The sequence below is a fragment of the Staurois parvus genome, unplaced genomic scaffold (assembly GCF_062004578.1).
Source record: "Staurois parvus isolate SC_StPar_1 unplaced genomic scaffold, SC_StPar_1.0 ptg000629l, whole genome shotgun sequence".
Taxonomy (NCBI): domain Eukaryota; kingdom Metazoa; phylum Chordata; class Amphibia; order Anura; family Ranidae; genus Staurois; species Staurois parvus.
The window spans coordinates 1-127,332 of NW_028318425.1; the positions used below are offsets into that span (position 1 = coordinate 1).

General features: G+C 44.2%; 1 protein-coding gene across 1 annotated transcript; it reads right to left on the reverse strand.

Moving 5' to 3' along the window:
* Positions 1-67: 67 nt before the first annotated feature.
* On the reverse strand, positions 68-107,142 carry LOC149449333 (ras association domain-containing protein 8-like; the record flags this gene model as incomplete). The annotated part of the gene is given in 4 exon segments (XM_089693355.1): positions 68-894; positions 897-956; positions 28,204-28,394; positions 106,942-107,142. Coding segments are annotated over 3 exon segments (990 nt in total), but the record flags the coding sequence as incomplete, so codon positions are not given.
* Between the last annotated feature and the right edge of the window lie 20,190 nt (positions 107,143-127,332).

Sequence of the window (127,332 nt, forward strand, 5' to 3'; positions counted from 1 at the left end):
TAGCCCACACAACTCAACCTCTTGGATTCTGTTCTTGACCCCAGTGAAATAAGTTTTCTTGACTCACCAAGAGACGCTTCGCTGCCTGTCCCAGTGACCTCTCCACTGCCTTGCCGCCGTTTTCCAGTCGTTGGCTTTCTTGACTTTGGATTTCGAGCTCTCCTTTGATTTTCTCAATTTTCCCCCTGACAATTTCTTCATTGATTTGGGACTCTTGCACCTCCCTCTGTAGTTTCTCTGCCTCAATGCCACTTTCAATTGTGTGGATTTTGTTTTGGTAGTCCTTTTTTTGGTTCTCACACTGGAGCATCCTTTGGGTCATCTCCTGCAACTGCTCCTTCAGCTGCTTTTCATTTTCCACTTCAATCTGAAGCTCATTCTCCCAGAATTCCTCTTCTTCAATCTCAACTTCGTTACGTTTGACTTTTTGCTCTAGTTTTCCGATTTCCTCCTCCAAACTCGACTTGTACTTCTGCTCCCAGTATCGGATCTCAGCCTCACTGGAGTCCAGCTGCTTCTCAAGAGACTGAAGTTTCTCTGTTTGTAGGTGTATCAGCTTTTTCAGTTCCTCCGCTGTGGTTTTACAGCTATTAAGCAACTTTTGCTTAAATTCCGATTCTTTGCCTTTGCCAAAAATGTCCATGAGTCCTTTGGCCCCACCGCTAAAGGTCAACGATTTCCTCTTTGGCTCTCTCCTTTTTATGGAGCGGTCATTTTGCGGTCGCAGCTTGGCAAGAGGGGGCAGGCTTTGCCTGTACAAAGTCCGTTCAGGTACATGAGCTATACTGTCTGATGTGGGTCTTTCGCTGAGCGATGGTCCCGTACGTCGCAGAATTAGCTGCACATCACTGGCGTACTGACCCCACTTGTTTATTGAAATCACTGGATTTTCGTGGGAGCCAAGTGTCTCTCTGTGTCTCTCCATTTCTCTATAAGAGTGTATCTACCCGTGCGACCTTGAAGAGAAAAAAGACAAAAGTGTTACAACCATCTGGAAAAGCAAAGTAACATTACTTTGTATCAAAAAACAAAAAACCTTGTTGTTTAGGAAAGGTTAAAACCCATTAGGTTTTTATTGGATGTCCTGCCGACCATTGTCCACTGAAAGTGGTACAAATCTAAACTTTATCGTTCACGGTAAATCTTCCAATGTCGACACTGGTTTTGCTGACAACTGTCTATATGTGGATTACCCCTCACTACCCGTGGGGTCTGCAAAACACAGACAGCAATTACAGTTGACTGTTGAATGTGATGCAGACAGCAGTTAAAACCCAAAAGGGGTATTAACCATTCCCTACCAATCCAATACTTAATTTTTTAATTTTTTTTAATACATTGTAACCATATATTTTTTGATGGGCACACTTACATAATAAAGGCAGCAGTGGGAGCCATTAGCTCCTGCTGCTGTCAATCAAATCCTGTGAGAAGGGAGCAGGGGTGGGGCCGAGCTGCTGTATGTGTCTATGGACACATAATCCAGCTCAGGAGCACATTCGCATGAGTGCTCCATAGCATACAGCTTGCTCATATATAAACATATAACTAATATTTTACTGGCTTATTCCGTAGAATTATAGAATACAAAAAGGGCATCGTCTTGGCTTAGCAAAGCCCAGACAGGCACAAGTCTCCTCATGGATGGGCAATCTGTAGTGTCAGTGTTGGAACTTACTAAAGCAGCCGACAAAATACATCAGCACTCATGCTACGTTTTTCAATGAAAAGTGGGTGGGATCAATCGTGTCCCACAATGATTCTGCATCAAGGTGTACAATTCTCAGTGATAAAATAGAATACCAGAAAAAAACTAAAATGACATATATAATACAGTCTGTCACTAGTATTAACAAGTCGTCCTTGTTTTTCTGCGTCTCCCCTATACCATAATTATATTACCTGTTGATCCTGCCAGAGGCTGAGCTGTACAACAGAGGGGCAGAGGCAAACTAATAAAGCACTGACATGGATACTTACAGCTGTCAGCTTCAAAGTGTTACTAAACCAACAACAGTAAAATCAGTCTGTATATGCAGTAAAGCATGCTTGTTATACTCACTGTGGAAACTAAGGGGTTAATCCTCTGCATTGTGTAAAAAGGCTGTCTGAACCTGTCTTCTCTGATTCTCCCCTTCTTCTACCCCCCAATCCATCTGCTAATAGTACAAAGCTCTAGGAGTCACTCTGCACATGCTCAGTTTAGTGTATATTGCTCAAGAGGTTTCGTTTTTTTTTCCGTCTTTGGGCGGGTCTATGTGAACGGGGCAATGAGAACTGTCCAGACAGAGGATCAGGAGCCATGCAGCTTCACAGGACAGTCAGAGGAGAATGAAAACTCCTCCTACAAGCTTTAATCAGTGCTCAGCTGCACACTGATAGAAGTCACAAGACAGCTATATACTGCTAATGAGCAAAAGGCGTTTAGCAGTTTAGATTTACTAAATTAATTGCATTTACATGTTCTGTGTACTGTAGGAGACCAGATATAGTGAATCCTGGGTTTAGTAACACTTTAATCTACATGATTTAAACCATTCTTCAAAAAAGTGAAAAGAAAACTATTACTGTAACCACTACAGAAGTGTTAGAGCTTTAATTTGCTTATCTCTTACTTAAAATCTATTTAAAAGTACTGTACATGTCCATCTATGACTCTGTCTACATGAATATTACAGCGCTGGTATCCCCACCATGAAATTACCAGCATGGATCTCCTTGTGTTTGTGTGGGTTTCTTACAAGAGTTCCAGTTTCTCACACTAACACGGAGCCATTTTAATATTACGATAATTATTATTATACAGGACTTATATTGTGCCAACAGTTTGCGCAGCGCTTTACAAAATGAAGGTAAACATTACAGTTACAATACAGTATGGTTCACGAGGAAACAGAGGGCCCTGCTCATTAGAGCTTACAATCTAGGAGATATCCTAACCCAACATTACACCAGATACTTGGTAGATGAGCTGAGTTCACATTATAGGCTCCTGAGGCATGTCCTGCTGGTACTTCTAATAACAGAAGGAAATCACAGGTTATATCCAGACAGTCGGTGACTACTCAGGAAACCATAATAATCTGTATGTATTCATTGTAAAAACTGCCTCAGCTGCCACAACTAAAAACATATGGGTACCTAAAACAGCCTCAGGCTGTGTGTGTCTATACGAGGGTTGTGGAGACACTGGAGTGTAAGCTCCTTCGGGGGCAGATGCCTATCCAAGGAGACCCACACAAAACAAAACATGTAAACTCCACAAAGACAGAACCCTGGGGGAATGGAACGCAGGACCTGTACAATAATGGCATGTCAGGCTATGGTTAGAAGAAGAAATCCAATAACTTTAGAGTATTAAACCTCAAAACCAAAAAGTTAATATATTGCAGCTTACCAATCATTCGATGTAGTGGCTGCATTTTCTTTAAGGCTTTTTTCTTTTCTGTTTTCACCTGCTAATCTGGCCAGTAACACACTTTCTATATTAGAGTGGATGAAGGAGCACAGGGAGCACTTTTGGACTGTAGCACTGTCAGTCTGGGGGGAGGGGAGTGTTAGATGTACTAGCAGATTTAAACACACTAACAAACTAAAACCAAACTCCTGCTGACACTTTATAAACAGTTACAGCAAACTATAAGGGTGCTAAATAAATACATAAAACTGATCATGTAAGCACTCCTGCCAGTGTTAAATGGTTTGTCTCATTTGTGTAACTGACATCTGTTAGAGAGCTTGCTCTTTTGAAAAAGAAACATACTTACTGGTTAGATGAAAATAGAAGAAAGCCTAAAAAAGAAAACTAATGCAGCCATCACCTCTAAGAATTGGTAAAGTGCAACATAAAATGTTTACTTTTAGGATTATTGCCGCTCTAAGCTTCATATTTTGGCTGCTGTGCTCTCCACTATACAGAGAATTCTGTACGTGCAAAAAAAAAAAAAAAGCATTATCACCAGATGGCGCCGTTTAGCTATTTAAATCTGATATCACATTAGGTGATCAGCCTCTGATGCTCATCAATTAAGGACCGGTCCAGTGATCCGGTATACACAAAGGGATTGCAGCACTATGGTGAAACTTATTTACAGAGGAACTTCAGCCAGGTTTCCAAAATCAAAAGTCAGCAGCTACAAAAACTGTAGATGCTGACTTTTAACAAACAGACACTCACATGTATCAAGATCCAGCGCTGTCCTCACCTGGGCTGGTTCTTCGCTGGTTTTTAGGTCCTCGCCATGGGCATTATAAACTGTGGGAAGCCGGCTCTGACTCCATGCAACTTCTCAGCCGGCTCCCCACTGAGCATGCGCAAGCCGCACTGTGCCCTCTGATCGTTCTCACAGCCTCCTGGGACCTGTGATGTGTCCTTGAAGAAAGTGGGCATGGGGGGGGGGGGGGGACATTTTCTCCCCCTCAAAAATAATATTTAAAAAAAATGGTAGAGGATGGGGGAGGAGGAAGAAAAATTGAACTTTCCCTTTTGGATGAAGTTCCACTTTAAAAGTACAGCTAGAGACCAAACGTTTTTGTTTTTTGTTTTTTTTAACTTTTGGATAGAGTGGAGATGGATTAGAATGCCTTGCCAGTTTTTATTGCTGTCTGTGTCCCTGATAGGGAGATTCACCCTCTATATATTTGTCCTGTTTACCATTATCACTGAAAGTGAAGATAAAAGAAAATCCAAAATTTTGGGTTGTCCCCAGAAAAGTAACAGGGAAAAACTTCAAATGGGGACACTAGTTCACATGACCTGGGGTTTCCAAGAAATTCCCTTAATTTGCAGGGATTTCCTCTCCATTCCTGTTTCGGCTATGGGATAGGAAGTGAAGGAAATTCTCTCAATGGGACTCAGATAGCAAAAAATAAACTGACGGGGGTTATACCCCCTCCCTTATGCTATTCAAAAAAAAAGAAAAAAGAAGTGCAATCTGGTGCAGGTGTCAATGTTAAACTAATGACACCCTGAAACAGATCACAAAACACAGTGAGACTGCCAGAATTCGCATTCATGTGATGCAAATCAAGTGTGAGAAAAAAAAGAGTCCTGCGCCTTTTGCACACCGCACAGACATTGCATGTGATTTGCACAAGAATGCGATGTGATTCCTGTGTGAATTACAGGCAGCGTCTGGCGCTGCACAAGTATGAACCTAGATTAAGATTTTACATTACAAATTCAGTGGCAACAGTTTCAAGCTTTTTGTTCTCTCTCAAACCAGTGAAAAACAGATTTGATACAATGCAACTAACCTTCCTCATTGTATCAGATCTTTCTTCTACTGACTTGGGAAAGAACACAAAGCTTGAAACTGTTGAGAGAGAGGGGGGGGAGAGGAGAGAGGGGGGGGAGAGGAGAGAGGGGGGAGAGGAGAGAGGGGGGGAGAGGAGAGAGGGGGGGGGGGAGAGGAGAGAGAGGGGGGGGGAGAGAGGAGAGAGGGGGGGGGAGAGGAGAGAGAGGGGGGGGAGAGGAGAGAGAGAGGGGGGGGAGAGGAGAGAGAGAGGGGGGAGAGGAGAGAGAGGGGGGAGGAGCGAGGGGGGGAGGAGCGAGGGGGGAGGAGAGAGAGAGAGGGGGGAGAGGGAGAGAGAGGGGGGAGAGGGAGAGAGAGGGGGGAGAGGGAGAGAGAGGGGGGAGAGGGAGAGAGAGGGGGGAGAGGGAGAGAGAGGGGGGAGAGGGAGAGAGAGGGGGGAGAGGGAGAGAGAGGGGGAGGGGGAGAGAGAGGGGGAGGGGGAGACAGAGGGGGGGAGACAGAGGGGGGAGAGGGGGGAGACAGAGGGGGGAGAGGGGGAGAGAGAGGGGGAGAGAGAGGGGGGGAGGAGAGAGGGGGGGGGGAGAGAGGGGGGAGGGGAGAGAGGGGGGGGAGGAGAGAGAGGGGGGAGAGGAGAGAGAGGGGGGAGAGGAGAGAGAGGGGGGGAGAGGAGAGAGGGGGGGAGAGGAGAGAGGGGGGGGAGAGGAGAGAGGGGGGGGAGAGGAGAGAGGGGGGGAGGGGAGAGGGGGGAGAGGGGGGGAGAGGGGGGGAGGGGAGAGGGGGGGAGAGGGAGAGAGAGGGGGGAGGAGAGAGGGGGGGAGAGGGAGAGAGAGGGGGGAGAGGGAGAGAGAGGGGGAGAGGGAGGGGGAGAGGGAGAGAGAGGGGGAGAGGGAGAGAGAGGGGGAGAGGGAGAGAGAGGGGGAGAGGGAGAGGGGGGGGGAGAGGGAGAGAGGGGGGGGAGAGGGAGAGAGGGGGGGGGAGAGGGAGAGAGGGGGGGAGGGGGGGAGAGAGGGGGGGAGGGGGGGAGAGAGGGGGGGAGGGGGGAGAGGGGGGAGAGGGGGGGGAGAGAGGGGGGGAGAAGAGGGGGAGGGGGAGCACGGTTTTAATGAACACACAGCTGTCCTATGATTTTAAAGGATATTGTGCCCTTCTTAGATTAGAAATAATAGTTTAAATGAATAAAGTGTATGGAAGCCCAAAGAATGAACTCGTTTGTTCCCTCTTGGCCTGTTATTTATACACCATTGATAGCATTTTGTTAGCCATTAAATGAACGTAAAAATAAAACACTGTTGATCTTGCCAGAAATATTGTTAGCTGATAACTTTCTCTGTCTGTAATTGTAGGGGGGTCCTGTATTCTTGTCCTAGGGTGGAAATGCTGCTATCCAAAAGGTACAGCACAGCACTGTCAACGTAGAACAAGAAGTGTGTTACTGGCGGGATCACCAGATGAAAAGGAAAAAATCCTGAAAAAACCAAATGATGTCAGTATCCCTAGTGTGGACACAGACAGCAATAAATCCTGTAAGAAGGTCTAAGTACCCCCCCCCCCCACCAATATGAGCACCCTAAAAAGAAAAATAAATTGGTTTTAATTCTAATTAGTAAAAAATATGATGATTTGCTGAGACATGTTACAAAAAGGAATTGATTTCCTGAATAAGCCAAATCAGCAAGGCTGTGACTTTGCATGTTTAAAAACACAGGAGCCTCATGTTGCATCCCACATATTACACGTGGGCAATACTGGTGCCTGATGGAGGGAGCTTGCTGTCAATGGTGCCAACAGCAGAGGGGAAAAAGGCCGCCACGTTTTGTTGTTATAAACGACATTGCTCACTATCGAAGCCAATACAATGGACACGGGAAGGAATATTTTTAACATGGCTATACAGATCACTTAAAGGTAACCTGTCATGAAAGCTGCCAACAGCAACCTGACCTTCTGAAAATGCTAAGCATCTGTTTGAATACACTGAGACAAAATTTACAGATAAGGACTTTAGACTCTCCTGTCTGGTCTACATACTTGTTAGGGGAAGTTACAGTGTAAGCTCCTCTGGTGCAGATACTGGTGTGATCACCTCAATATTCTCTGTACACCACTGCGGAATATGTCAGAACTATATAAATGTCTAGATGTGTGACTGTGGGCTGACAGAGTGTAAGCTCCTCTGGTGCAAAGACTGGTATGATGGTCTCTGTGTTCTGTGTAAAGCACTGTGAAAATATATCAGACCTACATTAATGTATAATAGTGTCTGACAGTGGTGGGACGTTAAGAGTGTAAGCTCTTTAGGAGAAGAGACAGATGTGACTGGCTCAATGTTCTCTGTACAGCACTGCAGAATATGTCAGGATGGGATATTAGAATGTAAGCTCCTCTAGAGCAGAGACTGATGTGACTTGCTCAGTTTTTTTTACACTGCACTGTGGAATATGTCAGAGCTACATAAATGCCTTTGTAATTATACAATGTGATTGTGATGTACTCGAGTGTAAGCTCCTCTGCAGCGCAAAGGCTGATACAAATGGCTCAGTGTTGTATAATGATAGTGTATTGTGTTACTGGTTTGAAGAACATTAGAGTGTCAGCTCTACTGGTACAGAGACTGATGTGAATGTCTCAGGGTTCTCTGTACAGCGCTGAGGAATCCGTCAGAGCTATATAAAATGTATAACAATAGTGTGGGACTGCGGTCAAGCTTTGCAGTGTAAGCTCCTCTGGTGCAGACACTGATGTGACTGGCTGATCATTTTCTGTACACCACTCTGGAATAGGACAGAGCTGTATGTAGGTCTAATAACAGTGTATGACTGTGGACAGACATTAGAGTGTAAGCTCCTCTGCGCAGACACTGATGTGACCAGCTCATCGTTTTCTGTACAGCACTGTGTAATATGTCAAAGCTTTATAAAGGAACAATAATAATTGTATATGACTGCGGTAGGGACATTAGAGTGTAAGCTCCTGGGGTGCAACAGCCAATGTGAGTGACTCTTCGTTCATTGTAGTAAAGTGTCAGCACAATATAAATGAAGATGTTAATAATAACATATCTCCAGGGGCTGTGTAGGGCTTGTTCTCCAGAAATCAGCAGGTTCTTAGCAGGGCTCATTCTTTGTTCAGAACACCCCCCACCTCCGCTTTGACAGGAATTTCTGTAATTGTTTGAGAGAGATCAGACTTCAGTCATCCCCCTGCTGAGGCCGCAATAATCCTCTACAGGACAGTCCGGTAAATTAAGCAAAACATGGGCTTCAGAGGGGAAGTCAAAGGTCAGCAAAGCTTTATTAGGGCCTGAAACTGCCAGGACCTCTCCAGAGAGGAGGGCAGGAGGTACTGGGTGGTACTACAGATGGGCATGTGGGCACACACACACACACACACACACACACACACGTATTGCTCAGATAAAATATTTGGGTCCCGACCTGTACACAGCCCTTTTTTGCCTTCTGCCTCAAAATGTAAGTAGTTAAAGCTCATCTCCAGGGAAAACAAAAACCCTCCCTTGCAGTGGGGCTGCCTTATGTGTACATCTAAGGTACCAAGAAATGCATATCTACTCCGCTATGTTCTGGTTTGTGGAGTGGCCCTTCTAGGTTATAGGCTCCACATTGTACTTGATGAAGTCAGATGACCTGCAGCTGCTGGGCGTAGGGGACAAGTGGCTGCAGAGAAGTATGGTGGGAGCAGAGGATCAGGTAAGTACACCTGATTTTTCTGGTATCCCAGACCTAAATGAATCTTTACCACTGCAGTGTAAAGGCACAGCCATTGCAAGGGAGGATCTTTATTTTCCCCAGAGTTCAGCTTTAAAGCACAAGTAAAACATTTTTTCTTTGTTTACCCCACATTGCCCTGGGTCTGTTATACTGTAACTGCCCCACAATCCCCCTCCCCATTATAACACCTCACATATGCTTCCCTGTTACATATAATTCCTCTGCAGCCCCCACCCCCTTCAATTATATTTACCCTCCACCCAACAAAATTATAATTCTCCTATGTCCTGTCCCCCCCCAAATTATAATTCCCCTGAAGTGTCTCCCCTTCAAATTATAATTTTGCTGCAGCCCCCCTTCAATTATATAAAGGTAATAAAACGAGTGCTCCTAAAATATGGTAAAAAAAAAGCAGCTTGCATAAGGAAACCCCTAAAATCCTAAAACATACATATATAATCAAGATGCAGCGCTCAAAAAAATATTGAAGTGGAAAAGTGATAATAAGCGTGCAAAATTATGCGCTAGCTAGTGTTATAAATGTGATGTCTTAATGAAGACGGTAAGTAATTATAAAGTTACAACAGTATATCGTCTCATGTTAACACATTAAATTGCATAAAAGTGATATATAAATATATAAAAGTTCATTGAAGTATTCAAAAGGTGCGTCAGTATTCCCAAGTATGGAAGGTATCAATCATTCCCATTAAACTTGCATCGAATGATAATAATAAGGTGCTCGTGACATCCGTGATAAGGAAAAAAGGGTGTGCTTGCAGTCACCGGATGAACAATAATACGACGCATGTAATATAAAGGGCACTAGTGGTCATCTGGAACACGGTGGGGATGTGGCTCTCCGATGGTGCTTGGTATACCCAGGGAACGTACTCCAGACCTCTCAGTGGACCCTCTCAGATAGTGGGAACTGCTCGTTGGTATTACTTACACCCAGCATGTTAACCTTTCCCCCACAATTCTAATTTCCCTGCTGCCCCCCCCTTCAATTTTAATTCCCCTGCACCCCACACTCTCACATTGCATACAATTCCCCTGCACCCCTCTTCCCCAGGAGAGTCTCTCAGCTCTCCCCCAGCCATCATCACTCCGTCCAGCTCTGGCTAGTAAACAACCGCTCGTTACCAGGGAGAACATGCCACGTGATGACGTCAGTAAATCTAGGAGGAGCAGCGAGCCAGACTTGTCCTGCAATTGGGGAGGGGAGGCCGAGCAGACAGAACCATTCATGTCCTCCCTCCTCAGAGGTCATGGTTCCTCCTCAGAGGTCATGCTTCCTCCTCAGAGGTCATGCTTCCTCCTCAGAGGTCATAGTTCCTCCTCTGTTGTCACCTCATTCCAATCATAGCCCATATACCTATTTGATGGTGTTAACCGGGTGCGGTCTGCCCCCCCATAGCGACACCACTGCTTTAAAGTGGAAATAAACCCAATCACTAATATCTTATATATGCTTTATCATGTTACGGTCTTATCAAAAATAGTTTAATGTATTTTTAAATCTACAGATTTCATTATAATCCTGCTGATCCTGCCATGAAGATCCTACTTCAGACACTTGCTGTTAGTGGGTGACAATGCTCTCCTCCCTGTTCTCCTGCATTGTCACCTTGTCACATGAACTTCCAATGGAGACTACAAGAGACTATTTCAACACACATTATGCAAGCATGGATCACTGTTTTCATTGCGTAAACTTCCCTAAAAAATGCCAAGCAGCTAATTGCTGGAGTGCATGTAGACAGGAAGCAGCAGCAAACAGGCTGCTTGAGATCAGAGGAGCCAAGATGTGATAAAAAGGGGGGGGGGGGGGAGGAAAAAGGATTGTATTTATTAAAAGGCAATTGTTTATGATACACAGAGCAAATGGATATTCTAACCCTTCTCTGCTCTATCTCGTATGAACAAAGAAAAAAGTTTTGTCTCAATGGCAAACTTGTGCCAGATGATGTCACTATCACAGGAACGAAAGGGGGAATGAAAAACCATTTTTGCTGGATTTGAGCCTTAGTAAACATAACTCACCGTGAATGCTCAGGCGGACTCACAGAAAATTTGGGAAGGGTGAGTGGACAGTGCCAAGAGATATGACCTCCTACAGTTTCACTGCCAGTAATCTTATCTCTATAGAGACCCGATCATCAACTTCTGTACCAAATTGCAGATAAAAAGCACCACAAATATAATGCTTACCTGCAGTGTTTTTTACTTTCTATAAATGAAGTTCTATTTACTTACAATGTGCCATTGAACCCATGGGTGTAAAGGGGGGGGGGGGGCATCGACTGTGCTGGGCACTCATGGGGATAAGAGGGGAGTCTGCTGGGCACTCCTGGGGGGATTCTGTTGGGCACTCCTGGGGGTAAAGTGGGGACCCTGCTGGGCACTCCTGGTAGTAAAGGCAGAGAACTCTGCTGTGCACTCCTTGGAATAAGAGTGGGACTCTGCTGTGCACTCCTGGGGGTAAAAGGGGGACCCTGCTGGGCAATCCTGGCAGTAAGGGAGAGAACTCTGCTGAGCACTCCTTGGTATAAGAGTGGGACTCTGCTGGGCATTCCTGGGGGTAAGAGGGGAGCCTGATAGCCACTTTTGGGGGTAAAGGGGGATCCTGTTGAGCACTCCTTGCAGTAAGGGGGAGAACTCTGCTGGGCAATCCTTGGTGTAAGAGGGGAGTACTGTTGAGCACTCCTGGGGGGGGGGGGGGGGGACTCTGTTTGGCACTACTGGAGGAGGTCCTGCTATGTTCTCATGGTGGTAAAGGGGGGGGACCAAGCCAGGCACTCTTGGTGGTAAAGGGGGGGACCTTCCAGGCACTCTTGGTGGTAAAGGGGGGGACCCTGCCAGGCACTCTTGGTGGTAAAGGGGGGGACCCTGCCAGGCACTCCTGGCGGTAAGGGGAGACCCTGCTGTGCACTTCTGTGGTACGGGCAGACCCTGCTGTGCACTTCTGGCAGTAAGGGGAGGAGGTGTTATTCATTCATAAAAATGATAGTCATTCATTTACAAGACTTTTTTCAGCCAAAAATATTTTTAAAATACAGGATGTAGTCCTAAAACATTTGGAGATCCCTTCTATACAGTGTCTCTTGAGTGTTCTGGTTCTGCTGACATGCTATCCAAAATGGCAGAACCCAGCAGTAGTCCCAGGACTAGTGGCTATCTACACAAAAAAGGCTTTTACAAATAAATAACATGAATAAACTATGTTCAATGCACATGTTGATGACATGAATGGTCTAGTGAAAGGATCTCTCAACTCACTCTGCAGTTCTAATGGAGTTGAATCCTGTTTATTGCATTAAGGTTCAGAAAAACAGCATTCACTGTTCCAGAGGATATATTTTATTCTGGAGTGTGCATACCTTTGGTGATTGTTCTCTCTGAACCCTCACCCCTGGGTTAGAATATCGATCACCATTTAACTCCGCAGTTTGTAGATTTGTGGTGTAAGCACTGCCGCCTGTCCCACTTTCACAGCAGAATTACCTTTTTAATTTACCTAACAAACACTTTAATGCATTTACTACCAGCCTGGTATACAATGCTGTAGTAGGGGCAGAGGTTCAAGGCTATATTGATCCCTCTCTATTGCAGCTTGCTCGGTGACCCTGGGATGTTTTACGATTCATTTGTAAAGTCATCAGGCTCAGCTGCGATTGCAACGTCAAAATAAAGAGCGTACGGGAATCCAACCAATCGCATTGTGACATTTTCCCACCAAGGTCATCCAGCAGAATCTAATTGAAGAAGAACTGGAAGAGCCGTCATGCACACACAGGATGCTTTAGAAATGTATATATTAAAACCTAACTGAATTTTCAGTTTAAATCTGCTAAAGTCTTACAATTAGCTGCAAAGCTAACTCTACAGATTGTTTAGCCAACTATGGCCTGAGTAGAAAAGCCTGTTCCTTGCCTGCATGCTATAGAGAAGGATCCTTGCTCACAGTGTGAAAACAGTGGTCTCATGTGCCCTGCTGATTGTACAGCTGTAGGTCTAACTCAGCATGGACACAGTTGTACCTTTACAGGAAGATCACCGCTTCCACAAAGAGCAAGGGTCCTTCTCTGCAACATGCTGGCAAGGGACAGGCTTTTATACTCAGACTGTGGCTGTTTTCTAATGAAAGTGAACTGTAAAGCCGGCCATACACGGGTAGAATTCTGAAAGAATTTTCTTTCGAACACCTTTTCTAAGAATTTTTGTTCGCATTCTGCACCATTACCACAGCAACGGCTGATTTTCGAGCAAATATCGGATTTGAGTGATCAGGCATCTTGGAAATTTTTTGAGAAACAAATTAATTTCTAATCAATGGTGGAAGAATCATGAGAGAAATGTAATTGAAAAAGAAATGAGCTGTGACCTGGAAAGAAAAGAAAATTCTTGACCATGAAAATTCTTGTCTGTAGCAACATGAGGTGACTTAGTTGGTCGAATTTCGAAATCAATGGTGGCATCATCAGATTACAAAATTTCAGATTTCTAAAGAAAATTATTTGGAATTCGACCCATGTATGGCCTGCGTTAGGGACCATTCACACTGTCTCGCAAACTAAACCGCAGCGGTTTAGTGTGCGGGCAGCTCTCGACTGCAGCTGAAGGGGACGTTGCGATTTAGTGGTTCAGTTATTAACCGCTTTCCCGCCGCCCTATAGCAGAAATACTGCTACAGGAAGGCAGAGGTGTGTAAAATCATGATTTTGCAGGGGTGTGTAAAATACACGTGATTTAGCATTTCTGGGTAGGGGGCACACATGCGGTCTTGGCTGTCAATCACCGGGTCCCGGACAGTGATTATTCGCTAGCACCTGGTGATCGCCGAGTATTACGGACGGGGGTAGAGAACTGTGTGTAAATAATACAGTTCTCTACCCTGTCAGCTCCAGCACACTGCTTTGTATGGCTCTGCATAGCAGAGCCATACAAAGCAGTGTGCTTACAGTTGAAAGCACAGACACAGCTTGCTGTGACACAACACACAGTTAACTCTTTGATCGCCCCACATGTTAACCCCTTCCTGCCCAGTGCCATTAGTACAGTGTCAGTGCTTTTTATTAGCACAGATCCCTGTACTGGTGTCACTGGGGATGTCAGTGACACCAAGCCAGTCCCCCCCTCTCCCCCCCTTCCCTTGTCAGAATGCCCACCGCAGTCCCGCTATAAGTCACTGATTGCCGCAATTACTAGTAAAAAGAAAAAAAAAAAAAAAGGAAAAAAATTCCAGTATATATACCACCATTTGTAAACGCTATAACTTTCACGTAAACCAATTATTTTACACGTATTGAGATTTTTTTTTTTTTTTTTTTTTAGCAGACATGTAGCAGAATACATTTTGGTCTAAATTTATGACTAAATTTGATTTTTTACATTTTCTTACTGGACATGTGTAATAGCAAATTCAAAAATAACGTTTTTTTCCTCAAAATTGTTGACATTTTTATAGCGCAAAAAATAAAAACCACACTGGCGATCAAATACCACGGAAAGAAAGCTCTACTCCTGGGAAAAAAATGACGTAAATTTCATTTGGGTGCAGCGTTGCATGACCGCGCAATCGTCAGTTAAAGTAACAGCGCCGTAATGCAAGAAATAGCCTGGTCAGAAAGGGGTGTAAATCCTCTGGAGGGCAAGTGGTTAAAGTATATGCACAGCCAATTTTTATTTAGATAAACGCAAAGTGTTCTATGTGCATATCAGCATGTTGTAGAGCACTAAACATACTTTATCTGCTTTGGAATTAGAACCTTTTTGCCGCTTTTATTCCCTGTGTTTCAGGGGCCCTCATTGCAGAACACTGTAAACATTGCATTGTTTCCATTCAGCTATATGCAGTGTACACAGTACAGTATAGGACACAAGAATGCTGCAAGAATGAGGCAGAAAACACCTGTTTGGTGCATAGGGAATTAATAAAAAGTGTCGGAAACCAGCTTTGTTTCAACTGGAGTGCAGCCATTCAGCTTCTCAAGTTTCTAAGCTGTGTGTAAAAAATGAAATATAGAAGCTGACTGGTTGGAATGGGCAGTTGCACCAGTTGAGACAGGACTAGTCTCAGACACGTTCTTCCTGCCTGTAGGATGTCATATGAAATCTTGGACTTTCAGTGGTTCTTCCAGGATGATGCCTGCAGCTACAGGACTCATCCCGGTATTGTTTGCTCAGCAAGCGATTCTCTACAATGTAAAAGCCATCCTAGTGGCAAACTAGCCACTGGATTGCTTTTACAGGTGCTGTCTTCTAGTGCCTCTCCAAGCTCTCCCGAGTGATCAGGGAACCTGTCACCATAGTCAATAGTTCCACTGGCTTACAATAGAGCTCCACAGGGACCAGATCGTCCCCGACCATCTCTATGGTGTTAAAAACCGGAAGCGACGAGTATTTTGTCACTTCCGATTTCGGTCTTCTGTTTACAGGCCATTGCCGGTTGGTACAAGCATCGGATCAGACTGACCTTGGTCTGATCTGATGCTGTTAAGGGCAGAGAAAACATCTGGGATCTAGCAGACCCCATAGGTTTCCAGTAAAGAGAACCTGTCACTGCTGGTTGTCATGAGGAATGGTTACATTCCTGGTGACAGCAACAAAAGTGATGAAAAAAATGTAGAGAGACAGTGTAAAAACTAAAAAATTCAAATAAAATAAATTTTTTAAAAATTGTTTAAACGCACCCCATCCCATTATATTCCAGCACAAAAGGTGAATGCACGATTCGGTCCTGCATGCATACCTATACAGCAATCGCATCGCACATGTAAGGTATCATTGCGAAAGTCAGAGCAAGAGCAAGAAATCTAACACCACACCTCCAGTGTACTTCTAAACTGGTAACCTGTAAAGGCTTTTAAAGTGTTTCCTATAAAGATTTTTAGGTATTGTAGTTGTGTGCTGTTCCACTAGTGTATGTAATTTTAAATTGTGACATGTTAGGTATGTATTTACTGGGCGTAACATCTTTTATATTGCACGAAATGGAGTATTATATTGTGTATGTGTGCACTAAAATTCATCAGAGTGTATTTTTTTCACAAAAATGGCTGTGGAAATACCATGCGACATAAAAAAAGTTCAACACCCACCATTTTATTCATCATAGGCAAGTGATTAATCCACCCCCCAATGTCCACTGTCTTGAGACCTAATTGAGGATAATTATGCTGCACTGCACTCAAGTAGTCACTAGAGAAACATCACAATCTGCTAAAAGCAGACAGCCCATCCATAAGTATATTTAGGCCTGCTCATCCCCAGTTTCATATGATTTCAAACAGCCAATTTTGGGCAGCACTATGGCCTTTCCTTTTATTCCCAGTATTGTACTCATTCCAGCAGAGGCAAAGAAAATGTAGAAAACTAAATATTGTGTTTGGAATGCTGCAGTTGTCTCTGGGTGTGTATTTATGCTTTAGAACATAGACATCACAGGGGTGTGGAAATTTTTTGAAAAAACTACTTGTCCAGGGACTAAAATCGGTGTCCCAATCTACTTGTCTCTCATGACAATCTACTTGTCCAGATATAAAAAAAAAAATTACATTTTAACCAAAATCGTATTTAAATCTGAGGTGCTTTTAGGAATGTCTGGGGCTTTTAAAAATAAAATAGAGGGTTTATGGAGACTTAAATGTTTAATATTTTTAACATTGCGTTGTGTATCTCCTCCTCCCCTCCCTGCCTGTCTCCAGCACCGCACCCAGGGACTAGCTAAGAGGGGAGAGACCTTGCAGTGTATTGAGCACCAATTGGCTGCTCCTCAGGAAAGGGGGGGGGGGGGTGTCGGACTTATCTTTTATCCCTTTTTCTGGCAGAGATGTTTCTGCCACAAGTTTAAAAAATCATTTTAGGCCTGAAGATTACATAAAACCCCCAAAAACAGGATATATTTTTTGAAAGCAGAGACCCTAGAAAATAAAATAGCGGTAGTTCCAATTTTTTATGTTGTATTTTTTACTGAAATTTTATGGTAATATGCAAGTAAGTTAATTTTAGGGCACAAAAAAAACAATTATATAACCCTATTTTTTTTTAAATATAAAAGATGAAATTGCACCCAGTAAATAGATATCCAACTTGTCAAACCTTAAAATTTGTGCGCGCTTGGGAAATGGTGACGAAATTCAGTACCCTATATTTTCTATAGGTGACAGTTTTAAAGGTCCTTATAGTTCATCAGTTTAGCATTACGGAGGAGGTCTGCTGCTAGAATTATTGCTCTCATTCTTGTGTGCGTGGCGATATGTGACGTGTATCGCAATTGACGTTTTCATGCGTAGGCGCCCCAGCTTGTGCTTTTACGTTTGTACGTGCATTTATGTAGGGGTCTCAGTTTTTTTTTGGGGGGGATAGTATGTGCTTGGGTGTAACTTTCATTTTTACAATTTTTTTTTATCATCACATAGGGGACAAAGTCCCAAATGTGATGATATTTGGTGACAGGTTTTCTTTATTGAGACATACAATGTCTTCCCTGTGCTCCCCTGAATGTAATGCAGTGCACATCGCACTGCATTACATTATTTCCCAGCCTCCATAGCCAGGAATCTCTCAACAGAGAGCCTGCAGCTCTTTTTTTACCTTTAGCCCTTGCCTGCAGCAGGGCTAAAGGTAAGAAAAAAACCTATCTGCTTGGCTCCCATAACTACATGTCCTGGGTGTCGGGCGATATGAATTCAACATCCCTGCATCATCAAACAATGCAGTAAAAGGCGCATTAAACCATTCTGCCAAGTAATGTGTCAGGGCAACACTTCTGGGCATTTATTTATTCTCACGAAGCGCATGGTACTCCCCCTGACAATACCTTCTTCTGCTTTTCTCTTCAGAAGGATGGCACCACTGTTCAGGCATTATATCCAGGGTCACCATCTACTTCCTGGACTGAGATGCCAACACAAAAATGTCATGTAAATCTTGGTGGCTGTGCAGTTCCTTGCGGTGTTCACAAATACACAACACAGATCAGGCCCCGCTGCAGCCTCTTGTCTTGTGACAGGCTACAAAGTTATAATATTGCTGTCTGAGGAATGCCTCCGCCTGCCTGCAGCAGACTGAAGGCCTCATCTCAGTCTAGGCAAAGCCATTGAACTAGAGCTCAAGGAAGGGTATTTACGGTAATAAACCCTTTTTGTAACAAAACAGTTGCCGTATATTGTGACAAGAATTAATTTGCACAGTTTTGTAAAGTTTCAAAAAGGCCCTTTATAAAGACCAGAAGGGACTGTAAAAAGGCAAAAAGCATAAATGCTGTTTCATTTGCTTTCCTCGCAATGACTGCAGAAACTAGAAGGAACGTTACTCAGCAAAGTCCTCGCAAGAACGGAACTTAATTGCATTGTAGCCGTGCAAGAAAGCGTTTCGTTCCTGAATGGAGACAGCTGTGTGACAGCGGGACTGCGCAGTCTATTTAAAGGCTGTGCGCTCATCTCTCTTAATGATTAGACACAGGAAATTGTGGTGAGGCCGTCTGGATAATGATGTCCTGCGTGTGCGCACTTTCAAAGCGGCAGTTTGGAATAAAGGAGAACACTTCCTGCAGTTTAATGGATAGGGGGCTGCAAAGAAACAGCTAAACACACTCTATTACAACTGCGTAGAATGATGCAGAGCTAAAAAATGCAAGCCACCTCTGTCTGTCCTTCCTTCCTAAATACTCTATTAGGTCTCCCCTAAAGAAGTCCATATAGAAAGGCTCCATTTCATCATTTATAGCGGAGGTCTCCAAACTTTCTAAACAAGCGGTCAGTTTATAGTCCTTCAGACTTTAGGGGGGGCAGATAGTAGCTAGTGGGGGTAGAAAATGCATCAAGTTTGGTAGTCATTGGAAGTAAAAAAAAAAAAAATACATAGCATCTGTGTTCAGTAGGAGGAATAGTTCCCCATCACTGGTGCCAATGGGAAGAATTGTGCTCCATCGCTGGTGTAAGTGGGAAGAATTGTGCTCCATCATTGGTGTCAGTAGGAGGAATTGTGCTCCATCATTGGTGTCAGTAGGAGGAATTGTGCTCCATCATTGGTGTCAGTGGGAGGAATAGTTCCCCACCATTGGTATTAGCAGGAGGAACAGTGCCCTATTATTGGTGTCAGTGGGAGGAATACTTCTCCATCATTGCTATCATTAGGAGGAAAAGTTCTCTGCCATTGGTGTCCATAGGAAAAATAATTCCTTGCCATTGGTATCAGTAGGAGGAATAGTTCTCCACCATTGGTATTAGCAGGAGGAACAGTGTCCTATTATTGGTGTCAGTGGGAGGAATAGTTCTCCATCATTGCTATCATTAGGAGGAAAAGTTCTCTGCCATTGGTGTCCATAGGAAAAATAATTCCTTGCCATTGGTATCAGTAGGAGGAATAGTTCTCCACCATTGGTATCATATAGAGGAATAGTTCTCCACCATTGGTATCAGTAGGAGGAATAGTGTCCCATCATTAGTCAGTGGCAGGAATTGTGTCCCATCATAGGTATCAGTAGGAGGAATTATTCCTCACCATTGGTATCAGTAGGAGGAATCGTTCCCCATCATTGGTGCCAGTGGAAAGAATTGTGCTTCATCATTGGTATCAGTGGGAGGAAGAGTTCCTCATCATGGTACCAGTAAGAGGAATAGTTCCCCACCATTGGTGTTAGCAGGAGGAACCTTGCTCTATTATTGGTGTCAGTGGAAGGAATAGTACCCCATAATTGGTATCAATGGGAGGAAGAGTGCCCCATCATTAGTATCATTGCTGCTTCACAATGTCTTTTGGCCCAGCTTTCTTCTAGTCTTACAAGTGTTTGGTTTAGACAAGAGAAAGGGATTATATCTCTGGACAAACTGCTACTGGCAAGCCTTTCTAATCTGTTGAACCATCTTGGCCTGAAAATGTCATCAGTTTGGGGTACCTTAATTGAATGTTTAGTGTGATTTTTAAATCTGTCCTGGAAGGCCTCATGTGCACACTGGATGCATTTTCAGCTTCTCTTAGGGGTGTCCAGTGTTTTTTTTTTTTCTTTCTAATGAAGCAGAAAAAAATCCCCATTGCCAGCGCATTCAGGAGCAGCAGCGGTTTGGCAGAAAAAAAAACACGTCTAAACGTATATAACACTAGGCGCATTTAGTGCTTAAGGGTTAATGCATTTCAATGGGCAGAATAAATTGTTATGGCCAGTGAAATGAGTTAAATGCCTTGACACATGAAAATTCTGCCAAAATGCCACAGCCAGGAGGAAGTGTCAAAGAGAGAAACATCCAGCGTGCCGAACGCCTAAATGTTTGTGTTGCCGCTTGCAAATATTTCTGTTGATGTTGCCAACAGCAAGTTATTTATTCTTTATTGACACTTTCTAACATAAGCTTCAGAAACAGAATAGAATTTGGCTGCTTTGGACAGTACTTTAATTGATGGTGGTATATTTAAAGTAAAATTCCATTTCCCTCCTTCTTTTAGTTTTGACTGGACACAGATTATAACTTATATCAGGTTTATATTGCTGTCTATACTAGAGCCAATTTTGAAGATCCACCCTGACAGTTTGTCTTGTCTGGACAACAGGGAAAAGGAAATGCAGAGTTTAAAGGTTCCCACCAGAATGTGAATAAAGGTGTATTGTCCAATAGGTACACTTGTCTCTACTACAGATATCGAAGAAGGGATTCCCTTTAGCTTTGGGGAGATTTCCATTCACATCCTGCTTTGTCTCTGGAACAGGAAGTGAAATGACCAAAAGGAAATTCCCATGGTGGGGGCACAGACAGCAATGGAAACACAACAGAGGTTGTAAGGTTCTCCTCAGCTTTAATAAAAGTTTCAAGTATGTGTGTTTCTGTATTATCCTTGTCCTTTTTTTGCTGCAGAAGTTATACTGCTCAAAATAATTAAAGGAACACTTTTGAAAACACATCAGATCTCAATGGGGAAAAATCTCATGCTGGATATCTATACTGATATGGAGTGGGTAATGTGTTAGGAACATAAGGATGCCCCATCGTTTGATGGAAATGAAAATGATCAACCTACAAAGGACTGAATTCAAAGACGCCCCAAAAATCAAAGTGAAAAAATGATGCAGCAGACTAGTCCCTTTTGCTGAAATTTCATTGCAGAAACTCAAAATGGTAATCGGTAGTTTGTATGGCCCAACGTGCTTGTATGTATGCCTGACAATGTCAGGGTATGCTCCTAATGAGACGACAGATGGTGTCTTGGGGTATTTCCTCCCAGATCTGGATCAGGGTATCACTGAGCTCCTGGATAGTGAGGTGCAACCTGGCGGCGTCAGAAGGACCGAAACATAATATCCCAGAGGTGTTTTATTGGATTTAGTTCAGCAGAGTATGGGGGCCATTCAAAGGTATCAATTTCTTCATCTCCCAGGAACTGCCTGCATACTCTTGCCACATGAGGCCGGGTATTGTTGTGCACAAGTAGGAATCCAGGACCCACTGCACCAACGTAGGGTCTGACAATGGGTCCAAGGAATTCATGCTGATACCTAATGGTAGTCAGGGTGCCATTGCCTAGCCTGTAGAGGTCTGTGCGTCCCTCCATGGATATGCCTCCCCAGACCATCAATGACCCACCACCAAGACGGTCATGCTGAACGATGTTACAGGCAGCATAACGTTCTCCATGGCTTCTCAAGACCCTTTCACGTCTGTCACATGTGCTCAGGGCGAACCTGCTATCATCTGTGAAAAGCACAAAGCACCAGTGGCGGTCCTGCCAATTCTGGTGTTCAATGGCACATGCCAATCGAACTCTATGGTGTCGGGCAGTGAGCACAGGGCCCACTAGAGGCTGTTGGGCTCTCAGGCCACCCTCATGAAGTCTGTCTCTGATTGTTTGGTCAGAGACATTCATACCAGTGGCCTGCTGGAGGCCAATTTGTAGGGCTCTGGCAGTGCTCATCCTGTTCCTTCTTGAACAAAGGAGCAGATACTGGTCCTGCTGATGGGTTAAGGACCTTCTACGACCCTGTCCAGCTCTCCTAGAGTAACTGCCTGTCTCCTGGAATCTCCTCCATGCTCTTGAGACTCTGCTGGGAGACACAGCAATCCTTCTGGCAATGGTATGTATCGATGTGCCGTCCTGGAGGAGTTGGACTGCCTGTGCAACCTCTGCAGGGTCCAGCTATCGCCTCATGCTACCAGTAGTGACACTGACCCTAGCCAAATGCAAAACTAGTGAAAAACAGTCAGAAAAGAGGAGTAGGAAAAAAACATCAGTGGCCTCCACCTGTAAAACCATTCCTGTTTTTGGGGTCATCTCATTATTGCCCCTCTAGTGCACATGTTGTTAGTTTAATTCAGGGTGGATAAAAATCAATGATTTTTTTTTAAAAAAAATCAAAAAAATCAAAAAAATCAGATTTTTTTTATTTAAATCAGATTTTTTTTAAATAAAATGCTTTTTGCGGAAAATATATTACCATCCAAAGGTTATTCCATCGTGAAATAAAGATTATTTTTTAATTATGTAGAATAAGGCTGTATATGTTTAATTTTTTTGGGTAAATAAATTCCATTAATCCATTCACAATGTCATGCTCTTCCAGAGGTTTTTGTAAGATTATTGGGCAGTTTCTCTGCCTACAAGATATTATCACAGATGCTCGGTTTACTTTTGCAGTTCTCAAAACTGAATTTGACTCAGCGGAGATCACATGCCTCTTCTTCACAGCAAAAATGTTATAACATGAACAGAGTTAAGAAAAAGACCTTCATCCTAACTTCTACAAACCTATGAATACAGAATCAACCCCTTCAGTGCTAAGTTTCAAGAAGTTCAGTGAATAGAATAGAAACAATATTTTTCTGATTGGAGTGGAATAGATTTGCACAAGAAGAAAGTGAAACTAAGTGTGAGGAGGAAGGGGCTGACAGTCTAAGTTTCTTAAAATATATATATTTTGTTTAGCCAAATTAGTTAAACATGGATGTTTGTTTAAGCAAATAACATATGCTGGAATGTTATTGTTTCAGTTGAATAAATCTATTTAAATTGTTATTATTAAGGTAATGATTATTTTTCTCCTTCCTAAGTACAACAGAAAAGTTGTCCAAATATGAATGATTAACCTATTAAACTGGGGATAAAAAAACTAATATGAAAAGTTGTTATTCTAAAAACCTTCATCTACTTGCATATTAAAGTTATACCAGCAAGAATTAGTCTATGTAGAAAACGATGATTTAAATCAAGCCTTACTGACTAGTGATTTAAATCGTGATTTAAATCAGTTTGATTTAAATCAAATCCACCCTGGTTTAATTAACACCAAAGCAGCTGAAACTGATTAACAACCCCCTCTGCTACTTAACTGATCAGATCAATATCCCAGGAGTTTAACTGACTTGATGCTATACTCTGATTAAAAAGTGTTCCTTTTATTTTTAAGCAGTGTATATATATATTTGAGGAGGTATCAAAAAGTTTTGTAACACGCCAACAGATGGCAAGACAAGGCTGCACGCACAGTCACAGGGAGCACCGAATTACATAAGTCAGTGTGCCAAAAGACATTGCCCTGTGTACATCGAGAGCAGTGCAACTGGTGCTATCTTGACCACGTGCGTTACCACGTCTGCTATTTCATCATGGACAGTAAGTCAGAACAAAGAACTGTTACAGAACTACTCTTGAAACCTTTTGATACCACCTTGTATACACACACAAAGAAAATTTATATGTACACACATACATGGCTCTTATCTATCCATCCACACATACAGTACACATGCACACACACACACGCACACACACACTTTAGCTACCATTTGTTTTGGAAGGCGGGAGGAAACCTACAGAAATATGAAAGATCATACAAACTCCACACAGATACAGTTCTTCGTACGATTCAACCCAAGGTGCCTTTGCTACAAGGCAAGAGTACTTAGCCACCCCGATATCATATTTGTAGCCAATCTCTAAATTCGCATTCCTTGTGCCTTTTAGTGCTTCCTTACTATTCCTTAAAGTCTGCACAAAGCTTGAGGTCACATTGCAGCCATTCCCTGCACCTTAATGAGCCTTTCATCTTTGGTGGCTGCTGGTCAAAAGTTAAAAATGTCTCAACAGATGCAGTGTGCCTGTTATTACAACACTGTGATCAATCATATGATTCAAGCACATACCGGTAATTGCAGGAACAGCCTCTCTCGTTAGGTACAATAAGAGCCATTTGCAAAGCATTTTGCTAAAACTCTTACAATATATACTACCAAAATCCACACTATGTACAGTATACTATACTAGATATTCAGAAAAACTGGAGTCAATTGGCTTGCAGACAAGGGAGGAAATCGTATGTTTATTGTCACCAGTGTTCCCAACAAGTGATGTATTCATGACTCATGAATTTAAAGCCACAAAAAAAAAAAAAAAAGTTGGTCGTTTTGAGTGTTGTGGTTTTGAATGAGAACATTATGCACAAAAAAACCCCCATCTGGTACTTGAACTGGTTTGAACGTTGAACGCAGTAAGAGTTGTGATGTTTCCTGGACTGAACAGACCCTAGAAACATCTTCCAAAAAAGTTTAAACTTTCAATTAAAATGTCAATACGTCATCAGGCTGTTACTAGGAGAAGGGCATCAGGTCAGCATCCTGTAGTTGATCCATGCTTGTCAGATCACCCAAATATGACAAAATGCCACGTGACGAGTCGGGTCTGGTGATCTCATCGTGAACACTACAGGTAAACCATGTCTTGTGTCCTAAGAAGGGAAGGAAACTAAGCATCAGGGATCACTGCCAAATCTAATGTAAGCAAACAACTCGAGCAACGGCTCTTCTTTTGCTTCAAAGATCCCCCAGAGAATTGGTTCAGATTAAAACATCTTAACGCAGTACAGAGACTGCTGGAGAAAACACTCGCTCATCACATCTCCCTGTCTGACATCACCGAACTGTGCTTGGTGACTTTTTCATCTTCTTAATTTGGAAAACTTTCCAAAACATCGGCAAATTTTATTATGCAAAAAAATTGCAAATGCCACTTCACCAAAAAGGTATAAGAAGCGTCGTCAGTCCACCTTATTCTTCATGAAATCAGATCCTTTATTCCTGCATACTCAGCAAGTCATAAATAAAAGCAACGTCTCAGAAGCACGCAAGGTTCCTTCCTTAGGCAAAGTGACCAAAAAGTAAACCTTAAAGTGAACCATTCACTAAATTTAAAAGTCTGCAAAAATCAGTTCCTGACATGAATATGTATAAATGTTTTAAAGCAGAATTCCAGGCAAAACTTTTTTGTACCATACAGTGGTGCTGTGACCGCGCTGCATGGGTTAACTGCTCTTTTTGTCTAGGGCTGATAACACCGGAGATATACTCACCTAATCCGCTGATCCTCCGAGCGCAAGACTGGTCCCTGCTACTACGGCCCCCCTGCACACTAGTGGTCCTGTGAGTGAACTGATCCTTACGTCATCATGCCCATGGACTGGCTCTGGACATGAGGACCACAGGAACAGTCCACCACTAGATGTGGGGTAGCGCTGTTTTTGGGAGGTGTGAAGGATTGGGTAAGTATCGCCTTTCAGGGCCCCCTGGACAAAACGAGCAGTTAACCAAAAAAAATGTTACTCAAAAGTTCTGCTTTAGGAAAACTACCTCTTAGGACTCAAGGCATTCTTGAGATCCAGCCCAGGGACTGTGCCTAGGCCGAGATGACCTCATCAGTCTGCTGCAGGCAGGAGAAAGGATTTCCTCAGTGTTCCCTCTTCCAGTGATCAGACTGTAACATTGTATTGTTGTAGCAAAAGGTGAGGGGGTGCAGTAGGGTCTGATCTGTGTCAGACATTTGTGAACAAGAACTTGGCAGGCATCAGGTGATGCCTGAACAAAGATGGTACTGTTTTTCTGGGAGAAAAAAAAAGCAGATGAAGGCATTGTCAGGTGGAGCACTGATTGGTAATAAATACTTTGGTGTATTACACTGACATAATATTTAGCCTGAATGTAGCCAACATAAAAAAAAAAAAAAAAAAAAATATGGAGTACAGCATTCAGCCCCAGACTTTGACAGGCTGCAGGCAACAAGGCTGGATACCGTACCTGCTTCCCCCCTCCCCCCCTTTAAAATGCAGGGAGAGGTGCACAGCAGCTAGACGGCCCCAAGTGCAGGGGACCTAAAATACAAACTTCTACTGTTCTGTGAAAAGTGTACAATACTACTGCAGTACTTGTATGGGACTCAGTACAGGAAGGCAGTTAGATCAACACTGGCAAAGCATAATCACTGAGGAACTACAACTCCCAGCATATCCCCAACAGCCACTATGTGGCAGGACGATCTGGGAGTTTCAGTTTCTCAGCAGCTTGAGCTCTGCCTGCACCAAACACACCACATTCAGGCTAATTGGACCTTGAACGCTCCGCTATTGCAGACTTTGGAGAGGATCACAAGGGAATCGGCTCACATCTGCTACTACAAAGCTTCGTGCTGGAAATGTGCACACCATCTGGTTTCCTTGCCACTGGGCCCACTCCTCCAAGTACATTTTACCAGACAAAATACGGAATTACAATCACACTTAGTAGGGCTCTGAATCCAGGGGTTTAAGTATGATCGCAGTGGTCTGCGCTGGAACATTAACCCTTAGCTGTCTGGGGTAGAAGGGGATGCAGAGATGTGGCAGAGATCGAATTTAGATTGTAGTTGGATCGAACACTATTGCATGCAAATTCTGCACATTTTTTGCAATGCTGAAAAAAATAAACATACTGAAAACAAAAAAAGTTTAAATATTATTGGTTAAAAAAACCCCTGAAAAATAATAGCCAAGGGGAGAAGGGGACAAAGGAGTTAAACACTAAGTATATCCTGATCATCATTATCCTCTTTTCTTTACAACCCCTCTACATTTCCATATGGCCTCCTCTTCTCCCTATCCCCTTCTCGCTCACAGGCAAAAAGCATTGGAAGCTATCAGTTCACTGGATTTCTGGTAGGATCAACATTTATCGAACACATGTAACAAAACACATTTAAATGGTGTATTTAAAGCAGAACTCTACCCAAAAGGGGGAAGTTCCACTTTAAGTCCTCCTGCCCCCCTCCTCTGCCATATTTGTGGTGGGGGGGGGGAAGGGTACCTAATTATCACAGGTTCTCCTACCCCCACCCTCCCCACAGTCTTTTAGGACACGCCACCGGTCCCAGAAGACTGCAGGAACATTCACAAAGTGCAGTGTGGCTCGTGCATGCACAGGGGGCAGCCAGCTGTGAAACCAAAAGGAGAATAGCTGGCTGCCCCCAGTTAGGATGCTGCCACCAGGAACCCAAAAGCTACCCTGGGCGAGGACAGCGCTGGAACCCATGGAAAGGTAAGTATACTTTTATTAAAAGTCAGACTCTACAGGATTTATAGCTGCTGAGTGAAGTTTAAAACATTTAGTGCCTTAGCAGTTTCCTAAAAAAAAAAAAAAAAAAAAAAAAAAGGAAAGTGAAATTACATTTTAAAGGATACGTTCACCTTTTAGACTAAAATGATGATTATCTTTGTCTGCAGGGGCCTGGAAAGCATTGCATCAGTGATCAGTAGATCGATTATGCCATGCAGGTCTCCTGCAGACCTGTCAGAATATCTGCTTTTCAAAGGGATGTACGATCAAGCAGATATACTGACAGAAAGCTTCAATGAAGTGGTAGTTCATTGAAAACTACAAGCCGACAGCCTTAGCGGCTGTCAGGACTTGCAGTTCATTCATTCACGGAAGTCAGTGAATGAGTGACGCAGCTGTGTGGGTGGAGCCCCACAGGTCCGCGTTGTTTTCAGATTTGACAGATAGTACGAGGAGGGGGGGCAGCGGCTGTGGCTATGGGAACATGTTACATGTTCTGCCCAAAAACGGGTGGAACATGTAACATGTTTCCAAAGGTGAGCTTATCCTTTAAATTAAACCTGCCATGAGATAGAGAAGAATGCCATTATTGACTCTTCTGAAAATGCCATTTTCCTGGCTGTTCCTCTGGTTTTATTCTTGAGTCACTGACCTGGAACAAGTATGGAGATAGGTAAAGTTAAAAAAGAACCCAACAGAATTTCTGATCTGTAGACTTGTTCTGCATTAGGGACTTTGTGGACCATCACATTGTGATGGGTTACAACACCTTTCACATTTGTACCATCCACATTACAAAAAAAATAAAAAATCCTTTTACTATATTCTGTCCCAGTTTTCACCCAAAGCTTTCAAACACCACATCAGACTCACCGATGGCTTGTGCCAGAGCAATGACAACTTCCTGGCAGGTAGTGGCCTCCGTCACCCCGCACACGATGCGCTGGACCCCATCCACCCACACTTTGAGCTCCATGCTGAGGCTCCGAGGGGTCACACTGGTGTCACTCCCTTCCACTGTCACGTCATGTTCGGTGCTCTACAGATGGGAAGAGGAGTCGACTCTGCAAAGATAAATAAATACAGATCAGTTTCAGCGATGTCAGACTGTTTAGAACATTTCTTTGTAAAAATAAAAAATATCATTGGTAGGACAGAAAGATCCCATGTGATGGAGCCTGACATGCCCCTCCCCTGCTGTGTTTGTTGCAGAAAGGCCACCGAGGGGGAGAGGAGAGGACAGCTGTGAGTCACCTATTTATTTTATTGGGAAATAAAAGAATTTAAAAGGCCGTTCATCCACAGTCTAATAAGGCACATTACTTAGAATGCATTTAGTCCAAATTATCCTAACAATAGAACACAATGGAACAATTTGCCTTATATTAGTATAAATAGCGGTTTGGATTGACATTGTTGAATAATAATAACAACAAAAAATAAAAGAAACATTATAATATTGATTTGAATTTCAAAGCCAAACTACAGGCTGAGATCAAAGACACACACACCAAAGCAGCTTTGTATTCATTAACACATCATTACATGTGTTTAAGGCACCTAGTGTATTGATTTCAGCATTTTGTAATCTCATGTACAGCAGAGCTCAGACTGGGAGCCAATTGGGTGCATGGAGCAGGAGATAATAAGGAGAAGAAAGTAGAGTGAGCAGACAGATCCCCTCATCAGTCTTCTGCTACTCTGTCCAATCAGCAGGCTGGGACCTGGGAGAGGACACCGATATGAATGTAACTATAAGGACTAGCTCTAACTTGATTTCAGTATCTTGAAATTTCATGTAAAGGAGAGTTCAGACTGGGAGAGGGAGTGCAGAACTGGGAGTGAATCAGTGAATCAGGAATCCTACACATTCTGACAAAGAAAATACTAATAGGAGGAGGTGCTCACTGTCCAAATCAGCAGACTGGGAGTGGATGAGGGACACCACTGTATGCCTTTATCCTGGACAGGGAAAGTAGAGTCATCCACCTGGTTTTGCCATGTAAATCTCAGGACTGGATGCACAAATGTATAAATGCTTTGCAAGATAAAACCGCTTAGGTCTCATGCACACTGGACATCTGGCAAAGCCCCTCTAAACACCTAGCAGGAAAATATGGCATAAAAAAAAAAACAAAAACGCAGCAATATCTGGACACTGCACATGCGTTTATGTGCATTTATTCACAATTCATTCCGGCCATTAACACACAAACATGTGCGTTTAGCTGGTTTTTTCCCCTGCTCATTAGCTGATCTCCTGAACGCACCTTTGGAGTTTTCTTTCTGCCTGTAAATATTCCTCATGCATCTTCCTTTGACGCACGATCTGTGTTCGGATCACACTTCAGAGGCTATTGACAAGCAGTGAGTAAGTGATATGGCGTCTCCTCACTGCTTGCATTTACGGTGACAAACACACTGCCAGTGTGTTATTGCACGCGGTTACAGGGTGCTTTGTGACATATCTTTTTTTTTTCTCAATCTGACGCAAAATGTTGGGTAGATTTTGCCACGGGAGTGTAGCGGCATGTAAATACCCCTGTTCACCATCTATTGCAACTTTAAGTGTTACTAAGTAGAAAATATATCTGCGCCAAGATGAAAAGACAAAGCAGCTGTTAATCACTGTGACACCAGGTGAAAAAACAAACAAAATAACAGCGCTAGTAAATAAATTTAAATGAATAAAAACAAAAAAAAACTTATGACAGTGATTTTTTCATCCGTGAATTTCATGTTGAATCATAGTGAAATTCATACAGTGAATAAAAAAAAGTTAAAATGTCCATATAAAGCTCAAATTCAAATTACAACTAAAGTACCTTCTTCTCCTAAAAGTACCAAGTGTGATCTAGGTGCTGACAATACACCACAATGTGAAAAGAAAACTCCACCACCTCATCTCCACCACCTCCACCACCTACATACAGATGTCAAAGCCTCTTACCAGACCAGATAGACCATAAAGTTCTAAATGGTCATAGAACACTCAGCTGGAAGATGTGCAATCACAATCTCACCATAGCAGACCAGCAGCCATAAAAGGATGCTCCAAAATGGCTAGACCATTAAAGGGTGAAGGGAATGGCATTCCGTGCGCAAATAGTGGCCATAATATCAAAAAACAAAGATCGCATACATAATGAAGTCATTTGAATTCAGGCTTTATATGGACATTTTAACCATTTTTATTCACTGTATGAAATTCACTATGATTTACCATGAAATTCACGGATGAAAAATTCACTATAAGTATTTGGTTTTTATTTATCTATTTATGTTTACTAGCACGGTTTTTTTTTTTTAACCACTTGCCCTGCAGAGGATTTACCCCCCTTCCTAACCTGGCCATTTTTTTGCGTTACTTTGACAATTGCGCGGTCATGCAATGCTGCACCTAAATTTATGTCCTTCTTTCTCCACAAATAGAGCTTTCTTTCCATGGTATTTGATCGCCTGTGCGTTTATTTTTTGCACTATAAACAAAAAAGACCGACAATTTTGAGAAAAAAAAAACACTTTTTTTTACTTTTTGCTATTAAACATGTCCAGTAAAAAACTTTTAAAAATCAAACTTAGTCATAAATTTAGGCCAAAATGTAATCTGCTACATGTCTCTGCTAAAAAAAAAAAAAAAAAAAATCCCAAAATGTGTAAATTAAATTGGTTTACGTGAAAGTTATAGCGTTTACAAATGGCGGTATAGATACTGGAAACTTTTTTTTTTTTTACTAGTAATGGTGGTGATCTGCAACTTATAGTGGGACTGCAGCAGGCATTCTGACACTGGGTAGGAACTGACTTGGTGTCACTGACATCCCCAGTGGCACAAATACAGTGATCAGGGCCTATAAAAAGCACTGACACTGTTCTAATGGCACCGGGAAGGCAGGGGTTAACATGTGAGGCGATCAAAGGGTTAACTGTGTGCGTGCTTTCCACTAAGCACACTGCTTTGCATGGCTCGGCTTTGCAGAGCCATACAAAGCAGTGTGCAGGAGCTTACAGGTGAGAGATCTGTGTTTATCAGAGATACTCGGCGATCACCGGGTGCAGGTGAGTAATCACCACCCGGGACCCAGTGACTGACAGCCAAGGCCGTGAATGGTGGTGCAGGTAGGGCGCATGTGCTCCCCCTACCTGGAACTGCAAAATTATATATATATCTAGATATATATCTAGATATATCTATATAGATATATCTCTCTATCTATATATCTCTATCAGGACCCTGCATTCACTATATCTGGTCTCCCACAGTACACAGAACATGGAAATGCAATTGTTTTAGTAAATATAAACTGCTATATACCTTTTCTCATCAGCAGTATATAGCAGTCTTGTGACTTCTATCAGTGTCCCACTGAGCAGTGGTTAATCTTGTAGGAGGAGTTTTCATTCTCCTCTGATTGTCCTATGAGGCTTCATGACCCCTGACCTTCTCTGTCTGCATCAATGAGAACCAATCGGAACTCTAATTATGCAGGGAATTGAATACTTGGTGTAAATTTGAATGTGTAAAAAAAACAAAAAACAAAAAATACACAACCTATTTGTAGCCTTTATTTGTATAGGTAGCTCTGAATTCAATAAACCTGAACTCCATCCCTCCCTCTTAGATTGTAAGCTCCAAGCAGCAGGGCCCTCCTATCCCTCTTGTATTGAACTGTATTGTCTCCCATTATATTATAAAGCGCTGAGCAAACTGTTGGCACTATATACAACTGTACAAGAATAAATTATTATTATACAGAATTTATAGACTCCTCTTGTACTGAAATTGTTTATTCTGATTCCACTGCATACTGTGAGCTTCTTGAACTGTGCATTAGAAGCTGCAGCAAGCCATAGAGCCTCATTTCCTGCCTGGAAGACATCTAGTATCATCTGGGCAGCACAGTGGCTAAGTGGTTAGCATTTCTGCCTGGCAGTACTCGGGTCGCTGGTTCAAATCCCAACCATGGCACCACCTGCCTGGAGTTTGCATGTTCTCCCTGTGCCTGCGTGGGTTTCCTCTGGGTACTCCGGTTTCCTGCCACTCTCCAAAGACATGCTGGTAGGTTAATTGGATCCTGTCTAAAATGACCCTAATATGTGTATGTATGAATGTGAGTTAGGGACCTTAGATTGTACACCCCTTGAGGGTTAGGGACTGATATGAATGTACAATATATATGTAAAGCGCTGTGTAAATTGACGGCACTATATAAGTATCTGAAATAAATAAATAAATGTAGCACTTTCCTCCCCAGCCAGACTGTCCCCGACCTGCTCCTTTCATTTATTGGATTTCAGTTCCTTTAGGACAGGAAGGGATTTCTCCCCAACCTGGACACAGACTGCAAAAAACAAACTGATGGGAGTTTTACTCTTCCTTTTACTATCTAATAATGTTAGGTTCTCCATACACTTTAATGGTCTGCGATTTAGATATGATATGTGACGTAAACAACTCAGGGCAAAAAAACCTGAATACAACTCATTGAAAACAAAAATGACTTTCAGGTAACCTTTACACAATTTACTCCCCCCCCCACCAAATACACTAAAAAGCAGGTCAGAATAAAAAGGGAGGGAAGCTGGTGGTTTGTGTATGACAAGTGACGCTGTAGGCTGACAGCCATTATTTTTCATTTCAAGGTGGTGGAATCACTACGTGATCAGAGAGCCTATATTCCTCAATACACTCCGGAGTACACAATCCTTATCAGCCAACACGGCAGCCTGTCCATCTATGGCAGCTCCATTCAAGAGTCACCCTGTAGTCTTTGGGATTTCTTAAACAGCCGCGGGGCCAAGGACGTGAAGCCTTTTTCTGCACGCTAGATGCAATTCTGATGGGAGAATAATTACTAGAGGTAAACCCAACACAGCAGGAATCAGAAGAGGAAAAACGTCAGTAATGATGAAGATTAAAGTAGATCCAAACACTATCACCAAGGCGGTTGGAGGTGGGTGAGCTGCAAAAATGTGCGGCTGAGCTGCGTTTTTGCCACTCGCCAACCATACACCCCCCCGTCCTTAGGCTGCAATTGGCAGCGGATGGGGATGTTTACATGCCACAGTCACAATGCTTTGCACTCACAGCAAAGTTTACATGCAGCCATCTGCACCCAGCGAACGATGGACATTCAACCAAATAGAGAAGCAACACAATTGCCCCGCAGCCATGTGCAATGCACACAGTTGCTGTGCATTCATTGGCACAAATGGGATTAAATACAGGTGGTGAGGAGTTGTTGCGTCGCTTCTTCACAACCTGTCAGCCTCTGAAATGCAATCCGATCGCAGATCGGGCTTCAAAGGAAAGGGAAATTTAGACTTGCATCTAAATCTACCCAAAAATTTTCAAATAAGCTTTAATATGTTCATATATCTTCATCAGCGACCAATCTTCCATTAAAATGATCCCTATTGATCAGTGGCCTCCAAAACTGTGGCCCTTTCTTGTCTTTATCCAGCTCTTGTGGCAATATTCATCTCACTGACACCAAGAACAGGGCACGATTCCTCCCACTGACACAAATGATGGGGCACCATTCCTCCCACTGGCACCAAGAATGGGGCACCATTCCTCCCACTGGCACCAAGAATGGGGCACCATTCCTCCCACTGGCACCAAGAATGGGGCACCATTCCTCCCACTGGCACCAAGAATGGGGCACCATTCCTCCCACTGGCACCAAGAATGGGGCACCATTCCTCCCACTGGCACCAAGAATGGGACACCATTCCTCCCACTGGCACGAATGAAGGGGCACCATTCCTCCCACTGGCACGAATGAAGGGGCACCATTCCTCCCACTGGCACGAATGAAGGGGCACCATTCCTCCCACTGACACCAATGATGGGGCACCATTGCTCCCACTGACACTAAGAATGGCGCACCATTCCTCCTACTGACACCAATGACGGGGCACCCTTTCTCCCACTGATACAAATGACGGGGCACTATTCCTCCCACTGATGCCAATGACGGGGCACCATTCCTCCCACTGATGCCAATGACGGGGCACCATTCCTCCCACTGATGCCAATGACGGGGCACCATTCCTCCCACTGATGCCAATGACGGGGCACCATTCCTCCCACTGATGCCAATGACGGGGCACCATTCCTCCCACTGATGCCAATGACGGGGCACCATTCCTTCCACTGATGCCAATAACGGGGCACCATTCCTTCCACTGATACCAATGACGGGGCACCATTCCTCCCACTGAAGCCAATGACGGGGCACCATTCCTCCCACTGATGCCAATGACGGGGCACCATTCCTCCCACTGATGCCAATAACGGGGCACCATTCCTCCCACTGATGCCAATGACGGGGCACCATTCCTCCCACTGATGCCAATGACGGGGCACCATTCCTCCCACTGATGCCAATGACGGGGCACCATTCCTCCCACTGATGCCAATGACGGGGCACCATTCCTCCCACTGATGCCAATGACGGGGCACCATTCCTCCCACTGATGCCAATGACGGGGCACCATTCCTCCCACTGATGCCAATGACGGGGCACCATTCCTCCCACTGATGCCAATGACGGGGCACCATTCCTCCCACTGATGCCAATGACGGGGCACCATTCCTCCCACTGATGCCAATGACGGGGCACCATTCCTCCCACTGATGCCAATGACGGGGCACCATTCCTCCCACTGATGCCAATGACGGGGCACCATTCCTCCCACTGATGCCAATGACGGGGCACCATTCCTCCCACTGATACCAATGACGGGGAACCATTCCTCCCACTGATGCCAATGACGGGGCACCATTCCTCCCACTGATGCCAATGACGGGGCACCATTCCTCCCACTGATGCCAATGACGGGGCACCATTCCTCCCACTGATGCCAATGACGGGGCACCATTCCTCCCACTGATACCAATGACGGGGCACCATTCCTCCCACTGATACCACACAAAGTACTATTTTTTTTTTTTATTACAGCATGCAGGCAGAGGTCAGGCTTTTCTACTTGGAATGTGGCTACTTTCTAAAACAAAAATGGTAAGACTTTGCACACTTCCTTAATACACCTGGAAGTCATTTAGGTAATTTAAAGCAAAAGTTTGGTTGGGCTGTAAATTGTATTCTTGTGTTTAGAGACTTTAATGTCAAATTTATCAAAGCAGAAGATTTTTTTTAAAAAGCGAGGTGAAATGAAGAAGCAATTCCTTAAGGGCTCGTTCACACTTGATTGTTTTACCAACACTTGCAAACGCCCCTATAGCGTTTGGCAAGCGTTGGTCCGGCGTTTGCGGAGCGTTTTTTAACGCTCCGCAAATGCCGCATGCGCGGTTTAGTGGCGGTTGCTAGGCGTTTGCCGAACCTTAAAAATGCCCCACAAATGCCTATAGTGAAGTTTGAATGGTTTTACCACTCAGCAAACGCCCCGCAACCGCGTGGCAACAGGGCATTTGCGCAGCAGAAACATAGACTAGAATAGGAGGCTTCAACGCCTCCTGACTCGACCAGAGGCGTCCGTTTTGCCGCGACGCTAACTCTCTCGTTAGAACAGCACCATGTGCTGCAATGTGCAGAATTGTCCAGGGCGTTTGGGAAGCAGTAAAAACGCTTCCCAAACACCTCTCTGCCGCCTGCACACAACGCTAGTGTCTTTTTAGCAAACATTGAAATTGAAGCCCCACATCATTGCCAAGAGGTTCGGATACAACTTTATTCTGATAAAGGCCAGGGGGACAATAAAAAAAAAAATAATCAGGGCTATAACTTTATTCAGGTAAAAGTCGTCTAGGGTGTAGAAGTTCCAGGGAACCAAATCATTTACATCAACATCAATACTTTACTAAGGTAACAATACCAGCAGGATGTCCCTTCAGATCCAACGCCATCTTTCTACTTTCCTCAACTACTCTTGACCCCTCTGGCCATTCATCCCCACCTAGCAACTTGCGTGCGTACAGTTGATCAGGGGAACATTCTGCGGATGACTGAGCAAGAAATTAAATTCCCTGAAACGACCACCTGATAGATGAAAGAGGAAAATTAAGCTGGAGAGTGTACAGGTCTGAGAAGGGTTCGAAGGGCTGCAATTGCCAGTGTCTTCAGAAGAGATAGTATATCTGCAAATGGATAACTTCTATCAGTGTCCAGAAGAGCATATGTTAAAGCGTGTAGCAATTGCTCAAGGAACCTCTAGCAACCTCTGGAGGAACCCTAGGGTTCCATGAAACTCTTGTTCAGAAACCTTGCCCTAGATTCTTTATGACCAAAAAATTAAAAACAGCAGTACTATTCATCAGGAAGCACATGCCTCCTGATGAATAATAAACAGTATTTCAAAATCAGTTTTCTTCCTTTTTGTTTGTGCAGGGGTCTGTAGTATCATGGCATTCAGTCAGCTAAACCCAAATCTTGCTTGTTGACCAAGGATCCCAGACCGTCCACACCATTGCGGTGTCTACTATGCCCCCAGGTCAACAAGTAAAATGTAAGTGTAACACAGTGGGCACAATAATTGAAGTTTTTTATTCTTTATTTTCCACTCATAATCCTACCAAAAACAGTTCCTGTTTTAAAGTGGTTGTAAACCTCAGACACAAAATATGAACATATCCCTCTATGTGTGTACTTGTCTCAGGTAAGAGCACCGTCTGTCATTTCTGTCTGCTGCTTTGTCCTTCTGCCATCTGTACAAGTCTTCTGGCAAGTTTTCCTGACACCAAGAGAAAAATGGTGACAGCGAAGGGAGCTCCAGCAGATTCACAGCCCTGGCTCTGTTCCTGAGAGCTGTGTGGAGGAGGTGTGTCTCTTCCCTCCAATCAGCTCTCAGAGCTCTGCTCACGGAGCTCTGCAGAGTGTAACTTCAACTCTCCACCCCTTTTTTCTGAACTCTCAGACAAGTGTTAAAATTCAGCACTTTGAACAGATGTAGAGAACGGAAGACAGCAGATAAATAGGTACAACTTTCAATTTTCTTTCTTGGGTTTAGTTTACTTTAATAAAAGAGTCTGCATATCAGAGAAATCTATAAATACTAACTGTGCAGACAAGCACCTTTCTTTTGTCTTCAGAGTAAGAATTATTCACTGTTGCAGGACTACAAGTCCCAGCATTGAATTTGAATAGTGTCAACCTGCTGTTTTGGGTTTGATTTTCCATAGCGAGCTTTTGCAAACTTGCATTTACCGGGGTCATCGAGAGTTCCCCACTCACCGTCACGTCATCAGCCGCTACAGTCGATCCCCTCCCACCTACCCTCCTAAAAAGCTTCAAACGTCTCCGAGCATAGTTAAATCATGAGACAATGGAGAACAGAGCCTTTTTTTTTTCCTCGGCCTGGACTGAAAGTAATATTTTTAAAGTCCTGAGCAAAATTAACAAGTCCAACGTGAATTGGAACCATCTGTGCGCTATTAATGTGCGCTGTACCTGCCAAGAGACTGTTTCCATGAGCCACCCGCCCCCCACGTCCCCAGTTTCTTTGCTGACATCCTGCAATTCAATCCGGAGCTCCACCATCCTAAACAAACAGTCCTGCAATCAGCGCCACAATAAGGATTCCGGGCCAGAGTGTACGCTGAGCGTTCCAGGGAGACGCAGGGGGTACAGAGCATGGGGGGGGGGGGTTGGACATGTGACAGCAACTTATTTCTAAAGTGTGTTTATGCCTTCAGAGAATCTCTGCAACACAAAAGGGCGCTTGTTAAATATTCATCTACTGTCGGCATAATTATACTAACATAGCCTGAGGCCCGCGGGCGGATGGACGTGCGTGGTTTTATGGTCTCATAAGCTCCTTGTGCATGATGTTTTTCACATTTCCCAGGTTTTGAGAAGTGGATGAACTTTCTCCAGTCGCAAGTACGAAAGATAAGCTTCAGGCAAAAACAAAAAAATACACCAAAAAAACAAAACAAAAGTCAGTAGATCATAGAAAACGTGAAGGAGTTTGCAATAGCCCAAATCAGGAAAGGAAGGGGCATTTCATTATTGTAAACTAAGGGGTGTCTAAATCCAATAAACAAAATTGTAAAATATTTTTATTATTTATTTCAGGTACTTATATAGGGCCATCAATTTACACAGCGCTTTACATATATATTGTACATTCACATCAGTCCCTAACCCTCAAGGGGTGTACAATCTAAGGTCCCTAACTCACATTCATACATACACATACTAGGGCCAATTTAGACAGGTGCCAATTAACCTACCTGCATGTCTTTTGGAGTGTGGGAGGAAACCGGAGGAGCACCCAGAGGAAACCCACACAGGTACAGGGTGAACATGCAAACTTCAGGCAGGTGGCGCCGTAGCTGGGATTCAAACCCTAGTACTGCCAGGCGGAAGTGCTAACCATTTAGCCACTTTGCTGTCAGTCCTTAGATGTGGTGACTACATTAGTTTTGTTTTTCTCAACTTAGACATTTGGGGGCTCCAAAAATGCACTAGGCCACTGGAAATGGTACAAATCGGTGATGTCATGGTCTACAGTTTCTTCTTCAATGACAAGTTCATGATAGCCTGAATATTTCCTGACTCATACAACCCCCGTTCTTTTTTTCCCCCCAGCTTTTCAGTTTTCATCCGGTTGCTATGGGAACTGAACGTCATTTCTTCTCTTTTCTCCTCTTCTGAGGATATTACAGAGCAAGAAATTGGGGCTCCTTCCATTAAAATCGCCCATTGAAAAGTAGCAAAACATCCTTTGGAGAGGTGCCAATCCAGACAGTTATGTAAGACAGAGAGGCAGCACAATTCACCAGCACTCAAAATAAACTCTGCGTCGCCTCTGGCAACCGTCTGGTGACGCCTGCCTGACAGCGACCGCACAAACTACCAAATGAAATGATGGAGCCCAAGAAATATTTAGATTTCTGAACATATTTAAGAAAAAGATAGTTTGATATATAAAGAAGGAATCACAAATCCGGTCTTTTGCCTCAAATGGATCGCCTTAAAATTGCACAGAAAAAAAAATATGTCTGGATGATCAATGTATACAATACAGGTATTTATATTGTGCTGATAATTTACATACTGTATATTCACATCAGTCCCTGATCCCAAGGAGCTTAGAATTTAACTCACATTCATACATACACATTCTAGGCCAAATTAAGACAGGAGCCAATAACCCTACCAGTGTGGGAGGAAACTGGACTACCTGGAGGAAACCCATGCAACCAAAAGGAGAACATGCAAACCCCATGCACATAGGGTCCTGGAGGGGATTCAAACTGAGGACCTCAGTTTTGCAAAGAAGTGTTAACCACTAAGCGGGCAATAAACGGGGTTTTCTTTCTTCTTTGTTTTTTTATGGCACTTCAGTAAATACAAAGAAAAACTCAAGAACCAAAATAACAGCCAATCAAACCCCAAATCTGGAAACATATCCATTCCCCCCTGCTGAATGACAAAACAGGAAAAAGGGGGAGGTGTTCTGTAGTCAACGGCTGAGGGATGACAACTATGGCTTAGGATTTCAGTGCAGAAAAAGCAGCATTTTCAACTGAAACAGAAATGTAGAAGCTCACTGGATTTCTGGAAGGTCAACAGGTTTTTTTTCTGTACTTGCAGCATTTAAAAAAACAAAAAATAAAACCAAAAAAAAAAAAAAGTACAGATTTTAAAGGCAAAATATTTACTAAAAATCCACTTCCTGATCTCTGAGACACTGGTCATGTAGTCCTGGTCTCACAGCTGCCCCCTGGGAAGGCTACCTGACCAGTGCTTCCCAGGAAGAGGACCCTGCGTGTAAAATCTCAGAAAATCTCAAAGGAAGGGGCTTTGTTTTTTGTAATTGTGGTTTCTATGCTGCCATTGTTAACGCATCGGCTACCGTAATGGCACTTGCGTTGACACACCCTTAAAAAAAATTAAAAATTTAAATGTATTAATTTTTCCTATTTAGGCCTGCAGAGCATAGCAACCGTGCAAGATGGCTGCAATGCTCAGGATCAGGGTGGATAAAAATCAATGATTTTTTTAAAAAAAAAAAGTTTTAAAAATCGGATTTTTTTTATTTAAATCGGATTTTTTTTATTTAAAATGGATTTTTTTTTATTTAAATTGGATTTTTTTGAAAAAAATGCTTTTTGAGGAAAATATTTTACCATCCAAATGTTATTCCATCATGAAATAAAGATTAGTTTTTTAATTATGTAGAATAAGGCTGTATATGTTTAATTTTTTTGGTAAATAAATTCCATGAACACATTCACAATGTCATGCTCTTCCAGAGGTTTTTGTAAGATTATTGGGCAGTTTCTCTGCCTACAAGATATTATCACAGATGCTTGATTTACTTTTGCAGTTCTCAAAACTGAATTTGACTCAGCGGAGATCACATGCCTCTTCTTCACAGCAAAAATGTTATAACATGAACAGAGTTAAGAAAAAGACCTTCATCCTAACTTCTACAAACCTATGAATACAGAATCAACCCCTTCAGTGCTAAGTTCCAAGAAGTTCAGTGAATAGAATAGAAACAATATTTTTCTGATTGTTTGGAGTGGAATAGATCTGCACAAGAAGAAAGTGAAACTAAGTGTGAGGAGGAAGGGGCTGACAGTCTAAGTTTCTTAAAATATATATATTTTGTTTAGCCAAATTAGATAACAAACATGGATGTTTGTTTAAGCAAATAACATATGCTGGAATGTTATTGTTTCAGTTGAATAAATCGATTTAAATTGTTATTATTAAGGTAATGATTTTTTTTCTCCTTCCTAAGTACAACAGAAAAGTTGTCCAGATATGAATGATTAACCTATTAAACTGGGGATAAAAAAACTAATATGAAAAGTTGTTATTCTAAAAATCTTCATCTACTTGCATATTAAAGTTATACCAGCAAGAATTAGTCTTTATGTAGAAAACTAGGATTTAAATCAAGCCTTACTGACTAGTGATTTAAATCAGTTTGATTTAAATCAAATCCACCCTGCTCAGGATCCTGAAAACATTTGTACTGAGGGAAGGACCTGGCTAGGATATGTTCCACTAAACTAGAGTGGTGAGCGATCCCATCGGTGGCAGGTGGGGCTTGTAGTAAAGTTCATAAGCGTTGCGTGATGTGGTTGTGCTTGGCTCTGCCCACTAAATTCAAACTTCAACGCATTGGAGGAGCACCCCATTATTCAGGTAAGCACAGCGGTGGTTTGAGGGTGGGGTGTTTGGGAATGCGACCAAGTTTCTTACCCTGAATATACAACAGATATAACATGAAACAAGGTGGACTGATCCTCTAAGTGGACACACCCACCAAACACAAGGATTAGATGAAACACAGGATGACGATAACAAAATCAGATAAACAAAATCAGATAAAACAAAAAATATTTGTCTCTATAAAATCCACGTGCACATGAAAAAGCGTGATGCGGTTGTGCTTGGCTCTGCCCACTAAATTCAAACTTCAACACATTGGAGGAGCACCCCATTATTCAGGTAAGTAGGGCTGTGGTTTGAGGATGGGGTGTTTGGGAATGCGACCGTTTCTTACCCTGAACATACAACAGATATAACATGAAACAAGGTCTAAAACGGTGGCCTGATCCTCTAAGTGGACACACCCACCAAACACAAGAATTAGATGAAACACAGGATGACGATAACAAAAGTAAAATAAACAAAATCGGATAAAACAAAAATAAAGTATTTGTCTCTATAAAATCCACGTGCACATGAAAAGCAACTATCATTTTAATTGTTTGGGGTGTGTCCCTTTTATAGCATACTTGGCACTGGTATTGCCAATTTTGAACCTCATCAATATTCCTTACATTAATGACAGTCATGTTTGCCAACAAAAGCTTAGTGTTTAAAAATAAAACAAAAAAAAAGAAAGAAAAAAGCTCATTCTGCCAATGAACGGCAAGCCAAGGGAATGTTTCAGCTGCACTGTGTACAAGTCACTACACCCACCTGCAGTGCAGGCGCCACAGATGAAAAAGAACAAAAACAGCAGGTCGCGGGGTTGTTTTTCCTCTGGAAACATTCTGAACAAAAAACTGTGTATAAATAATTTTCCTGGGAGTGCCCATCCCACGTGCGCACCGCACCAACACCGATCCATTTTCTTTTTATTATTGAATACCTCCAGCATCTGAGGCTGGCTCATAAATCAGTGGAGCTTGTACAGAGAGTTGGGCAAGATCGCCAGATGGAAAAAAAAATTAGATATATGACAGGTAGTCAATAAGATGATCTTCAACCCACCCGAGAGATTTTGCAACCATTACTTTCTTAAAGGGGAGGAAATCTAAACAGAAGATAAGGAGATTTATGAACGACATAAACAAAAAATACAGATGACGTTAGCTAGGCCTTTAGGCCTCATGCACACTGAACTCCTCAATGCCTCTGATCCCGGCAGGAGAAAAGCTGCTTGCAGTAAAATCTGCGTATTGCACGCGACCACATGTACGAGCGTTCGCACATTAATGCATTCTATTGGTCAGAATGTTCATCTATACTGTTCACTAGGAGGCATTAATACACCTAGAGATATCCAGCGTTTATGTGTTCTGCGTATATTTCCTGCCTAAAAGCTGCTCTCCTCAACACGCTGGTGACTTTTTTTTTTTGTCTGTAAACGCCCATGTGTGCATGGCCACCTAGGATAACAGATGTGTTTACAGGCAGTAAAAAAAACAAAACACCAAATGTCTGTAAAAGCAGCATTTTCTAGGCCCAGTGGGCATGAGGCCTTGAGCAGATGAGTAGATTTAAACCCAAATCACTAAGGATTAACCACTTCTTGTCCGGCCTATCTATATAAACGGCCAGACGGGAGCAGTGCAGGGGTGGGTGTCCGTTTATAAACGTCCTCCCCGCTCCCTGTTGGTGCACGCTCTCTGGGAGCTCGCAGCACCACGATCCGCTGCCCACTGTGTCCTCTGAACACCGATCGTTGTGCGGGACCTCTGTGTGTGGTCCCGATCATGTGATCACTGATTGGCCAATCATAATTACAAAAAACCTCCTGCGCTCACAAGGACTCCTACCCTATAACCATAAGCTGCTGACACTAAGCTTATACCCAAGTTTATTCACTTTGATTGGCCAATCAGTGATCACATGGAAGAGTAGTAAGCAAGATGTCACTTCTGACATCATTGCTTACTACGTGTTAAATCTGTGAATGATCACAATCACAGCTCACACAGTATTTCTCAATGGCTGAAAGAATGCAGCCAAAGAGGAGAAATTATTGCTTTTACAGCATTTATGGGTATAAAAGCAATCAGTGTAAAAAAAAAAAAAAAAATCCCACACCCCTACAAGTAGTACAGTGTAACTATGTTGACACTGTACTGCTAGGGTGACAGTATTAAGAAAAAAAAACAAATATGAAAAAAAAAAAATTAGAAAAATTATAAATTTTTGGTTATAAACTAATTTGGGTTATTTTATTTTTTTTTACTAAAAAGATAACTGAATAAATTTTGGCCAAGATTTATGAAGATATAAAATTTTGCAAATAAATAATCTAAGAAAAACACTTTCAAAATTTTCGGACATTTTCATTTATATAGCAAAAAAAATTAAAAATCCCAGTGGTTAATAAATACCACCAAAATAAAGTTTTATCTGTCTCAAAAAAATGCTAAAAAATTCATATGGGTACAGTGTTGTATGACCGCGCAATTGTCATGCAAAGTGTGATAGCGCTGAAAGCTGAAAGTTGGCCTGGACAGGAAGGGGGTGAAAGTGTTCGGACTTGAAGTGGTTAAAGAATAAGTTCACCTTTGGAATATGTTCCACCCGTTTTTAGGGTGCAACATGTAACATGTCCCCATAGCCACAACCGCGCCCGCTGCCCCTCTCCCTCTGTCAGACAGTACGGGAAAAAGTTCTGCCGTACTGTCATATTTGAAAACGGCACAGCCTTGCAGAGCTTCGTCTGCACAGCCACATCACTCATTCACAGAGTTCAGTGAATGAGTGCCTACATGTCCCAGCAGCCTTAGCAGTTGTCAGCTTGTAGTTTTCAATTAACTACCAAGGCACTGTGGAGCTCCATGGTAGTTTATTGAGGCTTCCCATCAGTACATCTGCTTGATATTCTGACTAGTCGGCAAGAGACCTGCATGGCATCAGCAATCTACTGATCACTGGTGCAATGCTTTACACGTTCCTTTGGACAAAAATAATAAATGCACATTTTTTTACCTGCAAAAAAATGTGCATTTATTATTTTTGTTCAAAAGGTGAACTTATCCTTTAACCGCTTCCCTGCCACCTTTTTAGAAGAACTATTGCTACAGGGCTGCACAAAACCACACACACTTTGCATTGCTGAGTAGGGGCGCATACGCGTGCTGCCATTGGCGGCTATAGATGTCGATCACTGGGTCCCAGCCAGAGATTCACCGCCGGCACCCGGCGATCACTGTGAAACAGTGACAGAGAGACCTGTGTGTAAACAACGCAGGTCTCTCTCCTGCCAGCAATAACATGTTGCTGTGTATTTCTGTGCAGAGCAGAGAAATACACAGCAGCATGTCTCTGTTATAAAACACACACAGCACACAGTTAACCCTTTGATCACCCCAGATGTTAGCCCCTTCCTGCCCAGTGTCATTAATTCAGTTTCAGTGTTTTTTATTAGCACTGACCACTGTATTAGTGTCATTGGGATGTCAGTGACAGTCAGTTCCCCCCAGTGGCAGAATGCCTGCCGCAGTCCCGCTATAAGTCGCTGATCACCATTACTAGTATAAAAAATAAAAAAAAATTCCAGTATATATACACCTCCATTTGCAGATGCTATAACTTAACCAAATTTACACATATTGGGATTTTTTTTTTTTTTTTTTAGCAAAAACATAGAATACATTTTGGCCTAAATTTGTTAATATGTTTTCAAGAAAAAGTAAAAAATAGTTTTTTTTTTCAAAATGGTCAGTCTTTGTTTATAGAGCAAGAAATAAAAACCACACAGGCAATCAAAATACCACCGAAGAAAACTCTATTTGTGGAAAAAATGACAAATTTCATTTGGGTGCAGCGTTGCATGACCGTGCAATTGTCAGTTAAAGTAACGCAACACCGTATTGCAAAAAATGGCCTGATCAGGAAGGGGGGTAAATCCTCTGGAGGGCAAGTGGTTAAAATAGGCTTTAACATGCTAATGTCATTATAAAAGTCATTTTCAATATCTGCTGCATTAAAGTAATAGCTGGCGATCCCACCATGAAGGTCCTTGCCCTGACACCCCCTGTTATAAGGTGACACTGCTCTGACTGTCTTAATTATGTGTCACTGAGTTGTCACCCTGTTATATGCTCTCGGACTACAAGTGGCTGTACCTACACAGATCAGATTAGATGTGGTCTACGGTTGCCACCCTGAGAAATTCCATGCAGCCTCTGCTACGTTAGGGTTATTGGAGCTTATATATAATGAATCAAAGAGTTTCCACTGTTGTACTTTTAAGTGTTTAAAACACTATGGGGGAGATTTACTAAAACTGGTGCACACAGAATCTGGTGCATCTGTGCATGGTAACCAATCAGCTTCCAGGTTTTATTGCCAAAAAACTTAATTGTATAAGCTGAAGTAAGAAGCTGATAGGGCAGCAGCTGTGCACGGTAACCAATCTGTCCCCTTGAGCCTGGGTTCACACTGCTGCGGTGCAGAATTTGCACTGGTTTCTGTGTGAATTCCGCACCACATCACAATCGCCCCCCTCCCCCCCCGTTAATGCAAACCGCTGTAGGTGTGTATGTTAACGCCCCAAAATCAGTTTGCAAAACGCGGTACAATGTGCAGAATCGGATCGCATGGGTGTGAATACCAATGCGATCCGATTCTAGTGCGAATGCGGTGCGATTTGAGCCATACAAAAAAGGTATATATTGCCTTCCCTGGTTCCTCCTTCCCCCTTCAACATCATCTGTTTTCATTGTATGCCTTATTTTAGAATCACAGCGATAAAACGTAACGATGTCCAATTCGACAAACTGATTGGACACTGATTGAGAAAGACAAAAATTGCCTTTACCCAGCATACTTTGCACCTTTTTTTCCCACCAGTATGTCTGGAACCTAGAGAAGTCATTCTTGCCGATCTTCACCTGTGCTGCCCATTGTACAGATTTCGGTTGAAAGCCGGCGCAGACATGGGGAGGCTGGCACAACTGTGTTCCGAAAAGCAGGTCATACAAGATGCTTTCTGTTACCATAGACACTTCTCTCCAGCATGTAAATAGCATCTGAAGAGCTTCAAGTGATCAGTGACATGCGGCACAGCCGGCGTAGAGAGGTGCAGTGCTCCGTATTATAGAACAACTCAATGCCAACAGCAATAAAAGGCTGATTTTATTTGTAACAAGTGCTTGGAATGTACGTTACATTGAAAGGGTCTTCATTATACTTCTACTTTTTATTTATTTTTTATCAACTTGCCTACCGGCACTTTTACTCCCTTCGTGCTTAGGCCAGCTTTCAGCGCTGTCGCACTTTGAATAACAATTGCGCGGTCATGCAACACTGTACCCATATGACATTTTTATCATTCTTTTCCCACACAAATAGAGCTTTATTTTGGTGGTATTAATCACCATTGGGGGTTTTATTTTTTGCTCTATAAAACAAAAAAACAAAAAAAAAAGCAAAAAATGTGAAAAAAAAGGTTTTTCTTCGTTTCTATTATAAAATTTTGCAAAGAGGTAATCTTTCTCCTTCACTGATGTGCTTTGATGAGGCAGCACTGATGGGCACTGATAAGGTGGCAAGGATAGGCAGCACTGATGGGCTGCACTGATGAGGTGGCACTGATGGGCATTGTTGAGATGCTGCACTGATATGCAGCAATGATGGTCACTGATAGACGCACTGATGGGTGACGCTGACTGGCGGAACTGACTGATGGACGCAACTGCTGGGCACTGGTTGGTAGCACTGCTGGGCTGTACTGCAGGGTACTGATGATCAGTGCTGATCTGCTCTGTGACAGCTGTCAGTTATTAGCAGTACTTTCCTCACACTGTGACAGCATGAGGAAAGTGCTGCCAATAACCGGCAACTGTATACACTCCGTGATCTGCTGTCTTCACGTGATCAGCTGTTTCCGTAGGACCCAGCTATCACAAAGAGTGCTGGGGACGCACGGGAGGGTGCGTTCCGGGAGGACGTTATAGGACGTCCTCCCAGAACTGGATAACCGCGCTGTAGCCGTCACTCGACTATAGCGTGGTTAGCAAGTAGTTAATATTTGCCAGCACTTTGGATACATTTTTGCTTACAGTTCACATAACACTCCGTTCCGGTGCAGTTTTGATGCAGTTTGCTATGTTCCAGTATAGTTCTATGCAGAAAAAATGCAGCATGTTGCACTTTTTTTTCTGCACTGGAAATTGTACTGGTGTGAACTAGGGCCATTGGAATGCATGGAAAACACTGTAAATGCATTTTTGATACAGGGGGGGAAAAAAAACCGCACTGGACTGTATATAGTGTGAACTAACCCTAAGCGTGCAAAAATCCAACGTTTTCACCGGTAAAGAAATAGAGCAGAAATCTTCCTTTGGGGAAAATTTGGTGATGGCTGTCCATACATTGTCAATTTTTTTTTCTTTTTTTCAGACAGCTGATCGAGAAAAATGTTCTATGTCCCTTTGACAGAAGCAGCAGAATTTTGATAAGTGTATGGCCAGCTTTAGAGAGGATTTTCTTTTTTTGGATAGATTTCCACTGTGATTTGAGCCAGGATGTGATGAGAATTCTCCCCAAAAAAGGGTTTTAACATTGGATAAGCTTTTAAAACGCACAGCTTATATTTTTTCTTCCCTGGTTCCTCCTTTTCCCCTTCAACAGGCTAATGACATTTTAAATAAAAGCTTTCTACTGTTATTACATCCTTTTTTTTTTATAGACTACTGATGTAATCACTGGGTCTCTCTGCTTTTCTACTCAATGCAAGCAGCTCATGGATGGTGGGAGGGGCTGATGGCTGGTGGGAGGGGCTGGCCATACATAGAACATTGCTGAACCAACTGAATTTGAATTTTGATCCATGTTTGTCTTAACATGAAAGCAGAGGGTATTCAAACAGTATAAAAGCTTTTTTTTTTTTTTCTTTTTTACAGCATGCAAAAGATCTCTAATTTGAGAGAATCAATCCAGGGCTGTGTTTGCAGACATCGGAGAAGAGACAATTGAAGAGGGGAAGGGGATCAATAAACTAAGTTGAAGTGACCACAAACTCTGACTCGGCTAATTACTGTTTACACTGGCTCCATTCAGTCAGAATGCCCACTCAGCACTTCTGGGGGACATTTAAACGTATGGGGGGGGGGGGGGGGGGGGGAGGCAGAGTCGCAAGCAATTTCTAACTTTTAATCTGAGCCATAAATATAATTCACATTGATTGGGGCAGGTTATAAACATTTTTTTTTCTCATATAAAAGACCGAACAGCTGACAGGCGCTGAATACGGTAATCACAATGTTGTTGAAATGAAACGTCTCTTTAAGGTCTCATTCACACAGACACGCTACAGCATACACTTGTGTGAAAGCATCCCCATGCAGGCAGTCCCATTCACGGCGATTGGGATGCAGCGGCTGCATGGACACAGCTGCTGCTCTCAATTTAAATTGGTTGTACACCCTGACATATCCCCAGTAAAGTGACTGGTCTCAGGTGATACACAGAGATGAAACAAATCCTCCTACATAAGATGTACCTGTTTATCTACGCCCGTCTGTCCCCTACATCCATTCAAAGTGCAGAGTTTGTACAGGATCTCTCAGCTCTGAAAAGGGTGGGGAGCTGAAGATGCATTAGTGAGGAGAGTCCTGAGAGCTGATTGGAGGGGAGGGAAGGGACACCCCCCCCCCCTTCACACAAGAACAGAGCTGAGGCTGTCAATCACAGTCTGTGCCCTCCTTGTCACCATTTTTGTCTTGGTGTCAGAAGTGACTCTTGTAGCAGAGGAACGAAGCAGCAGACAGAAATGACACTTCGTGCTCTGGATTGGACATATACACACTATAGAGGGATATGCGTTATTTATCTTTTTTAAGTACTTACACTTGTTCATATTTCTTTTCTGAAGTTTACAACCACTTTAACAGCCATGTGGGGGCGGATGCATGGGAACACTTGTATATCCCCCAACCCTTGCAGAAGTCTACACCTGTAGTACACGTATGTGAGCAAGACCTAATATGTCAATTTCATATAAAAAAGTAATTTCCAATCATTTTAAATCTGAAGTTTCATTAAAAATACCTGGTGATCCCACCATAAAGATCCTCACTTTGGTATTTCCTGTTATAGGACGACAATGTGCTCGTTTCGTTGTGACCCTATAACACAAGCTTCCAGGGAGACTACAAGTGACAGTTTCAAAACACATTACACAGGCATTGGCCCACTGTTGTCACCATCAGGGAAGAGGGGGGAGAATAGATGCAGCTGCGCACAGTGCTGGATCTATTCTCCCATCTTTTCCCCTTCACACAGGGAAGGGGGGGGGGGTTAGAGAAATAGAAAAGGGTATTTTTTACCATGATGCAAAGAATGCATTAAAGTAAAAACACATTTTTCAGCATTACTATCACTTTAAAGTTGTCATAAACCTCAGACATGTAAATATGAACAAAGCATATCCTTCTATAGTGTGTACTTGTCTCAACCTGGAGCACCAAGTGCCATTTCTGTTTGCTGCCTCATTCCTCTAATCTACACGAATTACTTCTGACAAGTTTTCCTGACATCAAGAGAAAAATGGTGACAGGGGAGGGCACAGCCTGTGATTGACAGCCTCAGCTCTGTTCTTGTGTGCTATGTGAAGGGAGGTGTGTCTCTGATATCATATGTGATGAAATGCGTAAGCAGGAGCCTGAAGTGACGTCACCACGTATGCAAGGCCACCACTGAATTCATATGTGAATATGTTTGGCAAGGTGCTTTGAGCACTGGGTTGATCACATATGAAGATTCTTTGAGTGCTAAATTGGGATTGGATGACTAATTCTCACTGGTGCAACGAATATTGTGAGATACAGGACTTATTTCACTGGTGCATGGACTTTTAGTGGTTAGTTATTATAGTGTACATTGTTATATGTATTAATTTATGTCAATTAAATTTTTGTATTGTTGTATTTACATAGAAGGGCAGCACAGTGTTTATAATAAATGCCAGCAAGTAGAATTTTTCTAATTTTTCATTAAAAGCAGACGGGTGACAAGTAACACAGAACTCTCCCATGCCTCTGGTGCACAAGTGTGAATGGACCTTTACTATTTTATAGTCAAAAGCAACTCATTCAGCCCAGCAAAACCAAACATTAATTCCCAACAAGTACTGCCGCCTATCAGGAGCTATAATTAAACAGTCCCAAAATTCCCGAAAACAATAGCGATGACTCACGCGCTATTCTGATTTCTGCAGAAAACGCCATCTGGGGAAAATATCAGTGAAGAAGGCTCTTAAAGTTTCACTAAGCAACAAAGTAGGCAACAAGATAATGGCGGTATTAATAACCCCTTATCGCGGGCGCAGATAAGCCCAAATTCTCGGCACTTCAAACATCGCCTCCTCCCATACTCCGACAAAGGCGTATTTTTGGACAGCACATCTTTAAGGAGCTAAATGAAGTTTATTGTTCTAAGGCTGTACAAGCAAAACCGAATACATCAAGACAAGAAAAGGATTTCTCGCACTTTCGTGCATATTCAAGTTACAATACCCTCACTCCAAAACCAAGAAAACTCCATTGCCTGCAATAGGGTTTTAAATTTTGTTCGGCCAGTCTTGTGATCCAAACATTATTTATTAGACAGCACAGCAAGGTCAGTGAACCTTACTTCACTTTCAGTAACTTTACAATCTGCATAAAATTAATGACATTCCTGAAATGGCACAAAATACAGCAACAGTAAAAAATTTGAAAAGCGCCACATTTTTATTTATTATTTATTTCAGGTACTTTTATAGCGCTGTCAATTTACACAGCGCTTTACATATATATTGTACATTCACATCAGTCCCTAACCCTCAAGGGGTGTGCAATCTAAGGTCCTTAACTCACATTCATACATACACATACTAGGGCCAATTTAGACAGGATCCAATTAACCTACCAGCATGTCTTTGGAGTGTGGGAGGAAACAGGAATACCTGGAAGAAACATATGCAGACACAGGGAGAACATGCAAACTCCAGGCAGGTAATAAAAAGTCATCCTAACCACCAGCCCAGTGATTTTGCTTAGGCTGAGATGATGCCATCAGACTGCTGCAGGCAGGGGAGAAGCATTTCCTAACTTTACTCTCCCCCAGTGATCAGATTCACCATGCTAGCAGGTAACAAGGTGAGGGGATGCAGCAGGGGCCAATCTGTGTAAAACATTTGTGAAAACAGTCAAAAACTGCACAGGCACCAGGATTGATATAATTGTGATGTTTCTGAGTCAGCATCTCAGTCCAGAAAGTCAAATAGTGACCCTGGATGATGCCTGAACAAAGATGACCTTGTCCTTCTGGAGAGAAGCAGATGAAGGCATTGCCAGGAAGTACTGGAATCTCTGTAAGAGGTAATAAACCTTTGAGTTGTTACACTTACACGTTACTCAGCTTGTCTGTACCAAATATGAAAAATATATTGGAAGCTAGGTCCATTTTAGGTAGGACAGCTTGCTTAAAGCCCTGGCCCATTAACAGCACTAAGCTATGAAGTAGACCCCGACTTGGCTCCTAGTACTGACCTTTCCTCCCCCTTGTCCACTGACAAATGCCTCTCATATATCCTATTGTTCCTCAGCCCTGATGAAGCCCTGGTGAGCACCTGAAACACATTGTATTTTCTTGTGACCTTCAGCTATGTGCTAAAAATTATTTACTAAACTCACATTATATCCTTGGCAGTCATTCTTCTCCCATGCTGTAGAGCAGGGGTATCTAAACATTCTAAAAAAGAGCCAGTTTACTGGACTTCAAACTTTGGGGGGGCCAGACTGTAGTCATTGGGAGTAGAAAATGCCCTGGCATCAGTGAGAGTAAAAAAAAAGTTACATCGTCAGCGGCAGGAACAGTGCCCCATCGTCAGCGGCAGGAACAGTGCCCCATCGTCGGCGTCAGCGGCAGGAACAGTGCCCCATCGTCGGCGTCAGCGGCAGGAACAGTGCCCCATCGTCGGCGTCAGCGGCAGGAACAGTGCCCCATCGTCGGCGTCAGCGGCAGGAACAGTGCCCCATCGTCGGCGTCAGCGGCAGGAACAGTGCCCCATCTTTGGTGTTATTGCAAGGAATAGTGCTTTGTATCATTGGAAGGAATGATGCCCCATTGTCGGGGTCAGTGGGTTGAATAGTGCCCCATTGTCGGGGTCAGTGGGAGGAATAGTGCCCCATTGTCGGTATCAGTGGGAGGAATAATGCCCTATCTTTGGTGTTCTAGCAAGGAATAATGCCTTGTATCATTGGAAGGAATGGTGCCCCAAGGGCCGGACAAAGGCAAGCAAAGGTCCACATCCGGCCTGTGAGCTGCAGTTTGGAGACCACTGCTTTAGATTTTTCTTGGAACCCCAGAACATACCCAGACTAACAAAGAGCTACCTCCAAAACCTGGAATAAGGGTGCGTTTTACCGCACAGGAAGTGTCAGTTCTGGATGGCATTGTAGCTGGCAGTGCCTTGTTTATTTTTATTTTTTTTACGCTGCTGAAATGTTTTCAACATGTCATTTGTTTCAATGCTGAACTGAGGGGTGTAGAGAACGCAGAGACTGAGCTGCGGGCAAGCTGTGAGGTGGGACGGAAAAACGCTGACATGCACCACAGCTCCACCAAAGGCTGCGTTCAAACGTGAACTGAGCACATAGAAAAGAATAGTTTTCTGTGTAACCCTTGCAGAGATCATTGTTTTTGTAATAGAGAAAAGCCCACCTCTGCACACATGTGAATGAGCCCGAGAGTCTTATCCCTCCTGCTTTGGGTCCAGGACTATACAAACGCTTCTATTTTTTATAGAAAGGCCATCACAAAGCTTACTGTATTTTGGCAGCAGAAAGCTGTGGCTGTGTCTTGAGGCATCGCTCAGACATGGACAGCAGTACTCATACTGGATGCAATATATATTCATCTCATTACAATTCTCTGTAAAGGTGGATAATGATCTCCTTATTCTGGGCGGAACATATGTCTCAGGCACACAGGCTATGCCACATCTAGTGATTTTAAACCTAAGAATAGCACAGAGCGGCGAGCACACTGCAGCGTGCCGGGGAGAATAAATTCAGAGCAGATGTTACAGAGCTCCGTGCTGCATGGAATCCTGGGAATAGGACACAATGCGTCTCGTGGCGCAATGAAACTTTACACAGCCCATGACTTTGCCATTAAAAAGATGGCTGGAACCCCAAAGCAAAAATAAAAAAGGATGTGAATTATAAATTCTATTTTATGAGAGCTGCTAAAACATTCACACACTATATATATGCGTGGGTTTCCTCCGGGTACTCCGGGCGCCAATGCTACTTGATCAAGTGAGCGGATTAAAAAAAAAAAAAGATAAGTACATAGATCTTTTTTATACAGGCTATGCAGGAAAGGTAGAAGAAGGGGGGGGGGGGGGAATGTTTTTGAGAATAGTAATAGTTAGACATATCTTGAAGTTGGTCTCCGGTCACACATTTTTCATGCTCAGTATATGCATGCTAAAGCCGGCTATAGGCAGATCGAAATTCGGCTGGTTCAACAGGAACCAGATGAAGTTCAATCCATCTATGGGCAGGATGGTTGTACTGAAATTGATCAATTGATCGACTTTAGTACAACCAGCCTGCTGGATTTTATTTTATTATTTTTTTATGTATGGTCATAGCTACTACCAGTGATCAATGTATTTTGACGGCGGGGAACCTCCATCAGGAGGGATTTGTGAGGAATTGAGCCATTTTCTTTACTTAAACCTAATGTTGATGGAAATAATATTGCATCATCTATGACCAGCCTTAGTGTAACGCTTCCAGGTATTTTTATGTCTCACAGTGATCACAGTGATCCTGGTTATCATGCCTTCATCTGCTTTTCTGTACAAAAGGACAGAGCCATCTTTGCTGGAATGAGATGCTGATTCAATGATAATGACCCTATCATGTAAATTGTGGTGCCTGCACAGTTCTTGGTTGTGTTCACAAATGCCTGACATAGATCAGGCCCTCACCTTGTGACTTTGTACTCCAGTGAAGTTGCTAGAGTTGGAAATTTCAATAAAAAGATATCAAAGCCAGAAATATCCACTGTTCAATACCCAACAATAGCAGCTATAATATAAAAAGTAAAAATTAACTTTTACTTGGTTTCATACCGCTCTTCCATGCCGCAGGAGGCTACATATGTACCAGTTTTGCTTCAAACAAAAAATACTTCCACTAACTGCATATGAGAGTTGTGTCCCAGCATGGAACAGAGATTGGTGATTGACAGCTTGCAGCATCTGCAGTGCCTGATAGAGGACAAGAAGCCGTGCATTGCAGATAAGGCAGAAGGGAACAATGAGTCAGTGATGTCTACTCTACACAGCGGCAACTATGAGCAGGACAGATAGAGAGGAGGAAATCTGGACAGGTAGATCAGGAAATTAATTCATGTTCAGATCCAACAATACAATGTTCTGCATTAACTAAGATAATAAGGTACATCTCAATCTACAGTAAGCATTCAGTACATGTGAAATGGTTCATGCTGTGTGTGTATACACACACACACACACACACACTTTGTTATGTTGGCACCTAAAAGTTGTGGTATATATTAGGCAGCGAGTAAACAAGTTGTCCCCAAAATTGATGTGATGAAAACAGAAAAATGGCCATCATGGTTTGTAATGTATGGGACTGTGTAGCCACAGAATGGTCAGGGCACCCATGCTGTCCCATGTCCACAGACAAACACAACTACAATGGATATGGAAGCATCAGAACTCCTAGACTGTAAGCTCCAAGGAGCAGGGCCCTCCTATCCCTCTTGTATTGAACTGTATTGTTATTGTATTGTCTCCCTTTATATTGTAAGGTGCTGAGCAAGCTGTTATATAAATCCTGTATAATAATAATAATAATAATAATAATAATAATCGGAACTGGATCACGAAGCAATGGAAGGTGGCCTAGTGGATGGCCGGGTGTGTGTGCGTCACTTACCTGGGGAAAATATGGCACCAGGATGCAGTATGTGATCCGGGCAAGCCAGGGAACGCAGAGTGATGCTTTGGGCAATGTTCTGCTGGGAAACCTTAGGTCCTGCCATTCATGTGGATGTTACTTTGCCTTGTACCACATACACAAACGTTGTTGAAGTACACTCATGGAAATGGTATTCCCTGATGGCAGTGGCCTCTTTCATCAGGATAATGCAACCTGCCACACTGCAAAAATGGTTCAAGTAGCAAAACAATTTTGAGGTGTTTACTTGGCCTCTAAATTCTCTAGCTCTCAATCCAACTGAGCAACTGTGGGATCTGCTGGGAAAACAAGTCCGATCCATGGAGGCCCACCTAGTAACTTACAGACGTCACAAGGATCTGCTACTTCTCTCTCTCTCTCTCTCTCTCTCTCTCTCTCTCTCTCTCTATCTATATATATATATATACACATATATATATACACACAGTTGCAAGAAAAAGTATGTGAACCCCTTGGGATTACGTGGAGTTTTGCATGAATTGGGCATAAAATGTGCTCTGAACGTCATCTAAGTCACGATAATAGAAGAACACAGTCTGCTGAACATAATACTACACAAACATTAGATGTTGACATGGTTTAATTGCACATAACATGTAAACATTCACAGTGCAGGGAGGAAAAAGTATGTGAGGCCCTAGCTTAATGACTTCTCCCAGAGCTAATTGGAGCCAAGAGTGAGCCAACTTTGACTCCAGTCAGTGTGAGGATATTGGATGTGTTGCTGACAGCTGTCCTGCCCTTAAAAAACACACACCTGTTTTGGGTTTACTGGTTTCAAGAAGCACTGTCTGATGTGAACCATGCCTCACAGAAAAGAGCTCTCAGAAGACCTACGATCAATTGTTGACTTGCATGAAGCTGGAAAGGGTTACAAAAGTATCTCCAAAAGCCTTGATGTTCATGTGTCCACGGTAAGACAGACTTTCTACAAATGGAGAACGTTTAGCACTGTTGCTACTCTCCCTAGGCGCGGTCGTCCTGTAAAAATGACTGCAAGAGCACAGCGCAGAATGCTGCATGAGGTAAAGAAGAATCCCAGAGTGTCAGCTAAAGACCTACAGAAATCTCTGGCACATGCTAACAATTTTGTTGACACATCTACAATAAGGAAAACATTAAACAAGAATGGAGTACATGGGAGGACACCACGGAGGAAGCCATTGCTGTCCAAAAAGAATATTGCAGCACGTTTTAAGTTTGCAAAAGAGCATCTGGATGTTCCACAGCACTACTGGCAAAATATACTGTGGACAGATGAAACCAAGATTGAGTTGTTTGGGAAGAACACACAACACTATGTGTGGAGAAAAAAAGGCACAGCACACCAACATCAAAACCTCATCCCCACTGTGAAACATGGCGGAGGGAGCATCATGGTTTGGGGCTGCTTTGCTGCCTCAGGGCCTGGACGGATTGTTGTCATTGATGGGAAAATGAATTCCAGAGTTTATCAAGACATTTTGCAGGAAAACGTACGACCATCTGTCCGCCAACTGAAGCTCCGCAGAGGATGGGTGATGCAACAGGACAATGACCCAAAGCATACAAGTCATTCAACAAAACAATGGCTGCAACAGCACAGAATACGCCTTCTGGAGTGGCCCAGTCAGAGTCCTGACCTCAACCCCATTGAAATGCTGTGGCATGACCTTAAGAGAGCGATTCACACCAGACATCCCAAGAATATTGCTACCCTGAAACAGTTTTGTGAAGAGGAGTGGTCCAAAATTACTCCAGATCATTGTGCAGGTCTGATCTGCAACTACAGGAAACGTTTGGTTGAGGTTATTGCTGCAAAAGGAGAGTCAACCAGTTATTCCTCCCTGCACTGTAAATGTTTACATGTTATGTGCAATTAAACCATGGCAACATTTAATGTTTGTGTAGTATTATGTTCAGCAGACTGTGTTCTTCTATTGTTGTGACTTAGATGACGTTCAGAGCACATTTTATACCCAATTCATGCAAAACTCCACGTAATCCCAAGGGGTTCACATACTTTTTCTTGCAACTGTGTGTATATATATATATATATGTGTATATATATATATATATATATATATATATATATATATATATATATATATATATATATATATATATATATATATAGAGAGAGAGAGAGAGAGAGAGAGAGAGAGAGATATGTATATATATACTGTGTATATATATATATATATATATATATATATATATATATATATATATATATATATATATATATATATATATATATATATATATATATATATATATATATATATATATATATAGCCCTCCTAAGTAGCAAGGGAGAGCTAGACTCCAATAGTTAAACAGGGGCTCAAATTATGGTCAGGGCTGAGAGGCTCTGCAGGCCAGCCCCTCCAGAATTTCCCCCTGCTCTGGAGCTTTGGAGAAAGGCTCTAGAGGCAGTGGGTCTGAGGAGTGGCTGGCTGCGCTCTTGAGGAACCTCAGCCAATCCCCAACAGAAGGCTTGGCAAGGGGCTGGGAATCCATTAAAGGTGTTGGAGCCTGCTCAGTAGGAGGGTTGGCGGAGAGTGGGAGTCGGGTGGAAGATGAAGTGAGGCACAGGGGTCTGGGAGGGAGCCCAGGCTGGAAGGGGCTCACCTCCAGGCAGAGGGACTTCAAAGGGCAGAAAGCTGTGGACTTCACTGGCCCCCTGAGAGAGCGCCACTTGGTGGCAGGAAAGGAGCGGCCCAGCTGATTGGCTTGGTACCAGCCACCTACCCAACAGCAGCACAGGAGAAGGGCTCCGTGAGTACTCCTACACCACCTGGGCCAAAAAGGGGAGAGATAATTTGGAGGGGGGGGGGGGCGGACCTGATTAGCTCTACACCCGGGACCGTTACATTTAAAGTGGAAGCTTGAACTCCCTTGCCCAGGGATTCCTCCAGACAGTTTGATAAGGAGGAAGATTTATCTGGGGTGGTACAATAGAGGCTGGAGAGCTCTCCCAGAAGACGATTTCTATGTAAAGACTTGTAATATAGCCCAGTACGTTTTCTCCTCTGTTGTCATTACCGTTGGGCATCCCATACTCTCCTTACCCCTTTCAAATTCTACATCCCCAGTAAAACTTCCAAACAAAGCTCAAGGACTGGTTATATATGTATTGATTGTGCCTAACAGCCTTTAATAAGTGTTTGTACCCAGCATTTCCTGTGAATCATAAAATAAAATACCATTGTTTAAAAGAGGGGGTTGCCTAAAAAGATTTCTGAACGCTTTTTTCGAAATGCTTACTGAAGACATAACTGAAGTGCTGCAGTAGTCTGACAAGTGTTTCGCAAAAGCTGAATCTGAGTGTCTCGGGGCCCCTGGTGTAAAGCTGGCCATCCATGCACAATTTTTTTCCCCCCATTCAGCCTGTGGGCTGAAAAAATAAAAAATACTGATTCCTCCATCCACACTGCACAGTGCAGATGAATTAATTATCGCTGCAGCTGTCATACCTGAACATTGGATTACAACTCATTGAATGCAGCTGCTGTTCTGCCAAATTTTTTTCAGCAAGCACCTAAGAAAAAGATCCATCAAATGATAGATGTGTCAGATGGAATGGGGCTGGCAGGGCCACCCACTGATCTGCACTTGGTTTCATGACTAGTGCAGAGTTTCTACCCCTGTAGCTCCCATGGGACAGGCACGTTGCAATGGCAACTAAGAGAGGTGATCTCACCAATGTAAAAGGAAATCTTCTTTCTTTCCATTGTGTGAAGAAACTCCTCCCCAATAGGGCATGGTTTCAAAGTGGAACTGTGGGGGGGGGGGGGGGGGAAACGAAAAAAAAAAAAAAACCTGGGAACAAGCAGGCAAGCTTTATATTGCAGAAGCACCATACAACGCTTCTTCTGCAATAAAATACCCTTACCTGCCTGTACACAATCCACTTCAAAATGTACACTGAGCTGCGCATACACAGCTCAGTGTACATTTTGGCACCCTGCCAGTGTGCTGGAAAGACTGCATTCCCACACGTGTGGGAGTGATATCATCCCTCGCCGGCCAATCAAACGGCAGAAGACTGGCATCCAGAAGAACCTGGCGAGAAGATGCTGGTGTTGGAGAGGGACCCCTCAGGCATTGGTGTAACTTTAGTCAGAACATTAAGTCCTGATAGATCACTTCATGCTGGCCCTTTTTGCAGATGTAGATATGTAAAACATTAAAATAAGTGTCTATACTATTTATAATCCAGTAATGCCTCACCTTGCTGTGCACATGCTCAGTTGCTCTCCATTTCTCGTCACTTAAAATCAGAGCCACTAGAGGCTGATCAGTTGACAGCTTTAAGATTTAGAAGAGATAAACCTCCTGCACTGCCAATAAACCTCAAGCTAAAAAAAAAAAAAAGGTGAATCTAAACCCCAGACGACAAGAACCAGGAATGTCTGCTAACACCTAACTATAATACCAAATAGTAGAAACAAACGAACAAGGGTGGTGCTGTCCTAGTCCTCTATAAATGAATATAAAACTGATAAATACCAGAGATAAAAAACATTAAAGCAAAAGAAAATACCATGAGGTGGAAGTGACAACAACTACGTGATCAAAGGATATATAAACAATAATACGCAATGTGCAAAAATAGTGCAAAAAATGAGAACTCCCCTATAAAAGGATGGGGAGCAATGAAGTGAACAGGGGGGCTAAGTGCCTCCTGTATATAAAATATATATAAGTGAACCAGACCAACAATGGTGAATAAATACTCAAAGTGAGCACACATTAATAAATAAGCATAAACGTGAATATGGGGGGGGGGGGGGGGGGGGAGCAGGTGAGAGGACAGGACAAACTCTGCTGCCAGGGAGCTACAAAAGAGTTAAACTTACAAGGATAGTGTCTTATCTCCCTGATTCTCTCTCCTTTCTTCCTCAGCTTGTAAACTTCAGCACTATAAAGCTTCTGTCACCCTTCCTCTCTAGCTAAGCCGAAACTTCCAATCAAGGTTGGAAATTTACATATTTTAATTAAAGAAAGTGATATAGTTTTTCAGACCAAGGAGAGAGGGAGAGTTTCCAATAAGAAAGTGACTGCTCTAGGCTTCAACAAAATAGCAGCCTCCAGTAAGGAGAAACAGGAGCAATGCTGGAGGCAATTTACATCACACTACTTTTGGTAGCACAAATTATTAAAAGAACATACATTCCACATTAATAAAGGACATTAATTGTTATTAAACGGTTATGGGTAAAGTTCTGATTTAAGTATTTGTCCCTATAGCTTTAACTGTTCCTTACTCTAAAATTTAAAAAAAAAAAAAGCTTTGCTTTATATTTACTTTAAAATACATAGTCAGCAGCTAAATGAAAGAAGCAGGCCAGTACATTTCCTTTTAAAAGCTCCCTTTAGAAAGTAATTGTGCTATAATCAGTAAACATTTCCCTGGGAGCCCATTGTCACATGACACTATTTAACCTCCCGCTGTGACAGCTACAGAGGGCAGTGCTGAAAGCTGCAGGGATTAGCTAATGCTCACATGTGCCCTGGTACTGATTCATGTGAAGTGCGATTTTTAATGACAGGTCCACTCTCTGGTGTCACATGTAGGGCAGATCATGTTGGGAAGTCTAGAATATGCATGCGCCTTCACTCCTACACTGGGGTGTGCCAGAATATATTAACATGTATAATTCAGAGTTGTTTGCACAACTAATGCAGATGATTTTGAGGTGGACAGCCACAGAAGCAAGGAGCAATACCCTGGCCTGAGGACTGTACCGCATTTCTGCCACCAGGCCCCCGCCTGGATGATGGATTTGGTTAAAGCTGAACTCTGGGATAAGAAAATATGGTGTAAATACAGGAGACTTGTATTCTTCCTTGTATCTTGGAGTTCTTTGTGTATTTCTTCTGTGCAGGAGCTTCCTGTAATAAAGACCGATCACTGCTGCACTCTCTTCTTGTGCAGGGTGACTGGTCTGGTCTCCGCCCCCTCCTGTAGTTTTCTGCAGTCAGCCTATAGTGGGTGGGGCCAACTGGCTAGAGTAGGTGATAGTCTGATGGATTGGGGTAGGGAGTTCCAGAGGATGGGGGAAGCCCTGGAGAAGTCCTAGAGACGGGCATGGGAGGAGGAGACCAGGGAACTAGAGAGTAGGAGGTCTTGTGAGGAGCGGAGAGTATGTTTTGGGTGGTATTTGGATACCAGATCGGTGATGTAGTTTGGGGCAGTATTATGAACAGCTTTGTACGTCAGTGTTAGCATTTTGAATTTTATCCGTTGGGCAATCAAAGCCAGTGGAGGGATTGGCAGAGAGGGGTGGCGGATACGGAGCGGTTGGGAAGGTGAATGTAGGTGGCCACAGTATTCAGGATAGAGTGAGGCAGGGATAGCCTGCGGTGAGGTAGGCCGGTGAGGAGGGAGTTACAGTAGTCAAGGAGAGAGATAATGAGAGAGTGAATGAGTTGCTTAGTGGTTTCTGGGGTTAGGAACGGGCGTATTTTAGAGATGTTGCGGAGGTGAAGTCTACATGAGTTTGCATGCATACATTGCTAGTTTATCTAATTTTATTTCATACGTTCCTGTATCTATAATTAGATACAGGTAAATACATTCTACGCTGTGTAAAAATTCATACTTACTGACTGCAGGCCAAAAAGACTGCACTGCTGTGAAACAGACCTGACCAACCAGCCAGAAAGATTAGATCACATTGACTGCTGAAACACGCACACCTTCCCTTCTTTCCTATTAGAGATGGATGGACCGGTCTGATTTACCAATCTGTATAGAGCAGGGATAGGCATCCTTAAAGAGGTGGAGATCCACCTGAACAACATGGGAGAAGTCAAAGATCACTGGGCACAGTGTCTCCTCCTCACACCTGATTTAAAGCTCTAATTGCTGTACTAACGTGTTATAATCACATGCATTGTGGCAATCATGGGTTTAAATAAGGTGTGAGGAGGCAACTTATCACCCCCTCACCACCTGTCAAACGTACTGGGATTGCTTTGCAGAGGAGCAGCACTACTGCGTCTGTGAATGAGCTCTTAGATGTAATCAGTAGCGGTGCCCTAAGGGCTTGTTCACATGTAAAGTTGAGGGGTGGTAAAAGCCTGCGGCTGAATCACAGTTTTACAGCCCCCCCCCAATCCCTACCCCCTTTAGCTGCAGCAGCCACAGCAGGAATTTTACCCCCTGTTGATTTTGGTGGGTGCTACCAGCTGTCAACCGAGACCCATTCAAGTAAATGGGCCACTCTGCAAGTGCCCTGCAACTGCATGCGTCTGCGGGGTCCAAGGGGTTAAAGCAGGTGGTGAGAGCAACACACCGCTGCCTGTTTAACCCCTTGTTTCCTGAACTGCACAAGGTTGCAGGGCACTTGCAGAGCGGCCTCGTCCACTTGAATGGGTCATGCTTGGATGGTGCTACACCCACCAACCATGACAGGGCGTAGGAGCAGCACTACAGAGGAGACATCAGTTTATGCGGCTCTTGCTCCTCACTACAGCTCCATCTTTACAAGTAGTCCTTCTGCATTGCACTCTGATGCTCTGGGATGGCGTGTCAGCAAGCCCAGACCAAGATCTACCAGTCATCTGGCCACGATCTACTGGTTGCTGACCCCCGGGGTGTAGAGGCTACAAAACAAGCATGCAGGAATTGACAGTTTCTCTCTTTTACAGGGTACATAGAAAAAAAAAATCCGGATGCCATTTTTATATGAATTTCTAACAAATAAAAACTAATATAATAGGATACACTTTTAAATTCTCATGTAAATAAAACTGACCACACTTTATTATAGCATAGGTGTTGTGACGCTTACTTAGAGCCACTGATGTGGAATTCTGCTGCCAGTGTTTGTGGCCTCCAATGAGCACAATTTGCACACTTTGTTCTCTTTCTGAACTCAGTCAGAGAGTTAGTAAAGGACACTGCGGCTTGTGCGGTTACAGGACACGCTCAGGTACAAAGGGTGAACATACCATTAAAGTCGCATTTGTTAATTAATTTTAAACACCACTCAGCACGGAGGCCGGTTCCGGCAAGGACACAGAAAGTCACATTATCATACGACTTAAACATTCCATATAGACTTCAGCCTTCCTGGCCATGTTCTTTTATGCAAAGAAAACGAGGGCTAAAGCCAAATGAGAGCATCTAAAGCCAAGAACAAAAATGGCAGATTGCAGCTTACCAGGCCTTCGATGTGGTAGCTGCATTCATTTTTTTCCCTTTTTTTCTCTATTTTCACCTGGTAATTCTGCCAGTAACACTTCCTGTCCTAGGGTGACAACCCTCACTGTACTGCAGTGTTGTCACCCTAGGACAGGACTACCGAACACCTTCCATTCTCCGCACCATAGTAGAGAATTGGTCTGTAGTCCTTAGAGATAGCCAAGAACAATGCAATTGATAAAAAGTGCAGCACAGGCAGATTAAAGCTTAGAAAATTTCTGGCAGGATCAACAGGTATTGTTTACATCTCAGAAATATTATGTCTCAAATAGATTAGTAAAGCTTGCCATACGTATTTTTTTTTTTTGATCGGGGAAAAAAAAAAAAAAAAAGGAGGAACAGATGCCCCCATCCACACACGTGAGGTGGATCGAGGAATCCTCCCTGCTGTGTTATTGTATTCTGACAAGGGGAACTCTTCTGCTGTCATAATACACTGATCAGCGCTGCAGCCGATTGGCTGCAGGTGCTGATCGAATGAAAATTTTCCAGCAGTCCCATCGAGAGAAAATTGGTCATTAGAGCAACTTCTCTAAAACAGGAATGGCTAAAAAATGGATCAAAATTCACCTAGTCTTTGTCTAACCGACTGAATTTTGATCGATCTATGGACGGTTTATAGATTAGGGCTGGTTCACACTATAGAAACGCAGTCCAGATGTGTTCTGGATACATTTTTGCATGCACGATTTTGGTACGTTCCGGTGCATTTTTATACATTCCAGTGAATTTTTTTGCCCTCTCTTTTTCTTTATTTTAAACAGGGACATGTGCATTCCAGTGCGTTTTACCGCATTCCAGTACAGGTCTGTGAAGAAAAAATGCAGCATGTTCTACTTTTTTTTTTCTGCAACTGGAACTGCAAGCACTGATGTGAACTATGACATTGACAACCATATAACCTACTTTCTGTGCGTTTTGGATGCAGAAAAAAGCAACTGAAACGCATGTAGTGTGAACTGGCCCTTAAAGAAAGAAAATAAAAGCACATCATTATTAAAAGAAAGTCATCAGAGGGATCAGTAGGTGGCACATTGTCTCAGCTTTTATGAATACAGTTTGGGGAAATCGCAGACAGAGCACAACGTGGCCCTTTGGATTTATCTAAGAGCAGATCATGGTTGGAGTTTATATATCAGAAATACTAGGGCTAAAATGCTGCCCTTTTAAACAGAATTATAAAGTCTAACTCCAGCTACAAACTTGTGTTGTACAATTAAGGAATTTTGATGTTAATCTGATTTTCCATATGGTTTGCTCTGGGTCAGAGACTCAAAGTACTGAAGGCAGAGATATCCAAAACACTAGTATTTTGGAAAGGAGGTAAGCAGTGACAGCCTCCGTGTTTTCCAGTGCAGGGTCCCTTTAAGAGAATTCACAGTTACCTACGCAGAAAATCCAAAGGGTTATCAGTAGCTAAAAGGCATCTGATATTAATGTGTCATTGTGGGGGAAGGAATTTTCCTACACACAACTGATTTCCTGTCTTACATACCATTGAAGGACAGTGTAGGCAGCCTTTCCTTAAAGGGTAACCCCAGTCAAGAATTATTCCAAGCAGGAATTATCTGCCGTAAAATATAAAAGCAACCTCCAGGAGTTCTCCTTTAATACCTACAGATCTCCCAAAAGCAGCCTGTCCCTCTTTCTTAAAGGATCAGTCCTAATACCTTGGCCAGCGGATGAGCCATCTGCCAGCCTGCACGCCGCCACAAGCTGTTATTAAGTCGCCACCAGATGTAATTATTAAAAAATACATTAGCAAACAAAAGCAGTTTTATTTTTGGTCTTGGCTGGAAGTGGGCAGGGTCTCTCAATGTCAAAACATTTGGCAAGGTGGAGCTCCGTCCCCCTTGGAAGAATGTTCTGTTGTCACAGTGTTTGATGGCTGGCAGAAGGAACGGGAGAGGAAGGGTTATAGAAGTGCAGACGGCTGGGGAAATCCTGAGGCTGGAAATGCTGACGGAAGATCTATCAGAACAGACACTGATCCGTGCATAATGCAGCTACCTGTCACACGAGAGAAACGCCAGCGGGAGATGCGTCATTGTCATCTAGTCCCCTACTACCAAAAAAAAATATACATTTTTACATTATCTACACATCTCGCACTCTAAAATATAAATATATATATATCGATAGACTGTGAGAGAATGAGAAAATATATTTCAGTCTATCACGAATGCTGCTGCTAGACTCGTACACCTTAATAACCGATCAGCGACTGCTGCCCCTCTCTGCCAATCCCTCCACTGGCTTCCACTAACCCAACGTATAAAATTCAAAATACTAACCACAACATACAAAGCCATCCACAACACTGCCCCTAGTTACATCACCAACCTCATCCACAGATATCATCCAAATCGCCTGCTCCAAAGACATCTTGCTCTCTAGCTCCCTCGTCACCTCCCATGCTTACCTTCAGGACTTCTCCAGAGCCTCTCCCATCCTCTGAAACTCCCTACCCCAGTATATCCGGTCAGCCCCCACCCGGTCTGCCTTTAGACGATCTTTGAAAACTCACTTATTAAGGGAAGCCTACCCCACCTCCACCTTCTTCTAGGAACTGTACTTGAGCCACCTCCATCAGATCATCCCCTGAAGCTATCACGTTTTGTACCATTTCTCCCTTCCTTTAGAATGTGAGCTCCATGAGCAGGGCCCTCCGATTCCTTCTGTACTGAAATTGTACTGTCTCCCTTAAAATTGTAAGGCACTGTGCAAACTGATTGCACTATATAAAATATATATATTATTATTATAGAGTATTTATATAGCGCCAAAGGGTATGCTCAGCGCTGTACAGTAGCAAGGGGGACAGAACATGAGACAAGACAGTAACAAAAAACAGTACATGAGGGGTTCGAGGGCCCTGCTCTTTCGAGCTTACAATCTAGAAGGGAGGGGGAAGGAGAATCTCGATAGATAGATAGATAGATAGATATACACACACAGTCAGGTCCATAAATATTGGGACATCGACACAATTCTAACATTTTTGGCTCTATATACCACCACAATGGATTTGAAATGAAACGAACAAGAGGTGCTTTAACTGCAGACTGTCAGCTTTAATTTGAGGGTATTTACATCCAAATCAGGTGAACGGTGTAGGAATTTCAACAGTTTGCATATGTGCCTCCCACTTGTTAAGGGACCAAAAGTAATGGGACAATTGGCTTCTCAGCTGTTCCATGGCCAGGTATGTGTTATTCACTCATTATCCCAATTACAATGAGCAGATAAAAGGTCCAGAGTTCATTTCAAGTCTGCTATTTGCATTTGGAATCTGTTGCCGTCAACTCTCAAGATGAGATCCAAAGAGCTGTCACTATCAGTGAAGCAAGCCATCATTAGGCTGAAAAAACAAAAAACAAACCCATCAGAGAGATAGCAAAAACATTAGGCGTGGCCAAAACAACTGTTTGGAACATTCTTAAAAAGAAGGAACGCACCGGTGAGCTCAGCAACACCAAAAGACCCGGAAGACCACGGAAAACAACTGTTGTGAATGACCGAAGAATTCTTTCCGTGGTGAAGAAAACACCCTTCACAACAGTTGGCCAGATCAAGAACACTCTCCAGGAGGTAGGTGTATGTGTGTCAAAGTCAACAATCAAGAGAAGACTTCACCAGAGTGAATACAGAGGGTTCACCACAAGATGGAAACCATTGGTGAGCCTCAAAAGCAGGAAGGCCAGATTAGAGTTTGCCAATCGACATCTAAAAAAGCCTTCACAGTTCTGGAACAACATCCTATGGACAGATGAGACCAAGATCAACTTGTACCAGAGTGATGGGAAGAGAAGAGTATGGAGAAGGAAAGGAACTGCTCATGATCCTAAGCATACCATCTCATCAGTGAAGCATGGTGGTGTCAGTGTCATGGCGTGGGATGTATGGCTGCCAATGGAACTGGTTCTCTTGTATTTATTGATGATGTGACTGCTGACAAAAGCAGCAGGATTAATTCTGAAGTGTTTCGGGCAATATTATCTGCTTATATTCAGCCAAATGCTTCAGAACTCATTGGACACCGCTTCACAGTGCAGATGGACAATGACCCAAAGCATACTGCAAAAGCAACCAAAGAGTTTTTTAAGGGAAAGAAGTGGAATGTTATGCGATGGCCAAGTCAATCACCTGACCTGAATCCGATTGAGCATGCATTTCACTTGCTGAAAACAAAAGTGAAGGGAAAATGCCCCAAGAACAAGCAGGAACTGAAGACAGTTGCAGTAGAGGCCTGGCAGAGCATCACCGGGATGAAACCCAGCGTCTGGTGATGTCTTTGCGTTCCAGACTTCAGGCTGTAATTGACTGCAAAGGATTTGCAACCAAGTAATAAAAAGTGAAAGTTTGATTTTTGATTATTATTCTGTCCCATTACTTTTGGTCCCTTAACAAGTGGGAGGCACATATGCAAACTGTTGTAATTCCTACACCGTTCACCTGATTTGGATGTAAATACCCTCAAATTAAAGCTGACAGTCTGCAGTTAAAGCACATCTTGTTCGTTTCATTTCAAATCCATTGTGGTGGTGTATAGAGCCAAAAATGTTAGAATTGTGTCAATGTCCCAATATTTATGGACCTGACTGTATATCTCTATCTATCTATCTATCTATCTATATACACACACACACACACATACATATACACACATACAGTACATACACAAACACACAAATATACATCTATAAAAACAAATACTAACAGAACTAATAAAAAGGTTCGGTCTACCGCAGCACAAGGTGTCCATCTTCCAGGTTGAATGACAGCCAGCATCATTCAACTCATAAGACGGAGGACATACTGTGAGTGCAGGGTTTCATGGACCGGCTTGGAGGGGACAACTTTATGGTGCACTCTGAGTGTAACAATGCAGAGAGTGGTACGGATATCACCACATCAGAGCCAAATTCTGCAACAGCGAGGACCACCCAGACTAGAGAAGTTGGGCTGTAAAGGCAGTTAAAAAATAATCCAAGCGTACAGAAATTTAAACCCATTGCAGATGAATCACATTATATACACAGTATAAAAAAAAATCAATTAAAAGAAAGTAAAAACATACAAGTGCGGAGCACTCTCAGTTTGTATTGGCGTAACATTCCTTCTTATGTTGCAAGCGTTGGATGCCATGGTGGGAGAGGCAGCATGTGGAATGTTGAGAAACGCAGATGCTCGCAGCCAAGTGGAAACTATTCACTTCAAACACAACAAGAAGCGCTGGCACAGCCTCTGGTGCCGCTTACCATACAATCCTGTGTAATAAAAACATTCCTAGAGGCCTTGATAAGTGCAATTGCACGCTACACTTTCAAGAGGGCCTGTTTCCAAATTAAGGATTTTGTTTTTTTGCTGAACATCACACCTGTATAATGCTGTACTCTAGATGTCCGGATCATATGCCAAATACAGCAAGACAGAACAGGTATGTGAAAGTGAATTCCAGGCACCTGCCCACTGTATGTTCTTGTTACGATGGCAGGATCAGGTCATCAATACTACAGCAGGACAGGAGTAAACAACAAGCAATACCCAGCCCAGGATTGTCCTACATTGTATGAATGACCACTTGCTGACCAGCAGTTGGACTTTTACTGCTGGCTGGCGGCTCAGTTGTTCCCCTGCAAACGTATCTGTATGTCACGGGGGAACTTCCAGATTTGCAGGCATGCGCACCCTGCTGCTTGCGCTGTAGTTAGACACAGTACAGGTTTGTCAGCAGGCTCACAGCTAATGATTTTGGCCAACCACAGCACAGAGATCAATGTGATAGTAAATGCAGATTTGGCAGGTTCTACTCCCTGATCTCACTTACAGAGCTGAGATCAGGGAGAAAAGCCAGTATGAGTAAAATCAGCACACATACACTTGTTAGACACACAGTTAACTCCTTGGCTGCCCTTCTGATCACCGCCGTCACCCAGCCAGTGTCATTAGTACAGTGACAGTGTACAGGATTATCACTGATCACTGTATTAGCCCTGGTTCACATATGTGTGTTCCTGCAGGATGCATTTTCATTTGAATGGACTCTTGTACCCCAGGACAGGCAGGGAAGAAGTTTGGAAACCGCAGCCCATAGGGGAACCAGTGCAGTTGCAATTTCCAGTGTGGGCGGCGTGCCATTAGAACTAATGGCACCCGCCCGCGGGTCCGCATTCTTCTGTGTGGGTGGTGCGGCTGTACGGATTTTTGTGCAGATCTGCAGCGGCACCACCCACACAGATGTGAACCTAGCCTTAGTGTCACTAGCGACGTCACATAGTGTCAGTTAGTGTCCCTCCCAGCCAGTGCAGATAGTGCCATTCCCTGATAGGCTGCCACACTTTCAGTTGCTAATCACCACAATTACTAGTATAGTGTGTCCCAATCAGTATCCTGGTCACTGTTAGAACTTTACTAGTGTCCCCAATAGTATAGTGGCCGCAAAAATGCAGTGGTAGATTTTTTTTTTTTTAACCAAAGACATGTAGCAGAATACATTTTGGCCTAAATTTATGAAGAAATTGGATTTTATTGGATATGTTTTATAACAGAAAGTAGAAAACATTGAGGGTTTTTTTCATAAATGTTTTGTTTTTATTCCATTTATACAGTAAAAAAAACCCTTATTGATCAACTACCACCAAAAGAAATCTCTATTTGTTTTGAAAAAATTATATAAATGTAATTTGGATACAGTGTTGCATGGCCAGGCAATTGCCAGGTAGGCAGCACAGTGATGAATAGCAAAAAATGGCCTGGTCATAAAGGGGGTAAAACCTTTTAGAGGTGGCTTAAGGGGAACTAGTGCAGTACTGGGAAATTGCATTAAAATTTTTTTATATTTATTAAAAGGTAAGGGCTGGTGATCCTTTCCCACATTGGGCTGTCCCTGGAAATGTTACAGCCTCAGGCGATACAGCTTCTCTCACTCTCCCCAGGCACCAGTGAGCAGAGGAGAAGTCGAGAAGTCATGCGGAGAGAGAAGGAGGAGAGAGATGGACAGAGGCTGTTTTGACAAGCCTGAGTTCGCAGCCACAGCAAGCCAAAACTGAGGACAGCAGGAGACTGGTGATTGGCCCCAGGGCAGCTGGGCTAAGCTGGCCCATGTTCTGGGGGTTGGGGCCACCTGAAACTATGGGGGATGTAATGCTCAGGAGAAAAGTACTGGATGGGTCGCATCCAGCTCCTTTGGGGGTAGGCGCTACACACGTAAAAAAAAAATTGTACTTTAGTAATAAGCAAACATTCTACACAGCGAGATTCTAATACTCTGTGCGAGGCCGTGCCTCCCTAACTGATACTCCATACGAAACCATATGAACCAAAGTCAGGATAGGGTGTGTGTCCCTCCACTTCCATTCAGCTCCTTATATCTTTTTGTATAGCTCGGAATAATAATAGAACAAATTACATTCTTTTTACAACACAAAACTGTAAAAAGAAGACTCCTCAAGAGCGCCACCTGATGACTAAAAATGGTAAATATGAAATGCATGCAAAACGTTTTCCAGAGCACTGTGGGTTATCTAAAGAAACAGCAAAGCAGTGGCAGCATACCTTGAGGCTGATTTGCCTAATTAAAATCCCAGCCTGATGAATCTCTGGACTGTTTAAAATTTACCTTGAGCTACTGAGGCCTAAAAACAAAAGGCTTTTTTCCAATCAGGATGTAAAGAGATAGAAGAGACCTGCAAAAATGAACCGATATTTTTCAGTCATAGGTAATGGTTAGGGTAAGGTACAAGTGTATGTGTAGCCAAAAAGCTACAGTTAAAACCAGATAGCAACCCAGGCCATATACTAGTATTGGGTTCTTCATCCTGAAACACCTAGTGTGACAAGAATTGCGTGTTAGAGACAGGTACAGGGTATGGCGCCAAGTTGTTAAGGGTAAATCATTTTTTTTTTTTAATTATGTGAAAGTCAATCAAGTTCAACCAAAACACTAAAACTAAAAAGGAATACATTTTTTGTCTCACTTCCACTAACAAATATCACTCCTACAATCTGACATCCATCCATCAAGGCATTTTGAATTTGCATAACTGCTCCCAAAATGAATCCCACCACTTGCATCAGGGCTGAGGACTCTTGAGGAGTACTGAGGTGGGGTGCTCTAATGTTTTCAGGAAGCCATGTACAGCACCATGCCAGCCCCTCCTACCAGCCATGATCTGCCTGCATTGCATAGAGAAGCAATGTATATAATGAAAGCAGAAAAGTTGAATTAAAAATTTTCACTAGCATGTTAATGACTGCAGAAATGCAGAATATAAAACAGATTAAACTTCAGCTGTAAACCCTGAGAAATTCAGAAAGCCCTACAACTACATAAACAGACATGCAAATTGATCACATAACAGAGCCACAGTTTCAGAACACTTCCTCCCCTCCGCTGGCTGTGCATATATACTGTGCGATAACCATATACAATTCCTTAACACTTTCCTGGCCCCTTCTGCTCACTTAGTGAGGCGTTTAATTCCAGGTTCATAGTGAACTTTAAACTTGTGTAGATAAGTGACTTGAATTGAAATAAAGTCAGTGGGTGTCATGCTAAGAACACAGCAAGGACGGGAAAAGCTGGCCCAACCTGCTCCGAGGCTACGACTGTTATGTCTGTACATTGTTGGCAATAAGGTCACCCACTATTAACCTACAGTCAGGGCAAACAAAACAGTTGTTAAGCAGTAAAGCAGTACCTTCCTATCAGCGATCTCCTTTCTGTGCGAATACTTCCTTCTTGCACTGTTGTCCTTCCTCAGTCTCTCTCCTGACACATGCCTGAACTCTGCATGCCTGCCAAGTTCACATGCTGCAATGTTATAGGTACCAGACAATGTTAATCCTGACTTTAGGATAACAATTATCATTAATTTGCTGAAAGGACTAATAAAGTCACATTCATTACAATAAGTATTAACACAGAGCATTAATCACTGACATAAAACATTAAAATTACTATTGTTGAGATATTTTTTCTTACTTTGAAAATGTTTGCATTTCCACAGTCCATCCCTGTAGCTGCATCTGCAGTTTTTTGGCCCACTATAAACCCAGCAGGGAGAGTGATGCATAGATCCTGCTGATTGCAAAAGTCAAAGAACACATCACTGAGCACCTTTTACAAGTATATGTTCCAGACAACTGGATGTTGTAGATGCACATCAGTTGCTTGATTAAGTTTTCAGACCAGCTTCTGAAACAGTAATCAAGCAACTGATCAAGTCTACACAATACTCTGGCCAGCAGGAAGCAACATGCTCATCTAAAGGGTTGCCATGAATGTGTTCTTTCACTCAGACTCATCACTCCTCATCACTTACACACTCTGCAGCCAGTGAATCTGGCTTCAGAGAGATATTGAGAGAGAATGAACTGCAGACACAGCTTCAAAGAAACTGGATGCAGATTTGGATCTCTGAAATAACAAGGTTTCTAAAGAGACTAATGTCTAAAAAATATTAAACAAACAGGATAAAACAATTGAGAATTGAAACTTGAAGCATATATGTAACTTTTTGTTTTCCTAACTTAATTACATGCAGTCCATACAGCACCGACAGCTGCTGCATGAGTTAGTGAGGGAAATAGTTCGACCAGCTTGGTCCTAACAAACTATTTAAAATTTATTAAATCCTCGAGTTAGGCTTCAGGGTATGTGGACTTATCTGTACTCCTCTATGGTGATTCTCTGCATTGCAGATTACAATTCATAACTCAGTTCCCCAAACCAACTGCCCCCAGCCATCATATGGCATCTGGTTATGCTGACAAAATCAATGAGCCAACCAATGAAAGATCTATCTTATGAGTATTTGCCAAGGTTATGTGTATATAGAGACCCCATTGCCAGACCATTCAGTTCAACAACAGGTTCCCATAAGATTCTATATGTATTTAATGCATGTCATTTCCTTCTAAAAGCCTCCCTTTTGAAGATTCCTAAAAGTCCCGGGACTGCCACTGGATTCCACCATCTTGGATGTGATGTCAGAAGCCCCAGCAGACTATTACAGAAAATATGTGTAAGAGTTTTTGTGTCTGTAGCGAAGCTTCAAAAGAGAAGTATGGCCAAAACTTTTTCAGTCATACTTTACTTGTGGGTCACAGGAATGCACTTATTTTTGCTCTCCTGTGACCCAGAATCAACCGAAATTTTCTCCAGGTGCTGCAAGGATCCCGACAATGTCAGGATCTACTCAGATGCCTGATCGGCAGCTAGTTCCACCTCTCAGAGCACTGCTGAGAGCCTGAGCCAGCCACTTCCACCCTCTCTACTGCCTGGCACTCCAGTGAGCTGGTGGGAGTCAGCTACAGCATCACTCTACAGCAGGGGAGGGAAGTATAGAAATTTGTTATTTGTATTCCCATGCTTCTCATTTTCAATGACCACACTGGTATTGTTGTGTCACTAGAAAACATACACAGAGGTGAAATACATACACTGCTCAAAAAAATTAAAGAAACACTTTTTAAATCAGAGTACAGCATCAAGTCAGGTAAACTTCTGGGATATTGATCTGGTCAGTTAAGTAGCAGAGGGGGTTTCAGCTGCTTTGGTGTCAATGAAATTAACAACAGGTGCACTAGATGGGCAACAATGAGACGACCCCCAAAACAGGAATGGCTTTACAGGTGGAGGCCACGGACATTTTTTTCCCTACTCATCTTCTCTGACTGTTTTTCACAAATTTTGCATTTGTCTAGGGTCTGTGTCACTACTGGTAGCATGAAGTGATACCTGGACCCTACAGAGGTTGCACAGGCAGTCCAACTCTTCCAGGATGGCACATCAATACATGCCATTGCCAGAAGGTTTGCTGTGACTCCCAGTACAGTCTCAAGAGCATGGAGGAGATTCCAGGAGACAGGCAGTTGGATAGGGCCATAGAAGGTCCTTAACCCATCAGCAGGACCGGTATTTGCTCCTTTGTGCAAGTAGGAACAGGATGAGTACTGCCAGAGCCCTACAAAATGACCTCCAGCAGGCCACTGGTGTGAAGGTCTCAGAAAGACTTCATGAGGGTGGCCTGAGGGCCCGATGTTCTCTAGTGGGCCTTGTGCTCACTGCCCAGCACCACAGAGCTCGATTGGCATTTCCCATTGAACATCAGAATTGGCAGGTCCGCCATTGGAGCCATGTGCTTTTCACAGATAAGAGCAGGTTAATCCTGAGCACATGTAACAGACGTGAAAGGGTCTGGAGAAGCCATGTAGAATGTTATGCTGCCTGTAACATCGTTCAGCATGACCGTTTTGGTGGTGGATCAGTGATGGTCTGGGGAGGCAAATCCCATGGAGGGACGCATGGACCTCTACAGGCTAGACAATGGCATCTTGACTGCCATTAGGTATTGTAAAAAAATCCTTGGACCCATTGTCAGACCCTACGCTGGTGCAGTGGGTCCTGGGTTCCTCCTGGTGCACGACAATGCCTGGCTTCATGTGGCAAGAGTATGCAGGCAGTTCCTGGAGGATGAAGGAATTGATACCATTGAATGGCCCCCACACACCTCTGGGATAACATATTTCGGTCCATCCGACGATGCCAGGTTGCACCTCAGACTGTCCAGGAGCTCAGTGATGCCCTGGTCCAGATTTGGGGGGAAATACCCCAGGACACCCTCCATCTTCTCATTAGGAGCATACCCCAACGTTGTCAGGCAGGCATGCATACAAGCACATGGGGGCCGTACAAACTACTGAGTACCATTTTGAGTTGCTGCAAGGAAATTTCAGCAAAATGGACTAGTCTGCTGCATCGGTTTTTCACATTGATTTTCGGGGGGCTTTGAATTCAGTCCTCTGTAGGTTGATCATTTTCATTTCCATCAAATGATGGGGCATCCTTATGTTCCTAACACATTACCCAGTCCATGTCAGTATAGATATCCAGCATGAGATTTTTTTTCCCATTGACATCTGATGTGTTTTCAAAGTGTTCCTTTAATTTTTTTGAGCAGTGTATACAGGAGCCCATTCAAAGGCCAAAAGATCTGCATTTCTGTTCATCCATTCCGGAGCCACACAGCTCCGCCACACCTACAGCCCTTTTTGGCAGGGCAGGAGACCTGACTTTTTAACAAATGCAGAGGATTAACCCCTTAGGTTCCACAGTGAGTATAACAAGCATGCTTTACTGCATATACAGACTGATTTTACTGTTGTGGGTTTTGTAACACGTTAAGGATTTATTCTTCGTTTGAAGCTGCTTAAATTCGGGTCTTATTTTTATCTGTCTGGAGTTCAGCTTTAAGGATTACAGAATCTCTTTAAGGAAGACACCCTTCCACCCCCTCTGGAGGGGTTTTGCTCTAAGGCAGGCCATATGCCTCGCAGGGCTATTGTACACTGATCAGTGTTGCTGGCTATAGCCTGCGGCACGGATCCAGTGAACAAAACCCGACAAGCTGGTTGTTCAGAATTCGATCAAGAGAAAACTGGCCTGCCCATAGATGGATGGAAATTTGGTCAGTTCAGCAGGGAACGGGTGATTTTCGATCCACCTATGGCCAGCTTAAGTTTCTGTAGAATTCTACATTACACCACTACAGACTGGTCAGCTGCATTGAACAGCGGCCATTGTCCATCTCCTAAACAAAGGCAGTGAGAGGCACAGGAGAGTAATCCAGGATTTGATCACTGCTGACCTCAGCACGGCTCAGGGGGGAAACAAACAGGTCACACACAGCACTCCGCCACCACCATCCAGCAACTACGCAGCAGTGTCAACACAACACACAACTTTTCTGCTGAACTACAACTCCCACAATGCTCCGTCAGCACTTGGCTGGGTTCTCTGAGCCAACCAACCCAACGCTGGCTGGACAGCAGAAACCTACAGAAGAACTACAGGAGAAATCCCTGGAAAAATGTGTGTACCCAAAACAGCTCCATTGTCGTCCTATTTAATTTGTTATATACACCCCTGAAAGCATCCCATTAGGGCCCATTAACAACAGCAACTGTGCGTTATGATGTGCAGCATGTCTACGCACTACAGCCCTGTACTACTGCGCACCTTGCTCTGGAATGATGACTTTTATAAAACACACACCTGTGCAGTGTAACAGAGTACATAGAAAACAGTTTTCTGTATCCTTGTGGTCAGTCAATGCAAATCAACGGATACAGCATGAACGAGCCCTTAAATCCCTGTTGATCCTGCCAGAATTCTTGTGAGTGGATACTTTCCTGTGTTCTGTTACTAGTTAATCTTGTTCCCAGTTCTCTTTATGATCTGCAGAACACCTCTCGATTATATTGGGGAAACAGAGATGGAGGTGTTCTGTAGTCCTGTGTTAGAATGATTAAACTAGATTACAGTATATAGTGAATCTCCGAGGATCCACTGGCATTTTCTGCAGTACAACAACATGTAATGTTGCACATTTTACATGCATTGTACCAAGGCAACTCATTATGATGGTTTAGTAACCAAAATACCCCAACGTGGCAAAAATTGGACCCAACCCACACCCAACACCCTACCATGCTGTGCACCACACAGCAAGGCACAGGCATTGCATTAATGTATTGGGGTGCCATTCAAAAGTGACTGGCACTGAAATACATTGCAATGCATTAGCAGAACATGGACCCCAAGTGCAAATATATGGGTGCTGCCATTGGGGTCTACATGGACCCTAAGTGCAAATATATGGGCCCTGCCATTGGGGTCTACATGGACACTCAATGCAAATATTTGGGCCCTGCCATTCGGAACTACAGAGTGATTCCTAACTTCACTCTCCCAATCAACACTGAGGCTCTGTTGACACCTGCCCGCGATTTGAAAACACTGCTAAAATGACAAAATCGCACAATGCAAATTTCAGATGCCATTCATTTTAATGGCGCCTAAAAAACGCACTGCAGTTCTGCGACAGTTCTGCCACAGTTCTTGCGCAGAAAATTGCACTGCAATCGCAGCCAACTGCATTGCATGAAGTTTGTTGCCCAAAAAGGAGCAGGAGCTTCTTTTGGGCGACAAGGTTTGCCACAATTTATCACGTGACAATCACGGCAGAACCGCACCGAGTTTCTAGGTGCCATTAAAATGAATGGCATCCGAAATTTGCATTGTGCGATTTGTCATTTTAGCAGAGTGTTTTGAAATTGTGGGCAGAACCGCGGCAATTCAAAACACCCAGGTGTGAACGGAGAATGAATTCTATTTAATCCTTATGCTTCTAGCATTAGCAAATGGATAAGTAAATCATATTTACTTGTTTTATACTTTTTTTTTTACATGGTTTCCATGCCTGGGCAAATGATAATATACATCCCAGGAGCCTTCAGGAATTGAGGAGGGTTTTTCTCAGCTAAGGACACCCTCTGGCTTGCATGACTAAGCTAAGGGAAGATGGATTCCAGGGCAAAAACATGAATCATCTGCTCTTATTCAAGATGGTTGTGGCCAGAAATGCTACGGGGCGTTTTTCAAAGTGATTTCACAGCAAAATAAAGCATGGAGGCATGGATGGATGGGAGAGTTTGCTCTGAATATTAAAAATGAATTACCGTATTTTTCGCCGTATAAGACGCACTTTTTCTTCCCCAAAACTGGGGGGGAAAAGTTGGTGCGTCTTATACGACGAATAGAGAGAGAATCCGTCAGGCGCGGCCACGGCCGTAGGAAAGGCCGCGGCTTTGGCCTATCTCTGGAGCGGTCGGCCATCTTAGTACACCCGCGCGCTGACGTCATCACCCCCTCTGCTCGTGGATCAGCCCTGAAGACCGGAACGGCGCGGGAACACGGCGAGAGGAACGCGTGGAGCAAAGGTAAGTGAATTGACACAATATGGGGAATGAATTATTATAGGGGGGGTGAATTACTATAGGGGGGATGAATTACTATATGGGGGATGAATTACTATAGGGGGGATGAATTACTATATGTATTGGGTTCAGAAGCTTTTTTTTCTAGATTTTCCTCCTTTAAAATTGGGTGCGTCTTATATTCCGGAGCGTCTTATATGGCGAAAAATACGGTAAATAGTTTTTAGTTTGTGGTGCTAAAATGCAGTGCTTTTAGGTAGGAATATGTGCATTCCAGTGCGTTTTTAATGTGCTTTGCCGCGTTCCAGTACAGTTAAAAATGCAGCATGTTCTACTTTTTTCTCTGCACTGAAGTGACTGCATTGCTGTTACCTAGGCCATTGGAGCCCGTATAGCCTGCAAATCGCACCGGAACCAGACAGAAAATCATAGCTGACTCTGTTTAAAATTTGCACTGCGGCCAGCCCCCACATATGTGAACCAGCTCCATAGAAAGCTGGTCTGGTTCACGTCATGCGAACTGGAAGTGGTTCAAAATGCATCCAATTTGCATATATGTCAACACGGGCTAGGTGTTAAAAGGATGACCAAACTGGAAAATTTACTACTGATAGGCAAACAACCTGCCTCACCTAACATTTAATTTTTTTATACAAGATAGCCAGCTACCTGGAATGAAATGCTGGCAAAGAGATGACACAATCATTTAAATCTTTGTGCCTGTGCAGTCCTTGCCTGTGTTTACAAATGTCTGACACAGATCAGACACTTCAAGGGTACTTTCTTTTTCTACTGCCTGGATCCGTGCTTGAAGTCTGAACACTGGGAGAGAGGAGACTGAGGAAATTCTCCTACTTGCCTGCAGCAGAGGACATCAAATGAGCCTAGACAGAGTCTAGCCCAAGGATGGCTTTTTAATAATAAAAAGTGGAGCATTTCTAGAAAACAATGCTATCTAGCAGGGGTCTCCAAACTATGGCCCTCTAGCTGTTGAAGTACTACAAGTATCATCATGCCTCTACTTCTGGGAGTCTTGCCTGAGGCTGTCACAGTCTTGCAAGGCCTCATGGGACTTGCAGTTCTTCAGCATCTGGAGGGCCATAGTTTGGAGACTCCTGCTATATAATATCTGTCAGGAGAATATTCATGTTACTGGAAGGTTTCTCTGCTAGGATTACAATATGGTGAGATGCGTGGCAGAGTCTGAATATTCTGCTGCTTTCTCTTCCTGTCTTGGAAAGTCAGAGTTTTGTCCAGGAATCCTCACAGTTTTCCGCGGAGATGAACGGACAGACATCTGTGCTCAGAGTCCGTCAGAATAATAAATCCTGTGAAGTAGTTGGCGGCTTCCAGCTGACGTACCAGACGCCGTCTCTCGCCATTGGCTTCGCAGACATTTTGTTCCAGAGAGCGAATGAAACTGTGAAGTGTTTCTATAATTCATATTCCACAACATGACTCACTCCAGGATGAAATAAAGGAGGGAGAGATCAGAGTCGGCGCACGCAAGGCTGACGCAGGATAAAGCGCAGAGTCTTATCAGCGAGATTAGAGGACATGAAGGGTCCAGTCCCTGCTGCAGTCACCTCATGTGCTGAAAATGTATAACCGACCATTCAATGGTTACCTCTCTCCCCAGAGAAAATAGATTCAGCTTTTCACCTTTACAGAAGCCAGAGGCTGCATTGCAGCAACAGGCCGATGTGAAGTAGAGACTCCCTCATCTATGATGTGTCCACATGGCGCTGGGGCTCCATCAAACATCTAGGTGCTCAAGAAATACTCTGTAGATGATAGATATTTACTGCAGGGCTTCACAAATTTGCTTTGCTTTGAATCTAGGAGCCAGCTAAAAAAGTTAGGAGCCAGGTGAGGGGGGCAGCGTCACAGGAGGGGGGCAACATCACAGGAAAAGGGCGGTGGGAAAGGTGAGGGGCTGTGTCACATGAGGGAGGCAGGGAGACAAGTGGGGGCAGTGTCACATGAGGGGGGCAAGGAGACAAGTGGGGAACAGCATCACAGGAAAGGGGCAGGGAGACAAGTGGGGGCAGTGTCACATGAGGGGGGCAAAGGAACAAGTGGGGAGCAACGGGACAGCTCTCACCTGTTCAGCCGTGGCTCCTCCAGATAGTGTCAATGGAGAGGATTTGGTGCCAGGAGGGGTAGCCTGGTTGTTTTAAGTCAGTGTGTGTGTGTGTGTGTGTGGGGGGGGGGGGGTCCTGGACTCACACAGGTGGCGGAGCTTGGTGGTCCTGCTGACTCCGGTCCTCCATTGGGGAGCACTGCCGCAGTTGAAGGCCAGCCGCCCCCCAAGCACATGTCCAGTGGTTTGGCTGGAGCGGTCAGTGTGGGAGGCCACATCCTCTGCTCAATGGGCTCTCCAGCAGGGGTGGCTGTGGTGTCCTCCAGGGGGGAGTGCGGCTTTTGTGGGGTTCCACCTGCACTGCACAGGGAGGGATGTCGGAGACTTGGTTGGGGCTCCACTCTGTGAGGCAGGGGAGAGGAGCCGGCCAAGGATGAAGGGTGGGGGAACATGGGGCAGTGTGGGCTGGTAGGGGCCCGTCAAGCAGTTCCATGCAGCACAGTTCTACAGAAGGGTCAGGGACTTCTTTCCACACGTTTCTCATGTATACAGAAGTCAATTCAAATGAATGGACTGCTATACCCACGATGTGCATGCGCAAAACATGCACACACAAGTGTGAACCTAGTGTTAAGCAATGGTAGACCACAGTACTGATGGACCCATGAGGTCTTTGTGTCAGATGACTGCTCATCTCATTGTCACTGCCTAAATGCATTGCAAAACCTGCTGGGACTTGTAGTGTTATATGTCACAAAGCAGCGATACAAGAAGATTGCTTGATCAGCATCCCTAAATATTTTTTAAATTCCGGACAGCAGGAAGAAAAAAAAAAAAAAAAACAGGAGGGATGTCTATGTATAATAACAAAACTGAATCAAATCTGTTTTTATTTATTGTGTTTTGTGCCTCTTCCAGAAATGCATGTGGGCTTTGCATTGCAGTGTGCCCAGAGCTCTGCCTTAAGTGAGCACGCCTGAGGTTTGACTAATGGTGATCTTAGAATTCCATTTCCAGCCAAGAACAATGAAGCTCGGAATTAGCACATAGCTGGCAACGAGACGTGGATCACCTTGTGAAACAGATTAGCCAGGAAACACTGCGCAAAGTATACAGGACACTGCACTGCCATGGAAACACAAAATATAATGTACTTGTCATATTTCTACTGAGGAGTCCTTAAATAGAGCACAAACTTCACAGTCTCCAAATATAGAACAAAACACAGAGGGGGGAATATTACACAACAGCAAAAGTGAATATAATATACACATACATACATACATACATACATATATATATATATACACACACACACACACACACACATATTATATACACACACACACACACATACATACACATACATACAAACACACACACATATTATATACACACACACACATACACATATATATATATATATATATACACACATACATACACACACAAAGTATATACACACACCATAAATGTACATAAATAAGTAAACCTTTTCCTTTGAAACATAATCTCACTTCAAATGGCATTCTAAAACTTCCTACCTCCCACCTGTACTATAACTAAATCTTTAGCCTGCATAACATGTGCATTGATCATGTATCTTCATGGTGTCCTTTGTTGCCTTGTACACACAGCCTATAGTAGGATAAATACTCACATTCTGATGTCAGAAATTTCTGTTAGCGTAGAAACATGAGCCGTGTCACAAGGCACTGTACAGGTTAATGCACGACCTCTGTCTGTAGTGTAAGAACTGACACTTCCTAGGAAGAAACTACATATCCCACAATCCCTGTGTTTCTCAGTCTAGTGCTGGTGAGAGCTAAATAGTAATCGGACACAGATTATAAGTGTATTTGACAGAGATGAACTGAGTGGAACTGATAATGCTGTTTAAGATTTCAGACAGGACTAAAAAAGAGCGACTAGATTGAGGACAGGATCAACAGTTTTTTTTTGTTTTGTTTTTTTAAAACTTAAAAAAATATATAACCAAAACACTTAAAAAGGTATATTCAGTGGAAAAGACCAAAAGAGAGCAAAGGAGAATCAAGGCACATGCATTAAATGCTCATTATTATGCGTTTTACGTGCATTGTGTCAGGAAGCCCATTTATTTTGAATGGGCCACAATGCAAAGAGGTATGCCACGCTTTTCTTAACGTATTTTTCACATCTGTGCACTGTGGATTGTTACTATACAAGGGCATGGCAGGGTGTTGGGGTGATAATAAATGGGGACTAGACATTGGTGTGCTTTTCTTGTAACACGTTGTAAAATGCATGCTTTAAAAGCGCATTAACACAATACACAGGTGTTACTGGGCCCTACAGATACATTATAAATTGCCATTTTTTTGGTTATATCCAAATATTTAGAATTGGAAAACAATAGATCTCTGAATGATTGTTATGTGTATGGTCAGAATGCTCAGTATCCTACTCTGTATTCCCTTTCAGTAAACAGGGATGCCTGGGACTAAGAGAACCCGAGTGAGGACGCGACTGTGCCAGCCAGCATGAATGCTGCTGAAACTGGTCCAACTCACGAAGCTCATGCCAAGACCCTTCCAGAGATGACAGCCACAGATGAGACACTGCTGCAGAACAGGCCTTCTACCTGGCCATGGAGAGGCTAGATCCCATCCTAGAGAGGACTGTGCTATAGATTGTACAGAACTTTACTATTACAGCTCCCCAGACAACATGCGTTTATCTACCACCTCCAGACAGATCTGCCAAACCACCAATTTCCAGGACTCTGCATCTGTCAATAAATTTAATTTCTTGTTCTAAGGCAGGCCATAGGATTATGTAGCTTTCTTTCCCTCAACCATGGATTGAAGGAAAAAAAAAACCCTATTCTAACAGCGGGAGGTTTCCCTGCTAATCATCATACACATGATCACTGCTATAGCCAACAGGGGTTTTTTTTTTTTTCCACGATCACTTCTGACAGGTTATTTGTTCTGAACGTAAGCAATAGATCGACCTAAAGAGGAGCTCCACCCAAAAGGGGAAGTTCCACTTTTAGGTCTCATCCCCTGCTTCCAGTAATGGATTAGCACCTTTGGCGGGGGGAGGGATTACCCAAATTTGACAGGTACCCGCTCCCACTTCTGCTGCGATCGCCTAGGCCAGTGGTGGGCAACCTTTTTTTTTCAACTGAGCCAAATCTCGCCAAAACCACAATTGAAATTTATTTTGAGAGCCACATTTTTAAAACTGAAAATACATCCCCCATATAGTAATTCATCCCCCAAAGTAATTCATCCCCCATATAGTAATTCATCCCCCCTATAGTAATTCATCCCCCCTATAGTAATTCATCCCCCCTATAGTAATTCATCCCCCATATTGTGTCAATTCACTTACCTTTGCTCCGTGCGTTCCTCTCGCCGTGTTCCCGCGCCGTTCCGGTCTTCAGGGCGGACTGTGAGAGGAGTTCGTCACGCTGCCCCGCCTACATCCTGACAGCCAATGTTTGCCACGCTCCGCGGGCCAGATTAAAAGGTCCGCCGGGCCGTAGTTTGCCCATTGCTGGGCTAGCTGCAGAGTCCTGACTTTTGGGGCGGCCGCCCGAGAGGAGGGAGGGGAGCAGGCGCCCGGCACACAGAAGAGCCGCATTAAAGTGTGTAAAGAGCCGCATGTGGCTTGCGAGCCGCGGCTTGCCGACCACTGGCCTAGGCATTCGGTAGCGGAAGTTGTCCTCCCCCCTTCTGTCTCCATAGTCTTCTGGGACACGACAGGTCCCAAAAGAATACGGGACCAAGCACAGAGCGCAGCGCTTCTCGTGCATGAGCAGTGAGTACCCGGCTGTGAAGCCGCAAGCTGTTATAGCCGGGTGCCAACACTGAATATGCCCACGACAGGGGGGGAAATTTAGAAAAAAAAAAAAAAAAAGGGACACCCAGTGAACCTGGCTGTGGTGCAGAAATCGCTGGATCGAGGGACAGGTAAGTGGCTGTTTTTTTAAAAGGCAGAAGCTACAGTTTTTGTAGCTGCTGACTTTTTTTTTTTTTTTTATTTTGACTGTAAGTACAACTACCCTGCCCATAGATGAATCGAAATTTGGACCGGGTGAACTTAAATCCATCGAAGTCCTATTATTAGCACCTACATCAAAAGAAGAATAAGTGAAACTGGACGTTTTCGCTTTACAGAAAAGTCCACCAAAAATCAGAACGATTCAGAAAAATGTTTCCATAAAGCGATATTGAAATAAAGGTGGTTTCTTTTAGGCCTAGTTCACACCTATGCGTATTCAATTTGTTGCGAGAATAAAAGTCCTTGACCCTTTCCAAAAATGCAGCGACTGAAAACACATAGATGTGAACGTGTCCCATTGGAAAGCATATTAAAGCAGAGTTCCACTCACTCTGTAAAAAAATAAAAATCAGCAGCTACAAAAAACAGCCACTCACCTGTCCCATGATCCGGTGGTGCCCCTGCCGCAGCCCGTTTCACCGACCAACCTGTATTCCAGGAGCCGGCATCTTCAGTGTGGGAACCTGGCTGTGATAGCTTGAGGCTTCACAGTCGGGTGCCCACTGCGCATGCGCAAGTAGCGCTGCCAGAATGGCCCCATCGTCTTCTGGGACCGGTCACATGTCCCCCAAGACTACGGGGAGGGAGGACAACTTCCGCTTCCGATCGCCTAGGAGATCGTAGCGGAAGTGGGGGCAGGTACCTGTCAATTTTCCCCCGCTCCCCAAAGGTGCCAACCCCAAAGGTGCCAAGCAAAATTTCCACTTTTGGGTGCAACTCCACTTTAAATGGACTGTAGTGAGTTTCTGCAAAGTGCAAAAAGCACTAAAAAAAAATGCATAGGTGTGAACCAGGCCTTACCTGCTTGCTCACCGTTTTCTATTGAATGTACGCTGAGCTGCACATGCACAGCTCTGCATGCAGTCCCAGCACACTACACTCTGTGCCAGAGGGACTGAAGCCAGAGACTGCCAGGAAACTAGCATTTTCAGAAAGCAACTAGCAATGAGTGTCAATTTATTCAGTTCATGTTCCGTTCAGTTTAGTTTCATACAATTCAGAAAACAGGAGCAAATTCCATGAAAATCAAATGAGGCATAGTCAGGCGTTAACCACCTACTGGAGTCCCCAAAAGATATAAGAAGCCAGGGAGTGGCGTCATACTTATGGCCAGTGACAGCATAAATTGCACAGGAGTGGGCTCCAGGTGTAGTGCCATTTCAGTCCATTCATTTGAATAGACTGAAAAAGCGCCAAACGCCACCAAAGGTAGTGCACTGCACTACTTTAAAAAGCGCACAGCAACTGGATCAGTACAGTAGTACCATGCAATCTGGTGCAGACAATTGCACTGCACCTGCAACCTGCGTCTGAGCTATCGTAAAGTTAACACTGACACCCGCTGTGGTGTGGGAAACAGGCACACTACATTGTGGAGGGAGCTGGCCCTTAAAAAAGGAATGTATGTGTTATTTCATGTTTAAATATTTATTATGTTCAGTGCTGAGAACATTATTTTAATTGAGTCAGTTTCAGAACTATTGAATATGGATATTTCCCTACTTGTAGCCAGAAAGCTCTTTGCAGAGTCTATCTGCAGCTCGTGGAGAAAAAAAAAAAAAAAAAAGAAACAGTTGAATGCTTCAAAAATGAGAAACACTCCTTTCCCCCCTCTTCTAGAAAACAGTCTTAACAACTGCACAGGTAGTGCTGGGTTTTCTTGTGAGCAAGCCTAGCATGGTAGCCACCTAATAAAACATTTTTTGTTGTTATTATTATACAGGATTTATATAGCGCCAACAGTTTGCTCAGCGCTTGTTAAAAGATTTGCCACAAATAAAACTGGATCTAGGACATCGATATATAAAAACTTGCAAACTTAACCTTCAAGCTGGCCATACATTAAATGTAAATGAAATTGAACAAGAAAATTGCATAAACACAACTATGTAGTGCAAGGGACTGCTTGACTGCATATAAATTGAAGGTGTTTAGGTTTGACCGCATATTATATGGTTTAGAAAATTGTATAATGTATGGCTAGTCTTACTGCGAATAAATGTGGCAGCACGACGATGGGTGTTAACATCGAGCTGCCACGTACAGTATATGAACCCAGTCAGTGTCCCCATTGTGCACTGGAATCATGATCACTCTGTGCCCCCAGCACTTTGATCTCGCTGTCACCAACAGTTCCTGGTCACAATTAACAATCAGGAGCTGATGAAAAGAGCTCCTGGTCATGTGACCACCCTGACAGCCACTGGCATTGCAAACTTTAAAGGGCCAGCCCCTACTGTCTGGAAAGGGTTAAACACAGCCCAAAATCCTAGGCTGCATTCACAGCTGGGTTGTGTTAACGTGTTGTGGCCTTTTGCACATTCTAGTAACACAGCGTGCTGCATTACTGTAACATTAACACACCCAATGCACCCCCCCCCCAAAACACCACAATGCAGCTGGCACATCACAACATATAGATCTGAGCCATCTATACTGCCGGATTAAACTCTGCGGAGACCCCTAAGCAGTAGAAACCTTGGAACCCCCTTGCAGCTTTCTGGAGTTTTCTTGTGTGTATACTCTAGTACAGTGGTCTCCAAACTGCGGTCCTTTGCCTGCTTTTATCTGACCCCACTGTCAGCAACAAAGGGGCATAGTTCCTGCCACTGACAATGAAAATGGGGCACTAGTCTTCTGACTTACACCAACAAATGGCACAGCTTGCCTCTCATGGATACCAGTGATGTGGCAGTATTTCTCCCACTGACCCCAATGATGGGGCGCTATTCATCCCACTGACACCAACGACGGGGCGCTATTCCTCCCACTGACACCAACAACGGGGCGCTATTCCTCCCACTCGCACCGACCACGGGGCGCCATTCCTCCCACTCGCACCGACCACGGGGCGCCATTCCTCCCACTCGCACCGACCACGGGGCGCCATTCCTCCCACTCGCACCGACCACGGGGCGCCATTCCTCCCACTCGCACCGACCACGGGGCGCCATTCCTCCCACTCGCACCGACCACGGGGCGCCATTCCTCCCACTCGCACCGACCACGGGGCGCCATTCCTCCCACTCGCACCGACCACGGGGCGCCATTCCTCCCACTCGCACCGACCACGGGGCGCCATTCCTCCCACTCGCACCGACCACGGGGCGCCATTCCTCCCACTCGCACCGACCACGGGGCGCCATTCCTCCCACTCGCACCGACCACGGGGCGCCATTCCTCCCACTCGCACCGACCACGGGGCGCCATTCCTCCCACTCGCACCGACCACGGGGCGCCATTCCTCCCACTCGCACCGACCACGGGGCGCCATTCCTCCCACTCGCACCGACCACGGGGCGCCATTCCTCCCACTCGCACCGACCACGGGGCGCCATTCCTCCCACTCGCACCGACCACGGGGCGCCATTCCTCCCACTCGCACCGACCACGGGGCGCCATTCCTCCCACTCGCACCGACCACGGGGCGCCATTCCTCCCACTCGCACCGACCACGGGGCGCCATTCCTCCCACTCGCACCGACCACGGGGCGCCATTCCTCCCACTCGCACCGACCACGGGGCGCCATTCCTCCCACTCGCACCGACCACGGGGCGCCATTCCTCCCACTCGCACCGACCACGGGGCGCCATTCCTCCCACTCGCACCGACCACGGGGCGCCATTCCTCCCACTCGCACCGACCACGGGGCGCTATTCCTCCCACTCGCACCGACCACGGGGCGCTATTCTTCCCACTCACACAGACGACGGGGCGCTATTCCTCCCACTCACACCAACGATGGGGAGCTATTCCTAGCACTCACACCAACGACGGGGTGCTATTTCTCCCACTGATACCATTGACGGGGCACTATTCCTCCCACTGACACCAAAGATAGGGCGCTATTCCTCCCACTGACATGAACGATGGGGCGCCATTCCTCCCACTTTTACTGATGATGGGGCATGATTTCTCCCATACCAATGATGGGGCACTATTCCCCCCACGATACCAATGATGGGGCACCATTCCCCCCACTGATACCAATGATGGGGCACCATTCCTCCCACTGATACCAATGATGGGGCACCATTCCTCCCACTGACACCAATGATGGGGCACTATTCCTCCCACTGACACCAATGATGGGGCACTATTTTTCCCACTAACGCCAACGATGGGGCACAAGTCCTCCCATTGATACAAACGATGGATCACTGTTACTCCCCCTAAAGACCAAAGATGGGGAATTCTTTACTCCCACTGCTGTCAGAACATTTTCTACTCCCACTGACACTTTATAGCCCCTCTTAAATTTGAAGGACAGTAAACTGGCCCTTTGTTTATAAATTTTAAAGACCGCTGCTCTAGTGGGATAACATTGAACTAAGTAGTGTGCACGTTGGCAGGTAGATAGCGATGAGCATCCCTACTGTACATTACATGTATGTAGTCTGCACAACATTTTTTGCAAGCTGACAGCTGAAAGAAAATTAGCTTTTAGGAGAGAAACTGTAATGTGAACCTGATGTCTATGTACTTTGTGTTGTTATTGGGTACATTTCACCAATACAGTATTTTCTCTATAGAGTGTTTAAAGTGGAGCTCCACTCAAAAAAGAGGAAATTCTGCCTAAAGGCCCCCCCTTCACCAAATAGCACTGTTTTTTTTTGTTTTTTTTGGGGGGTGGGGGGGGTACCTGCCCCCATTTCTGCTCTGATTGACTAGGACCTAGGTAATCAGTAGCGGAAGTTCTCCTACCACCCCCCCCCCCTCCTCTCCGCAGCCTTCTGCTTCACATAATAGGTCTCAAAAGGCTGCAGGACTATTCACAATGCACAGCATGGGTTGCGTATCCACAGTGGGCACCTGGCTGTGAAGCCGCAACCTGATGTGCCCACAGTTGAGATGGCGGCACCAGAGACACAGGACGGAGGGAAGGAATGGCTCAGGAGAGCACATCCCTGGATCCTGGGACAGGTGAGTGTCTATTTAGGCTCCGTGCACACTAGCATTTTTTTTAAGCTCAAAAAACACTGGGAAGAATGCTGGCTAAAAATACGCTGGTATTAGCATTTCTTAGTAGCTTTTGAGTAGCGTTCAGAAGCATTTATGAGTGTTAGTGTTTTTACAGTACATGTAGAGGAACAAAAAAAAAAAGAAAAAAGCTGTTAGGAGTATTTTAGTATCATTTAGCGTTTTTTTTCTGATGGAAAAACACTCCAAAAAAAAAATCTATAAAAACAATTTTTTTTTCTGCTCCTAGCCGCTGAAGCTCATAAAACGCTAGCCGATTCACACATGTGCGGTGTGGATTGAAGGTCAGGTTTCACAGCTAAAAGATACAGTAGTTGTTCACAGGTTCAGGTCAGGTTTACATCAGGTTCAGGACAGGATTAGCTCAGGATTATCCTATTCACACATATGCTGTTTAGAAACGGTTCCCATAGAAGTCGATAACTTGTAATCCGCAACAAAACTGGACTGCACTGCTCAGAAATCGGACATGACTCTCTTTCAAACCGCACTGAATCCACACCGCCCCTGCACCGGACATATGTGAACAAGCACCATAGGAAGCAATGTTATTACACATGACATATGAATTGGATGCTTTTCAAACCACATCCAAACCGCAAATATGTGAACCAGCACTAACAACCTAAAGTAGTGTGCATGAACACACAGGAGAACACCATTTAGCTTCTAATAGCAGACACAATTATGCTGATAATAGTTTCTAGCTTAAAAAAAACACTACTGTGCATGCAGCCTAATAAACACAAAAATGCCTGGAGCTCCTTTAATGTAAAGCTTTTGTTTCTTCAAGTGAATTTTTTTTCTATCTTTTGTAAATAATTTAAGAAAGCTTCATTGTAATTTTCTTTCAAGATCAAATCAATATTATTTTGATCTGTTGTCAAAGGGCTCTGAAACAGAGTGGGGCCCATAGGCTGGTGCCTACTCTGCCCATTTGGAAATCCAACACTGGCCAACTAGGCGTTGTGGTGAACGGAGATGGGGAAAGGAAAGTGCATATCCACTGAAAACTGTGCTGCCATGTACTGGAAAGCGCACTTAAAAAAATGTATGGGCTGTCTTACAAGCTTTAAAGTTTCCCTTTATTATATATATATATATATACATATATACATACACATACACACACACACACATATACATACACACACAATCTTCAAAACACCCTTTAGGTTTATGAGTCTTACAAATGTATATGTAAACTGGCAGGAGAATATTTTATAATTTAGTAAAAATGCTTTGATGGGATTTTTGCTTTCCATGGGGGAACTGTGACTACGTAGCTTACATATACCCATTCATCAACACGCCCCAGGGAACAACGCTCCAAAGTTGTCACTTATTCGCTACGGGATTACTACATGAAGGACGTCTCTTCTAGTGAACTTGTGCGGATATACAGAGGATACAAAGCATTTCCTTAGAGGAACTAGCTAGAAGAGCATCAATGCCACAGGAAAAACATAGCAAGTAACTACCACAGCCTAAACAGGTCCACAGAACAGGCAGCACATTCATTTCTATGCCTTTGTGAGAAAATGTCCAGAAATGGGCTTTAAACGGTCAGTCCTCTGAAAAGTGATATTTTAGATATAGGTGGAGTCTGGGGTCAGCCCCTGGCATCTTATATGTCCTGGCAGCTCCAACAGTAAGATCTCCTTTCAGTTAGGGCTGTTCCTGTCCTCCTGGAAAAATTGTGTTCCAGCTTCTCCTGTTATATTATCCTTAATATAAAAATCCAGCAGGAATGGTGGGAAGCCCTCATAAGGGGCACATGAAGTATGCAGACCCAGGAACCCAGTGCAGGGACGGTGGGAACCCCTTTATGAGGGGCACATTAGGTATGCAGACCCAGGACCTCCATGCAGGGATGGTGGAAAGCCCTTATAATGGGCACATCAGGAGTACAGACCCAGGAACCCAGTGCATGGATGGAGGGGACTCCTCATAACTGGCACAGCAGAATACAGACCCATTAATCGGTGTGGGGATGGAAGGAACCCCTCATAAAGGGCACATGAGGTATGCAGACCCAGGACCTCCATGCAGGGATGGTGGGAAGCCCTCATAATGTGAACAGCAGGAATGACAATAATGTCGGGATCCACCCAGATTCCTGACCAGCAGCTGGCTCAGCCTCTCAGCGCACCGTTGAGAGCCTAAACCAGCCACTCCTCTCCTGTCTGGTACTCCAGTGAGCCCTGGAGGGACAGAGCAGACCCAAGAACTGAGTGATCAGATGTCATGTGATTGCTCAGTTGTCGGGCTTAGTGCCAGTAGGGGGCAGCTGCAGCATCAGACTGATGGTACAGTAGGTAGGCAGGTATTTTTTTTTTTCTATATATAATTCCGGCACTTCTCCTTTATGCTATAAGAGATTACAGAGTTAAACTGTAATGTGTATGGTCAGGTAAGGTAATGTGCACAATAGCGAAAACAGACCATTCAACCCGTAACCACTCTCCTCCCCAACTCAAAAAAGTTAAATAATCGTAAAGCATAAGGGAAATCGATAAAAGCAAGGAACATTTTGAGAATTTACTGCCATGCAACGGACGTTATAACCACATTTTTTTTGGCTTTTGGTACTTTTAGTCCTGCAATATCACTCAAAACTTTGTGGTGTTAAATTTCTGACCCACTTAGATCCCGTGGCAGTAATCCATCTTTAATTGGGAGAATCAGACCCACCCGAATAGCTGAGGTCACACAGCCAGTTAGAAGCCTTTTATGTAACCTGAATCCGTTTAGCACTAGCTGAAAAAAGTTTGGAGGCCCTTCGGAGAAAACTTTCTTTAAAGTACGGTTTGTAACTCGAACGGCAAAATTACAAAAAAAAAAATCCTCTCTCAAGAAAAACAACCTCAGTTTGTCATTAATTTAATTTAGGTTTGATATTCCGGTTTACAGTTTAGGATCGGGTAAGAAAGAGCTGGAACCTCTGTCAGGGTTTTATTGCTGGCTGTGTCCTCGGTAAAGAGACTTATCCTATTTGTTCAGCTAACCTTTGTCTTTAGAACAGAAAATGATGGGAATTCCAAAATGCTGTTGTCACCAGTACAGGAATAGAGGACAAATCTTTAAATGTGAATACCTGTTCCAGGGACCACTCTCTAATAAGGGATTTACAAACCCCCCCCCCCCCCCCACACCTTCCTTTTTTTCACCTCCTACTTCTCTATTGTGGTAAGGGAAATCTCAACTGAACATAAACAGCAAAAAAAAAAAAACAATTTTGCCTTTACATACAATAAAAATAACTTTATCAGTCTTTCCGGAATAGATCTAAAGAAAAGAAAAGTAAAAGGCTAAAATTACCTTTCCGGGAGGGGAAAATGCTGCCCCCAGGCTCCCCTCAATGCTGCTCACATAACCATAACTATAGACATTTCTTCTTATACATTAGTTATCCATCTCAGCAAGATCAAGCGGTTTAGAGGTTTACTTTACCTAATACTGATATGTTTGGTTATGGGAGGGGACGGGGGATTGGATCACTTCCAGTCTATTTAAGCTGGCCAGAGTTATTATTATACAGGATTTATATAGCGCCAACAGTTTGCTCAGCACTTTACAATATAATGGGAGACAATACAGCAACAATACAGTTCAATACAAGAGGGATAAGAGGACCCTGCTCCTCGGAGCATACAATCGAAGGCTAGCCATACACTACACAATTTTCTATCCAATTTCTTTTAGATTTACCTTTGACTATGTAGTGCAAGAGCCTGCCTAATTGGATACAATTGAAAGTGTTTAGGTTTGACCTTATATTATATGGTTTTTGGTAAATCTAAAGCAAAATTCTCAAGAAAATTGTATCATGTATGGCCAGCCTAAGAGTTAGATGCAAATTCAGCCAGTTCAGCAGGGACCATCTGAATTTCGATCCATCTGTGGCCATTCCTGTTTGTGAGAAGTTGATCTAATGATCAACATCTCATGCACAGGCTTTTGGAACTTTTCTGTTTGATCAGCGCTGCAGGAAATCAGTGTATCCTGACACTGGAAGAGTCCCCGCTGTCAAATTACAATAGCGCAGCGAGGAGAATTTCTCCATGCACTTTACTTGTGTAGATAGGGGAATCCACTCAGTTTTTTTCAATCTTTTTTTTTAATGTATAGACAGCCTTAGACTATTTCAGGATTCCAGTAGCAGAAATTATTGAAAGCTCCCTGCTCTACACTCCTCAGCCTTGAAGATCTACACTCTTGTAACATCAAGAAGAATCTCAATCCTCTTGCTGCATTCTCTGCAAAGCTGGCTACACAGGGGATTACACAATTAATGTACAGTACTTGCATTATGTAACATATGGGCCTACCTAAACAAGTCATTCAATCTGTATCTAATCAGGCAGGTCCTTGTACTTGCCCTTGATACAATTAAGCCTCGTACACACACAATGAGAATATCGGACAAATGATAGTTTTTTTTAGACTGGAATTTGTATGGCAAGATATATGCAGTTATATACCGCATAAAAAAAAAAAAAGAAAGAGAGAGAGAAAGAGAGAAAGAGAAAAGGGAGAGGGAGAGAAAGAAAGAGAGAGTGAATGTACTAATTTGCCTAAACTTTGCAAGGACTGCCCCAAAAACGCTAGAAGTACTTTATGTATATTGGTCCTTTAAGAAGTGTGTGTACATGTACAGTGGTGCTTTATGCGTGTGTATGGGAGTATGTATGTATGTATAACACACACAAACTTAAGGAAAAAAGTGCGGGATCCTAAAAAAAAAAAAAAAAAAAAAAAAAACCAACAAGCATACACACTCACCTAGATGGCTTCAGCATTGATCCAATACTGCTGCTGTCCCACGTCACTTCTTCACCAAGAACGGAGCGATCAAATACTGCCGATCGCTCAGTACCTAGGTCCACTCTGAATTATGGTTGCCACCTCATCCCTTTAAACCGAACAGATATTACACAGGTTCTGTGGCTGATTAAGAAGGTAATTAAACTCACTTCAGGGTCCCTTCCCACAGCGCAGACCCGTTTAGTGGATCCACTTGCTCAGCTGAAGATCTCTTTGCTGATACCTGCTGTGAAAGCGGATGGCAGGTCTGTGTCCGATCCACTGCAAAAGTGCAGTCACAGAGCTGCTCGCTCTCCTCAATAGGCGGTCCATTTTAAATGGACCGCCTGGCTGTCTTCGTCCGACCCAACGGACGGAAGGGGAATTGGATCCCCATCCATCCCTTTTTTGCGAATCGGATGTTGGCAGGTGTGAACGGACACATGTCTGTTTGCACCCGCCGCCCCATAGAGGAGAATGGAGGTTCCGATCGTGCATGCCTGAAAAACAAGCAGGCAGACCCGATCAGAACATCCATCTGAAAGAGACCTTAATGCCTTATGTGCTTTAAATTAGCCTCAGAACCTGTAATTACTATGTGTTCAGTTTTAAAAAGGTGAGGTGGCAACCCTACTCTGAGCAGAAAGCAGTGACTGTTAGTCACCTGCTCTGTTAACTGGAGCACTGGGCTGTGGAGGGGCGGGAGCAGTGTGCTGAGAGGCTGAGCCAGCTGCTGGTCAGGCATCTGTGTGGATCCTGACATTATTGTCGGGATCCCTGTAGAGCCTGGACTGGCTTTGGGACTTTAGCCTGCTGTTAGCAGAACAGAAGTGCACTCCAGTGACCCACAGGAAAAGTATGACCAAAGAGCTTTGATCATACTTCTCCTTTAAAAAAAGTTTAAAAATTAAAAAAAAAAAAAAATGTAATGTAATTTTTCAGCTGTTCACTTTTGTACAGTGGCAGTCCCAAATTGATTCCAATGTAATAAAAATGTTTTACAGCTACTCTGAAGTGACACTCTGTTTCAGAGAAGTGGGGGTCGAATGAGGGTGTGCAAACAGATTCCTCACAACATCCCATTTTTGATCTATACAACAAAAATGCCAATAGAATACAGATCTCTACTAAAACAGGTAGATATGGCAAGCCAACTTGCATACAGCTTGATTTGTAAACTTCCCACATTTGGACGTTAGCGTTGCCAACTCATCCCTTTACCCCTGGATCACATCTGTGCGGGTGGTGCCGCTGCGGATCCGCACAAAAATCTGTGCAGCCGCACCACCCACACAGAGGAATGCGGATCCGCGGGCGGGTGCCATTAATTCTAATGGCACGCCGGCCGCACTGGAAATCGCGACCGTACTGGGAACCGAGGTTCACGTGCGGGCTGCGTTTTCCGAAGAAGTGTCTTTTCCCTGTGTGTCCCGGGGCACGGGAGTCCATTAAAATGAATGGGCTCTCGTGCCTGCGATAAACGTGGCCCGCAGGAAAGTGGAGATGTGAAGCTAGCCTTAAAACGGAACACATTAATTACACAGATTCTGTGGCTGATTGAGGTGGTAATGAAACACACTTAGTGCCTTATCTGCATTAAATTAGCCTCAGAACCTGTGTAATTAATGTGTTCCGTTTGAGGTGGCAACCCTAAGTAGGGCCCCTTTAAGTACTTGCAGTAAACACATCTTAGAAAACAGCTTAGTCAACACAGCCCACTTACGCAAACTCATACGTGTCTACCGTGACCAAGTTCACAGCCCTTTTAATTAAATCCCTGGCCCTATTTCAGAAGCAAAATAACCCCATCAAGAAGAAAAAAAAAAAAAACACACACAAAAGGCGGGCTTGTTGGCCTAATTATGCATCCCAGCCCTTTAAACTTCATCCATCGCACAGTCTGGGACGACTCAACGTGGCGATGGTGAAGGCTAGTCGTGGGGAAAAAAAAATAAACAAAAATTCTGTATTTTGAAGATTCTAAGCTTGGCAGCTTTTTTTTCTGGCTTGGTACAAACTGCAGTACCCTCTGCCTAGACAAAGTCTGCCATACTGCAGAGGCAAGCAGCAATGACATGAAAGTCTTGCAGAGCCCCGTCTAATGATTCACATCCTCTGGACTATGATTCATACCTATTCCAGCACAATGCCCTCATCCCAGATAACGGGACACAGCTAACTCCACGTTTATTAGGAAATCGGAGTTATAAATCAGGAAACAAAAACAAATAAAAAACTCTACAGAAAACTGAATCCTTGGACACGTACAGTTGAGCACTGATCAAGTTGTCCCTGAAAGGGTTAAGGATCAGTCGATCACTCTGGAAGGATTAAGTCGTCCTGCCCTGAGCAGATCGAGGATTATTAGTAAGGTGGATGGAAGGATTGCACCGCAGACAGCAGATGCCACAATCACAGCATAAAAACAAACCCACTTTGGTGAAAAAGGACTGCTGGGTGAAAGTTCCAACAACACAGCGCTGGAGAAAAATATTCATCCCAACGACAGCGACAAACAATTCACTATTTCCTGCAGGGGAAGCAAAACAAAACGGGCGGCATGTATGTTGTTAAGGGGGCAGAACATCCAAAAAGTAATACAGTTGTGTCCAAAATTATTCAACCCCCACTGAAATTGAGTGTTTTGGCCAGTTTGACATTGCTTTTGATCATTCAGTCATCTTGCTTACATTTACATTAAAGAGGCACTTGTAGGTCAGACAAATATAACATAACAGTTATAATGAAATAACCACAAATGTCTTTTCTGTGCTCACAGCATTATCAGTTTTATTCAACCCCCAAGTGACATTCAATCTTAGTACTTAGTACAGCATCCTTTTACAGTTATAACAGCTTTTAAACGTGAAGCATAGCTTGACACAAGTGTCTTGCAGCGATCTACGGGTATCTTCGCCCATTCTTCATGGGCAAAGGCCTCCAGTTCAGTCACATTCTTAGGCTTGCGCACTGCAACTGCTTTCTTTAAGTCCCACCAGAGGTTCTCAATCGGATTTAAGTCTGGTGACTGCGATGGCCACTCCAAAATGTTCCAGCCTTTCCTCTGCAACCATGCTCTAGTGGACTTGGAGGTATGCTTGGGATCATTGTCCTGTTGAAAGGTCCAACGTCTCCCAAGCCTCAGGTGTGTGACGGACTGCATCACGTTTCCATCCAATATCTCCTGGTACTGAAGAGAATTCATGGTACCTTGCACACGCTGAAGCTTCCCTGTACCTGCAGAAGCAAAACAGCCCCAAAGCATGATTGACCCTCCACCATGCTTCACAGTAGGCAAGGTGTTCTTTTCATCATAGGCCTTGTTCTTCCTCCTCCAAACATAGCGTTGATCCATGGGCCCAAACAGTTCTAATTTTGTTTCATCAGTCCACAGAACACTATCCCACAACTTTTGTGGTTTGTCCACATGGCTTTTGGCATACTGCAGTCGACTCTTCTTATTCTTTGGAGACAGCAAGGGGGTACGCCTGGGAGTTCTGGCACGGAGGCCTTCATTACGCAGTGTGCGTCTTATTGTCTGGGCTGAAACTTCTGTACCCACATCTGACAAATCTTTTCTCAGTTCCTCAGCAGTCACACGGGGACTTCTCTCCACTCTACGCTTCAGGTAGCGCACAGCAGTCGAAGTCAGCATCTTCTTTCTGCCACGACCAGGTAGCGTTTCAACAGTGCCCTTTGCCTTGAATTTGCGAATGATGCTTCCTAAGGTGTCTCTTGGTATGTTTAACATCTTTGCAATCTTCTTATAGCCATTGCCCTTCCTGTGAAGAGAAATCACCTCTTCTCTTGTCTTCCTGGACCATTCTCTTGCCTTCACCATGTTTGTAACCACACCAGTAAATGTCTAGAAGGAGCTGAGTATCACAGTCATTTTAAAGCTGCCTAATTGGTGCTTATTATGCTTGATTGCTGCTCGGTGACATCCACAGGTGTTTTCAATACCTGATGGAAAGCACCTGTATGAACCTCTGTTCTTCAGAGTGGTAGTCTTTAAGGGGTTGAATAATTGTGGCAATGAAGAAACCACATAAGAACCATTTACTACTGTATTACATAAACAATTGATGTCATTTTAGTTGCATTTGGGTAGTTACAACGTCCTTGTAGGATTTGATTCTGAATACAATTCCAAATGTACACTATAGTCCCTAAACCCCTTTACAGCATTGGGGGTTGAATAATTTTGGACACAACTGTAAGTGGAGTGCTGCAGATTACGTTGCCTGCCAAGTTCTTAGATCTAGCAGCTAGATCCCCCCCCCGAACCACCCCACCCTCACCAATAATCCTGCATGACACTTTGGGATGTTTTTATGTTTTAATATATTCTGAGATCAGGTTCATACAACTGCGGTGAGTTACTGCATGCCCATTAACCTCCCTAGCGGTCTGATTATGTCCATATTTCTGTGCTTAAAGCGGTACATTTTTTTGCATGAAAATATGTAGTTTTTTTATTGTAGGCCTGTAATTTTTAGGAATAACTCACTGAAATCTGTCCGAACAAGAGTCTAATAAACATCCCGGGTATGTTAAAATTTGAAACACGAAATCATAAATTATAATTTAATAAATAATCATAAAAAATAATATAATAATAAATCTAATTCAATAATATAATCAAACCAAAAACATTGAAATTTAAAATATAGCGCCAAGTTCGCACATCACTGAGCAAAGTCGCAAAATCGTTTTCAGTGTCTGATGACGAATTTCCCCACGAATCATTATCACTCAATTCTGCAAGTGGTTCTAATTTACTATCGCTGTTCTCTAGCTGGTCTAAAACTGCTTTTGACCTAAAGGGATGCTTTTTGGACACCATGGACATTTCTCAGTTTCCAGGCAGAAAGAACAGTACAAATGCAGGCAGGGCACAGGACAAAGCACTAGGGACAAAATGTATGTGAAATGGGTTGATACAGTAATGTTTTACTATGTGATTTTAGTGAATGTCACTAATTTTCAAATTTCCCGCCAGTTCCGTCCCGACGTCGCAGGGAACGGAACCCAGAAGACAGATGCCGGCATCGGCCGGAGGACGTTGCCGGGGACCCTAAAGGAGGGACATCGCGGGAGCAAGTAAGTGAAGAAGAGATCCCAGAGCAGCGCTGCAAAGTATTCCCAAGTGTAGTTCGGGGTTACCGCTTGTGGTGCTGAAACTTTACTCCGAGCTACTCGGGAATACCGCCAGGGAGGTTAATGTGCATTATGATATGTAATAATGTGGAGTGCGGTGAGGCGGACCACTCAATTTTGAATAGGATATCAAGGCACCACAAAAAAAAAAAAAAAAAAAATCTTATTAACTACTTGCCCTCCAGAGGATTTACCCCCCCTTCCTGACCAGGCCATTTTTTGCGATACGGCGCTGTGTTACTTTGACAATCGCGCGGTCATGCAATGCTGCACCCAAATGAAATTTACATCCTTTTTTTTCCCCCTACAAATAGAGCTTTCTTTCGATGGTATTTGATCGCCTGTGCGTTTATTTTTTGCGCTATAAACAAAAAAACATTTGAGAAAGCAATATTTCTGACTCTTTGCTATTAAACATGTCCAGTAAATTTTTTAAATTTTAAAAATCTAATTTCATCATACATTTCTGCTACATGTCTGTTAAAAAAAACCACCCCAATACGTGTAAATTAATTGGTTTACGTGAAAGTTATAGCGTTTACAAATGACGGTATAGATACTGGAATTTTTTATTTTTTTTTACTAGTAATGGCGGTGATCAGCAACTTAAAAGCGGGATTGCAGTGGGCATTCTGACACTGGGGGGGGGGGGGGAAACGGACTTGGTGTCACTGACGTCCCCAGTGACACCAATACAGTGATCAGCGCTGACACTGTACTAATGGCACGACGGGGTTAACACCGGGGGCGATCAAAGGGTTAACTGTGTGCGTTTTACAATGATGCTGTGTGTGCTGTCCACTGTAAGCACACTGCTTTGTATGGCTCTGCTATGCAGAGCCATACAAAGCAGTGTACAGGAGCTGACAGGGGAGAGAACTGTATTGTTTGCATACAGTTCTCTCCCCCGTCGGTAATACTCGGCAATCACCGGGTGCCGGTAAGTAATCACCGGCCGGGACCTGGTGATTGACAGCCAAGGCCGCGAATGGCAGCGTACCCCCTACCCAGAAAGGCAAAATCACGTATATATACACACTTGATTTTGCGAACCTCTGCCGCCCTGTAGCAGTATTTCTCCTATATGGCGGAGGGAAAGCGGTTAAAGTACCTGCATCTCAAGAGTCATTTACACTTGCGGTGCTCTCTGAAGAGTGATCTGTGTTCGGATCGCTCATCAGAAAGCATTTGACAGGCCGTGAGGAGTTGTATCACCTTGTCACTACCTGTTTTAACCCCTAAATGTTGGACTACTGCATTGCAACCATGTGCACTGTGTGCGATTGCAGGGTGGTTGCAGCACGGCCCCATTCAGTTGAATGGGTTGCATTTGGTGGGTGGTAGTTCCTGCTTAATGCCACAGGGGGTGCATAACCCTGGCTGCTGCCTTCCAAGCTAAAGGAGAAGTGGTGGAGGGGTGGTATAGACACAGCTCAGCTGCAGGGTTTTACCAATCCCCCCCACACACACTGTTTCATGGCAATCATACAACAACATGTGTACCTTTATTCTGAATGACACCCAAATGTACCAGCACAACACACTTTACATCTATGCATTACAATACATGTGTGCTAAACTGTTGCCTTGCATCCCAAGGCCTCATGCACACAGGAAGTTTTGAAAATTCTCCTAGAATCCTTTTCATCCTGGTAGCAGCATTTTTGCAGAAAAAAAGTGTCTAGTGCTATTACAAGCATTTAGGCGCATTTACAGGCTATTATTATTTTGATCGAATGCAATCAAATGGAGCCATTAGTCCAGGGCAGAAAATTGATTGTTTTACATTAATCGGCAGCACTGAGATACCCTCTTCATGAATACGATCATATTTTTGCCCAATCAGATCAGGAGATTACATAGACAGATATGCGATTGATAATTACGATTGTAAATTCCAATTGTATAGATTGAAATCCACTTTCCAATGTGTGAATAATGAATCGAATGGGTTATCGACTATACATCAACTAGTCCTAACCGGAGCAATTGAGTATTAGCCTGGGTTCACGCTTCAGTATATCGCATGTGATTCGCACAGGAGCCGCACCACATTCCTGTGCAAATCACATGTGAATTCTGTGTGGTGCGATTTGAGCCATACATTTTTTGTATGGCTCAGATTGCACCGCATCTGCGCCAAAAAAGTGCAGGACCCATTTTTGGTCTGCACTAGAATCAAATCGCATGGGTATTCGATCTGATTCTGCACAACACACTATGCTTTGTGAACTGATTTGGGGGTGTTGTTAACTTAACATACACATTACACTTAACATACACACCCACAGAAATTCGCATGAACGGGGTGCGATTGAGATGCGGTGCGGAATTCGCACAGAAAACGCTGCAAATTCCGCACCACATCAGTGTGAACCCAGGCTAAGAGTGATTAATTATTAATCAAAACATGTATGGCCACCATAAAGCAAATGAGAAAACTCCTGGATAAAACTGGACAGCACAGTGGCTAAATGGTTAGCACTTCCACCTAGCAGTACTAGGATCATTGGTTCAAATCCCAACCACGGCACCACCTGCCTGGCATTTGCATGTTCTCCATGTGCCTGCGTGGGTTTCCTCTGGACACTCCGGTTTCCTCCCACACTCCAAAGACATGCTGGAAGGTCAATTGGATCCTGTCTAAATTGTCCCTAGTATGTGTATGTATGAATGTAAGTAGGGACTTTAGATTGTGCGCTCCTTGAGGGTTAGGGACTGATGTGAATGTACGAATTATCTATCTCTATCTATCTATCTATATATATATATGACACACACATACATGTAAAGCGCTGTGTAAATTACAAGTACCTGTAATAAATAAATAACTCCTGTTGTGCATCAAAGGATTATTTTCCTTTGTTGCAGAAGTTGAGAAGAATTGCACATTGTATTTACAAACATATCCAAGTGGAAACTCTGTTTACATTCCAGTTTAGTGGGTTCTAATTGTGTCTACTGTAAATTGATGGAACTTTGAATGGCCTCGGCAGCCTTGTCCCTGGAAGCTATTTCATAACACTCCCGGCCATCCACGCCTGGATGTTGTACAAAGACAATAATTATGTCATCCGGCAGCCTTACAAGAGGAAATAGGAGCCCAACAGCTGTCAGAAGGACATGTCTGATTCCGCACAGTGCTGGCTGGCACTTGCAGTTCATCGGATGGCAAGGAGATCATGTTTGGGGACAAGATGGGACAGAACCAGTCAATCTGAGTGAATACTGTACATCAATCCAGGAATACACTGTATCACCAGAAACATTACTGCTCCTATAAATATCCAAATACAGCTCAAACACACAGATGATAGAACATATATACAGTACAATATATTATGGGCAGTTTACATATGGCAATGGCAGGTCAGACTGTAACCTGCATGGTACTACAAGACCCAGCATGACCTCCTAGCTGCAAAAATGGGTATGCATAGATGCAGCTTAAATGTGATTATAAAGGATTATAGTTGCTGGAACGGTGTTTAGACAAAATATTACTGGAAGGGATTCTCTGGGGAGTTTAGGTCATGTACAGTGTGGGCAGAATTCTGGTAAGACATCATACCAGGGCACAGAGGAGGTATAGAACACCGGGACATCCAGGCGTACTCTTCATATGAATCGAGGGGGGGTGAGGATAACATGATAATGAGGTATAGAATGAAAGTACAGTTGTAGTCAATTCAGTACCCCTGAAACACTATTGAGGGTGGAATCTGAATAAAACATACCCATATATTTATAAAAAAAGGTAGAGGACTAGAAGGAAAGAAGGACAATGTATTTACATTATTACAGACAGGTAGAGGAGCAGAATATACCTATATTAGTGGTCAGCAAATTGTGGTCCTTTGCTTGCCCTTATTCAGTCCTTGGGGCCCAATTCCTCCCACCGACACCAACGATGGGGCACTATTCTTCCCACTGACACTAACGATGTGGCGCTAACCCTTACACCAAAGCCAACAATGGGGCTCTATACATTTTACCAATGCCAATGATGGAGTCCTATTCCTCCCACTGACACCAACAATGGGGCACTATTACTCACGCCAAAACCAACAATGGGGCACTATACCTTCTACGGACACCAATGATGGAGCACTATTCCTTACACTGAAGCCAATGATGGAGCACTATTCCTTACACTGAAGCAAATGATGGAGCACTATTCCTTACACTGAAGCCAACAATGGAGCACTATTCCTTACACTGAAGCCAACAATGGAGCACTATTCCTTACACTGAAGCCAACAATGGAGCACTATTCCTTACACTGAAGCCAACAATGGAGCACTATTCCTTACACTGAAGCCAATAATGGAGCACTATTCCTTACACTGAAGCCAACAATGGAAAACTATTCCTTACAATGAAACCAATGACGGGGCACTCTTCCTCCCACTGACACCTGCCTCTTCCTCCCACAGACACCAGCACTCTTTCTTACACCAAAACCAAGAATAGGGCACTATACCTTCTACCAACACCAATGATTGGGCACTATTCCTCCCACTGATACCAATGATGGGTCACTATTTTTCCTATTGATACCAACAATAAAGGCACTAGCCTCCCCAATGACAACAATGATGGGGCACTGTTCCTTCCACTGATACCAACAAAAGGGGCTCTACTCTTCACTCTGATATCAATGATGAAGCACTATTCCTCCCACTGATACCAACTGTAAAGCATTTATTCCTGCCACTGACACCAATGATGGGGAATTATCACTTCCACTGACACCAATGATGGGACACTATTCCTCTCACTGACTCCCATGATGAGCACTATTCCTCCTCCTATTGACCACAGGCACTCTTTTTTTTTTTTTTTTTTTTTTTAACTTTTACTGATGCTGGATCATTTTCTACACCCAATGGCCACACTCTGACCCCTCTAAAATCTGAAGGACAAACTAAACCTTTGTTTAAAATGTCTGGAGACCTGTGGAAGATTATTATAGGGTAGAATGTATCTATACCATTGTGATGAGGCATTCTATGAAGACAATACGGGAACTTTGTGCACTAGTAAGCAGTACAGTCTAGACATACTGGAGGAGGCATTATGAAGCATACACTTTAGTCACAATGCTTCTTACCTGGGATGGGATGGGATTGGATAGGATGCGAGGGGGGCACATTCAAAGGAATTTTTTTATTAGCCAAAATCTGGAGCAGTTGTGTGTGGCAACCAATCAGCTTCTAGCTTTCACTCTTCACACTTAGCAAAACAAACTTTAGATAGCAGCTGATTGGTTACTATACACTGCTGCAAGTTTCATTTTGGCGGTGCACTGGGGTAGAACAATGTTGGTTCTCATTTATGGGGTACAGTGGGAGAAGTATAGCTCTGGGCTAGAGGGTGGGAGGTATTAACCCCTCAGTCTGTTGTGGGGAGCAGTTTCAGGGGCATCGTTCAGCTGCTCTCCAGTGGGGAGTAGAGCTCCTGCTCAGTTTGGAGGGGTACGGTGTGAGGGCCATTATTCAGACTCTTTGTTGTGGGGTACAGGGAGGGGAGTAATTGTAGGCACTCTGTCCCCTGAGTACAGCACAAGGAATATAGTCCAGGTCATTGGTTTCTGTGGCAGAATTCAGTGTAAGCTCCTGGAGGCCAGGGACTGATACAATATATATATATGTACAGCACTGTATACGTACCTGTAATAAATATGGAACAAGAATATACTTTTGGATGTGCAGTTATGGGCACACATCACTGTCCTAGCCTGACATTGGGGGACACTAGCAAGTGGGTCACAATGTTACACTGGGGGGTGCAGCCAGAGGAGGCAGCACTGATAAAATTTTACACGGGGGGGGGGGGAACAGGGGAGGCAGCACTGATACAATGTTACACTGGGGTGCACGCAAAGCAATGATCTGATCTCAGACTGGAGAACAGTGCGGGGAGCAGACACAGAGGGGGAGCGCGCACAGAAGGGGCACAGTGTGGGGAGCAGGCAGTGGAGGGGGGGCACAGTGCGGGGAGCAGACACAGAGTGGGGGGCAGTTTAAGAAGCAGACACAGTGGTGGGCACAGTGCGGGGGGCAGACCCAGAGGGGGGCACAGTGCGGGGGGCAGACCCAGAGGGGGGCACAGAGCGGGGAGTAGAAACAGAGGGGGGGCACAGTGCGGGGACCAGGGAGCGCACAGTGCGGGGAGCAGACACAGAGGGGGAGCACAGTGCGGGGAGCAGACACAGAGGGGGAGCACAGTGCAGGGAGGGCACAGTGCGGGGAGCAGACACAGAGGGGGGCACGGTGCGGGGAGCAGACACAGAGGGGGGCACGGTGCGGGGAGCAGACACAGAGGGGGGCACGGTGCGGGGAGCAGACACAGAGGGGGGCACAGTGCGGGGAGCAGACACAGAGGGGGGCACAGTGTGGGGAGTGGGGGGGGGCACAGTGCGGGGAGTAGGGGGGGGGCACAGTGCGGGGAGTAGGGGGGGGCACAGTGCGGAGAGCAGACACAGAGGGGGGCACAGTGCGGAGAGCAGGGGGGGGCACAGTGCGGGGATCAGACACAGAGGAGGGAACAGTGCAGGGATCAGACACAGAGGGGGGCACAGTGCGGGGATCAGACACAGAGGGGGGAACAGTGCGGGGATCAGACACAGAGGGGGGCACAGTGCTAGAAGTGGGGGGGGGCACAGTGCGGAGAGCAGACAGAGGGGGGCACAGTGCGGGGAGCAGGGGGGGCCACAGTGCAGGGACCATACACAGAGGGGGGCACAGTGCAGGGAGCAGGGGGGGCACAGTGCGGGAAGCAGACACAGAGAGGGGCACAGTGCGGGAAGCAGACACAGAGAGGGGCACAGTGCGGGGAGCAGGGGGGGCACAGTGCGGGGATCAGACACAGAGGGGGGCACAGTGCTGGGAGCAGACACAGAGGGGGGCACAGTGCGGGGAGCAGACACAGAGGGGGGCACTGTGCGGGGAGCAGACACAGAGGGGGGCACAGTGCGGGGAGCAGACACAGAGGGGGGCACAATGCGGGGAGCAGACACAGAGGGGGGCACAGTGCGGGGAGCAGACACAGAGAGGGGCACAGTGCGGGAAGCAGGGGGGGGCACAGTGCGGGAAGCAGACACAGAGAGGGGCACAGTGCGGGGAGCAGACACAGAGGGGGGCACAGTGCGGGGATCAGACACAGAGGGGGGCACAGTGCGGGGATCAGACACAGAGGGGGGCACAGTGCTGGGAGTAGACACAGAGGGGGGCACAGTGCGGGGAGCAGACACAGAGGGGGGCACAGTGCGGGGAGCAGACTCAGAGGGGGGCACAGTGCGGGGAGCAGACTCAGAGGGGGGCACAGTGCGGGGAGATCACACACAGCTCCGGGTTACTCACAGTTGAGGAATCCGCAGTCCGGATGCTGGTCTCCCCTCCCCGCCAGGCTCGGGATGTGATCTCGGTGTAATCCTGGGCAGATCCCGGGGATCCAGTGCGGGGAAAGTTAGTTGTAGAAGTTGGTGATCTCCGGGCTGTGTGATGGAGGAGGAGATCACTGCGCTCTGTGGTGGCCGCACTCTACAGTGTCAATGCGGGAGAGCGAAGCTCCACCTCCTCTCCGCCCCTGTCACTGAGTGACCCCGCCCTTCCCCTGAGACATTCCCAGAGCGGTCAGCCCCTCCTCCTTCATCCATCTAAGCCCCGCCCACTCTCCCCTCCTCCCCCTCAGTTTAGAAAGTTTGCTGTGCGCTCCGCTCAGCTTCTGGTGTCCTGTTGACCAGGGATTGACGGACAGACTGATGGACTGACGGACAGACCGACCCCTCACTTGTCCCCATAGCAGCCTCCCTGGAAGTCATTATGTACTAAGTCTCTGGTTTTAGTTTTAATGGGTTAGATATTTTCAGTAACATTCTCCTGGATGTCAGTGTCTGATGTGACTTTCTGTATTATACTTGCTGTTCCATAATTTGCTGGTAAAGTTCTCCTACCTCCTGGGAGTATCGGCCCTCATAGATTTGTGTGAAGCCTGCAAGCTCCAGTCTGGTGTATGGGTCTGGCCAGCCATGGGACAAGGTCTTCCGGAGCCCAGGGCGAAAACCCCAAACTGTGCCCCCCCCCCCATCTTGGTTTATTGCAAATTAGGTGTTTTTTCAAGACAAGCATATTTAAATAATTCGGCCTGGTCTGAATCGCACAAAAAGTAGTCCATGCACTACTTCTCAAAAACGGACTGGACCAAACTGCATGGTACTACGGTAGCGTGCGATCCGGTGCAGGAAAACGCACTACGCCTGAGTTTTGCATTGGGGGTGTTATTAGGGATATACTGACACCTGCAAGGGATCGCACAACTGCAGGAAACGCACATAAAACGCATCACATTCTGGTGTGACCGAGCCCTTAATTCAAGACAGAATTCACATTTATTTTAGTAGCTCCAATACTCTCACAATTTTTCTTTAAACCTGCTCTACTTGTGTGGATGTACACTGTAAATGCCATTTTTTGCAGCAAGGCAGGAAAAAAAGCAGGAGTAAAATAATCCCATTTGTTAATAGTAACCCCCCAGCACTGATGTTAGTGGATGTAATATTAACTGCTAGCATGGGTGTCAGTGGCTGGAAAAATAACCCCCAGCATTGGTACCATTAGCAGCTATCGCCACCCCCCTCCATATTGGTGCCAGTTTCTGCAACAAATAACCCCAGTATGGTTGCCAATTTCTACAATACCTACCCCTATCATTGATAATAACCCCCAGTATTGGTTCCAGTTTCCACAATAATAACCCCCAGTATTGGTGCCAATTTCCACAATAATAACCCCCAGCATTGGTTCCAATTTCAACAATAATAGCCTCCAGCAAGTAAGCCAGTTTCCATAATAATAACCCCCCAGCATTGGTGCCAATTTCCACAATAATAACCCCCAGTATTGGTGCCAGTTTCCACACAAAAAACTAAGCATTGGTGCCAGTTTCAACAATAATAACCCCAAGCACTGGTGCCGATTTCCACAATATCTACCCCCATCATTTATGCCAATTCCAACCATAATAATCCCCAGTATCAGTTGCAGATTCTGCAATATAATCCCAGCACTGGTACCAATTTCAGCAATAATAAGCCCCAGCATTGGTGCCAATTGCACAATTAAAACACTCAGCATGGATGACAATTTCCAGAATAACAACCCCAAGTATTGGTTCCAGTTTCCACAATATCTACTCCCATCATTGATGTCATTTTAACAATAATAACCCCCAGCATCTGTGCCAGTTTCCACAATGAAAAAACCCATCATTTATGCCAATTTCAACAATAATAACCTCCAGCATTGGTGCCAGTTTCACAATAACCCCAAGCAACTGTGTCAGTTTCAACAATACTAACACCCAGCATTGGTGCCAGTTTCACAATAACAACCCCAAGCAAATGTGTCAGTTTCAACAATAATAACCCCCAGCATCAGTGCCAGTTTCTGCAATAATAACCCCCAGCAGTGTTCCCAGTTTCAAAAATAATAACCCCCAGTAATGGTGCCAGACTCCGGCAATAAAAACCCAAATTTCCACAATAATAACTCCCAGTATTGGTGCCAGTTTCCACAATATCTACCCCCATCACTGATGCCAATTTCAACAATAAAAACCCCCGGTATCTGTCAGTTTCCACAATAATAAGCCCCCATACTGGTGCTGGTTTCCGCAACAATAACTCCAGTATAGGTACCAGTTTCTACAATAACTACCCCCATCATTAATGCCAATTTAAACAAAAATAACCTCCAGCATCGTTGCCAGTTTTCACAATAATACCCCAAGCATCAGTGCCAATTTCAACCATAATAACCCACAGCTTCAGTGCTAGTTTCTGCAACATTGACCCCCAGCATTGTTCCCAATTTCAAAAATAATAACTCAAAGCATTGGTGCTAGTTTCCACAATAATAACCCCCAGAATTGTGCCAGTTTCAGCAATAATAACCCTCAGCATCAGTGCCAGATTCTGCAATAATAACTCCCAGAATTGGTGCCAGCTTCCATAATAATAACCTCTAGCATCGGTGAAAATTTCACCAATTATAATGCCCAGCATCAGTGCCAGTTTCTGCAATAATAACCCCCAGCATTGTTCCCAATTTCAACAATAATAATCTCCAGAATGGGTGCCAGCTTCCGCAATAAAAAGCCCAAGCATTGGTCCAAATTTCCACAATAATACCCTCCCAATGTTGGTGGCAGTTTCCACAATATCTACCCCCATCATTGTTGCCAATTTCAACACCAATAATAACTGCCAGCATCTGTGCTAGTTTCCACAATAATAATCCACCGTGTTGGTGCCAGTTTCTGCAACAATACCACCAGTATTGGTATTGGTTTCTACAATAACTACCCCGATCATTGGTGCCAATATCAACAATAATGATTCCCATTATCGGTGCCAGTTTCCACAATAATAACCCCCAGCATTGGTGCCAATTTCAACAATAATAACCCTCAGCATTGGTGCCAATTTGCACAATAATAACCCCCAGTATTGGTGCCAGTTTCCACGACATCTACCCTCATCAATGATTCCAATTTCAACAATAATAGCCCTCCAATATTGGGGCCAGTTTTTGCAATAATAACCACCAGCATTGTGCCATTTTCAACAATAATAACCCCCAGCATCGGTGCCAGCTTCTGCAACAAAAACCAAAGCATTGGTGCAAATTTCCACAATAATAACCCCCAGTATTGGTGCCAGTTTCCATAATATCTACCACCTGTTTTGATGCCAATTTTAACAATATTAACCTTCAGCATCTGTGCCAATATAAAAAATAATAACCCCCAGCAATGTTCCTAATTTCAACAATGATAACCCCCAGCACTGGTGCCCATTGCACAATAATAACCCAAGCATTGGTGCCAATTTAAAAAATATAACCCCAGCATCGGTTCCAGTTTCCACAATAATAACCCTCCCATATTGGTGGCAGTTTCCTCAATAATAACCCCAGCATTGGTGCTGGTTTCTACAGTAACTACTCCCATCTTTGACGCCAATTTCAACAATAATGACCCTCAGCATCGGTGCCAGTTTCCACAATAATAACCACAGTATTGGTGCTAGCGTCCGCAATAATAACCCCCAGCATCTGTGTCAGTTTCCGCAATAATGATCTTCAGCATTGATGCCAATTTCAATAATGATAACCTCCAGCATTGGTGCCAGTTTCAACAATAAGAACCCCCAGCATCTGTGACAGTTTCCACAATAATAACCACAGTATTGGTGCCAGAGTCCGCAATAATAACCCCCATCATCTGTTCCAGTTTCTGTAATAACCCCAGCATTGATGCCCATTTCAACAATAATAAACCCCAGCATTGGTGCCAATGTCAACAATAATAAACCCCAGCATTGGTGCCAATGTCAACAATAATAAACCCCAGCATTGGTGCCAGTTTCCACAATATTAACACCCAGCACTGGTGAAAATTTCAACAATAGTAATCCACGGTATTGATGACAGTTTCTGCAAAAAACAACCCCCAGTATTAGCGCCAATTTCCACAGTCATAACTCCCAGCATTGGTGCCAATTTCCACAGTCATAACTCCCAGCATTGGTGCCAATTTCCACAGTAATAACTAGAGATGAGCGAATTGAACATGACGAAGTGGAATTCGTTCCGAAGATTTGGAAAAATTCGATTCGCGACGAATCCGAAGATTAGCAAACTTCGGATGCACGAATCGAATTTTCCCAAAAATGGTGGCGACATGTGTGGCGACAGGAGAAAATGGACAGAGAAGATGGGGCGGGGATCTCTGGGAAGGCGCGCAGACAAGGCGCGCTGACCCATAATGCATTCATGAGTCATGAATCATGACATGTGATCGCATTAGCCAATCAGCAGCCAGCCAGCACTGTGTAATGGTGGAGCTATAAATCGCGGCCATCTTAGAATTCTCCATTAGCCTCCGGTCATTCAAGAGAGACAGATCTGTCTGTATTAAGGGACAGAGTTAGGGCCACAGAGACTTTAGGGCCACAGAATCGTTACTCAGGGACACAGAATCGTTACTCAGGGACACAGAATCGTTACTCAGGGCCACAGCTATCAAAGAATCGAAAATTTAAAGTGACATACACCCTTTTTTTTTTGGTGGCTGTCGTGCACAGTTGGTGCTGCAGTTTGTTGATTGTGCAAAATAAACTGACTTTCTGCTTCACAACCACTATTGTACGTTCAAAGAGTTAAATCCATTTACACGCCGGCTGGCGGTAATATTTTTTGGGTGATTAGTGCATTCCAGTGACACAAACGTACAGTTTCCAGCCAACGGCAAGCTGCAATTGACCGATTGTGTACAATAAACTGACTTTCTGCTTCACAACCACTATTGTACGTTCAAAGAGTTAGATCCATTTACACGCCGGGTGGCGGTAATATTTTTTGGGTGATTAGTGCATTCCAGTGACATAAATGTACAGTTTCCAGCCAACGGCAAGCTGCAATTGACCGATTGTGCTAAATAAACTGACTTTCTGCTTCACAACCACTATTATACGTTCAAAGAGTTAAATCCATATACACGCCGGGTGGCAGTAATATTTTTTGGGTGATTAGTGCATTCCAGTGACATAAACGTACAGTTTCCAGCCAACGGCAAGCTGCAATTGACCGATTGTGCTAAATAAACTGACTTTCTGCTTCACAACCACTATTGTACGTTCAAAGAGTTAGATCCATTTACACGCCGGGTGGCGGTAATTTTTTTTGGGTGATTAGTGCATTCCAGTGACATAAACGTACAGTTTCCAGCCAGCGGCAAGCTGCAATTGACCGATTGTGCTAAATAAACTGACTTTCTGCTTCACAACCACTATTGTACGTTCAAAGAGTTAAATCCATTTACACGCCGGCTGGCGGTAATATTTTTTGGGTGATTAGTGCATTCCAGTGACATAAACGTACAGTTTCCAGCCAACGGCAAGCTGCAATTGACCGATTGTGCTAAATAAACTGACTTTCTGCTTCACAACCACTATTGTACGTTCAAAGAGTTAAATCCATTTACACGCTGGCTGGCGGTAATATTTTTTGGGTGATTAGTGCATTCCAGTGACAGAAACGTACAGTTTCCAGCCAACGGCAAGCTGCAATTGACCGATTGTGTACAATAAACTGACTTTCTGCTTCACAACCACCATTGTACGTTCAAAGAGTTAGATCCATTTACACGCCGGGTGGCGGTAATATTTTTTGGGTGATTAGTGCATTCCAGTGACATAAACGTACAGTTTCCAGCCAACGGCAAGCTGCAATTGACCGATTGTGCTAAATAAACTGACTTTCTGCTTCACAACCACTATTGTACGTTCAAAGAGTTAAATCCATTTACACGCCGGCTGGCGGTAATATTTTTTGGGTGATTAGTGCATTCCAGTGACAGAAACGTACAGTTTCCAGCCAACGGCAAGCTGCAATTGACCGATTGTGTACAATAAACTGACTTTCTGCTTCACAACCACCATTGTACGTTCAAAGAGTTAGATCCATTTGCACGCCGGGTGGCGGTAATATTTTTTGGGTGATTAGTGCATTCCAGTGACATAAACGTACAGTTTCCAGCCAACGGCAAGCTGCAATTGACCGATTGTGCTAAATAAACTGACTTTCTGCTTCACAACCACTATTGTACGTTCAAAGAGTTAAATCCATTTACACGCCGGGTGGCGGTAATATTTTTTGGGTGATTAGTGCATTCCAGTGACAGAAACGTACAGTTTCCAGCCAACGGCAAGCTGCAATTGACCGATTGTGTACAATAAACTGACATTCTGCTTCACAACCACCATTGTACGTTCAAAGAGTTAGATCCATTTACACGCCGGGTGGCGGTAATATTTTTTGGGTGATTAGTGCATTCCAGTGACATAAACGTACAGTTTCCAGCCAACGGCAAGCTGCAATTGACCGATTGTGCTAAATAAACTGACTTTCTGCTTCACAACCACTATTGTACGTTCAAAGAGTTAAATCCATTTACACGCCGGCTGGCGGTAATATTTTTTGGGTGATTAGTGCATTCCAGTGACAGAAACGTACAGTTTCCAGCCAACGGCAAGCTGCAATTGACCGATTGTGTACAATAAACTGACTTTCTGCTTCACAACCACCATTGTACGTTCAAAGAGTTAGATCCATTTACACGCCGGGTGGCGGTAATATTTTTTGGGTGATTAGTGCATTCCAGTGACATAAACGTACAGTTTCCAGCCAACGGCAAGCTGCAATTGACCGATTGTGCTAAATAAACTGACTTTCTGCTTCACAACCACTATTGTACGTTCAAAGAGTTAAATCCATTTACACGCCGGCTGGCGGTAATATTTTTTGGGTGATTAGTGCATTCCAGTGACATAAACGTACAGTTTCCAGCCAACGGCAAGCTGCAATTGACCGATTGTGTACAATAAACTGACTTTCTGCTTCACAACCACCATTGTACGTTCAAAGAGTTAGATCCATTTACACGCCGGGTGGCGGTAATATTTTTTGGGTGATTAGTGCATTCCAGTGACATAAACGTACAGTTTCCAGCCAACGGCAAGCTGCAATTGACCGATTGTGCTAAATAAACTGACTTTCTGCTTCACAACCACTATTGTACGTTCAAAGAGTTAAATCCATATACACGCCGGGTGGCGGTAATATTTTTTGGGTGATTAGTGCATTCCAGTGACATAAACGTACAGTTTCCAGCCAACGGCAAGCTGCAATTGACCGATTGTGCTAAATAAACTGACTTTCTGCTTCACAACCACTATTGTACGTTCAAAGAGTTAGATCCATTTACACGCCGGGTGGCGGTAATATTTTTTGGGTGATTAGTGCATTCCAGTGACATAAACGTACAGTTTACAGCCAACGGCAAGCTGCAATTGACCGATTGCGCTAAATAAACTGACTTTCTGCTTCACAACCACTATTGTACGTTCAAAGAGTTAAATCCGGTTTTATTTTTGGGGTGCTTATTGAATTAAAGAGTATGTCAGACAACACGCAGAGGAGTGGCAGAGGAGGCAATGTTTCAGGAGCGAACAGACGTGGCAGCAGAGGAAGGGGTCGAGGCAGCACTAGTCTCAGCCAGAGGCCAGTGCTCCCGGTGTCATCCAGCGGTCGTGTCTCCACCGACAACCCTGCCGTCATCGATTGGTTGACTCGGTCGTCTTCCTCTTCCCAGGTCACCTCTGACACCTACAGCCAACGGTCGGTGGGTACGTCAGACACAACCGTTAGTTGGCATGGCCCGGGAGCAAGCCCACTGAAATCACGTGTCCTCGACCTGCCCCTGTCCTTTGGTGTTCCCTCACCAAGCGAAGTATCGCATGCTGTGGGCTCAGCCCCACTGTACAGTGAGGAAGAGCTAACAGGGGGCGGTCAGGAACGGGGGGAGACATCCGCCTCTTCAGCAGCCAGGCGAAGAAGTACTGGCGAGGAGAGTGGCTCGGTAGCCGGTCTAGAGACAGGTCTGTCTCCTGACCCACACGCAGCCGAGGGGGCTAGTAGTGACGCGGAGACCCTAATTGATGATGATGAGGCTGATCGCACTTGGCAGCCTCGTCGTCATCAGGCTATTGCTTCCGCATCATCAGGAGAAGAGGGTGCCAGCTTGCCAGCGAGCAAAACAGTCGGTGGGTTGCCCAGGAGGCAGCAGGGTCGCAGCAGTGTCAGTGGAGCCAAATGGCCACGGAGTAGAGCACCAGCTCCACTGCAGCCTACCACCACGGCCAGTAGTGGTGCCGGTGTGCACGGAGGAAGTAGCAGTCAGCCAGTGAGGAGTAGCGGGGGCAAAGTTTCCTACTCGGCGGTGTGGCAATTTTTCGTCACGCCGCCCGTCACCCGACGTCAATCGCCCTCTATCAGCCAGTCAAGGCTCCAACACCTCTGCTGAGGGGAGTTGTCGCTCGTTGGCATCTTCCGCTCGTTCAGATGCTCCTTCTCCTGCTACTCCTCTTCACGGATTCCGTCAGCAGTCTTTCTTGGAATCCGTTTCCAAGAGACAACAGTTTGCGAGCACGCACCCGACGGTGCAGAAGCTGAACGTCCTCCTGTCCAAGTTGCTGGTGCTGCAGTCCCTCCCTTTCCAAGTGGTGGACTCAGCACCTTTCCGAGAAATGATGGCTTGTGCCGAGCCGCGGTGGAGAGTGCCAAGCCGGCATTTCTTCGCCAAAAAGGCAGTGCCAACCCTGCATTCACATGTAGAAGAGATGGTGGGCCAGTCTTTGAGCATGTCGGTCTCTGCCAAAGTGCACGGCAGCGCCGACGTGTGGAGCTGTAACTACGGTCAGGGACAGTACATGTCATTTACGGCCCACTGGGTGAACGTGGTGCCGGCACAGCCGCACCAGCAACTTGGACAGGTCACGCCGCTTTTGCCTCCACGTTTGCACGTCCTTGGTCCAGCAAAGATGTCCGCCTCTACCACCTCTTCTTCCGCCGTGTCCTCAGCCGCCACCCCCGTGCCAAGTCCCATTACCCGACCGGCATATCACATGTGCAGGGCGCAACGGTGTCACGCTGTGCTGCACCTGGTATGCCTTGGCGAACGTAGTCACACAGGGGAGGAACTTCTGAGTGTAATGAACAGAGAAATCGACAGATGGCTGTCTCCGCGCAAACTGAAAATCGGAACCATGTTGACCGACAACGGAAAGAACATGGTGTCTGCTCTGCGTCAAGGAAGGTTGTGCCATGCGCCATGCATGGCTCACGTGTTCAATCTGGTTGTCAAGCGGTTCCTAAAATCCACCATCCCACTGCAAGACATCCTTAAAATGTCACGTAAACTTTGCATGCATTTCAGCCATTCCTACACCGCAAAGCACACCCTCCTTGAGCTGCAGCGGCAGAACGGAATTCCACAGCATCGCCTGATCTGCGACGTTGCAACAAGGTGGAATTCAACCCTACATATGTTAGACCGCCTTTACGAACAGCGAAAGGCCATCACCGATTTCCTGATGTTACAAGCGGATAAAGGTACTCCCCTGTGTAACTTAGATGTCAGCCATTGGCAGCTCATGCGTGACACCTGCCGCTTGCTCAGGCCCTTTGAGGAGGCCACGCTATTCGTGAGTCGGCAGGACTATGGGATGAACGACGTCATTCCTCTGTTGCACGTCCTGGAACAAATGCTGTTAACAATGGCTGGTCAGGGTGCGGTAGACGTGGCGCACAGATCTCAACGCCACATGACCCCTGTGGGGGCAGGACAGGAAGAAGAGGAGGAGGTAGAGGAGGACATTGGTGCTCAGGAATTATTGAGTGAAATGGGTGGTTTTTCCACTCAGCGGACAGGAGTGGAGGAGCAGGAGCATCTGGTAGAGGAGGAGGAGGAGACAGAGGACCCAGACGCACCGTGGCAGTATGCTGTGGAGATGGAGGCAGGGAGTCCCTCGCATTCCTTGGCACAAATGGCCCATAGCATGCTCGGTTGCTTGCGTAGCGACAGCCGAATAATAACCATCAGACAGAGGGATGACTTTTGGCTGTCCACCTTGTTGGACCCTCGCTACCGTTCAAAAATGGTGGCCTTTTTCACACCTGCTGAGAGGGAGGCCAAAATAAAGTACTATAAAAACCACCTATGTAGTCATGCAGTATATAGCCCTATCGGCCACTTTCTGGCATCCAGTTGCTGTAGCCCCCATCACCACACTGTGCCACGGGCCCCTGTACCGCCTTCTCATACTGCTGCCAGATCCATCCTCTGCCATGTGCGTCTTTGTCGTCTGCTCACGCTGCTGGGTTCCAGTTTTAAACCTAGGCCTGTGTATGGCTTCCGAATACTGCTGCCTCCACCGCCACCCTGCGCCATGTGCCTCTGTCGTCTGCTCACGCTGCTGACGGCTTCCGCTTTTTAACCTAGGCCTGTGTATGGCTTCCGAATACTGCTGCCTCCACCGCCACCCTGCGCCATGTGCCTCTGTCGTCTGCTCACGCTGCTGACGGCTTCCGCTTCTTAAACTAGTCCTGTGTATGTCTTCCGAATACTGCTGCCTCCACCGCCACCCTGCGCCATGTGCCACTTTCAGGTCTCCTTACACTGTTGGTGGGTTCCATTTTGTGATAGGGTGCTGTATGGCCTTCCATTGCTGCTGCCTCCACCGCCACCCTGCGCCATGTGCCTCTGTCGTCTGCTCACGCTGCTGACGGCTTCCGCTTTTTAACCGAGGCCTGTGTTTGGCTTCCGAATACTGCTGCCTCCACCGCCACCCTGCGCCATGTGTCTCTGTCATCTGCTCACGCTGCTGACGGCTTCCGCTTTTTAACCTAGGCCTGTGTATGGCTTCCGAATACTGCTGCCTCCACCGCCACCCTGCGCCATGTGCCTCTGTCGTCTGCTCACGCTGCTGACGGCTTCCGCTTTTTAAACTAGTCCTGTGTATGTCTTCCGAATACTGCTGCCTCCACCGCCACCCTGCGCCATGTGCCTCTGTCGTCTGCTCACGCTGCTGACGGCTTCCGCTTTTTAACCGAGGCCTGTGTTTGGCTTCCGAATACTGCTGCATCCACCACCACCCTGCGCCATGTGTCTCTGTCGTCTGCTCACGCTGCTGACGGCTTCCGCTTTTTAACCTAGGCCTGTGTATGGCCTTCAATTGAAGCTGCTTCTGCTCCGCCACTCTGCCATTGGACTCTTGATAGTCGTCTCCCCACGCTGCTGCTGGGGGGACTTTTTAACATAGGCCTCTGTATGGCCTTCAATTTTAGCTGCTTACGCTCCGCCACTCTGCCATGGGCCCCTGTACCGCCTCCTCATGCTGCTGCCAGGCCCGTAATCTGCCATGGGCCCCCGTACCGACTCCTCATGCTGCTGCCAGGCCCGTAATCTGTCATGGGCCCCTGTACCGCCTCCTCATGCTGCTGCCAGGTCCAGAGTGTGTCATGGGTCCCTGTACGGCCTCCCATTGCTGCTGTCTCCATCGCCACACTGTGCCATGTGCCACTTTCAGGTCTCCTCACACTGCTGGTGGGTTCCATTTTGTCATAGGGTGCTGTATGGCCTCCGATTGCTGCTGCCTCCACCGCCACACTGTGGCTCCACACTCTGGTTTTGGCCCCGTGACTGCCCAAATGAGTGAAGTGTGCGGTGATTCTAAGATCGACGGCACTCATCTGCATGTCATACTGACTGACAGTATTATTTCTCTTCCCCAGCAGACTCCAAGGGCATTTAAATTAAAGGTACAGTGTTCTGCACTAATATAAAGGCTCTCTGAAGCCTAGAAACACCTTTTTTATAAGTTAAATTCGCAGCGAATATATTCGGCACGAAGCGAATTTAATCGGCGAATTCGGCGAATCAGCCGAACCGAATTTTTGAATAATTCGCTCATCTCTAGTAATAACCCCCAGTACTGGTGCCAGTTTATGCAATAATACCACCTACATTGGTGGTCAGTGGTTTTATGCTATTTAAACTGCCCTTCTGGTAGCCCCTTAACCTTCCTGCATTGATGCTCAGTGGGTGGTAGGGCTGCCACACATGTGAACAAACCCTAAGGGAGAACACGTCAGGCTTATTGTGCACTTGTGATTGAAGGAAGGAATTGAAAAAAAACATTACTGAGTAAAGTTTATGTCAAGCTTGGTCTTTTTTTTAATAAGTGACCCTGTGATGACCAGTAAAAGTGACACTAAACTCTGGATTAAAAAAATAAAATTATATTTAAGTAAGTATTTATAACTCAGAAAGGTACTGTCTGTTGCTCCCAGCCTTCTCCAAATCTCCAAATTCCACATTTTTTTGCTGCTGTGATCTGACTTCCTGTTAGAGGGTGGCTACAGTTGTTCTCCTTGGTCCCACTGTATATAGGAATATAGCCACCATCGCTTGAGTGTGAGTAGAGCAGTACACATAACCAGGGGCGGACTGATAACTCATGGGGCCCCTGGGCAATAGGGATCATGGGGCCCCTGTGTCCTTGCCCAAACTCAAAAAAGCCTATGAAAAAGGTACCAGGGGCATCTCATGGGCCCCCTACTGACCCCAGGCCCTCGGGCCGTGCCGAGTTTCCAAATGGTCAGTCCGCCCCTGCACATAACAGCAACTAATGTGCACTGCTTGCTCCAAACAACAGGAAGTGAGGGGAGTAGGAAAGGTTCAGGAGCTTGTAGACATTACAAGAAGGCAGAAAAACACAGTAAAATACTATTTTGTGATAAACAGATTACATGTCCATGTAGCAGTGAATGTATATGGATTATTTTTTGAATAAGGATATCATTTGGTGTCACTTTTTATTTAAAGTGTATGTCATGACAAAAAAATATGCAGTACATCTCTGCAATACATGCACTTTTCCCCATGTTTTGTCCTTTTAAAGACCTTGCAAGTAAATAAAAACAACTGTTGATCTGGCAGAAATGCAAAACTTCTGTTGTGGGCTGACAGCACACAGCATTTTTGTGGACTGAGAGGTGTCAATCCTGCCCATTGTCTTTTGCTAAACTACTCAACCACACCCACTGTCAGATCTTTCCAGATAGGGTCTAATTATTCTGTAGTTCCAAGATAAGAACTAGAAAACCTCCTTGTGGTAAGGCAGGCCATAGATGAGCAGTTTATCGGCCGAATTTTCGCCCGCTAAACAAAAAATCAGTCGGCCCCGTTTTTCGTGGATTTTCCAGCATGACCAATAAAAATAAATGAGATCCAAGAAAAACAGCCGACGGGCTGGCCCCACTAATGGCGTGATTATCAGCCGATTTTTCGTGTGGACGAAAATTCGGCCAATAAACGACCCGTCTATGGCCTGCATAACAGGACACAGAATAGCTCTGATGTTCTGCCCCAATTAAACAGGTTTTTTTGTGCTAAAAGAATGATTAGAACAAATGGTTGCAGTGGTATAATTAATAGATGAAAAGGGAGCAATTAGGCCTCTTGCACATCACTGTTTTTGTACTGATCTAAATGCAGCCCATTGTTCTCAATGTGTCTGTACACACAGGCAAGTAAACAAGTGCTGCGTATTGATCAGTAAAAAAATAAAAAATAGAAATCTGAGTTGCAGGTCAGTATTTTTGCATTTATACACAAATACTCACAAACACTTGCAAACAGACACAAATACTTGCCAGTGATATTCAGCCCCGTCCTCGCGTTTTTTTCTGCCAGGAACATTTGATGTTCACACATTAGTACAGTGTGCCAGGAGCCTTAGAGTTTACATACACTTTAAACTCCTGCTAGAACTTTTTTCTTGTTTAGTTTGTATACCATGAGAAAGTGATAGGATATGAAGCTGCAATAAAACCCAACAGAGGTTCTACCCCTTTACTCACTCCATCCAAAACTAGAAAAAAATATCTGCAGTATCACTTTAAAGACCTCATTTAAAGATGGCCCGGAGGACAGTAGAAATTTTTTTTTTTTTTAGATAACCACTTGCCTACTGGACACTTTTACCCCCTTCCTACCCAGGCCAATTTTCAGTGCTGTTGCACTTTGAATGACAATTGCGTGGCCATGCAACATTGTACCCACGTTAAATTTTTATTTTTTTCACAAAAATAGAATTTGTTTTTGTTGGTATTTAATTGTCACTGGGGTTTTTATTTTTTGCACTATAAACAAAAAAGAGCAAGCATTTTGAAAAAAAAGTTTTTGTTTGTTTCTATTGTAAAAATTTTGCAAATAGGTAATTTTTCTCCTTCACTGATGTGCGTTAATGAGGCTGCACTGATAGGCAGCACTGATGGGCACTGATAGGCAGCATTGATGGGCACTGATGAGGTGGCACGGGTAGGCAGCACTGATGGGCATTGATGAGGAAGCACTGATGCTGCTGCACTGATATGCAGCAGTGGTGGGCACTGATAGGCGGCACTGATGGACACTGATAGGCACAACTGCTGGGTGGCACTGCTGGGCAGCACTGATGGGTGGCACTGCTGGGTACTGATGAGTGGCACTGATGGGTACTGATGGGTAGCACTGCTGGGTACTGATGGGTGACACTGATGGGTACTGATGGAGGGCACTGCTGGTACTGATGATCAGAGCACTAAAAAACAGTGCCCTGATAATCAGTGCAGATCTGTTCTGTAACATTTGCTGGTTATTGGCAGTACTTTCCTCACGCTGTGACAGCATGAGGAAAGTTCTGCTGATAACCGGCAACTGTATTTACTTTGTGATCTGCTGTGTCATCGGACACAGCTGATCACGTGGTAAAAGGCCGCTGTGATTGGACGTTTACCTCATCATGTGATCAGCTGTTTCCATTTTTCAGAAAGCTCAATCATTTATCATTAAAAACCTGTACTTTATCGTCAGTCCACTGACTCTGCCTAGTTAATGTCATCAGTCTGCTGCAGACAGGTGGAAGCATTTCCTCAGTCTCCCCCAACCCAGTGATCAGGCTGCAACATTGTAATGTTGTATCAAGTCACAAGGTGAGAGGTTGCAGCAGGGGTTGATCTGTGTAAGACATTTGTAGACACAGCTAAGAACAGCACAGGCACCAAGATTGCCAGCATCTCAGTCCAGGAAGCAAATGGTAACCCTGGATGATGCCTGATCAAAGATGGTGCTGTCCTTTTGTAAAGAAAGGCAGATGATGGCATTGTCAGGGGGAGTGCTGCAATCTATGTGAGAGGGAACAAATACATGTTAGAGTTACACTGACACATTACTCAGCATATATGGACTAAACATGGAAAATATATTGCATGATGGATTGACTTTGAACTGCAATGATTTTTAAATAACCCCAGAGGCTGATGGGTTAGTGAATGGAGACATCACAGCTGAGTGGATTGTGTTGGACATCGAGTGTCAGCTTTTCATCTTGTTGGATCTGCATCTTTAGGCACAAAATAAGTTCTCTCCGTCTATTCTAGGTGCCGTCACCCTCCAGTGGCTTTCACTTATTTTTGGTTTCCTGCTTTACCTGAGGACAAAAGGTAAATTCAGCGCTCACACAATGCTGGCACAGGTCGCTCTGAGGTTATAGAAATTTGCTTCATGCAGGGGCAGACCGACCATTTGGAAACTCGGGCACCGCCTGAGGGCCCAGGGTCAATAGGGGGCCCCATGAGATGCCCCTGGTACCTTTTTCATAGGCTTTTTTGAGTTTGGGCAAGGACACAGGGGCCCCATGATCCCCTATTGCCCGGGGGTCCCATGAGTTGTCAGTCCGCCCCTGGCTTCATGGTTGAAGTTTAATCTGTTTATATTTTGCCTTCCCTGGCTCCTTTTCACCCCTTCATCAACGCATGACATTTTAAAGTGCAACCTTTCCATTTTTATTACATGCCCTATTTTTTAAACCCAGATATGTCATCACTGAGTCTCTGTGCTTCTCTATGAAATGCAGGCAGATCATAGCTGGTGGGAGGGGCCAGCAGGGTAGTTTACATAGCTTCCTGAAAACATCACAGCACCTTGCCTCAGTAGTCCTCTCAAGAGCCCTTCAAGAGGCTGGCTCTTGAAGGAGTTAGGAAAATATCAAACTGCCTTGATGCTTGGATGTCAGTCTGGAGGAGTGAGCGTTCCTAGGCAGGCTGCACTTTTATTCAGACCACCCTAGGTCATTCTAAGCCTCTATGATTGAAAGAACTGAAATCCAACGAATGAAAGGGGCTGGCCAGGAGCAGTCAGGCTGGGGAGGGAAGAGTTAGATGATGCTGGACTTCTTCCAGCCAGGAAATGAGATGGGCTTTAACTGACTAGTTGCAACTTCTAATGCACACTGTGGGAAGCTCACAGTGTGCAGTGCAATCAGAGTACAGGAGCGGTGTCTGTAAAACTGTGCAAGAATGAAAAGGGAAGGATGGAGTTCAGCTTCAACCCCTCACCACTCTATGGCTTTAGATAAACTTTAAAACTTATAACAAAAAGTATAAAATGTAAATATTAATCATATAAAATACAAAAATTACAAAGTAATAGTTTGAATGTTAAAGCTGGAAATGGCCTGTCTGTGTTGTCCGATGTGGATGGAAGTCATTTGTCCTCCATCACCTAACCAGACCTACAATGAAATCAATTCTTCACCTCCCTGATTGGAAAACTCATCGCTGATCTCTTCTCCTCCGAGAGGCCGGGGCTGAAGAGGCCGCTAAGTGCCGTCTCTCCAATGCGCCTAATTTGTAGGTCCCGGCAGGCTGGGAGTTGGCGGCTCCCCCCACCGAGAGGCAGATTGGAGGACCGTTCTCAGATAATTGAGGAGCTGACTGTCTTTCATGTATTGGCAAGCAGACGCTGAAAAGACTCTTCCTGTTATTTTTTTAATACTCTTTTCTCCCCGCATCTTCTATAATTGGGTTACCTCGGAGAAAAATAGACATTCACCTATTTAAAGCCCAGCGAGGGAACAGCGAGGAGCGAAAACCTGAAGAAAAGACCAAATGTTTACTGGGTCTATTTAAAGTGAACCTGTCCTTGACATAGATAAAATATTAAAGTGACACTAAACAATTACCTAGATTGTAAGCTCTAAGGATCAGGGCCCTCTGATTCCTCTTGTACCAAATTGTATTGTAACGGTAATGTCTACATTCATTTTGTAAAGCGCTGCGCAAACTGTTGGGGCTGTATAAATCCTGTATAATAATAATAATAAAAAATATCTTTATTCTCTAAAAATCAACTCTATGCATCCACTACTTATTGACCCCGTACTCTATTTTTCATGCAACTGTTTCTTTATGTTCTCTGTGAGCCTCTCCTTTTCCCCCTCACTTTCGTTTGGAATGAGCAATGCTCATTATTTGCAGTCATATGCACTGCTCTAGGCACTACATATCCCGTAGTTCATAGTCCCTGGTCTTTCTCAGTCTTTGTGATGTAAGAGCACTGAACCTTATGGGCCCTTATAATGCATTGGGTGATTGGAGGTCCTAGCAGCTGTTCACCGGCAACCAGGGGCGGACCGACCATTTGGAAACTCGGGCACTGCCCGAGGGCCCAGGGTTAGTAGGGGGCCCCATGAGATGCCCCTGGTACCTTTTTCATAGCCTTTTGTGAGTTTGGGCAAGGACACAGGGGCCCCATGATTCCCTATTGCCCGGAGGCCCCATGAGTTGTCAGTCCTCCCCTGCCAGCAACTGTGGGGTCTTGTTGGACACCTAGAGAAGTTTACCAAAGAGGATGGGAGCCCTACACCAACTTGTGTAGTCCATGCAAAGATTTTATTTTGCTACAGGCAATGCATTTCAGGCGCCCAGCACTTCCCCTCCATCAGGGCTAAAAAGAAGAGAATTTGAAAAAATCCTTAAAACATTTTACAAGATATATATATATATATATATATATATATGTAAAAAAAACTTTATTGGAGCCAAAAAAGACACACGCCATTGTTCAAAAAAATATAAAAGTAAAAATAAAAAAAAAATGTGTTCTTATTAAAGGATAAGTTCACCTTTTTATAGAACACAGTGAATGAGTGACGCGGCCAGGCTCTCGGAGCCCCACTCGGCCATGTTTTTTTTTAAATTTTGACAGAGGGGAGGAGAAGATCCCCCATTAGCTGTCATAATGGGGAGCGGGGAGGAGAGGGGGCCAGTCTGTTCATAACATATTACATCTTACACCCCGAATATGGGAGTAACATGTTACAAAAGGTGAACTTATACTTTATTATGAACTTATCCGGTTTTCATTCATTTCTCTTTCTTTTCTTTTTTTCTTGCGTTGTGTTGCTTTAATAAGAACACATTTCGTTTTTTAATTTTTATTTATTTTTTCTTGTTATTGCATTGTTTTGTTGCATTAATAAGAACACTTTTTTTTTAATTTTTAAAATTGTTTCTTGTTTTTGCATTGTTTTGTTGCCTTAATAAGAATACATTTAGTTTTTTATTTTTATTTATTTATTTGTGTTATTTTGCTGCCATAATAAGAACACATTTGGAGGTTTATTTTATTTTTTTTGTTTTTGCATTGGTTTGTTGCCTTAATAAGAACACATTTAGCTATTTTTTTTATTTTTTCTTGTTTTTGTAATGTTTTGTTGCCTTAATAAGAACACAATTATTTTTTTAATTTCTATTTTTATGCTACTCAATTGAGCACTGGTGTGTGTTTTTTTGGCTCCAGTAAGAATGTATCAAGATATTTGCTCTTTTAAAAACTGTTCATACATATAACATGTTTTAAGGAATTTCTGTATTTTCTCTATTGTCTAGATTTTAGCCCCAATGAAGAGGGAGTGCTGAGCACCCGAAATATGTTGGATGTTTTAAAGGGCTTTACAAGTTATGGCTAAACTGCAGTCGTCTAGTTCTGGGAGGGCGTCCATGGACAAATTTCCAGAGCCCCGCTCCGTGTATATCCGTGGGGAGCGTATCGGGCGCACTCTGTGATCTCTGTGTTCTTTGGACACAGCTGATCACAGACCGCGGTAAAGGGCCAATCACAGCTGCCCTTTACTATGTGATCAGCTGTGTTGAATCACAGCTGATCGCATGTAAACAGGCAAGACTGTTAGTACATGGTTTAAACTGATAATCAGTGCACAGTTCATGAGTGCCCTGATTATCAGTCCAGCCCCATCTGTTCCAATCAGGGCAGCATATCAATGCCCATCAGTGCAACCTCATCAGTGCCTCCTCATCAGTGCAGCATATCAGTGCTCATCAGTACTGCCTCGTCAGTGCAGCCTCTTCAGTACCCATCACTGCAGCTTATCAGTGCCCATCAGTGCCACCTCATCAGTACCCATCACTGCAGCTTATCAGTGCCCATCAGTGCCACCTCATCAGTACCCATCACTGCAGCTTATCAGTGCCACCTCATCGGTGCAGCCTCTTCAGTGCCCTTCAGTGCAGCCTCATCAGAGTATATCAGTGAAGAAGAAAAATTACCTTTGCAAAATTTTATAACAGAAACTAAGAAAATAATTTTTTTTCAAAGTTTTCAGGCTTTTTTAGTTTCTTTAGTAGAAAATAAAAACCCAGAGGTGATTAAATACCACCAAAAGAAATCACTATCTGATAAAAAAAAAAATGATAACAATTCAAACTCAAAGTGCGACAGCAGACAAATCTGAAAATAGGCCTCGACATGAACGGGGTGAAAGTGCCTGGTTAAGGACACATACCTTAAATGTTTTTAATAAAACAGAGTTTAGTGTAACCAAAGGGTCAGTCCACCAAATACTGAAAACAAAATGTCCATGTTTAGAAGATGCTGGAGAGTTAAAGCTGGACTCCAAACAGATATAAAAGACACTGTTTTTTTATGAATACAAGCAGTGTAAGTACCTGAATTTGACCTGGTATCAGCCTTTTGCAATCCCAGTGCAACAGGGCTGGAGTGTGAGAGGTAGAAGCAGCACAAGGAGCCAATCAGTTCATGTGATTACAAGAATCACGCTGATAGGAGGTGAGAGCAGAGTGACAGAGAGATGAGCTCATCCATGTGCTGCTTGTCAGATCACTGCTTCCCCGTGACAGTGGGAGGCAGTGTTATCACAACACTTCCATACACATTACATAGTTTCTGTCTATTCTATGTATGACTGTTCCATCTGTATCCACCCAACAGTGAAAAATCCATTGTGGGTGGAGGACAGTGAAGCAGTTCTGGTGTGTGCTGCATGTGACATCCTCTGCACACTTTTATAAGTGACTGGTTTCAAATCTTCTCTATTGTTATTGGTGTAAAAATACATTTCTGATTATCATGTGAAACAAATTAATTTTGTAAATCGCTTTTCATGATGGAAATGAAAATCCAGTTTAGCGGAGGAAATCACATTTAAC